The sequence below is a fragment of the Chanos chanos genome, chromosome 3 (assembly GCF_902362185.1).
Source record: "Chanos chanos chromosome 3, fChaCha1.1, whole genome shotgun sequence".
NCBI lineage: Eukaryota > Metazoa > Chordata > Actinopteri > Gonorynchiformes > Chanidae > Chanos > Chanos chanos.
In genome coordinates, this window is record NC_044497.1 from 9,992,501 (window position 1) to 10,125,883 (window position 133,383).

The window sequence follows — 133,383 nt, forward strand, 5'->3', positions numbered from 1 at the left end:
GCTCTTTCATTCTCTCAGTGCAGCCATGTTGCTCTGTGCCTTCACCACAACTCACTCGCTCACTCAGGACAGTTGGTAACATGAAGGCACAATCAGAGGGCAGCAGATGTCAGTGCAACTACCTTTGTCTTTAGAGCAGCCCATTCTCTCCTCACTGGACCACCTCATTGCAGTAGTCCATTGTCATTAATTTGCTGTTGGGGGTTGTTCATTTAACCCCCCCCCCCCCCAAACCTCTGTTAACCAACACACTGCACAGACACTTACAAACTCTTTCTTTCCTGAATGTAGCTTCTCCCTTTCTCTGTCTCTCGCTCTCTCTCTGTCACACACCCATAGTACCACAACACAAAAGGCAAGAGGCATTTACATTCCTCCTTTTCTATTATCAGAATGGTCTGTGAAGTAACACAAGACACACACACGTATTTAAACACACTTACACATTTCACGTTGCTGTAACAGTGTTGTTCCACATAACAGTAGTTTGTCTGTGTATATTTTTTTCCGTTCATCATACAGTTACACATTCTATATATTGCTTGCACACGCAAACAGGCATCATGGAAAGACTCAAAGGAAACTTCCAGAAATGTAAACTGCAAGCTCTCGCTCGACAGCTTTTTAACAGGAGTCACTTTCAGTCCCCTGCTCTCTTGGTTGAATTTCATTAGCCGAGTGAACAGCGCAAGTGTAGAGTTGGGAGACCAGGGAGAGACTGACTGAGATAACAGCTATCATCCTATGGTTTGAGGTGTCTCTGTGGCAGTGGCCATGATGTAATGGATACTGTGAAATTTAAAGGGCAAAAAAGGGATTTTGTTACTTAAGATCTCGTACAATTTACTTGCTACATTAAGCAAATTGTGTTAATTTTTGGTTTGCTTCCTAATGTATGATATTTGTTTTTTAGTGATGCTGCAAAAACCACAATAATTCCTCATACTGTGATCCGGCCATTTTAAAATAACGAATGCAAAAAAAGAAATCAGAATAGAAATATTCTTGTCCACCACTTAGAGGCTAGTAATGGATCTGCACTGGAGTTTATGCACAATATACTCAAAGATAATACAGTGCCTGTCCATGTGATTATCCCCAAAAGAAAGATGTGAAAATACGTCTCAAACACAGAATTTGTAACATTTTTGAAGAGTAATGAAATGTGTCTCCTAAAAAAATGAATGAATGAATATTTTATTTATTATAAGTAAATTTCATGTAAAATAAATTAGGGGATTTATGAAGATAGTGATACTATCACTAACTATTAAGAGAACGACTACCAACACAACGTCGTCATCATCATCATCATCATAATCATCATCATCATCATAATACAATCGGCATTACATAAATAAATAAATACGTTCAATCCGAAAATTTTTATTCCTCTTATTTATTCAGTTCACGGACGCCAAAGGGCACAATTGCCTCAATAATATTCAGTGACAACTGCCTTAGCGAAGTACACAACACAGAAACAGAAAGATTAGAAACAAGTTCGATAATTAGACTAGGGCGGAAACAAGAGGTAGTAACTGCATAGCGTTAGGAACCCAAAATGACAAGCACAGGGCCACCGATGGAGCACGTTAATAATAATAATAATAATAATAATAATAATAATAATGAAATATACACCACTGTAGTTTTTTGTCTTAAAAGAAGTAATTGTGCTAATTCTTTATGAGGTACTTTAGCATTTAAAGTTCAGAAGAACCTTAGTCAAAAGCAATATTTGTAACACGTAAGACGTAACGACTTGCAGCTTAGCTACTTTAAACATGTTAAAATTTGTACGTACAAAAACCACACCTCAACATCACGTCAAAAACTATAATTTCATAAATAAATTAACTTAAAATTGGAACCATTATAATTTCTGGATCGAGACTTTAAAGATATTAAACACATTTTTACACAGTTATTACATGAGAACATAGGTTGCAGCTAGTTCTTTCTGGTAACACATATAGGCTAAAAAGCAAACAAACAAGATTGTCCATAGTTAGTTCCAAGGTCTGTATTCAGAGCTGAGTCTGGTGAGTCCAGTAACGGCAAAATTATCTCCCATTTGCCGCTGTCCTCGAGCACACTCTTTACTCAAGGGGAAAACGACGTTTTCTTCCGGACACTGATTTCCAGTCAAAGTTGCAGGAACTGCGGTTTCCAAAAGCGGTCTTTCTATTAAAACAGAGGCCATTTTACGCAAGAGTTAAAATGCTGTGCACGAGTTTAGAATGAATAAATATTTTGACATTTTGATTATTTGTTCTCTGTTCTTCTGACCGCTCATAGCTGTTATTTTATCGTGACATAAAAACCTAAAAAAGTTGCTTCAACTAAAACCCTTCGCATCAGAATATCCAATACCTGTATATTAATGTATGCAAAACACAATTAGTCTAGCTAATCAATTATATAACCAATAAGCAGGACAATCTCGGTGATGGAAATAACTTCTATCCCTGTCAGATGCTTCATTCAAATCCGCGAGAACAAACCTCTCTATAGTAAAGTGAGACTTTAAGCAATATTTATATCGGTGAACTTCTTACTTTTATGGTTCTTCATATGCAACTTGAGTTCCTGAATTTCTTGGAACGTGCTCCCGCAGACATCACAGGAGAACGGTTTATCTTTCGCGTGAGTCCGCCTGACGTGGCTGTCGTGGGCAGCATGAGAAGCGAATGCCTTTCCACAGTGCTTGCATTTGAAAGGCCGTTCACCTGAATGTTGCCTGATGTGCGTACGAAGAATGCTTGAAGCTGTGAAAGCCTGCAAATATTTATAAGCACATTCAGACTTTTAGTAATGCACTTTCTTGTCTATATTTAAAAAGATCAGGTGAGACTAAACAAATATGTGTGTTGAAAACTATTTACTGCATTTGTTAGAATGGCAAAAAAAAAAATGATTTACTCCGCAAACCTCAAAAACTCCTTATTCCTTTTTTGAGTCATAAATTAAAAGCACAGCCCCGATGAACAAAAGAGTGAACGTGCATCTGGCATTAATTAGCATGTAAGTGTCTTTTAAAGCGTGCTCCTCATCGAGAGGCACAATGAGTCCTCTGGCTAAATGCACCATGAAATTGGTTAAAATCCTAAACGGATCCCATCACAAAGCCTGTCATTATGTCAAAGCGAGGGCAACTCTCACCTTGTTGCAGTAAACACATTTGTATGGTCGCTCTCCAGAATGCACACGCATATGTTTGTTCAGACTGGAAGACTGTGAGAAACTTTTTCCGCAAACAGAACACTGAAAAACGAAGAGAGAGCGTAAGACAAAGAACGAGAGAGAGAGAGAGAGAGAGAGAGAGAGAGAGAGAGAGAGAGAGAGAGAGAGAGAGAGAGAGAGAGAGTAGGAATCAGTATTTGCATTGAGCCATTTGGTTGGGTTTCAGGTTGTGTGATTATGAGCTTCTTTTAGTCCTGTGCTCAGTAGCCTGCAACCTAAGCCAAAGTTAACTTGGCTGTTCTGAAATGAAGCCTAATTAGCTTTATATGTCTCTCATCTATACTTGTTTAAACGGACGTAAAAAAATGAATTAACGAACTTTAAACTTTAAAATCAGCTTGTTATAAAAGTTCCACATAAACTGAGTATTTACCTTGTGCGGCCTATGTTTCTCATGCACATGGAGAATGTGTATTCTGAGACGATCTCTCTTTTCAAAAGACCTGTTGCAAAGATGACACGGGAATTTCCTGTCCCCTTGATCCACACATCTCGTGTATTTTAAATGTTTGTCTCTGTAGTATTTGTATGCGAAGACCTTTCCACATCGATCACATTTGAAACCCTCTCCAGAGTCTAAAAAAGGGACAAACGGGGAACAAGAAAATTATTTTTTTCTGGATAACCACTTCAGGAAAACAATCTGAGTAAATTTAATACACTCAAAGTTACAGAGAACAGCCTCTAATATCTTAAGCCATTTTTTCAAGTTCACCACACATAATTTCCGTACCTTCTGTGGGAACAGGGACATTAGAGTCATCAATGAACTCCTTGAGAGTGAGAGGGATGCCCAGAAACTGCACATAACAGTCTCCATACCAGACCAGCAACTCTTGTTGGGGTCGGATTTCTTTACATGCCTCATAGTAGATCTGGCCCTGTGTCTGCGTGGCGATTAGATTTTGTTCCTCGGGAAACCGGGCACACTTCACCAAAGACATCCAGTTACCCGACGAGCCTCTTCCGTCCACGAAGTGACTCAAGCGTCCATTCTCAAAGATCTGGTTGACAAGAAATATGCCATTAAATGAGGCAATACAGTGACCGCTCAATGAAATAATTTTAAGCGAAATTTTATGCGTCCATAAATTCATGAATGTGAACTGCGCGTGTTTTTCTATTACGCGATTAGTTCTTAAACTGGCAAAAGGACTCTACGATTAAATAAGAACGGTTACCTCCCACATCAGTGTATTATCGTCGTAGGTTTTGATTTCGCTGGTGTTCACCAGTTTTCCTTGGAATGGCCCAAATCTAGTTCCCTTTGGAATGATGCTTTTATCGGCAAATACCCCATAATGGGAAACACCACTGCAAGTAGTTTTGAGAACCGATAACCCTAAAAAATTGAAGACAAACATTGTGTTTTTGTTCTGTCCAAGTGTGAGAAATTACAAAACAACTGAGAAAAACAGAAACATACCTTCGGGGAGTTCTACAGAGTCAGTATCGACAGAGTGGACTTGCAGATCGGGAACTTGAATGAAATATATGAAAAAAAACATATAAGTAAACCTAAAATTGCGATCCACAAGGTTCGTTGTAACGCACTGTTAAATACTGCACATTCGTACATCAATCGGTATTGCAAAAGCTGACGAATAGTAAGACAACGTGTCTTTGCCCCGATGAATTTATCTTTTAAAATAGCTAATTTCTAAATATATATGTTAGCAAACATCCAGATCTTACTTGAATTGTCAGAGAACGCTAATCCGGACATAGCATGCCCCACACTTTGCTCCTTGCTTTTGGAGTAGCCATAGAGGACGGAGAAAAGGTCTTCTTCTGTAAAACTGTAAGTGCGCGTTTGCTCCGACAATGATTCGGTGCTATGCAGGAAGTTGAGACTATCCTTGGAGGGCGAGGACGATGTCACAGAGGACCGTTCGCTGCATGGACTACTGAATTCCGAGAGAGGTCCTGTAGCGTGTTCCGTGACCTCTTGGGTCAGGTCCTCATGTCTGGAGAAGAGTGTGTGTGTAGGCGGAATTCTATTAAAATATGGAATGCTGGATACACTAAAAACTTGTTCGTGTACGAGCGCCGTTTGGTGACTATTCTGACCGAAAAAGGATGGAGAACTGTTGAAGGTGAACGGCATGACTGCTTGTGCGTCCGAGACCAGTCGTCCCAGTGACTTCAGCGGATTGAAGATGCTGTGTGCGCTCTTGAGAACGTCCATGTGCTGCGCGCCGGCGAGAACAGGGAAGTAACTGGACACCTTGGCAGGACTACCTTTCAGTGGGTCGAATTGGTAACTCCTGTCTTTCACCACAGGGTTGCTTGACAGAGAGACTGACATCGCAGGTGGCGATAGGATAGATCTCATGAGAATAGCAATGTTTTGAGGATGGGTTTTCAATCTGCCAGCACACAAACAAAGAAGAAGAAGAAAAAAAGTTTAGTTCAGTTATGCTGTTCTGGATGTTCTCACCGCACTGGTATCTTATCAGTTCTTCCAACAAGAAAGAGCTATTACAAAGAGAAAAGGGTATTTTACAGCTCAGTTAACAGTTTGCACACCACACGGAGCATTGCCGCAATGTTTAAAAAAACGGTGGAAAACCTTTCAGTATTAATGGAACAATACCATTATTTTGTGCGTGGAAAGTATTTTTCGTCAGCGGTGCTGTGTTCATGTTAGTATAAAAAAAGTGCCAATGAACCATATTTTAGAATAGAGATCAGGCCACTTTTCAAGGTTTAGAATTAGAAATTAAGATCGAAAGAAACCGTTGTAAACGGATTTTGACATATGAAGCTTGTGCTTTTTCCAAGCAAATTTTCACACAAAACAGACTGTCATTTTCTTGAATTCGCAGTGATTTCTTGATGGTTCTAGGTGGTAGCTAGTAACTGAGACAAATTAGGGTCATGACATTCGAATTAAAGAACATCGGGTCAATGAGAAAGGTCAACTTTAATGAAGCTATCACAACTCTTTCAAAATGCATTAGCGGGCGGTGTGCGGGCGTGTCAGGCTCAATACATTCTTGACCCCGTCTAATTATTGCCATGACTTCTTTTAGAAATCACCTGACATAGCGGAAAAAGTCAGAAAAATTTGAAATAATCTGTTTATGAAATCGGTTAATAAAATCAATTTTTAAAATCACATGGCGCACAAAAAGGTACTCACCAAAAAGAAACGTCTTTAACATTTGTAAGATTCAACTGATCCCCGCCGCATTTGAAAGCCGACAGAAATGCGTAAACTCCGGAGACTCAGGAGCACTTAAGAGGCCGACTGTTAGCTGCTTCATTCAGGACTGAACAGATACAGCTGAAGGTAAAAGGAAAGGAGAGGAATAATGCCTTTCCCCTGTCTCCACAGCCATTGGCTGGTTATTGGCTCATCCCGTGAACATCTCATGCTCCCCCCAGGGATTAGACTTTAACACGTTCTTATTACGCACCGGCCCTTCAGTCTTTCACATGCACACCGCTGTCTTAACTTCTGGAAGTCAACTACCAAGCCAAACCCCGCTTCTAGCGATTTATCCCATAACCTCTTCGTTACTCCTCTTAAAAAAAAGTGTCCAAAAACCAATCTCTCTGATCTACAGCATTAATAAATGGCAGGAATGAAAAAGTGAGTTCGTTGAGAAACGGATGTAATAATGAAAATGAAAAACGTTGTTCTATTTTATATATATATTATTATATGTTTTTAATTTAATCTAATTTTGTGTTTTTGAGCTCTGTGGGGCGACTTCGACAAGGTTGTATTTGGGAACTCTTGATTTTTCAATACCATTTCCACTGAGTGAATAATACGAATTTACAGTTTGTGAAAATATGGGAATTCGACATCCTCGAAGGCGGCGCAAAATTATTTGAATTATCACAGAATTCGTTCAAAAAGAACCAAAGTTCTGGTCATTATCGCGAATTTCTTTAATGCTACGTAGCCAAAATGTCAGATATTTACCGTAACACTTTTGGAATATTTTTTTCTCCTGAAACAACAATGAGGTTCTCACATTCCACAGTGCATTCACTGTATCTAAGCTATTATAGCGTTCAACTGTACACAAAGTCACTTCAAAAGCTGAAACTGGCCTCTGGGTGACATTTAGTTTATTTGCCTTAGGTTATTTACCTGCTTCTTCGGCGATATTGGGGTAAATTGCATATGGTCTAGTGACACTCCAATTTAAAAACTGGCAACCCCCCCCCAAAAAACAAAAAACATCGTGCAAATATTTGTAATAGCCTACCTGTAGCGAAAGAGCAAACTTCGCATCGTAGACAAAAAAGTACTCATTTATAATTATAAATAATCATATACCTACAGGAAAAAATATATAGTGGCTCTATATTCACGAAATTTATACTGAATGATTTTCACATCTTGTAATTCGTCGAAGGAAACGCACTATGTCTTGTAATAATGTCAATTACCTTTGCAAGTATTCATGACGTAAAAGTTGAAACTTTCGTACCTAGTCAACGCATTATCACACTCACCACAATGCCGATCACATATCAACGAACGATGCACTCTAACCGGCTAAGTCGAGGAGATAAAAAGGAGGCAGCCATGAAAAAGTAAATTGCTGTTGTATGTTTGCTCAAATGAAGGTAACTGTTCCGTAACGTCCACTGCGGCACTTATCAAAGCTTCCTTCTGAATAGCTGTGCTTCAAGAAACCCCTAATGCCTTAACACATAATATATATATATATATATTATATTCATTTAGGTATTAATCAAAACATAATAATTATGTTGCAATAACAGAATTCTTTATTTACAATGGTATTATTCAACATCAAATAGCATGAGCAAAGCCATATTAGTTGACAACTTGCATAACTGTGTTTAAATTTCTTTCAGTATATCTATCTTTGCATAAGATGCTCACACTAAGTTTACAAACATGGATGCGGGTGAACAGTGTGATGTTTAATGTGAACAACACAATTGGAAAAATACATCTTGGAGCGCGTAACACTGTAAGCTTTCTCCAGAAAGTCCAAATAAATTACATATTGCTTCGATTTCCCATTGCATCATAATTTTCATACATAACTGAAACTGTAAAGTCAGAATTGTACAAATAACCCACAACTGATCACAAGCAAAACATGGAAAATGAGCGATATTGCGATATTGACATCCCGAGAAGGAGGGAGGGAGGGGGGGGGGGGGTGAGAAGAGAAGAGAAAGAGAGAGGGAGAGAGAGAGAGAGAGAGAGGAAGAGAGAAAGAGATCTGTCTGTCAGTATCCAGCAACAAAGACAAAGCTGAGCAATGAAGCACTCAGTATTGAACATGATTCACTATACAGATATAATACAGACAACTTTTAATATACAAGACAGTAAAACAGATCTAAGGCAATATGCTAGGTTTTAGCATTTCAAGGTTCTTGCATTTAGCTCTAAGAAATTGGCAGACTATACAAAACAGACATTTTAATTCTCCAAAATTCAAAATAAGAGAGACACCGTTTTAGGAAATTCAATCAAAGCCGTTACGACAATTTCATTCCTGTTTGTAGGGAAAATGGTTTGCTTGCACCTAGTCCTGATAAAAAATACTAAATTAAAAAAAAAAAAAAATAATAATAATAACCACACCACCTTCACTTCATGGCTTATAATTATTTCAAAATCTTGACAATCTTTGGATTTTGCAGAGAGTAGCGGTGCACCTGTGTCTTTAAAACTGGCTTTTTTTTTATTTTTAAATGGGTGTTCTTCCTCAAATGTTACAAGCTGGTCCAAGGCATCCAACACTTATCAAAAATGTGATCAAAACATTGTAAGACAAAACGCTGTCAATAAAATGACTTGCCAAGATGTCACCCTAGCAGCTGATTGAAAAAAAAAAAAAAAAAAAATCAGCATGCTAGCTAAGAGTGTGGTCATTCATTTGAGGAAAATTGAAAATAAATGAGCGTTTTAATTTAAATGAGAACCCAAAACGGTGCCCGCGGAGAGAGCACCCTGGTTACTGAACGGCTATGGTCCGAGAACTCCTGTGAAAAGTGCAGCTCACAAGAGCTGCATGGCAAACCTGTATGTACAGCTGTCAGAGGGAGAGGTTTCAACGATAACCAAAAAAAAAAAAAAAAAAAAAGAAAAATGCAGGTAATAATTTCAGCACAATCACAGCATCTTCAGCAAACAGTGATGAAAGAAGAATCAGTTCATTGCAATTATTAGTTACTGGTGACACGACTTTTACTGTACAAAAAAAAAAAAAAAAAACCCAAAACAAACAAAAAAAAAAACCACATCAACACTGCACTGGGCACTCCTGTGTTTTACAGAAATGACTGACTGACACTGCACTGGCCACTCCTGCGTTTACAATGATGACTAAGCGTGACTCTTGGCGAAAAGCTATAGGCACCTAACCACCTAACCCAGAGGACGATAAAAAAGAAACAGCTTAATTAGACCTTGCATCCTGGTTTCTGCCCCACGGAGAGAGAGAGGGGGAACTGAAATTCATCCTCCATAATGTTTGTATTAGTCAACTGAAAGGCAAGAAAATTTGGCTTTTTCCATCAAAAATAGAACAACTCTGTGCTGGGAAGGACATCGTAAGCTAATGTCTTACTGGAAAGTATCAGCATAGTGAAGGGAATTCAGACCATTGTAGTCATGGGTGGGGTGGGGTAAATGTCTGCTATTCAACATGTACAGTACAGTACAGTACGTCTTTGGCTGGGTGTACTGAGGATGGGGCCTTTGACTCAGGTCTTTGACTCCACGTTTAGTCCTGTATACCCGAGGGACCATGGAATTTGACGGTGTTTAAGTGTGACTATGCGAGTGGGATAGGGTGGAATACAAAAGACCAGTACTATCTACTGTTGGCCACATACTAACAGCGCCATTACCACAGAGAACTACCCATCATGGAGGGAAAAAAAAAAAAAGCTAAATTTGGACATCTTTTTTAATACAAACTGCAATAAAAAAGTGTCTGTGTTTTTTGTTTTTTGTTTTTTTGTTTGTTTGTTTTTGTTTTGTTTTGTTTTTTAATACTGAGTTGAACCGGGGACCAAAATGTGCCTCCAGGAGAACCTATACAAAATTACAAAAGAAAAAAAAAAAAAAAATTTCTCAAGTCATAGTTATTGCTTGTTTTACACACACACTGGAACCGTTTGTACCTAGCAGCTCGCATGAAGCACGCCACTCCACACAACAAAGAAAGCACACTTCAGTATTGAGTTATGGCTGTGTCACGTCCCCCCCCCCCCCCCCCTTTTTGCCAGGGGACTCTAGGCTAAAGGCTGAGAAGCAAGCGCATATCTGTACACTGTATACACGGCACGCCTCCTCCCTACCACTGAAATAAAGTCTAACACCACCTCTCCACCCCTTTTAGTACCATAGGGAAACAAAATTACACACCTCTGCTTCTTACCCTCCCCCCCTCCAAAAAAAAGACACGCACACACGCACACGCACACACAAAACACGAACACGCAGAACACGCATACACACAAAAACACTGTTCTCACTCAAAAGAGCAGTTAAGACCAGACTGGGAAAAGAAAGAGAGAGAAAAAAAAAAACCCAAACAAATCAAAATAAATATTATACGAAACAGAATTTTGTTACTGGTATTTACAATCTATCAGTATTTCATTTTTTTTCCCTAACTACAAGAAAACAGGTCGCAATCACTTTGCTGAAACTACTGGACCAAAGAAAAAAAAAAATCAATTTTTCAGTAATTATAGAGAAGTATTTCAGATAGAGAAGCAGTTCCAGGTTGAAATTGCCAAGAGTTGCTTTATACTCTCATCACTTCAGAATGATTTTCTTTTCTCATCGCTAGTTTAATAAAGAAATCTACACGGCTTAAAAAACTATACATAAGAATAAAACTTCATGTAATACACCATAAACCTTTTTTGACTAAATTAAGTCTAATTACAAACCACTACATTGTCCTCACACCATTCATCTGTATTTTCAGGATCAATTTAGAAGCCATTTCAAATTCCATTCCGTTGTTTTCGCTAAAAAGAAAGAAAAAAAAAAAGAAAAGAAAAGAGAAAAAGGCAAAAATGGCTAAAATCTTGAGTGCTGCGCAGGTTTTGCACGCAGTCTTCTTGCCCGTATTGGAACGTCAGAGAGGGAGGAAAGCAGAGAGAAAGGAGGATGGGATTCCAGAAAGCAAAGTGTCTTTTCAAAATTGAAGAGAGAGAAAGAGAGAGAGAGAGAGAGAGAGACAGAGGGAGAAAACAAGAGAGAAAGAGAGCGGGAAAGAAAGAGAGAGAGAGAGAGAGAGAAAGAGAGACAGAGAGGAATACATTCATAGGACAAGGATCCCGATGTGACTGTCGTCGAGTCTTTTAGGGGAGACCTAAGTCACACTACGGTGAATGCGATTTGACAGAGCGACGTCAAGGGTCTGCAGTGTATCAGAGTGAGAGGGCCCGCATCCGGGGGGAGCTGTAGGTCCAAAAGGGTCAAAAGTGTTTGCGTGTGTGTGTTTGTATAGGTGTAGTCCTCCCCCCCCCCTGGGCTTGTCCAGAGTGAAGGCTCCAGCATAGGGGCATGAGGCAGGGCAGGTGGGCCTCAGGTGGGCCAGCGCTCAGGGCTACCCACTGGGCCCAGGGCCCCATGGGTAGGTAGAGTTGCTGGAAATGATTGACGTCTTCATCAGACACTCCTGTGCTGCTCTGAACTTACGCTAGCCCTCAGGTCAACAGTATTTCTGCACACACAAAAAAAAAGAGAAAAAATGGGTTTATAGCAAGGACATGACTCGTATTATTATAGCACTTTGGGTTTAGTTTTAGCAACTGCAGTTAAGTGCATGACACAATGCCAAACGTAAGCTAAATAAAATGAGATAATTACACCTGAAAAACAAAAAGAGAGCAGTAAGTAATAAACATCACTAATGGCAAAATGCTAAATTATTGAGTGCCACAAGTTACTATAACACAACTTGGTAATAAATCAAGTCGATGAAATTCCAAGGCCTGCGTGCATATACCAACGTGAAGTGCACGCTATCAAATCACTGCACCATGGTTAAATATTCATACTACTTTATGACGCCTAAAAGCCCCAGGACAAACTGAGTTGCATTACCTATTTTTACTATACCAATGGGGAGAGAGAAAGTAGAACAACGCATGTTTACATTGAATGAAAGTTATTAATAAAAATACATATCTATAATAACACTGACTTTACTTGGTTTCAGAAAGGGGTGTGTGTGTGTGTGTGTATGTGTTTAGCATGACAGATAATGTGTGATGACAGACTGAGCGTCTGCGATATTAACGTGATGGTCCTGACATCTAAGAGCTCTTGTTTTTTAAAATACTACATCAACATGTGCAAATCAGACTGGCACTAAGTGCATGCGACTAATTACATCACTGGCTTTTGGACCCAGCTTACGCTATACGAGCCTCTTCAACACAATTGCGTAAGCTAATTACAGTAAATTATTCATGACCTACTCGCAGAGAAAACTGCTCAATTAAGTGGATCCAAACACTTACAGTCTTACTATAAGCCATTCTACTTGTAATGGGTTAAGTAAGGAAAATGTATTCAATAAATCTGAGACATATCCCTTTTACCAAACTCCTCTGTGTAACATTTAGAAGTCTCAAAGTGCTTTGTTTGCAGTGAAAAGTTTAATGTGTCTACCGCTTACAGCCTGGGGTCCGGCATTAAAGTTATAGGAGTGATTAGTCAGCTCCGTAGGTAAGAGTGAAAAGTGGAAAGGAGATATTTGAGTGAATGTGGGATTCAGAGTGTACTGAAAGCAGTTGTTTATATACAGTTGTGGTTCTTTAGTTAACGCGTTAATACTCAGTATCCTCTTATGCATTCCTCTTAGCCAGTGGCGACTCCTAGCGGAAGCCGTGGCGAAACCAGGCTTCCTCGGGATTGTAATGATGTGAAGACCTCTATAACAATGACAACACGTGAAATAAATCTGAATGAAACTTTTCACGCGATTGTATTCCAATTTGGATTAAATAGTCTACTTTCTATTTTAACAGTGACTATGGTAACAGGAAAGCTTTTTAATGTCATATCGTTGTATGTTTCTGGCTTTACAGTAGGTTTGCATGTACATTTCATGCCACCGAGGAGAAGCCACACTAAGTTCACGTCCACTTGGCCTGTTCTCACATTTTTTATTTTTTGAGAAAAATTAGCCAATCACCATTGAGTGTTGTACTGCTCAGAGTGGACTGTGAAAGAGAAAAAAATGCCCAGTGGTTGTGTAGAAGAAGCTCGCGAATGTTTGGCTTCCATGAAAACAAACAATAAATTGTCAGTGGGCGGGTGAGGGAATCCAACCTGCCGCTGTCATTCACACTGATCAGATCAAAAATGCAAATCATGACCATCTGACACGAGCAGCTAATAAACTGAATTTCAACCACTGAGGGAGTAGTTGGTCAGAGATCATTGTAGTAGAAAGACATGGATGTTGACTTGGAATTTTTGTTGCAAAACGATTTTGTTAAGTTGCCATTTCAGCAGCAACTTCATACTAAAGAGAAAGGGAAGTCGAAGCCAAATACTGCCATAGTGCAAGAAACCAGCAATAAAGTAAGAACTTTTTCTACCATAACACTACGCTAAGACTGCGTGGCTAACTGCTAGCACAAGATTCACCGTGAAACGGATCATCGTGGCCTAATAGTTACACCTACTGATCGTTGTATGTCACTACCATGGCAAGTATTGTTGGGCTTCCTCTATCAAAACCCCCACGTGCCGCTACTGGTGAAGCTCGTGTTGATAAATTTGGGACAGGTCTACTTTCTCATTCTTTTGGCTAGCAGGGCTAGAGGGAGTGACTTTTCCAGAGCATTGAATGGCAGGAGCTTCAGTGACAAAGACTTGCTAAACAGCGGATCGGAGTGCAGTTTTCTTAGAGTCTCATGACTCATATGAAAGGAAAGTAAGACTGATGTGGGACTTAAAGGAGATGAAGTCTTTGTCAAATGCATTCTTTGGTATTTTAGAAAAACCTCCAGGCAAACCCCTCGCCTCGCTCAGGTTCACAGTCAGAGGGGAGTAAGGGACTGGGGAAGAGTCTGACCTGTTCAGGGCCCATGTTGGCCAGGCCTGCTGTAGGCCCAGACGCCATGGAGGTGACGCTCATCTGGCCGGCCATCTGACCCATGTTGCTCATGCTGCTGGAGTTGGTTGCCATGGACACATTGAGGTTCATGTTGTTCCCATTGTACATGTTGCCGTTGGACTGTGGTGGAAACTGAGGGGGTGACTGCTGGGTGAACATACTGTGAGGGAGAAAAACGGATTGGGATTGTGTTCAGTTGCAGCAGACGTGACGGTTCAATTGCTTCTCAACAGTGTAATAATGTCTGATGCACATTTCAGTGTTTGCATTTTAAACTGCACTAAAGAACATTTCCAGAGTTTTCCTCCCACCTTGACAAGTGTAGAACAATTTAGATAGGTTAAAAAACTAACAATCCCAAGAAATGGATCAAAAGTTAGGTTTTCAAGAAAAAATAAGAAAAATACAGTAAAATAAGAGACAATACTGTTACTTTCTGTAGATACTAGTACTTTCCCATTTCTAAGATGTCGTGTTTACGATCACATTGTCTGTATTACAGTTCTTTTCCGTCTGAAACATCCCAGACTGACATAGAGTCGTGTAGGTGTTCCAATCAATAAATGAGGTGTTAAAACATTTTCTCACCTGTTGCCGGTCATGTTGCCTTGTGGCCAGCCGTTGATATCAGGCGAAGACTGGAAGGTGGCATTGCCCTGTGGCTGCTGCATCATGGGGCTCTGGGCGTGGCCCATCCGAGGGGACATGAGAGGGCTCTGAGGGGTGGCAGCTCCTCCAAACCCCCCGTCAGGCTGCTGATTCATTCCTGACAAGACACACACACACACACACACACACACACACTGTGAGGTGACTAGGTCCAGGTTATTGAGCCTGAAGTTCAGTGTGGACTAAAATACTGACAGCACACTCATTCACACAAATAACACTCAAAATTTCGAGAAGACAAATGTCAAATAGTTCACTCTCTCTCTCTTTCTCTCTCACACACACACACACACACATCCCCCCAAATATAAGCCATATTCTTATCGCCACAAATCCACAGAAACAACACATTCTTATCACCACAAAGTCACAATTAAGCACTCTGACATTCACATTCAAAACTTAATGATTTACATCCATTTTGATCAAGACAATAACAGGATCATGGCAAACGATGAAAAGCACTGTATTTCTAAACTAATCAGCTGATAAATCATTGGATAGGATATGTACATCTGAGGTCATGATCAAGGGGCCATTTCAGTGGATTCCAATATTTAGAGGTTGCCAGACAGGGCAGAAGAGGTCTAAGGACAGACAGGTTAGAGAAGAGTTACTAAGGTTGTTAGAGAGAGAGAAAGAGCAAAGCCTCTTGTGAAGGTTAGTGAGGGGAGCTAGCTAAAGAAGCCAGAGGGGTGGGCGGGGCTTAGGGAGGGCAGATTCACTTTGTGATTGGTTCACAAATCAAGAAGCTCTGAATGCACTGATCAGCATCAGCCAATTAGTCTAGGGTAGGGCACAAACACAGTACACAGATAATACAGCACAGCAATGGACACAGGCTTACCAGACTCCCCAGGCTCAGGGAATTACATACTCAACTGATAACACGTGCATTTTGCTTTAATTCAATGCCAAACATACTCTAAGGCTCTCTGAAGGTTCAGTTATCAACAGAGTGGTTCTCTAATTAAAACTCTGATAGGATTTTGATTACTGGTGTAGACGAGCTCCCGCTGAATGAATTACATGATTAGTTTCCCACAGCTTTTCTGCCCTCTGCTGGCCAACAGCTTGAGGTGCCTGAACAAACCAACAACAGCCTTTTTTTTGTTTTATTTTGTTTTTTTAAACCATTACCGGACTATTGGGAATCTGCCTAGGTTAAAAAATAACTAACGGCATTTCACGGTTTTAACATCAGAGTCACACATTCACTGTTGCATTACTCTAAAATCCTGTTTATACAGAATCAACAGTCGGGAATGCATTCCTTCTTTAGAGATAGGGAACGCAATCGAACTTTGACCCTGTTTTCACGCTACGAATGCAACCGTAAGATCCGTCGTTTTAGACACCGCGCTAACTTCAGCCGATCCACGCTAGCCCGGTCGGCGGTATCAAAACTGTGGGAAATGCGGTGGCGGTAACAAATCGACTGAGTTAATCGGCATGGCAACAAAAAAAAAAAAAAAAGATGGATGTGGGAGGATGATGCTTCATTGTGCGATTAGGAGGATCACACTGTTAAGCCTGGAGCTCTGCGACATGTTGTGACTGGGATTGGGGGAAGGTAAAGCGTGAACACAGAGGCGCACAGACACAGAGGGGCAGGCAGTACCTGAGCTGGGAAACTGAAAGGCACTGTGCTGCATTTGAGGGCTCATTACAGGCCCAAACTGTCCGCCCATGTTGCCCATCATCCCCTGGTTAGCCAGACTCATCTGGGAGCCATGCAAGGAGCTGTGGGATAAGAGCTGTGGGGCGGGCAGGTTGGGGGAGATGGGGGAGAAAGGGCTGGTGGAGGGGGGTGGAGAGGCCAGTCCTGTACCGTAGTTGGGCGGGTAGGGGAATTGCTGGGGGTTTGCCTGGGGGATCCGCGGGTTGCTCATGGCTCCGGGCATGGCGGTTATGTTGGGTGGGAGGTTGAGACCCTGGGCGCGCATGACCATGCTGCGCTGTTGCTGTTGCTGCTGCTGCTGCTGCTGCTGTTGCTGCTGTCTCTGCTGGTCCAGCTGCCTCTGGCGGAGGTGATTGCTCAGCATCTCTCTCTGTCGCTGAGCCACCATCTGAGCGTTGATGGTCCCCTGAGATGACGTAACACACAGCAACATCACTTATTCGCAAAACACAGATAAATCTACAAACGCCATGCACTCACATACATTATAGTCACGAATTAGTATGCTCACTGCTCTAAAGCAGATAAAAAACAAAACAAACAAAAAAACCATTGTATTACACAACCGCCCACCCCCATCCTCCTCATAAGTATACACACATACACACACACACACACACACACACACACACACACAGAGAAAAAAAGGTGTTACTGACCTGATTCGGTACGTTGGGTCTTAGAGGTAGGTTCATATTGGACACTCCACTCATCTGATTCATTACAGGCTGGCGATTCTGTGGAGACAGTTCACAAGATTAAGGTAAGACATTTATTGTGACAAGGAAAACAAGACAAGGAAAAACTGGATTAAATGGATGAATTAACTGAAAACTGAGTATAAGGATTAATTTTATAGCAAACCTTATGTGCAATCTAAGATTGACCAAAGTTAAAATAGGCATGGAACAGTTCTTCAACTATCCAGCAGGTGGCAGAGTGGACTTCAAATGCTACAAACAACTTGGTAAAAATTTTAAGGGCAGGATAATAGGGCAAATTATGGACACCTTAATCCATAAAACACCAGATTAAACAGTTAGAATCGGTGTAGTGCTTTTACAGCGGTTATAAAAAAGTTAAAATCTTACCAAAACCAAACAGTTACACCTAAACAAATATATCCTTACATCTACCAATAATCTACATTGAAGTCAGTCTTGTTACTCAACAGCTGAATTTGAGTCCTTGCTTGACTTTTATCTCTGCATTTCTGCCAAAGTGGCAAAAATATGCACTGAGTTCGATGTGCCCAGTCCTACAGAACACAGGTGTTAATAAAGAGCCGGCGTTACGCCCCCCGACGTTAGCCGCATGGCGAGTGCTGGTACCTGCTGAGCTTGTAGGCGGTGCTGGAGCTGCAGTCTGAGTGTGTTGGGCTGGTTGGGCACCACGCCCGTGGGTCGGAGGTTCGGGCGAGGCTGCATACGGAGCATAGGGTAGCCGGGCCGTTGGCCCATCTGACTGGCCATGCCGTGGAAATTGGGGTCCTGCATGGGTGGGTAGTTCCCTGACGGCATATGAGAGGGAGGTGCGTACTGCTGCCCGTACATGGGCGGCTTCTGATCCAGCAGCATGCTGGGATCCTGACTGGGGAACTGCTCCTGCTCCACAGGTGGGCCCTGGAAGGGGACAGACAGGCAGATGGGAGCACACAGTGAGAGAGAAGCTCCCATTCGAAAAGGCCGCACATTCACACGGCACCTAAAAACATCATCTGGGATGAATTCGATCTCTGGGTTTCAAACCCACGCGTCGCCGTTTCAAACGCAGTCGTCGCGAAACCGATGACGTCTACGAAACCTGGGAGCATCATTAACGCACCTGGCTGATTCTCACAAACGGTGCTAAGAGTGAGAGTGAGCGGTTAACATGGGAGAGAAGTCAAAGGAGAGCAGTGACAGTCTACCTGGCCCACTAACGCAGGAATGCCCAGGGCCCTGTCGATCTCCTCCAGGCCGTCAAAGTCCTTGAGCACGGTGTAGAGCTGGCTGAGCAGGGTTCCCTCGTCGGCTTGGCCGTCGGCCGGCGTGGGGGGGCACAGCACCTCCTCCTGAGGGTTACTGTATACCGTCCTAAGGGAAGAGAAGGAGAACGATGCCGCTCAGGAAGGCCGCATGTCTTTTTTTTTTTTAAGCTGCTACAAGTAAGCAAATCTGTCTGAGGGGGGCTGGGATGTGATGTCACTACGCCCAGTGAAACTAGCTTACGCCCATTTTCCAACACACCTGCCAGACAGGTATTTCTCTGTCTTCACACGGTTAAGCCTGTTTTAAAAGAGCACCTTAATCAGTGTGTAAATAATAACACAGGTCTAAAGGCTAACACGGTTTCGGCATATTAGAACTATAACTCATGGTATGAGACTGATGGTTAGCTGGGTGCTGGGTAATTGATCTGCTTAGACTTCAGATACCTACAACAACAAGACATGTTCTTGCAAAGCCCTATGTAAGTAATCTGGTGTGTAAAAAAAAAAAAGATGAGAAAAAAATCAGAATATATCAAAACAACTAAAGTGACATTAAATGAATGATTGAATATCAGTATTATTCAGTATATGACAAACAGTTGCTTGTTACGGTGTCTGTGTACAGGGTCAGTGTCCCGATGCTAAATGCAGTGCTACTTTAAAAGAAAGAGCGTCTGCACAGCACAGTTAAATCCAACTGAAAGCAGACGGTACGACACCATCACAAATACTAAACTCCAGTCCAACAAGTATATTTATGACTTAGTTCCTTCAACCATTATGAAAGGTCCAAGAGAGAAAGAGTAAGAAACCTCTCCGTCATCCATCGATCAGACTTGGTAAGAGTGGTGGGGTATTGGACTTGTAGTAGGCAGATGTGCTCTTGACATTTATGAATGCTCTTTACCTGTTCTGGTTCCCAAAGGGCTCAATGGGCATCATGCTGTCAGGCCACGGAGCTGTCTGATTGGGTGGCGCCTGTTGCTGGGGGAACTGGTGTGTGCCCATGCCCATATCCATGTTAGCTTGGGCTGAGGTGAACAGAAATGAGATATGGTGCGAGTTTGGCTATGTGCTACACAGCACGATGGTATGTTCTGTGCGAAATGCGGTTCTAAATGTGGAGCACAGCTAACAAAAAAATGACCCGAAAAGCAGCTTGTTTCCAAATACCAAACAATGAACATGTAGATTAAAAAACACAGGATCTGGTCGATCAAAAAAAACCAAACAAAAAAACGTCTTATCACTGTATTTGTTGTACGTGTCATGTGTGAGAGGGACTCACCGTTGGGCATTATCTGAGACTGAAGTATCTGTCTGGGCCCTTGCTGGCCGCTGGGTCTCATGGGCATGGGTCCCATGCGGTTATGCATCGCCCCCTGCTGGAGGGACTGCTGCGTGGAGGGCACCGGGGCTGAGGCTGAGCTACTGACCGCTGGGCCTTGGGGTCCCCAGGCCTCCTGCTGCATGCCTGGACGAGGAACATTTGGACCAAGCACTCCTGCATGAGAGAGAGGGAAGAGAGAGAGAGAGAGAGAGAGAGAGAGATAGAGAGACTGTCAGCCTTTTTTACAGGGAAGAAGGAGAGAGCTTTAAGAGGCCACACTGTTGTTCTCATTATCCGTTTATTGCCTGTCATTTGGTTACTGTACTTTGCACTGGAGTGAGCTGGGGGTTCTTACTCTCTCTAGTGTGCATGTAAACACACACAGACAAGAGGCAGCCAGTCAGAGTGACCCAGCACTTCCTTCCTGAGGAAATGACTCATTTCTGCTGTGTCACATTCAAAGCTCCACCAAGTCACACATGCACTCTCCCACACAGCTGACATACTGACCAGCAGAACACGCACACCCACAAACAAACAAACAAACAAACAAACAAACAACCAACCAGCCAAACAACCAACAAACAAACACACTCACACACACACACACACACACACACACAAACACACAAACACAAATGCACATAAAACACACACAAAAACTCTACCTGTGCTAATTACACATTTTTTTCTTTTCTAATCTTTCTTGACATTAGGCCAGTGTTGTTGTTTTTTTTTTAACAGAGGGACCCTGTGATGTGATCTGGAGGGGAAACCCATTTGTTTTCCACCGGGGGCTGACAGTTTAACACTGCATTACATGAGCACTCCTCTCTCTCCTACATCTCTCTCCTCCTCTACAAGTTAAAAGGCATTCAATTATACTTTTAGTACTCAGTTAAGCTTCAAAAAAAGGACCTAAGGAAACCAGTGTTTTTTTTCTCTTTAAATACAGGACTTATATTTTACTGAAAACACTACTGAAAAAAAACTACTGCTGAAAAAAAATCACTGCATTACAGAGTTCAAACTGCTTTTTCTGAGCAAAACTCACCTGTGTTGACCATGTTGGACTGGTTGGCCATGACATTGTGGTTTCCCATCATGCCTTGCTGCTGCATGATGGAGTAGGGACTGTTGTTTCTCATGAGAGGATACTGGCCTGGAGAGACCTTAGCAGACATGTTCATGTCTAAAGAAACATTCCTCACTGAAGGCCCTCTGTTGGGTTGACCTGGTCTGGGGCCAGTGAAATCTGCACAGACACACACACGCACGCACACACGCGCACACACACACACACACACACACACACACACACACAGAGCTATGCTTACAATTCTGAGAAATTCCAACGGAATGTGACAGTGCCTTGACTGTACAAAGCAAATGCCTTATGAAGCTTTTGAACAAACAGTATTATCTTTGCTCAGCGCACACCCTGAAATTTGCAGTCACGTGATCTTTAATCATCACTTAATCCACCAACACAACTTCACATGTTAAAGTGGGCAGTCATGCATTCCCACTGCCAGTTGACAAACAACTCCGCGAGGTGCACATGAGATTAAGCTGTCAGTTCTGTTTAAAGTCGACGTAAAGCTGCTCTATTATGAGTGTGTTACATAAGAGAGACGGGTCACGTACGGCGCTGGGGCTTACGCGGAACATGTCTCTGTCATGTAATCTAGCGCTTACATATGTGACACAGCACAGAGGGCTAAAGGGAATGGGACACATGTACGTGACGTTTGTAGCAGTGTAGTGAGTGTACGACAGCATGAGAAACCTGATATCACACCTTTACCGGTCTGAATCATTAGTGATGTACATACTCGTCGGGTTATTAATGATAGGTACTCTCCGGCTTGCTTTGGCGATGAGTCAGTTAGGCGTTCATGCTTGTGTTTGTGTGCTGCTGCACATTCTTTCAGCACCAATGACTCTGGCATGTGCACAAGTTCTGATGACTTTAAACCGTTCAACCATAAAAAGGGGTATTACATACTGGTTTCAATTAGTTTTGACTATGAGTGTGTTCAGAATTAAATGTTACACAGAGAGAGAGAGAGATGGACAGAGGTAAGGGAATATCAGAGACGGAGACAGAGTTGGACAGACTGAAGGAGATTGGGGGTGGAGGGGTGACACTCACTGGCCTGGCCCATGCCCTGTAGGTTTCTCTGCTGCTGCTGCTGCTGCTGTGCGGTGCCCATGGCGGCGGGTCCTCCCTCCCCCGTCATCTGCAGGATGTCGTTGATGATGGACTGCTTGTCCACGGCGGCCGGCAGAGACACGGGCCGGCTCTCTGAGAAGAGCTGGGGTTGGCTATTCTGCAGGTCATCGAGAATGTCATCCAGTTCACTTGACTACACACACACATACACAACACACGCACACGCACCACACAAAGACAGAAAATCAATGTCAAAGCCATTACACAGAGTCAGAAAATTAAGAAACACCACTGAGAAAGAGGCACAGTGCACATACTATGCAGAAAACCGTACTCAGGACCGAATAAGCAAATATATCCGGACATTTGATGAACAGTGCCGGTGGACAAATCAAACAGGACCACGCAGTTTTAACAATACTTAAAGAATCTCATCACACAATCAAAACCATTTAGATACACACACAAAAAAAATGCATTTAGACACGAAGACCTAAGCATCCCACTGGTGGGAGAACAAGACGCCTTTCCGATTCAATGGAGCCAAGCGAGGAATCTTGCTACATAGTTAATTTCTTCTCTAACTCAAGGCTGAAACACAGCACTTGAACGCAGAGAGAGGCCTGGAATCTAGGCCACACTTCACACTGAGTTAGTGGGGTTATCTGAACACTTCTGCATTTGTGGCAGATCACTTACCATTTTAAGGTACAACACACAAAATTGCCTCTCTCTCTCTCTCTCTTTTTGCCCGACCCCCGGCTTCTTTCTTTCGTCTGTTTGTTTATTTATTTTATGCTGCGCTCTCTGATTTGAAAAGCACACGGTAAAGGGTCAGAACACAGCTTGACATGCCCACAGCATGGATTTAACATGCAGGATGTTCATGCTGTTTACACAGACCAGCATACCACTAATATTAACGTGACTACAGAGTGCCGCGGCACTGACTGGTATCTGTGTCACATTCGTCCTTCTCTCACAGCCTACATAATGAATTTGTCTGAATGGGGAAGAGCTGGACTTTAGGTTTTGAGTAATAGCTAGAATAGCCTTGTAGTAAATAGGCCTGCCAGATGCTTTCCAGAGCAGATAAAGACCACGGGTCCAAAGATACATGTTTAATCCTCAGACAATCTCAAAATGTTTATCTTGAGAGAATGTGGAATCTCTCAGCATGACTAGAGATTGAATATGATCCAAATTGGCCATCAGGCAACACTAAAACAAAAGTAAATCAAGAGACTTCACAATAAGACGCAGGGTTACGGTGGCAAACACAAACATTTATATAAGATAATGTTCAGATCTGTGTAGAGGAAGTCTGAGGAACGCTTTTCTCAGAGTGGCCACAAGGTGGCAGCGTCCTAGACGTCTTCATCTCAATGGCAGAACAGCAATTACTGCACTTTATCAACTGAGCTAATAAATTCACTACAGATGAGAGAATAGTAATGAGGCTCTTTTCAACAGTGAAAAATGGATCCTCATCTTGTTCAAAGCATCACTGGGAATAACAGACAGGTACCGTATTCACAATAATTGAGGTATTGATATGTAAATGTATGGTCATTTCAGACACATCCATTTGATTTCGCCCGTGTTTTCAAAAGCTTTCTTCTGCGCCCGGGGTCTGATTGGCCGGGACACAGGATAAAGGTATTTCCCTCGGTAAGGATGAGCCCTGGCGTGGAGCAGTGTCCATGTGCATGTCCATTGGAGCTTTCCTGCGTGCGCTCCGATTGGCCTTGTTTGTGGCGCTGAGGGAAAGGCTGTTAAAAGACAGGATGTGAGGAGAGGAGAGGAGAGGAGAGGAGGAGGTGGGGGGGGGGGGGGGGGGTTGCTTAATGAGGTCACTCTTGGTGTAGAGCTTTGGAGCGCTCCACTCCACCGGCTGGCTCTGCCTGCCCTCTGCCAGAAAGACCTGCTGCTGATTATTTACTACCCAGACCTCTACAGCTCTCTCTCTCTCTCTGTATCTCTCTTTCTGTATCTCTCTCTCTCTCTCTGTGTTTTTTGACACTGCTGAAGAGAGAAAAAGAACAATGTGTACTGCAGTAATGAAATCAGATCCTGTACGGTTTACTCAGCCTAGAGTCTTAATGACTCTGCTGTTTGCTAGACAACATTCGTGTGGTATCAGACACGCCGTCCCCACAGCTGTGGGAAGGTGTTTTGGTCAGTGACTGCTGCTTCTTAATCTCAGATTTGATTTGGCATTTAAAAACAAACAAACCGACAAACCAAACAAACAAAAAAACTACTACTACAAAAAAAAAAAACGGAGGAGAGGAGCTCCTCCTGGCGGAGCGGAGGTGCTGAGGAGCTGAGGAGCTAACGGGGAGAGAGCTGAGGAGGCAGTGCCGTCAGCAAGCAGAGCTTAATTCCAGGAAGACAGAGAGGCTGCTGATTAGAGCTTCCTCTGGCTGAAGGCAGGACACACGTCTCCTGGACTTCAATACTACTCTGGGGCTGAAGCCACAGACAGCGCTTGATATACGCCCCGTACTGCTGTGCACTGACTAAGCCACAAACGCTGGTCGACCAGAGACTAACAACAGATGTGCTGGACCCCCTGTATTTGTCACTGTACACAAACACACAATAATTGTCTGCACATTTTGATACCCAGACCCTGTCCCGAGCTGATTTTTCATTCAGCTCTGAAAAAAAATCATCAATAATTCAGAGATAGAGAGAGGGAGAGAGAGAGAGGGAGGGAGAGAGGGAGAGAGAGAGAGGGGGGGGGGGGGCAAGCATGGACAGCTTTCACACATGGCCAGACAGACATGTCACCACTGTCAGGGGGGAGGGAGGAGGAAGGGGGGTGCAATCGCACTACTGGAAAAGCTCTAATGAAGTCATGGCTTTACTTAATGTGGCACAGGCCTCTCTCTTCCGAGCACAGAGAGTAATGTTCGCGTGGGTCATTCACGCAGCTTTGGCCTACCATTAAAATTACGTTAATGAAAGCCATATTGTTTTAACTCATTTAAATGCTTTAATCATCATGCAACTGTAAAGCCCAGAAACAACCCTGTTTAGTTTTATGGTGAGAAGCAAAGCAAGGCCTGTGCAGTTATCCGTGCGCATGGAACGGTTGCTGAGTGACAGTGCATCAGTGCGAGCCTGTTCCTCCTCTCTGCAAACCAAACAAGGCCAAAATCCAGTCATCTCTCTCTCTCTCTCTCTCTTTCTCTCGACCTTTATCACAAGTGTTCTCCTCATTTCCACCCTTATCCTACAAGCCTGTCTTTCATCAGCACACATGCCAGTCTGAGACAGTGTCTTACTGACTGACCTTCCCTTTCTGCTTCTCTCTCTTTCTGTTTCTCTGTTTCTCCCCTGTCTCTCTTTCTCTCTCTCGCTCTCGCTTTGCTCCTCCAGACTGTCAGAGAACAGCCCCGTGCCGAGGGTGCTTGCGTGGATGCGCTGTAGCATACAGCTTCCGTTTTTCTTTGCAAAAAGCCTCTAATCGCCGCCCTCGCTCCTCTCCGTCTGAGAGCGCGCGAGAGGCCCTATCCTTCAGGCCCCTTCTCTCAGTCCTGCATCTGTCTGTCGGCCCCTGCGGGCTCCTCGGAAGAAAGCCGGGCATTTTCCCGGTAACGTACGGAGAGGACGTTGAGCTAACAGGCTAACGGCGCCCACGGTGCAGGCCAGCGCTGTTGCCGAGGGAAGCATAGCCTGCTGTTCTGACAGCTATGACTCAATCAGCGGCCAAAGGCTTCAAAGGGGCCTGCCGCCCAGCGTGAACACGCACACGGCAACAGCCTCTCTCTCTCTCTCTCTTTCTCTCTCTCTGCTCCTTCTCGTTTACCTGGCCCCGGCTCTGGTTTCACAGCGTATTCTCTCTGCCGCTCGGAGGCCTGATTTTCAGAGCGGTGCCAAAAGCCGGATGGCCAGCCAAAACCCTGGCCAGATGAAACGCTCTGAGCAACACTGGCCTCTCTCTTTCTCTCTCTCTCTCTCTCTCTCTCTCTTTCTTTTTTTTTTTTTTAAATGTCACTGTGGTTCTGAAAAAGGCTGCCAGTTTCCCAGCGCCTTAGTTTCCTGCGTTGACGAGCTGAGCTGAGAGAGTTTGGCAAGTTGTGTGGGGGTTGTCTCTGTTCTGGCAGGCTGAGTCATTTATAACCCTGCTGTTTCCATACTGACTCTATCTGGGTCTTCATTGGCCAGATAATAAATCTCCTGTCTGCTCCACATTAGCACCCAGGCTGAGCGCTAGAAACACACTCTCAGACTTAGGAGGTATTCACCCTGCAACGGGAGCAGGGGTGTGGATGAGACCGTATTTCTGGGGCTACACGTGAAAGATCCAGGGGTAAGACTGCTGACCTGGGATCGCATCCCATTGGTTCACATAACTCTATTTATCACGGTTACAAAAGATTGATCCGTATAATCTTAGAGACTCTTCCTTTCAGCAGATCTTTTGTGTACCGAACAATATTCCCTCACATCCTTAGTTGAAACTCCCTAAAAACTGGGACATTCATCTTTGGACGCAGGTGTTTTGAGCGTCATAAATTTGCCAAAGCGCACATGAAAGTCAAAGACAAATGACACAACGAATCTATAACACCACATAATCCTATATGTTTATAAAGAACCAAATTATACGGCTCGGCTAAAACATAACTTTTAACAGCTGGCATAGTACTATATATTCTCCATTCCCAAACAGAGGAACCAGGCCCCCCCCCCCCCGTGACTCTCGGTAGTGTTAGTGCGGCACGTAATTCAGCTCACCTGCTCCGCTCGATCGTAGCCCCCGTCCGCCTTCTCCGTCTTAATGCTGGTCATCTTGCCGCCTTCCACTTTAATCTCTCCGGGCTCCACCTTGATGCCCTTGTCTTTGAGTACGTTGTCGTCCTTGTCCAGCAGGTAGCGCAGCAGTGCGTTGTCTTTCTTCTTGGGGCTGATGGGCTCCTGTTTGGCGGCCAGATCCGCCACGCTGGCGCCGCCGCCCACCGCGTCCTGGCACAACTCCTTCCCCGTGGCCTCGGCCGTCAGCTTGGCCAGGTCCACCGGGGAGGTGCTGTTTTGCAAGAGTCTGTGGAGGATCTTATGCTTCTCCTTCAGGGAGGTGGCGTGGGTCCCCGGGGTCGACCCGCCCTGACCGCCCATGCCTCCCGTCCCCTGTGCTCCTGACTGATCCTTACAGACGGACTCTCCTCCGGGTGCAGAGGGAGGCGAAGGAGGGTCTATCGGCTCAGTTTTAGTGGTGAGCAGCTGGAGGAGCTTGGTCTGGGCCTTGCTGTCGTGCAGCCGGTTCTGTGGGTCGCTGGTGTCCGCGCTGGCAAACGCTCCCAGGCTCTCTTTCTCCTCTTTCTGCTCGGAACCCTCCTCTTGCTGGCCCTGCTCCGACTGTGACTGCTCCCCAAACGAGTCTCCTCCGCCCATCTTGCTCAGCAGGTGAGGGCTGACGCCCACGCCAGCTGGAGAGCCCAGTTTTCTGTCTGGCGAGCTGAGACTGACTCCGTGGCATTCGCTGAGGGCCTGCAGAGCGTTGAGGGAGTTGCTGGTGTAGCCGTGACCAGAGCCCGCGCCGCCGCCGCCACCTCCCCCTCCGCTACTGCTGCTGCACAAGCCTGCCGGCGAGTGGAGGCTACCCGCAGGAGAGAACTGTGGCGGGGCCAGGCGGGGGGAACTGGCCACCCCAGGGCTGGCGCGGTGGCGCGGGGACAACATGCCCGGGCTGCCTTGAGAAGGACTGTTCATTTTCAGTGCATAGCTGCCGCCCTGAGGAGTGGCTGCCTGCATGGCAGCGGTGTGGCTCAGCGCCCCTGGGCATCCGAAGCGGTAGCCCTGCACCGGACCCACTGCCCCAGGCTCTTTGGGGCCTCCTGGGGAGGAGAAGGTGGAGGTGTTGCTACTGACAGTGGTGTCCTGGCCCTGGGGCCCGCTTGCACCGGCAGGGTTGGGAGAGGTCATGGAGGAGACTGGGTTCATGGGTTTAGCCATGGTTTGCCCTGAGCCCATGTCCTGATTCACACCACATACTGTTTGCTCTCTAGACACAAATGAAAAAAATCAGTCAATGCCTTTTCTAGAATAACATGTCTTTTTCTTTTCTCTTCATTTTCTACGTGATACAAACAGAAAAGAAAATGAACCCTCCAGGAGAGGGCTCCCCAAATCCAGTCCTGCCGGTTTTCATATCAACCAAAGCAGGTTAAAACAAAATCAGCCTCTAATTGTGAGTTGATGGTAAAAGCAGTTGGACTTTGAGCCCTCAAGACTGGATGTGAAGAACCCTGACTTAATGTAAAATAAACAAAACAAAACAAAAGAAAACATGTTTTCCCCCGTAGTAATATTATTACTGCTAACAAAAGTATCGCAATTTAGATTCAAGTCAGCAAAGTTGATTTCCAGGCAAACAAGAGTAAATTCAATTGAAACCATTTTATTACTTTAATCCAGCCACCAGCCATTTGTTATGCTAATCTCATATCCCAGAACACTTTCCTCAGAGTGTGTGTGCAACACCTACACACAGCCACACACACACACAGTCAAAGGAATCTCAAGAATGGATTAATTAACCAAAGCATGTTTCAGCAAAGAAGCTGAGTGAGTGAGTGAGTGAGAGAGAGAGAGAGAGAGAGAGAGAGAGAGAGAAAACTGTGCGTTAATTGTTATCAGATCGTAACAACACTGCCCCTAGCTTCCTCAGACACTTGGTGAAAACTTTCTAAAGGGACAGTGCAAACCTCTCACAGTATCTCAAAGTTGCAGACTGACTCAGAGAGGCCCCGAGGGTCTACTCCACATAACAGTGTGTTCAAAAAAAAAATCCCAGTGAAGAGGGCATCGGAGAAAATGACTAAACAAAGACATCTTTGTTCTGTACGTACTATTCTGAAACCACAGCAGAAATATCATTATTGTAGTAGAGGTAACGAGCTTTAAAATTATAACCCTGCAGTGGACTGACTCACACCTAAATGTTTATCTTTTCTCTACACTTCATTTCTAAGAACCTACGTCGGGCAGGAGTTTCATGCCCTTTTAAGATCTGAAACCTTTGAAATGCGTGCATTCAAAGACAGAGGGAAGTCTAGAAGTACATTCGCCGGCCCGCGGCGTGCACTGACAAAAGCTGAGGGGTTTAGACGGGACGCTAACAGTAACCGGCCGGCGAACACGAGCGGGAGTTGGAGAATTAATGAGTGTGTCTTTGATAAAACAGAGCCCTTTGAGGAGCGGAGTGTGTCGTACCTCTGGAGGACGTGCAGAGACATGTAGAGCTGCGGCTCATTGGTGGCTGGTGAACGCACCAGTTTGCTCTTGGTGTGTGCAGAGACGATGGTGCCGTCAGACAGAGAGAAGCGGTAGACGGGACTGAACGCCTGTCCGTGTCGCAGCACTGAACAGCACGAACACACACACACGCACGCACACACACACACACACACACACACACACACAGAGAGAGAGAAGGATTTAACACCTCACATTTGCTGACTAACCAACAAAACAGTGGTCGTACGTTAAGATTTCCAAAAATGTGATGCAAAACACATATGTGGTATTCACAGATTTTTTTTCAACGTTACATAGTTGTGTTTCGTCTTCTGTAAGCATTGCCTGTGTTCTGAGAGTGTGGAGGAGAATGTGCGGGTGGCAGTTGGTTTTGCAGGGGCTGTGGTTGGTGTCGGACTCATTTCTAACCTTCTTGCTGATGGCGTTTGGCAAAGGAGATGTCTCCTTCATTCTGGAGGTGAAAGCGCTGAATGCATCTTCTCACCAGATCCTCCCAACCTGGCTTCATTGATGCACGCAGCAGACTAGTGTCCAGTGAGGTGATTTTGCCTACAGAGACAGAGAGAGAGAGAGAGGGGGGGGAGAGAGAGAGAGAGAGAGAGGAGGAGAGGGGGAGAGAGAGATAGAGGGTGAGAGGGAGAGAGAGAAGGCAGTCACAAATGAACAACTATGGCTAAGTTCACACTACCCGATTTTAGCCCTGATTTTCTGCTTGCCGACAGTTTTTGGAGATCGCCAACGAAAGCCCCAGATCAGAGGCAAATCGGCATTCGCTCGGGGCTCGCAAGTCAGCTGTCAATCGTTATGTTTGAACTGTTCAAAGATGCCGTCCGAGAGACTCGCAGGTGCCCGAAAGGTATCTAGCAGGGTAAATATCTGGACCTGTCGGGGAGTCCAAATCCTGTAGTGTGAACAGTGTTACGACTGGTAATGAGTGCGGCGACGAGCTACAGCCAATGAGAGCGCAAGACACAGGCTGAGAGAAAACCTGGGGGAGGAGTTGTACAACATCAACACATATTCTTTTTCCTCCTGTTTTTTTTGTGCTGCAAATCAGCGCACAAACAACTTGGATCGCTGACTTCTTGCTGACATCCATTTTTGGAGGAAAAAAATCCCTGTCTCGCGCTTAGTATCTACATTTCCTAACATTTGTCTGCTAAATTTCCTTCGAGATTAATTAAGTATGTATCTATCTATCTATCTGTCTATCAGTATCTATCTCTCTCTTTATCTAGCTCCCTCTCTATCCATCAGGTCTCGCATCATCCCCCGTGTCACTTCGCGTGTGTTTTCGTGACAAACCATAGTTTGGAGATTAGACAGACTTGTCGGAGATTCCTCCTGGTGAAAGATCTTGTAATGTGTGACCCTCTGTTGCTGATCAGTCATGTAGTGTGCAAACCACAGTGACTTCAAGATTCTCGATTACAAGAAAACAAGTTGTGTAGAGTAAACAGTACGGCTAACTGACGACTTGTTATGTAGTGTGTCCGCGGCTTAACAGAGAACATTCTCTGAGACATTAGCTCAGTCAGTGAAACAGAGTCCAATAAACACACACACACACAGATCAAATACACTGGACAAGATGACTGAATTTCATTTTTGAAGCAAGGACATCTTACTTGTCAATCAATTTCAATCAGGTTCAAGCACACAAGTTAGCGGATTGACCTGAGCACTGATGGTGGACATCAGCACAGTAACGGATGTTTTCTACCACTGTTATCTCCACATAGATGAGAGGGGTCTTGAAAACACAAACAAACAAACAAACAAACAAACAAACAAACAAGCAGCCATGGACAAGCAACAGGCATTTAGCACTGCCCCACGGACAAAAAGGGAAGTTCACTAAGCTGAGTGGGAGTCAGGCCCTGTATGGAGTCGAGAGTTTATCCCACCTCAGTCTTAGCACATGCTGAATACTGATCAGGGCAGCCAACTTTCAGACAGGCAGCTGTCTCTTCCAGGAGAAAAGGGAGAACAGACCTGGTGCGTGTGTCCTGACATGTCGGATTTTACCTCCGTGACTGTACAAAGGGCTGAAAAACCGAAGGGGCTTTTGCTGGCGCGTACCGTAATTTAGGTGCCAAGCCCGTTTCTGTTTTTATAAGGTGAGTAAGTCATTCACATTTTACGGGTTTCCTCGTCGTAAATGAACTGACTGGTTGTGTAGCAGAGGCTTTGAAGGTGCTGCGTGCGTGTGTGGGTGTGCGCGTGCACGCGTGCGTGCGTGCGCGAGGCGAGACGGCGCTGTCATGGTTACCTTGGAGATCCTGCCTGGTAGTGAAGCTCTCGTGTGTTGGCAGCATGGGACGCTCTTTCATGGGGACTCGGCGTGCCACGCAGATCAGACAGGACTGAAAATCTGTAGGCACAGACACACACACACACACACACACACACACACACACACATTCATCCCCACATGAGTCATCAGAGAGTTCATCTGGATAGTAATAGAGTAATTAATGATGGGTAGGCTGTGTGATCTCTCCTTTTGTGTGGCAGAGGTGGGAAAGTGGTGGGGAGGTGAGTGGGTGACATGACAGAGTGTGACCTTTCAAATGCATGTCAGTGTGGGGCTGCTTCCCTGCTGGGTGACTCTCATGGCCCTGCACTGAGAGAAATCATTCCTCATACATGACAGAGAGATCATGTAAAACCGAGCTGGCTCCCAGGACCCGCTTGCCCAGAGAGTGAGCCCAGTGGCCGGTCTCCACTGCCTTATACAGGCGCATGTACAAAACACGCTATGGGAAATAAACACGCCAAGTGTAGGCAAGTGTTCTCCGGTTTTGATGTCAATAATTACATGCTCTTACACACATACACACACACACACACACACACACACACACACACACACTCGCACACACACTCGCACACACATATACACACACGCACAAACATATACACATACACACGCACACACATGCACACACATGCACACACACACACACAATAAATTTCAGGAAATTCCAGGCCTGCACCTGTGGAGTGTTCCTGGTTCTCTCTCACTTTCAAACACACTCACTTACTGGATATGTTTCCCTGCCACACACACATTCCTTCAGCCTGTCTGTTTGGTATGGCTCCTAAGAGACTTAAAAGCCAGGGCAGACGTGGCTTTGGGAGAGAGACCAGCATGCCAGAGAGAGAGAGAGAGAGAGAGAGAGTTGTCTTCCTAGGAAGAGCCTCATTTGTATGTACAAACAAAAATTAAATACTTTGACGAGCTCAGGGACTTAAGCGGAGCATGGACCCGGCGTGTTTGTGTACGCATACGTGTCTAGGAGTGAGTAAGTGAGTGAGTGAGTGAGTGTGTGTGTGTGTGAGACAGAAAGTGAGAGAGAGAGAGAGAGAGAGAGAGAGAGAGAGAGAGAGACAGACCAGTGTGAGAAACGTACATATGGGCAGTGAGGCCTCTGGATGCCAGAGCAAAGCAAAGGCACTAAACAAAGCCAACTTGATCCACTTGAAAAAGTGGGGCTCAAATAAGCACGCTGAACTCTCTGTGACTTTGCTTGGACGAGGAGGGGAGGAAAAAAAAGAAGAAAAAAAAAAAAAAAACAGAAAAACCGGGGGCGGGGGGGGGGGGGGGGGGGAAATATCACAGATTGAAACATTTCTGAAGAAAGGCAACAGATGTTAGCACGATGAGTGCTCCAACTCCCTCTTTCCTCCTCGCTCAAAAGACCGCAGCACTCCCCTGCTCACTCAACACATGTCCAGCCAACGTCAGAATTGATCGCCTTCGCATGGTGCAAAATCAACATCGATTCAACTCCATCCTATATAACCACGCGGAGCGGAAAAGCGCACCAAGACGGTAACGTACGCTAGCAGAGGAGTTGGTCGAGAGTGTTGGGGGCCTACCCAGGTGTTTGGTGCGGGGGGGAGCTGTGTATGCTAGGGGGCCTTACCCTCGCCCTCCTCTTTAATGGACTTTGGCTCGGAGACGGCGAAACACTGCATGGTCTCGTACTTCTGCTGGGTCTCGTGATCTTGCGTCTCCTCTTCGGCCTCGTTGTGCGGGTTGACCAGCATGCGGCAGTTGAAGGTGTGGCTGTTCCGTCTCGGGTTCTCGCTGGACCAGGGCACGCCGTTCACTGCGCACAGACATGGACATCAACAAAAAAAACCCCCCTAAGTCACATTACGGCCTTACCGGCCCACCACCTGTTTTCCCCGTAATTTCCATAATACACTCATATTGACCAACCATACACAATCTGCACTGCGTGGAGAGTTGGGGGGGGGGCGCTAATCACAAAAATAATCTATATTCAATCGCATGCATCAGCACAGCAGTTGCTGACAGAGATTCCTTTGAACGCCCCCCCCCCCCCCCCCCCCCCCCCCTTTGCCCATAATGCCTCTCCCTATAGCCCTCCACGTTGCATCTGCTTCTCCTATTTCAGCTCTCATTGATGAGCCTGGAATCTAGGACACTGCGCCTCTCCTCGTCATTACCAGAGAGAGCCATCCAGATGGCTACACAGTGAGACTCAGTCCCTACAGTATGCTTCCACAGAAAAAAGCTCAAGCACATGCAATGCTGCAAGATCACATTGTGACCAAAAAAAAAAAATAACAAGTGTGTTGTCAGTGAAGGAGAGGAGAGAAAAAAAAAAAAGAAGAAATAGTTAAAGCGATGTCTCTCTGTCTTTTTTTTTTTTGGATGGTATCAGAGGGAGAGAGAGAGAGAGAGAGAGAGAGGAGGACGGAGAAACAGAGACAGAAAGAGACAAATAGAGAGGGAGAGAGAGAGAGAGAGAGAGAGAGAGAGAGAGAGAGAGAGAGAGTGTTATTCAGAGTGTACCCTCACCCAGGGATTTGGGCAGCAGGTTCTTGATGAACTCTGCATGGTCACCCACGTGCAGAATGCTGTACACACTGGTGTTCATAAGCTCTTCCTGGTTATAGCGAAGGTATTGTGTCACGTTCTCTGACACAAACACGATGTTCCCCTCCATGTTCACCACAAAGAAGAACCCGTCCAAGGCCTAGGAGGAAGGCAAAAAACAAACAAACAAAAACAACAAAAAAAAAACAAAACAAATTGAGGTTGAAAGAATCACAGCAAATCTGAGCACTTCAGGAGACCTCTACTAATTAATGCCGGTATTATTATCCGGTATTCATAGATAATTGCCTATCCTTTTAATTAAATGGAAAAGAAAAGCTGCTCATTTTAAGAGAGAGCACACAGAACAAAGTCATGATACTGTATTACACAACACACACACACACACACATGCACACGCACAAAAGCCTAAAGCTCCCGGTTTGACGGCATGTTCTGATACCTTTATGAGTATCAGAATTCAAAGCCTTAAAACTAATTGAGTAGTCATGAAACAATGGCTCAAAAGTAATGATCCAACAGCAAATTTCCTTTTCAATTCAGCTCATCCACAATGAACTAATTAGCTGCTGAGAAAAGCCAGTCCCATCACAGGCAGATAGAAGTCTATTTAAAAAGGCGTCTTTGCTGTTGAAGCGCCACTGTTTGTGTGACAGCCAGCCAATCTGGAACAGCTGCTGGCTCTCATTCCCCATGCAGATTACAGCCTAGAAAATCTCCGGCGGTGAACAAACGAACAGTGCAACTTCACGACTCCCGTCTTCTCGGGGCCCAGCAGACCATGGCCACAAAACATGCTGCTTGATTGAGTGTGACAAAGACGATATCGGAAAGCGTTAATTGAAAGAAAACAGCCCCAAGTCAAGAATTACCTAGCAGGATGGTGTCAATTAGACCACTGAACGGTGATATCCCCTAAAGGGGGACTGCCAACATTATGAAAGCTGATGTTTGTTTTAGGATGTAGCGCTGGCACTGACATCGCATCTCCTGATCTGTGTACAGGAAAACGAGTTCCAAATTGGCTGCTAGCTGTGCTAACAATTTAGCTGCGAAGGCAAACAGAGCTTCTCCATAAGACGCCCTCCCAGAACAGAGCCCTGATACAACAGACTGAATTACTTCGCAAACTGTTCCCACTGCCGGCGACTTAAGCAGGGAAAACGTAAGGAACAAAAGCACATTCCGCGGTGCGGAAGATCACAGATCCCGTTTACACAGCGCTCTAGATGCGGCCATCTGGTGGGCACATTAAGTAAACATTTAAGAGTAAACAGTCAGGAATGCCAAGTCTACACGTATTCAGCCAAACTTATGCAACTTGCTCCAAAATGTGCTGAGGGGTATGTACTGCAACATGAATCAGGCTTGACAGACAGAGAGGGTGTCTAACTCAGCTCTCTGCCCTCTCCCAATGGGCCTCAACTTGCATAATTTCTTATAGCGATTTGAGACTCTTGGGATTGTGCACAGGCCGAGTTAGATGCACCGGGGGTGGTGGTGGGGGGGCGGGGGTTCAGAGAAACCAGTACAGTGTCCAAGGAAGAAACAAAGCTCCTTGAAAAAATCTTAAATGTGTGCGTTTCACTTCAGTGTGGAATCACACAATAGTCTTTTTCAGCGATGGAATCGGGCAGCGTCGAGCTGCACAAACGTTTAGACAAGGGGTGTCTGTGTGCACGGTGCCGGTAGCCGGAGCAGGGGAGGGGGGCTTTATGGCCACGGGGGTGGAAAGGGCATATGGGAGTGTTTCCGCTCTCTGGCCTTTGTCACAAGTGCTTTTTAATCAGCTCCGGCGAAGGATGGTTCGGTGCGGGTGTGAATTATTCCTCCGTTTCACAGTTTCAAACAGATGGGAAAGCATGCAGCACTGGGCTATATTTAGCATCGGCTGCATGTCGATTCAGTGACGCTGGACCTTGGAAGCTATAAATATTCTCTGACAAGACAGATTATACAGTGAACAGAGGGAAAAAGCCAAGCACGAGCTGAATGGCTTGATTCATTTTCGGGAGGCCCGCCTGCTTGCTTTCCCATTTGATGACGGCAACTCATTTGCCCTTGCGCGTGAAGCCGAGCCGTGGTGGGATGCAGTGATTTACTACCCTTACCTGGCAAAACCAACAAAGCTCAATGACTTATTCGGAGATGTTGCTTTTCTTAGCCCTGTTTCAGCCGTGTTATAAAACATGGATGCATCCAGAACACACATTCACAGCATTTGTTGCTCTCAGGGGCTATGCAAACAACTGCTATTGTAGCTTGTCTCAGAAAAAGATACAACATGTTTCTTTTTCAAGAGAATGTACACTGCCTGGCCAAGAAAAAAGTCGCAATCTCTAAGATTTCATTGGACTGCATTTAGCTTTGATTACGGCGTGCATTCGCCGTGGCATTGTTTCAATCTTATACGACATCACAACATTTATTTCCGTCCGGAGTTGCATTCGTTTTTGGCCGAGATCTTGTTGACGACGGGAGAGTCGAACCACTCTGTAAAGTCTTCTCCGGCACGTCCCAAAGACTCTCAATGGGGTTAAGGTCAGGACTCTGCGGTGGCCAGTTTATGTGTGAAAATGATTCATTATGCTCCCTGAACCACTCTTTCACAACTTGAATCTTGGTATTGTCATCCTGGAATATGCCTGTGCCGTCAGGGAAGAATAAAAATCCATCAGTGGGATAACCTGGTCATTCAGTACATTCAGGTACTCAGCTGACTTCATTTTATTGCCACACAATGTTGCTGAGCCTAGACCTGACCGATCGGAGCAACCCCGGATCATAACACGACCTCCAGGGGCTCCAAATCCAAACGGCGACTTTTTTTTTGGCCATGCAGTGTATGTTTGCTATGGTTCGCATCTCAGGGTAAGGCAGCAAGCGTCGGTGACCTCCCAAACCCAGCTCTCACACTGCCCATACGCGGCGTGACCTGTGTGCCAAGACAAAGAGAGCCGTGTGGAGGTAGAGTTATCTCCTGAACACACGGCCCCACACACCAACCTCAAGCATCATTGGTCCGAGGGCATCTTTGTCAATCACGCTCTGGCCTGTCGAGGAGACGTCCGCCTTCTGCACCTCCTCCTCATTGGCCGTGGCCGCTTTTTCTGTGGACAGAGAATGAAAAGAGATAGAGATGGTGTCTATTAGACAGCTTCAACACTATTACCATAGTGAAAAATCTACATATTATAAAAAAATATTAAATCAAAGGGGCTGCTAAAAGGAAAACCAAACCAAACCAAACCAAACCAAACGCTGAATAAGACCTTTCTATTGGCCCATTCAGGTCATTCAATCTCTCTGGAAACTGACCTAATCACAGTTAATAACATCCACAGATCCATGTGCCTCAAAGGACTTAAAAGCCCTCATTAGATCATGTCGGGTTTCAATTCAAATTAAATTAAAACAACTGCACCACAGGGCCACAGCAAGATGTCTGCATTATTATTTCTTAAGCACTTGAGGGCAAACCGTTCCACCATCCCACCCCACCCCCTCCCAGTTTGTGTCTCTTTTCAGACTCGCTAAAACACTTTATTGAGCACAGTAAACACAATCCATTTCACAAGTCGCTATCCACGCTCTCTCTCAGAGCCTTCATGCGTTTCGGCATTGTTAAGACACGTTGCTATGGCACGCACCCAAGAACTTAGCAACACGCGGTGTGAAAGGTCAGGGTAGGCTAAATGAGCACATGCGAAGCCGCACACAGCTGCCATGCCGCCAGCAGCGACGAGATGGATGGCATTGTCACAACACACACACACAAAACAAGAGGCCATTATGGAAAGATGGAGAACATCATCCTTCTCAGCAGAGTTAGCACTGTGTAAACAACTTTTCTTTCATTCTTTCTTTCTTTTTTTTTTTTTTGTTTTGTTAAGTACTCTGACATCAGATTACAAAATCAAACAACGCTAAGGATACCCTGATGAGGAAAAGAAAAAAAAAAAAAAGAAAGAAACAATAACTAACAAACTGAAACAAAACAAACCAAATTGAACATAAACAACAGAAAACAGAAAGACCACCACCAGAAAGCGAGCGGTTAAGGGAAAACAAAACAAAACAAAAAAAAAAAAAAAAAAAAAAAAGAGAGTGCAAAAAGAGAGAAGGGGAGAGAAAAAAAAGTCTTCCGCCTGCTATGTGTATACAAGCAAGCAAACCACCATAGTCACACAATGTAACAACCTATTCATGCTCATTCATCAATGTCAGAGATCCGCTGGACCACCCACACAAATTTCAAACCTCAAAGTTGTGCGCTAGAAAAACTCTTTGTCAAAACTGCACGTGAAACGTCGATTCCAAGGTCAGTTTAATACTAATCTTTCCAAGTAGGTCACGTAAATTTAAAATGGTAATAATAAAAAAAAAAAAAAATACAATAAAATAAACACACAAACCAAACGCAGAAAGCGCAAACACTTAACGCAAATCATTTTTCTTTCTTTCCGCAGGCATGTGGTCAGGTTCATTACCATGCAAAGGAACCTTATGTTAAGAGCACAGTGTGTCCTAGTTCCTGAGCGGAACAGAGTGCTGAGGGGGGAGGTGGGGGGACACATTAGAGAGATGCACCGCGTCGGCATGATTCACAGGGCTGGCCATATGGCATTTGCGGGTGGGGGGGTGGGGGCAGGGGCAGGCGCAGGCGCGGCTCAAGCCCATCCATCAGCCTCCCCCCGGTGCCGCTCCGGGCTCCTCCGTGCCTTCGTCTTCCTCGGAGCGTCGACGCGGAGCGACGGCGGGGCTCGGCGGGAGCACCCCCCCCTACGGCGGCACAGCTGCGGCAGAACCGACGCCGGTCGCTCGCCCCCTGCTCTGGCTCCGTCTCCGCCTCGCTCTCCGTCCCCCGGGTCGGCCCCTCACGTCCGTCCGTCCGTCCGAACCTCGCTCGGGTTTCCCCTGCGCGGACACTTCTGTGATCGCTCAACGCTCTGGTCTGCTGAGCGTCTGCTGAGCTGAGGTTCGGCTCGGAGCGTATCTGGGAATTTTGTTTTTTGTTTTTTTGCCGTAGCGAGGTCACGCAAGTGACGTTAGGTTGACTGCTGATTCATAAAACAGCTGGCTGTAATGCAGCAGGAAAACTAGAGCGAGTCTCACATTTTGCAGAATAACATAGCGTATTATGTTGCAGGCATTAGTCTTCACTCCATGTTTAAGGCCAGGTTCTTGGAAACACTCTCTAGATATTGAATTATGTAATATTATCTTGGTGTTAGATTTCAGGAGTACAAACCCTTCCCAGGTAATGACTGGGTCACAGTGATTCAGATCAGATATCACTTTACATTTAAAAGCACAAACGTCTACCCAATCAATATATCCAATTAGGTAAACATGGCCTAGATTTCAAGTTCCATAAAGTGTGGAAATAGTTAACGTATATAATTTTTAATAGAGGAGTTATTTCCTGTTGTGTTTACTTGCGTTAGGTCAAACAGAAACATGAGTACTGAACGCCACCACCAAATGCGAGATGCAGTTGTGGAGATTCTAAACAGAAAAAAAATTATTCAACTTATGTTTTAGTGCTTTCCCTCTCAAATGAATAAAGTACACAGAACAGAGAAAGATGTAAGATTAAATCTGATAGACAGACAAGGCCCTAAAGTTGAGGATGTACTGTCGTCTTCACTGCAAATCCACTGTCTTAGCTTTATTCTGCAGTCCCAGAGTGCAAAGCAAAAACAAGGCTATTTACCCTTTTTTTTTTTTTTTTTTAAACAGAGGATCAATGTCCAAATACAATTAGAAGAGTCTGTGAAAAAGCACTGGGGTTTGTTTTTCCCAGTCAAGCGTGAAGCTGAGGGTAGCTTGGGGGGGTGGGGGGGGGGGGTGTAATTCTAGTGCTGGGCGGTAACAGACGGAGTCCGTTGCGGTGTGTGCCTTGCATCACATTGCCTACCGTTACGTAACCCGCGTCCACTGAATCACAAACAGCCTACATCATCAGCCCTGACTCACTGGCCTCCGTCTGTCCTCCCCATCAATGCCTCATCTCAGACAGCCTTTCAAACCCCACAACCAACAGTCAAACAACAGCACCGCGGCACAGCCAGCAAACCTGACTCACAACTACCGCAAGCATCTGCCATCTTATTACTATGTTATAGTGCCGGTACACTACGCTGCAAATCTCAGTAACCTACATTCACGCTCAACCCACACCTCACTTACAAGCATAGACAAAGTTCCCTCTTGTTAATCTCAAAGGTCTTGCCTTGAGTTGAAACATCACTTAGACTATTTGCTTAAGAGGATAAAGAAATGGTGACTAAATATCTGTTAAAATGTCTACATTTGGCTGACAAGACCCATTTTGCCTGAAAGAGGGGATTAGCAGCAGTGGAGGAGAGAGAGAGAGTCTGTGATATACGTGGTACAGTTGAAGCTTTCAGGCTTTGGCAAGCGTGATGGAGAGGATTATTTTGACTGGTTTTTATTATGTTGACTTAGGCCTAGTTACCGCGATGTACATTTCTACTTCAGCAAATACCATCAATCATGACCGTTTAAGTGCCTCTCTTACCTTTATACATCACTGAGAAAATGCCTCCTGTCAAATCACGGCTCCGCTACAGCAAAAACAGTTTATTTCAACACAATATACATCTCTATGGAACGCAGAGGCCTATATCACATGGCCAGAAACCTTGTTGCATCAGCTCTGTGCCAGCTCGAACGCTGGCTCCCATAAGGCCGGAAAAGTTACACTTTTATCTAAACCGGTTTTTGGAGACAGAGGGGTATTGCTTGAGATGTTATGTTTTAAACTTTTTTTTTTTTTTTTTGTCCTCGTAAAAGCGTCATCCATGTTATTTGACAGTTATGGTCCAGTAGGGCTCAAGGCTGCTAATGATATATGCTGCCTGTCTGCTCGTCTTACTTCAGTAGTCAGTGAACGGCAATGTGAATGTGATGGCTGATGTGACAGAGCATGTTCTCTAAGAGCCCCTGGCCACCCCCTGCTCACAGCTGAGATGCCAGAAGATATCCGGAGAGTCTCACACCTCCGCAACACACAAGTCCAAAGTACCACAGGGCAATGTAGCCATCCAACACTGTCACGTCTGTGTTAGTAAGGCTCTGTTAGGTAGACATACCAGCACCTGTCAAGATACGAGATCTAATAGTTTGTCCACAAACGACCAGAGAAAAAAAAGCTGTACAAAAGGGGAATTTTCAGACAAAAAAAAAAAAGAAAAATCGGCATGAGAAATTGCGATCAGAACAAATCGTTCACATCCAGTGTCATAAAATCTGTAGCCTTACCTTGCTCTTTTATTTGACGAATCTGTTTCACAGTTTCTTTTAAGATTGCACATTTGTCAGGCTTAACATTGAAATTGTCAATGTCATTGAAGTTTGCAAAGATCAGCTCGGCGAGTTCTTCAATGTACTTATTCTCATGCTCCCGGTTTCGCTTCTCAGTGCTTCGTTTGGGGCTGACAAAAGAAAACAGAGAGAAAATCATTACTCGCTAGAAACTTAAACAGGAGACGGTGTAAACTGTGCTTCCCACGTTCTTATTGCTTTGCATTGAAAACCCTTTAATTACACTAAAACCCACCTGGCTCCACAAACTGAAGGCACAATAAAAATATGATTTATGTTTTGACACTTGAATTCAGATTCACTGCTGCTATGAGGACATGCAAAAGTGTTAGCGCAGGAAAAACTAATACCAGCTTTAACTGGCGCATGGCAAATACATTGGCCAGTCGTTAAACCTGTTAGTGTTTTTGCACGAGCTATAAACTGAACAGTACAAAGGCTTTAGAAAAAAGATGGTTTTCTAATGCTCGCATACAATAGAGTGCCAAAATTACCGTAATGCATTTTGCAGTTTATAACATGCCACATAAAATAATACAGCCAAATAATAATACACTGTTTAAAAAAAAAAAAAACTAATACGTTTTACAGAAAAAGAGCAAAAGTAAAAAAAAAAAAAAAAGTTTTCGTCCACCACTGGATGGAGACATTAAAGTAGGTCAGGTGAAGTAGCACAGGGAGAGCGTGATGCAACAGAGAGAGAGTACAGCTTAGTGATCTGGGGGCTGCTGCTACAGTTTTCTCTCATTCTTAGCTATCGTTAGATCTGAGCTATTTGACGGCGCGGTTAGCGCCTGGTTCTCTGAGAGAGTCTGTAACCTTGAAGTGAGGGTCATCTAAGGACCCACACTGTAAATGACCTCCAAAAATGTGTCACTCACAGCCTGCCCTTTTTCTCTTTGCCTCTCAGCATCTTCAGCATTTTATTCTGACGCACAGACGGCAGAGCTCATCAATAAAGAGGCCGCACGTGACCGTTTTTTTTTTTTTTTTTCATACGCCTGTGAATGAATAATGCAAATCCAAGGGTGATTCCTGACGCCATGGAAGAGTGGTTCATTAAGAGTGGTTCATGCTTTATATAGAAACACCTGTGTTACCTGTTCTCCAATCTATAAATGGGATGTCTACTTTGCCTTAATGTAGATCGATAGTTCATGGGTCAAGTGCAAAGACAAACACTGAATACATTACTCTTGTCTTTTCAAAGGGTGATGGTGTACTGTCCTAGTGCTATGCATTAGGAGTGCTTTATCGCATGACCTTCCGGTCTGCAAGCAGCTGTATATCGCACAGGGCGGACACAGGAGTTTTATGGCATGAACTGTGTAGTGTGTGTGTGTGTGTGTGTGTGTGTGTGTGTATTTTGATCGATATCTAAATGCCTTACCTGGGGCCCAGGAGATCAGAGGAACATTCTTTGCGTTTCTGAGACTCTGCCCTAGCAGGGTCTGAGGAATTTTCACCTACACCGCTCATCTTCAATGCATATCAGCAACTGTAGACAGAATATGCCAAAAAAAAAAACAAAAAAAAAAACACAGTTATTAATATCGTACGCCGTAAACAGGCCGACCGTAGGTCAGCACGCGACACGACACACAACAAACGGCGTCTGAAAGTGGGTTAATTCATTAATAAGTAAATAACAGCTCTTGAAATCTGACATGTTGGCCAACATTAGTGATATTTTGACGTTTTAATCACTTTAAAAAGGTGTATGAAGGGCTCGTGACGAGGTCATGTATTGAGGATGTGGGCTGAGGCTGGGGGGCACGAACAGAACCGCTGAATAAAACACGAGTGAAAATAGAGCGAAGAAAGCCATTCAATTAGTTCTTGTGATACTGAGGCTCCCTCGAGAATAAAAAAGGAGAACAGAAAGAGAAAGAGAGAGAGTGAGTAAGTGAGAGAAAGAGAGAGAGAGAGAGAGGCTCCCGCCCATAATAAGTACAGCACACTGTGGAACACACACAACAGAGAGAGAGAGAGAGAGAGAGAGAGAGAGAGAGAGAGAGAAAGGCAGGCTCGCAGGGCAAAAACAGCATTGCTTGTACAAACAGACTGTTGAGTGTGCAAGTTTTTTTATTTAACATAGCTCTTCAAATATGGACGCAACAAGCACCGCTCTCGAGGGCACGATACACTAGACAATTTCAACAAGCTCTGCAGTCCCATCACTGGCAGTTTCATATTCTATGAAGTTCCTATTAGTATCATGTGCTCTTAGTGAGGGAAGCAGATTTGATACAAGGGACTGAGAAATCCCTGAAGTGACACCGAGCTGCTACATCTGTATGAGGCTCTTTTTAAAAGAAAAAAACTAGGCCCCTACACGTGAGCAACCGCCCCCCCCCCCCCCCCCCCCCCCCCCCCCCCCCCCAGTAGAAAGCCAACCATTATCAATTATTGAGAGAGAAATGCCTTTTTAATAATTGCCAGCGCAGTTTAAGTAGCCCACGTGACGGTAATGGACTGGGAACAGAATTACTGAATGTTGTTGCATGCAGGGACATGCCCACGCGTATGAGAATTTTTGCCTAATGCATCCTTCACTTTTTTCACGGTGGAAGGCAGAGTGCCTCTCTCTCTCTGACGGCAAATTGGAAATACTATTTGGACAGTTTAAGGCTGATAAAGGAAGAAATTGGATGTGAACAGGTAAAAAAAAAAAAAAAAAAAGAAAGAAGAGATTAACATTTTTTTTCCCCTTCAATTCTTCATTTAGCCATTGAACTCTTTAAAGCATTACCTTAAAAGCAAAGTACGGCATAAACGTGCACTGGCGCTCTATAATTGCCGAAGTCGTGCTACAATACGCCGTATGCCCAAACAACACTCTCTCTCTTTTCTCTTTTTTTTTTCTTCTTTTTAAAATTCAACCACTTTTCCAATAGCACAAGATTTTCCATCCTAAAGCTACAGCCTAGTTTGTAAGTTTGTATTATTTTACCAAAGTTACAAGCAGACTTTCTTAGAAATGCGTGAAAAGCAGCTTAAAAAAAAGAAAAAAAAAAAAAGAAAAAAAAAAGGGCTGGTCATTGTATCTAGACTGCATATGGGTTTTTTTTTTTTCGCCATGCCTCTGACACCAGCGCGCTTATCTGCGGTTTGTGTGATAAGTAGGTGGAGAGACATATAGCCGGGTTCGAGCCAAACGCACGAGCACACGGAGCGCGCCGTGGAGCCCCGGGGCCTGAGGCGCTGGGAGGAGAGAGGGCCAGAACGCACAGGCATTACGTAAGGGCAGTGCAAGCCTCTCCGCGGGCCGGCTGGGGCAGCGCAGCCCGCCTGATCTGAATGAAGCGTTAGCACCACAGGATCCCTGCTGGATGGCGCTGGCCTACTTAAGCCAAAATGACACGTAGCCAAATCAAAGCGCGCTGCGACCGGAGAGGGGACAAAATGCTCATTTTACCCATCGATATGACACTGGTTACCAGCTAGGAGCGTCGATACTACACTGGGCCGGGCACGACTCGGATTCTAAGAGAGACGGTCGGTTTTAATCCACTGATCTGGGAAAACAGGGAGTATGTGATGGAAATCGGAATCTTAACGATACACGGGTGTCATTATGAAATAATGTTAACACACGCGGTGGTTCACGGAGCCCTTTGGCTTTAAAGGGGACATGACAAGAGAGGTTATATTTTTATTGAAACAGCCATCACCGCACTGGGCTTGTTATGAAATCAAAGCGATTCGCTTTGGCCGCTGCGTCGCTGTTAATCCATAGGTCGCGGCCTGCTGTGGCGTATCATTGTAGGCTAACGGTACCACTGTCAAAAAACGCTGGCGTTTGGCCTGGGTCTGGCTGCACGGGCACTGTCGCCGCTCCGACACTGAACATGTCTCACAGCTAATACACGGGACTGGAGGTCAGTTCCTGGGACTCGTTCAACAGACACAGCAGAGCAACTTAAGCCCCGACATCTCCCGGCATAGAGTATTTATAACCGGCCTTCTCTCTCGTATGACACATAATTCAATCAATTATCGATACAGCTGCTCCCCCTGGTTAGAAGATTTAACACAGGAAGGTCTAGGACTCCTTTTAGATGCCTTCATTTGCGATAGGCTAGGCTGTTCTGATAATGAAAAGGCCAGTATGACAAGAGGCAAGACACAATATCTGCTGATTACAAAGGCAGAGCAAGAGGCAGCTACAGAGCAGTATCAGCTTTCCCTGCTGACTACTGCAATCCGATTGTCCACAGAGGCTTTGCTCTGGATGGAAGGGCCAAAGTACAAAAGATTAAGAATGGCAAATATTGTAGACAAGGGAGGACCATCGGAACTCCTGACCTGTGAATGGTAAATAGTTCAAAATGAAATGAACTCGTTTCCTAAATAAAGCAAAAACCTTATAGGGTGAGACAAGCAGAATAGGTCAGTGTTGCTGACAAGAGTCAGTGCCCTTAAGGCACTGGCAACAGAGGAAAAAAAAAAGAAAAGAAAAACACTTCACATCATGACTTTGTGCCATAACACAAATGCAAAACACTAGTGCAGTATTTCTGAGGTAAACTCAAAATATAATAACTATGGCTGCTGGCTGTAATGAGAACAATATAAACTGCTTATGTCACATCAATATTATTTAATGTGAGGATTTACTGAAAAAGAAAACACAACTACAAGCCTAACAAATTACCTTGCTCTGCCCTAAAAAGAATGCAAATGGAAGCAATTACATATTCATGTTTTTTTGATACATTAAATAAATTGTGTAAGGATTTGTCCTGCCAATAATAATAATAATAATAATAATAATAATAATAATAATAATAATACACAGAACCACAAGCAGTCAAGCTGTCTGAAAGCTCAAACATGGCAGTTCAGCTTTCAGACAGCAGTTCAGAGAGGTCCCAATGGCTGTGTTTTATACATTTCAACACAGATTAATCACTAACTCACTAATTCACTCACTCTCTCTCTCTCTCTCTGCTCTGAAGGCTGGATCAGAGGAACATCTGCCCTCACACGGAGAGTCCCCCAACAAACAGTCATTTCTGAGCTGTGTGGAGGTGTAAAAGTGATAGTTGAGCTGGCCTAATCAGTGCTTTATCAAACACACGGGTGATATGGAGCGGCCTTCTCCAGTTGCTTTCAAACAAGATGAGCAGGAAAAGCTGCTGACTAGTGCACCCCGAGCAGAAATTTACGATTCCTCCTCAGCACGGGCCCCTCCCTCTCCTCACGTGATCCGCGGAGCCTGGGCTAAAAATTTCCCGAGCGGCATGCGCCTGTGTTGATCTCCACCGGTTTAACGACACGCTTCGCTTTGACACGGAGACGCCCCCTACTTCTCCGCCGAGGCCAGAAACGCTCTTGAACTACCGCCGTCGCGGCTACAGGAGTGAAACGGGCCGCGTGCTCCTGTTTGGAGAGGTCACACTCTCAGGCTGTAATGGTGATTCTGGTAACAGCTGGAGCTGGGAATTTGAGTAAAGAACTTGCGGCTTTAGAGAGATTTCTGCAGATGAGTGCAGAGCTGAATCGGGACTGCTGGTCAAATAGCCCCTTGCGGTTCTCTTAATAAAGCAAACCTCCAGACAATCTAGAAGTTTCCTTTAAGACAAACGCAAAAAGTCTGGTAACCTTCGTGCCACATGGCTCAAGGTCACACAAATGTTGGTGACTGGTGCGCTACAGAAAACCGCGAGCCCATGTCCGGTGACGCACGCACGGGACATGTGAATTCTGGTTAATCTGGCAAAACATGCAAAGAAGGATCGTGTATAATTGATGGCTCATAAGAAACAGCTGCAAAAAAACTACTTTAACCTAGTTGAGTCTGGCCAATTAATTCTACATGCTGGCAAACTGCAGCATGACTCCATAGGAGATGCAGAGCACCAGGCTTTTAACAGTCCAAGTCTATGTGCAGTTGGTGCAGTGAGCTGGGCAAAGCCCATGACAGGCCTGTGGATGCACTGATATGGAGCATTAATTATTTAGACTGTGAGGGAGGGAGCAGTCCAGTCAGGCACACTCTGAACAGACTGCTTCCTCCATGTTCAATGCAGCCAAAGGTACTGCTGAGGGAACACAAAGCCACCGAGCAACAGAATTCACTTTCGCTTTCTTCCTCTCTCTCTCTCTCTCTCTCTCTCTCTCTACTCTTTCTCTCTGGCTATCTCTCTCTCCCTCTTTCTATTTCACTCTCTCTCTCCCTCCCTCTCTCTCTCTCTCTCGGTCTCCCCCTCTTTCACCCTCTCTCTCTCTCACGCTCACTGCCTTAGAGAATTGTCAGGCTTAGAGATCTCTCTGTCTTATGCTCAAAGACATTCACTTAGAAAAAAATAAAAATGGACTGTAAGAAAGTCAGAGATGCCCCCGCCTGCTGCATACAGTCGTCTTTTCAATGAAAGACATAAAGCATAAAGATGGATGCTTCGAGTCCTCAGAAGAAAGGCATTACCGTTTACCATACAAGACGTTTACCACAGAGATCTCTTGACTGCCTGAAAACACATCTGCCTGTTGCCTTTTAAGGCTATTGAATTTAGAATCCTCAGAGGTGATCGGCATCCCGAACAGCACGGTTAACAATACGAAAAAAAAAGTGATTCACAAATTGTTTATAGCGCTTTTAGATTTTTGGTCACCTATATGATTTTCTGTGTGCACTTTTCTATAGGAGGAAAATGCATTATGGGTAGACTAACACCACTAAAACCTTTTAAAGAGTCTAACATAAGGCTGTGTTTCTTAGTGGTCAGATGCAAATGGAATTACACCTGCCAAGTGTGGATCTCTTTCAAATAATCCTAAAAGGAAAAGTAGCACTCTGGTCATAGGTCAATTCAGCCTAGACAGCTGACTAATTGGCACAATTTAACAGACAAAAATTCCCTTTGAACCTTAAGAATTAACACTGATATCTTTATCTGTACAGACATTATATGTCATTTAAAGTTTTACCTGTGTAACTGGAACAGAAGCATTTCTGTTTTGAAGTTCCAAATAAGGCTGGTCTGAAGTCTACACAGAGTTAATCACAAGCACAAGACTAAGAAAACTGCGACTGAAACCCTAGGCCAATACAAACCGGTTCTATGGAATGTTTTCCTGTCCTAAAAATGATCAGAAATCTGTAGCACATTGGACTCCTCAGCAGTGCCTCACGCTATAGAACGTTTATTTTTAGGCTGAAAAGTGCAGGCCTGTGGTCTTTGTTCATGGGTGTTAGGGTTACATCATGAAAAGCCTTAGGACAGTGGTGTCTGCTTTCACACTGAATGGACAACCTCTCCAGCGTCCCCATTCTAACATCCCCAGCACAGGCAAAATGCCCACAGAGCATATACAGAACGGGAAGGGAGGTGGTTCGCCGCTGGATTCGATATTCTGAGTGAGCTCTTGGGTAACACGGGTCTATATGAAACACCAGAAAGTGGAAAGTGTGAGACCAAATATTTTCACCTTGCATGTATTTCTAAAGATGAAAAATCTGATAACTGCAGGACTCAAGACAAGAGCGACAGAACTGGCAGGTCGGGGTGAAAAAGCAGATGCCCGAGCTGTAAACGACCAGTTTGTTCAGTTAAGAACAGTTCTCTGCTCCCTGCTCCATCAGTGGCCGGTCCAGATGCCAGATAGTACAAAGCAGGGCTCTTTGGTCAGAGAGCTAGCCTTGGGTTCAGCCGCAGGTCACTCGTACGACACAAAAGTAGCTTTTAACTGGGTTGATTGCCATGGCAACTTACGCTTGACGCCACAAGTGGTCCAGAATAGGTACGTTCAACCTAGGTTTCCCAAGCACACGTAGACTTAACTCTGCTGCCTGACCAATCAGAGGTCAGGGAACCTGTTTTGTTGATAACTATCTTAACTATGAGAGGATCTTTGCAAGAGGTGAGAAGTTTGAAGGATACACATAATACGTCATCTTTGTGTGATTCCTGTTGAACATATTGGTGCAAGGCTTCTGTTAAGAGTCCAGGGTCAGAAGAAGTGACCCATGTGATGTCCTCCTTTATGGGCTGAACTGTTGCTAAGGGGCCAACTCTTCACAGGGTCGGAATCAGGGATGAACAGTGCTTTCTCTTTCAGCTCTCTTTTTCTCTTCTTTACCATTCCTTACAGCTCTGTGTCTTACATATCTATAGAGAATGCATTTTCGTTACTTACTCCCTGGTAAAACATCTTTGGTCTGTTGCCAGGAGCATTTAACATTACTCTGATTGCAATACACTAAAGCAATTTGTCCTGCAACTGTTAAGCAGGAAGCCTTCCACGCTACTTCATAATATACCAAAAGTCATTTTACATAAGTAAAAAATTAAAATAATAATTTATTAAGCATTTGATAATGTTTTTGTTTGGGCTTTATTCATTTATATGGACATTTCCACACACCTTTGTAGGCCTGAGCTGTGCTAATTGTAGTACTTTTAGTATTTAGGCCATCAGAGTTTTCTCTTCCTCAAAACCCTGTATAATGATTTACAGGTTGTTTTAGTGTAGTAGATTTCCATAACTTTCTCCATTTTATAAGCTATAAAACCCACCCATTTTTATACGAATGCCAATCTGAACTAAGCTGAATTGATGAGACTTGTTAACAGTCATTGTGACATGGATTAAAACCCAAATGGGAATATGCAGATCAGTGGAGCCAGCTTACTCCAGGAAACTCTGAATATAGTGAGCTTGTTTTGTGACACACACCCCCCAGGTCACTAGTCCCTCCCCCATCCCTTGTTTACACAAGTTTTCTGAGACCTCACCCTGACAAGTCACACTTTAAGCTAGCGGTGTTGACAGTGGAGTCCCACCAGTGTGAACGAATCACTTAACAGTTTATCATAACCTTTCAACTCTTCAGACTGGCTGACTCATAGTACCAAATAAAGGTCTTTCATTACCTGATGAGTACAACACAACTGATTTCAGGACTTCTGGGGGATTGGACGAAGGTAATTTCCTTAACTTTTTTTTTTCCCTCACTTTCGGTCTCCCTCTCTCCCCTCATTTTTTTTTTATTTTACGGAACACATGCGTACAGACACACACACACACACAGAGAGAGACAAGGTTTTACTAATCTTTTGACTCTACTAATGAGGTAAACTTGACTGCTAAGTCACCCCAGTGTGGTTGGGTGTGTTGCTACTTGCTACAGAGTGTCTAGGTGTCAGAGTCACAGTTCACGCCTATGCCGGCAGGGGGGAGACTGACCGTCTCAGCTGGACTCCCTCTGACTGCACACCGTGGGTTTCAGAACCCAGAGGAGGAGCATCTAAATCGAGGGGGGGGGGGGGGGGGGGGGGCAACGTGGCAGGTGACAGCTAAGTTCGACCAGTCCCTATAACCATGCCGCCATTGAGCAGATGCTTCTGAGGAGGGGGTTGGGGGGGGAGGTGGACTGCAATCAGTCATTCCTCTAGTATAGACAAAGAGGCAGCCTGCAATATTACTGCTTGTGTCATGCCTGTAATCTTGTGGGCTTTCAGGGATTATGCACAGAGACACACACCCAGTGCTTATGGGGCACCAGTACATGATTTAGGCATGACCACTGCATTTTGCTGCAGGTCTCTTCAGAGACAAGGGGTCTTTGAAGCAATTCCATAATGAGTAGCCTTTGGAGTACACTCTTTTGTGGGGTCTTGGTGGCAGCGAACAATATCCTGGTGTGACCCCTGAGAGCTCTCCCTGTATGGGAGGGTGTGGGATCGGGGCCAACACGTATTGCATCACTGACGTTTGCTTCTTTGACATTGCAAATTGTGTCGTGCGTGTGGGGGCACTTAGCCTGGATCCTACCGCTCGCTAAAGCTAAGTGTATTACATTTCCACATATGGGTGGGATGTGTCGCAGTCGATGCCAAAACATACAAGCGCATGTCGGGGTATTGGAAGCTCTTGAGAACAAACCAGAGCTATTACCTCATATAACTAATTTGAACAATGAATTCAGATTCCTTGTGCTGACAAAGGACTTTGTGATGGATGCCAGATGTGTTTTTATTGGTAGTAAAGATTTGGGGGGGGGGGGGGGGGGGGATAAAGACAATTTAACTGGAGAATGAGTGTTTAACAGCAAAACAAGCTTTAACAAACTGATGACAATGACCCTACAGAGGTCTGATTGAGATGCGAGGCACCAATGAGAGACAGCGCAGACCAATCAGGGATTAGACGTAGGAGAAAAGTGGGGATGGGGAGAGGGAGAGGAAAAGAGAGAGAGAACGAAACAGTTGCAATGAGCATAATGAGAAGGGAGAGATGGGGAGGGGGATATTGAGAAAACAAGAGAAGACCGGGGAGGGAGGGAGTGGAGAGAAAGAGGACATGAGAGAGAGAGAGAGAGAGAGAGAGAGAGAGAGAGAGAGAGAGAGAGAGAGAGATGGTGGGAGGGAAAGAAGGCGGGTAGAGGAGGAGGAGTGGAGAGTGATTCTCTCCTCCCCAGCCGCAGGCCTGGTCTCCAGCCACTGTCCCAGATGGCGTGCCCTCTCTGCAGCGAGAGAGAGAGAGAGAGAGAGAGAGAGAGAGAGAGAGAGGGAGAGAGAGAGAGAGAGAGGGAGAGAGAGAATCTCCCACTCCTAAGCTTGCTCTACAATTACTGAGCCATAATAGCCTTAAAGTGCCAGCAGCAGACAAAAAAGCCAACTTCCATTTACCGAAAGCTGATCACATTCATGAATCTTTTAAACTGACAGCCACTTCAACGTGCCATTGGGAAAGCACTGTATAATAAACACATTAAGCTGCAAATGTGGACAAGGCAACAAGGCAGCATTGCCCAGAAAGAGAAAACAAACAAACAAACAAGACAAAGAATTTTCCTTGCGCATTCCACTGAGCGACCACATCAGTAAGGCACTAGATAATATATATGCCGCTAAATTTCCCGCGTTGGAAAATGTGATATGGGGAGGTTTAGGCTAAATATCCCATGTTTATCAATATGTGTTGGGTTACATCAGGCACAGATGCACTGGAAAAATCAATGCTTCACTGCAGGTTTGAGATTCACACCCAGCAGAATCTAGGCAGCAAGAATAAGGTTGGGCAACATTGTACTGGCCTTCCTGAAAGACTTGTATTAACATCCATTCAAACTGCTCACCTTTAGCATAAATGCCTCAAAACGTGTGGGAGACGCTGGCAGAACCTGCAGCCAGTTATTGTTAGTCATGTGTTTATGGTAGGTTCTCAATTGTAGCTTTAATGTCGGTTTTGTAGCACAATGTGTTCTGTATTTCTAACTGAGATTGTAGTTTGTCCTAAAGGTGGATTTCAGGGCAGAGGGTAAGAGGAGCTGTTGCAAAGCAGTGCAGGAGGTTCCTTTAAGAGTTTCTGGAGCGGACTCTTTTACAGAACAGGTGGAGAAGTACACGAGCCCTCTTTCAGACGCCTGAACGCGGCGCAAAAGCAAAGCACGTGTCCAACGAGCCTTCGCTCAACGCGAGCTACGCCGTATTCAGCGCACTGTGTATATTACAAACAGTGAGAACAGAAACGGAGCGTTAAAACAAAAAAAAAACAAAAAAAAGGAAACAGGGACCGCACTGGTCACCTCTGACTGTAAAAAAGGACAAGTGCTCATTGGCTTAAAAAAAAAACCAAAAACAGAAAAAAAACGCTCTGGGTATTTTCCCTCCGCGAAAAACTGACTGAGAGTAAAAACACGTCAAGTCGCTGACGTTCTGAGCTCCACTGTGAGCACGTGTGTGTTGTCATGTCAACTGACCAAAGCAGAGGCCCTTTCTTGGCTTGGCAGTGAAAAGAAAAGCTTAGGCTGGCACGGTGAGGTCCCCCAGAGATGGATCCAGGTTGCGCGTTGTGTGCAACGCCGGTTAACCGTGGCCCATGTCGGGAGAAGGCCGTGCGCAAACAGGGGCTTATCCTCTCTGTCATCTGCTCCTAATGACAGGTGACAAACTACCAATGCAAATCCTGTCCGAGCCGCTGATGAGATATAGCTGCTCCCCCTGCCCCGCCCCCCCAGCCCTGCCATTGGCCCCCCCCCCCCACCCAAAGCCTAGGGAAATCCAGTGCTAGCACACTCTGCGCTGGCTGCACTCGAAAATTCCTCCAGCTTCTGACACTGCTCAGAGCTAGAGAGAGAGAGAAAGAGAGAGTATGTGTGTGTGCGCTTTCCTTTTGACTAAGATAATGGCTTGCTCTTCAGTCACATGACACAGAGTAACAATGGGAGAGCTGAGAGCTACAGAGCAGGTGCTGAATGACACACACACAAAAAGTCACTCATGGGTTTTGTTTTCACAGCCATCTCTCTTGTATGTTTTTGTGAAAAAAAAAAGAAAAAGAAAATCAAGCATGTCTCTCTCTCCTTTTTTTTGGTTAATGTCAAAATAGCACTTTTCGGTATACGCTGACACATAAATCCAATTAACTCCCAACATCTGTAATAGTAAGAGATCTTAGAAATGTCAGAAAAAAGTTCCTCTTTCACTGCTCTAACAATGGCAAGCAGGAAATGATGTAAGAACTCCCACTTGAAACCACATCAACTAACACTTTCATTACTTTCACAGTCTATCATGACTGTTTACTCCCATTTCCCTTCTTATCTTAAAAAACATCTTATTTTTACTATAATGCCGGCAAACAGAGTCAATTTGAATTTGTAATGCAATCAACTGAAGGCAGCAAGAGAAATGTAATAATAATAATTATAACTTATGTGCTTATTTACCAAATGAAACTATTTCTTCTACATTAGAAACATCAATCAGCTGTCTAGCCAGCCCTTCTGCTAGCCCTGGAGTGGCTATAAACGCATCATGATTCAGCCATAGAGTGGTGCCCAATTTAAACCTGTCAGCTCACCTTGGCTTCAATCCAAATACAGTCTCAGGGCATTTCTGCAGGGGGCCAATGACTGGGAACCATTAGGCATCATCCACTTCTCTCTGGGGGAGAAAAGCAAAAGATATAAACAGTCAGGATTCGTGTAGAGCTACCTTATGGAATTTACACGTGGTACAAATAATGTTTAACTTAATGACTGACAGACTTTCTGAACAAAGTGTGAAGAAAGGTAGAGTTTTTAAGGTTTCATTTTAAAAACCCATACCTTTGTACAGCTTTCATTACTTTCGCCAAACACTCCTGTTAAAGGAGAACCAAAAGAGATTCCCATTCTGACAAGCACAGAGTCAACACCTGAACCATGGCTCATTAGATAATTGTGTTTTAAGGGCTCTTTTATAACTAAGATTATAGTTTCCTGAACACATGTAAAGCTAGTTAATTCATGCTGCTACAGACATTTCACAAATGTGCTTTGCCCGAATAGTCAAGCGTTTAACAGGAAAAGTAGCCTTAAAACCACACGAGCACTGTTTGGAGAGAGATTATAAAGAGGATTAACCCTGTCAAATCGTCACCTTCACTTTAGGACACCCACAATGCATAATTATTTTGCTCCTTTCTCATGTTCAGATTAGAGTTTGGAAACCCACGGAGAGCACATGTGATGATGACGGCTTTCCTAGCAACGCAGGACGTGGTCGCCGCTATACTGGACAAATCACTCATAAACATCTTCGTAGACTTGTCTTTTAGGTCAATTAATTTTGAGAGCAAATTAAAGTCTATTGAAGAATGACTGCCCATTTTGAAAACTCAAACGTGACACAAGGACATGGGGGGGGAAATTCCCAGTCCTTTAAAAGGTTTATGATCTCGTGAGATGCCAGCCCAGCCGGGGAGAAGATGAAGAAACAGCAGAACGTTACCACGGAGGACAGAAATCTCATCTCCGCTTTGATCACATCCATTTTTTCTCTTCAGCTTTATTCACACCTTATCATATGTTTGTTTCTGTCTGGAAACTGTCCCCACGTGGTGGGGGGGGGGGGGGGGGGGTGACCCAAACAGGCCTAACATGACTGGTGAAATAAAGAGATTTTTTTTTCCAAGTTCAAGTCCACTAAACATCTGTCTAGGGAGTGGGCCCAGAGAGCAGCTGACTCTTATCTTTAAACACAAGACTTGCACACTCACAGTGAGAAAGGAGCAGTGTAACAGTTGCAAAATGAGGTCCGCTAAAGTCAAGCTAAAAAATTCCTGACAGGAAACATGAATTCATATGTGCACTTAGAGAAGAAAATTTCCTCATACTACTCTGAGGCAGAGGAACATAAAAAGCTGATGAAAAGCTGATGAAAAAGACAACATAGCGGGGAGAGAAGAAAAAGAAAGAAAAAAAAACCCCACCATTATCGGTGGTTGGTTAAGAAATTTAATAGTGTGCTACACGTCTGCAGGGCCTGTTCTACCACCAGGGATCTATTTGAAGCTTATTAGATGGTAACACGAGGTACGCCTTTTTAATTATGTTCAGCAAGTAATTAGAGAAAAAGGGTTAAATCATCTCTCTGATCCCAGAATTAGTTTCTGAGAGGAAAAAAAAAAAAAAAAAAGCTCTGTCGTGCTATAATTTAACAAAGTTAAAGGTACCTCTTCAAGAAATAGCTCACAGAAGTCTACATGAAGGAGCTCAGAGACTTTGAAGCTTTGTTAGTTTAGGTAAAAACACTCTTGGGAAATTTCTGACAAATACCTGAGGGGAACTGAGTGAGGAATCCTGTCACATGATGTCATACACCGATGCGACATTTCAGCAATCTGTTACAAAGTTGGATAGCAACACACCACCAAACCAGCCATTATAACCATGGAGTAGAACAATGGCCAAACCTGATTACGGCGAAGAAGCTGTATGTTTGTAATGGTCTTAATTAAACTCGCTCCATCAAGAGGCTCAATCGCCTCTAAGTACAATACATGCCGTAATTCAAAGGATCAGACGGCATTCTCAGAAAGTCTAAGGGTCAAATCAACAGTAAACGTGTAGTTATAAACCTACTATATATAAACCTACTACGTCAAGAAATGCTCAGTTCAAAACTATATGCAATGAGGTGTCCAAGTTTTACTATCAATCACGTGATTTGCTATAAAATATGAGGGGACGCCCCAAATAACATACGCATACACATACAAATACAATCCCTTTACTTATTCCTTTAACTATATATTCATTTTTAATTATTGTTAAGGCAATACCCATGCCTGGTCACTTGCGTTCTGAGAAGACAGATTATCTGCTAATTATGGCTATATTGCAGCAATGCACGTACAAAGTGTCTTTCCTTCCTCCTCCCCGCACAAAAGGAATTTCCTTTCGATTTCTACACTGTCACATGTTTAGTTTCGCCCACGCTGATCCTGACGTGATTGGTCACTCTGGGGATGTGGTCTCTCAGCCATGAAAATCAGCTTGCCAGTTGATCTGTTTGATAGACTCAGTAACTCGCTTCATTCAGAGAGTAAAAAGAAGCTCTTCTGTGCTTGACAGTCTAACCCAAGATGTCACAAGATCTTGTGACATCTTGGGATAGATTCTTAATACTCAAGACTCCAAAACCCTGATCAAGCCAAACCTCAATCAAGACAAAAGTAAAGAAAAAAAAAAGAAAGAAAGAAAGAAAAAAAAGTAATAACTCTTTTTGTGAGTGTGAATTAGCTTTTGTCTCTTCTCTTTCAAATATTAAAAAAAAACAACAACAACAACAGCAGCAAAACACAAATATAATACCCCAAACTTTTACATTCCTTCACTTCAAATGCTGATATGGGCCACCAAGAGATGTGGGGAGTGGCGGGACCTTTCACTATATGTTTCTGGTGGGGACATTTCAAAACAAAGGTATCAAGTGGTATTCCTTCTCATAAGACAAGGTCTGTGCGCTATGACCTGACGGTAAGGTTGACCGAGAATCAAAAATATCTCCGGAGCCTCTGTGCACCTGCACGCTGAGCCTAACGACTTGTGCTTTTTCTTTTTTTTTTTAAAAAAAAAAAGGGGGGGGGGGGCAAAGTTTGAGGATATGAAACCTTAAACACTGCGAAACTTCTGTCCGCCGCTGGCGGGAAAGGCCGGTGTTGTGGGAGAGAGGATACAGCTGTAATACAAACCAGCTCCTTGTGGGAATGCGGAGCGCCCGGGCGTTGACAGTGGGATGACATTTTAAAAACTGAGCGAGCCTCGTGCTTCTGACAGCTTTCATGTATTCGGTCAAATTCACTTAGCTGGCCTGCGATTGGATGTGAGCGGCATTGTCTAAAGCCAGCGCTGAGAGTCTGACTAATCCTGTGCTTTCGGTATTTGTGTCTCCTAGAGCGCGAGAGCAGGTGCTGTTCCTCTCAATGGGATTGTCACTAAGGGCTAATGTCAGGGGAAACCAGGCAGCTAATGACACCACTCAAGGGCTACAGATTAGATTGGACACAGACTTTTTTTACTCTGCCAAAATTGACCATAATAGGTCGGTCACGGAGGCTAACTACCAATAGAACGTCTGATGGCGACATTTCTAGCGGTAATCTATTGGCCTCTATATTGAATTACAGGCTGGACCCCCAATATCCAAATCCATGATGCGACTAAACTACACTCTTAGAACTACTGTATCCAATGCAAAAGTACTTACGCCAGTATTAGCCGTGCAGTTCTAATTAATACTAACTAATACTTTCAACCAAGACATTTTGCTTGGAGGAGGCGGTAAAGGAAATTCTTCACAAAGTTATGCATTATGTACACGTCTGCATGAAACAAATACTGAGCCGACACTAATGAATAATATAAGTGGTGAATTTAATGTAACAACTCCTGAGACTTCCACATTTCTGTTAGCTACTAGCTACAGCGTTTCTGTTTTTTTTTGTAAATCTTCAGGCACTACAGTGCATTAGCTCTTCTACTACACAAACCAGACAATTTTCTTTGCGTGGTATAGAACGAAGCAAATACAAGAGGATAATATTATAATTATAATCAAACGATATGTGGCAGGAATTATTCCAGGGGGCACCGGGAACGCTAACAATAAACTGCAAGTCCTGATGACTTCCATGAAAACGTGTCTGTCAGACATGGCTGAAACTCAGTTACAACTTCATGAAGCAGACTTGATGATAGCTGGCTACTGTGATCTCTCTCTTGAGTTTGTATATCCCTCTTTGCATGTTGCATAATAGGTCTTGTGACTCTACTTCAACTTGTGGGACACTTAATGTGTGTTTGACCTCTAGTCACAGGGGTTTTGAGAGAAAAGAAAACAATGAAAAGAAAGAAAGAAAAGAAAAGGGCATCGTTGAAGTGCTAAAATAAATGAGTGCATTAGACTGATGACAGCTACTCACTTCATTCTAAGAATGTGAGTCTTGACAAATGCCATTTCAGTCGAAATAGAAGCCGTGCAGGAGTTTTAACACTGCATCACAGAAAGCTACCGTCAGGTAGCAACAGAAACCTTGGGAGAGAGTGCTGCGTTTTGCAAGTTGGAACTTCTGAATGTAGTGTATCAAACTGATCTCCATGGCCCTCAAAGGAATACTCCTCTGCTCTCTCTCTCTCTCTCTCTCTCTCCCTGCTCTCTTATTACTGTGAGCACCCACGTCTCAGTCCTGACAGGCCAGCCAGTGGGAGGCTGTGCAACTTTCTACATATCCTCTGCATCCTCTGCTCTCCATGTTGTTCTTGGGTCATTGGCCAGACCACTACAGAGTGAGGCCGGCCATAGCGAGACCCCCTGCTGAGCTTCTAGCAGCAGGCTGGGCACGGGTCTTCCACAGCTTTGGAAAAAAAAAAAAAAAACACACACACGAATCAGGCTCTGGTTCCTTTTCAGTTCTGAAGTGTGGTTTGGGACATTTCCACATGCCGTGCTTTCCTCATCCTGCATGAGGAAACTCAAGACTAACATTCTGGTTCAGAACGGTCCCTTATAACAAACAGGAAAAGAGGGCTTTGGTGCTTCTCTAAAAACGTTCAGCCGTGAACGTTTTTCACGCATTTATGTTACAGATATGTCTCCATAAATAGCTGAAACATGAGGAAAGCATCCTGTCGCTAATGGCGCGGTGGTGTCTTTAAGAGCTGACGGGGGGAAAAGGGAAGGTTTTTTTCCGCTCCATTTCAAAGCTCCGCTCAGCAGTTGGTTGCGCAGCACGTCGGGAGGCTGACGGCAAATCCTGCATTACCTGATTAGGAGCGCTGCTGCTTCTCTAGGAGGACACGTAATTGGACAAGACAGAGAGAAGTAAGTATTCCAAGGGAAAGCTGTCTCTCTCTCTCTCTCTGCACAGCGCACTACAGTAGTAGGAGTCTGTCATCAGGCTGCCAGCTGACATCATGTCCGTGAAATTGCATTACAGCTTCCATTTGTTAAACGCCATGATTATCCTAAATTAGCACTTTGGTCATTTAAGCTTTAGGTTTTCAAAATAAACCATAATGTCATGTCAGACCAACTTAAAACCATTTACTGTAAAATGACTTCAGAAACAAAAATACACAGCACAAACACTGGGCTGCAAAGACTGAGTCGACATTGCTGGCATTCAAGCTCAGCAATAAAATGGGTTTTCTGTTTGAAAGTGCGCCGAGAGAAAACAAATCTGTATTTTAGCCAACCTCATCCTATTATAACTCAGTGTCCCAAATATACGCAGTGCTCGGAGACTGTGAGACGTTCCGTTTATTGAACGTGGACCAAAAATCAACTTCACCGAGAGATGACATAATTTATTTGCATTCAAATAATCATTCAAAATATCTAATGATGGATACTGAACAGTTACTCGTGCTTTTGTTTCTGTGTCTTTTCATGTCAACAAATCATAAAAAAAGTTAAAACAGCTGTACCCACCAGAAATGGAGGATATTATGAGCCTTGGGAGTTAAAAAAAAAAAAGAAGAAGAAAAAAAGCATGGGGTACATGATCTCACTCATGTCGTGCACCCTTGTTTGTCATTCGAATGGGAGACAAATGAATCAGTCTGACCGACCCATGATTCCTGGAGACCAAAACCACAGCTCTTTGGAGCCTGGAGACGCAGATCAGAGAGGCAGCGACGGCTGGAGAAAGTACAGGCGTTGTCTTGGACTGAAAGTCTTGATTCACCTGTGAGGAACTGCAGGCTATTAACGCTCATCGCAAGACTAATGTACCCGTTTCATTTTATGACAGAGGTCAGCTTACTCAAACAGTGACAAGGTTTAACCCACGCGAGGAAGCTCCCTTGCCATCCAAAGGAAGGGCTCAAGGAGCATGGCCCTGAATACAGCCCCCTATTCATGTACATGTCTGGAAATGGCACACAAGAGAGTGTGTGTTTTATAAGAACCAAATGACAGCCAATTCAATGCATTCTGAAAACAGACGAGCTAGCTAATTAGCGAATCAGGCTGCTTAGCAACCCCAGATTATATCAGCCGCCAAGTCTACCAGCATGCTTCCGAGTAGCCTTGCAGGAAGAGAGAATCATTGGTCGGTTTATAGGTTGCGATACCCTGATTTGAGAATGTGACTGATTAAATTGTTGAGGTTTACTAACAAGGGCACAGGGTATTGGACTACACATAAAACCAATTTATTACTCGATCAGGGCAATAAATTAAAGAGGAAATAAAAACAACATGTACAGTAGATTGAAAGAGGGGGAAAAAAAAAAACCCAGCAGGGCACATGTGTGCAGAGGCAGATCAAAGCCACCATGCACTTTGAGAGTATCTCGTTTGCAATGCCTGCCTCTTTGGCACCGTACTCGTTTTGCATGAAGCAGCCCGGTTGTCACAGAGGTCCACTTTCTTCCAAGTCTGCACTGCATGAAAGAGCAATTAGAGTGGTGGCCCAGTTTACAGTGTTGCCCAATAGATAATAGACCAGTCAATCTGCAGCAGGAAGGATGCTGCTGGAAAGCAAGGGCCCGTGCCATCTGGAGAGAGTCTGCTACGTCGTCTCAGCTCGAGCATGAAACAGACAGGAGCAAACCCAAGCTGAGGGGCTCTGATTCATTAGTTATGATACCGCTTTCACGACTGAGGTTTCACCACTGGTAATCCAGACACCGAAGCAATCACCGCATTTCATCCACACCTCACACACAGTTACAGACGCTTCGCCGGCCATGTTTTAACAGTCAGGCATGTTCAAAGCCAAACCTGACTATGCATTTAAGAGAATACCGCTGAGATGTTTATGCATGCAAAACAAAATGTAATGGAGATGTAGAAAACGATCTTAGTCATATAAAGGCTTTCAACTGTTTTAAATGCACAGACATTCAAAGATTAATACTAAAGAGGATTTGCAGCAAAGGTAAAGGGAACCTTTGCCAATGAAGACATTTAAAGTCAGAAGGAAAAATAGGCATTTATTCCACAGTGCAAGGTAAAGAATTGGTACTGACAGGCAAAGCTAGGGATTTAAAAGATGAAGGGATAAGAAAACGTGACTTTTTGTGGGTTTCTGATGTCTCCAGGTACACAAGTGCAAAATGATCAACTGCCCACAATTTGACCCCATCTGGCTAGGTCGGGAAGGAAGCCCTGCAACAGAATCCATACATTCCAGTTTGTTTATGACGTGAGAGTAAAGAAAGAGTCTTTCCTTTGGCAGTTCAACCTCTGGCTCAACTCAGAACTACCTCAACATAACCTGCTCCACCTTCTTGGTTTCTTTTGCAAAGACTTGGCATTTCCTTACAGGGGAAGTTCATTCTCGTTAACATGTGGGCCCATTTGAACAATATAAGTTATTTCAGTAGACCAATATTTACCAATTTTTTTTTTTTGCTGTTTACATATTGGAAACCAGTAAGTATTTATAGTACTTCCTGTGAGAACACACAAGAACAGCATTGGAGAGACAACATGACAAGACCTTGTGTGGTTAGTAATACAGTTTAAGCAATACTTCTTGTTTAACTCCATTGAGACATAATGTAAGTGCATTTTAGGTCATTTGAGAAAATGAGTATTTTAATGAAATATGGGGGGGGGGGTGTATAAAAGGGAAAAAAAAAGGTGATGGAAAAAATGTCTTCTGTACTGACACGTTCTCAGATGATTACGATGAGCTCCTACATCACAAAGGGTGAGCTTGTCCTTTAAGTGCCCACTCCAAGCTCACCATCCTGATCAAGACACCTCCTGAACTAGTGCCAGGCAGCACTCTTTGCCAAGGATTACACACTCGGCTGCTTGCCAGGCACATGCTAGGTCTCCAGCCGCTGGTCCAACAGACACAAGTGTTAAAAGAGCATATTCCTTTCTTAATGCTGCAGTCACACAGCCCAACATGCTCCAAACCCACAGTCTGGGCACAGGCCGCACTCTGAGAGACTGTATCTCTCACTTCAGGCTTGAGTGAATCTGTGCAACTGGCACAGTTGTGTCATAGGAGGCAGTAAGGGCAGAGAGATGAGTTTAACAACGCCTAGCATGGCGTGCTACCTGAACGCTGGCGCTCATTCAGACCAAGACGAACGTCAAAGCTGAGACAAAATGAAAGTTAAAGTGTGCAAAGCATTTCAAACTCTGAGACAAACTCTGATCGCATCCGAATACTTCAGTACACCATTCAAACTCCACGGCAAATATCTGAAGTAGACTGACTTATCAATTACATGCCGTTCTGTTGTTACTGCCACCACCTGGCATAACTTGGTCTAGTTTTATACCTATAAATAAAGATTATATGAAGGAACTAAATTTGCATGAACAATACTCTGTAACTCATTTTCATGAAGGGTTACAGAACATTGCTCCTCTCAATACACATAACCTCCAACATCTTAGTCCTGAAAGTCAACCAATGTAAGGGCACCTTCTCAGCAAATATCTATGGCACCAACACTGTATCATCAGCCATGGACAAATCAATATGCACTTAAATCCAAACTGAGAAGCAGTGGTTCACTTCTAACTCCTGAATATCACTGGAAGGAGAGAACTGTTAGCGTGCTGTCTACTTTCCACATGATGTTGGGGATGAGAAAATCTTTGGGAAAAATGGTATTGATGATACTAATCCAAAGAATTCCTGGCTTATCATCAGCATCATCATCACCATTCCGTCTTGTTTCATCAGTATAGACCTAACTGAACAGTACAACGGTGCAGCAAATCAGCCACAATGTTTGATAAAATTCTCTCCTGGGAAACACTCTTATGCAATGTCTTTGTAGGACACACAGAGTCCAGGAAAAACTATGAGATTTAGATGAGCCATGCATTTTGGTGTGGGTCCCTAACAAACTAACACACACAGATCCAGTACGCAGAGTCAGGCGGTAGAGGCCCTCCTCCAGCACTGACAGATGGGAGTTCTGATCTCGGGTCAGTTCTTGTGCAAGGACAGCGTGTTTGAGTGGAAACGGTACAACGAACCTGGCCATTACATTTTGGCTCATCAGTCACCGCTGCCCTAGGCCTGTCAGACCGCCGTTGCCATAGCAACTCACTCCCAAACTTGAATGTGTTCATTTAGGTATTTTGAAGCTATTAAAAAGCAGCGGGGATAAAAGGACAAAATGCTACGCCGCAAATCACTTGCGCTTTAATTTTGCTCCAAGTTTTTTTTTTTTTTTTACCCAACTTTAAAAACTACATGGAGTGAGGGACTCAGAGCCTGCTTTCTACATCCCAGAGACAGAAATAGGCTTTACAGAATGCTTCTCCAAAGTTACCCAACTATCCACAGTTACTTCATATTAATGCTACCTTAACAGTTCTGGCAGGCCTCGACGACTGCTCCAAAAGTGTTGGACTTTGGTAAGTATGTAAGAGCTGTATTTGAGAGAGAATGCCATAGGCTGGCCTGTGTTTCCCTCTGCCCTTTGCCCCCAGTGTAATCTGAAACATTTGCGAAAAAGCCCAGTCACACAAGGCTGACAGTGACTGGGCAGGTTCACATCAGAGCTTATAATTGAAGAGGTGGTCATCATTCCCCAGCTTTCTTTCTAACTAAGCAAAGTCAACTTAACTTGGAAATACTAAACCAGAATGCTATAGAGGACTACTACATAAAGTGGCAGGACACCACTGTGGTATAATAAAGATCTTGTTTTGTGTAGAAGAGTAGCAATATTCCACTGAAATGGTCTTCCCATGCTCTAAAATGGCTAGGATGCTTTACTAGTAAACATTTTATATACTGTATTGTTTAAAAGGAACAACAAGTTGAACAAATCTTTATCTTGCCAGAGTGTAACATTTACCATTTACTGTGAGCGTTTAACTGACAATTTACTAATCTGATAGATTGAATGGTAAAAGTGATCTTCTTTTTGAATGATAAACCAAACCGAATCAAGCCACAAAAAAAAATCTTCACTTTATTCTACAGTGAATACATGCAGTGGCCTCTCAAAAGCAGCTTTACATGTGATAGAAGCAGTTTTACAGATTGAATGGGAGGAGAGCAAAGTTTAAATGATTAAAATGTCATCTGCTGTGACGAAACACTTCAATCAATGGGAAGGCAAAGGTCAGCAGCTCATGGATGAAGTCATGGTTCCATAGTGCTCAGCGCACGAGAACTCCCTCTCGCCTGTGGCAACCAACCCAGTCATGTGACTAGGGAAACCACTGGAGGATTTGCCACATTTAGACTGCCATGCGTGAACATCACTAAGTCACAGTCCTGCCGCTGGACACAATCACCAGCCCCTGTGTGTCGCAACACACACACACACACACACACACACAAACAAGCTAGAGCAACTAACGGCAGACCACATTATAGTAAACCACATTATAGCACTCAAAACATGTGGCTACTGCTGAGGTTGAATGACACAATACCTTAAAATAGTTGCTTGACCACTTCATACATAAAGCAATGAAAACTGAGAAACAGAAGAAGTACTTACACATAGTCATAACTCTAGATATCAGCTGTCTAATCAGCAAACCTCTCAGTTGAGTCACAAAACGCTCGAACTGCCATATTTAAAAATATAAACCACCTAATTTAAATCAAACACTGAAGCCGGCACATGGCACCAATCTATTTATATTTTAGCATGGCAGAGAGACTTTTTTTTTACGAACACTGTAAGATTCCATCCAGTCCAGTCGTCTATGGTCTGGCACACACTCAGGCCAAATCCACTGAGAATGCAGGGTCAGGGCCTGGTCTGTGTTACACCAAGCGTCCAGAAGCATCTGGGGTAATGTGCATTAATTCAGCTTCCCTCAAAGCACAACGGATAGACATATACAACCTTGAGGCTGTGTGACATAAGCATGACAAATAATGTGACACCACTTACAACACAACTCCTAAAGGAGACGTTCAACACAATGACTGGCAGGACCATTAGCATTAAGTATGACTCATTTTCTGAAGCTATGTGTGTGCGTGTTTGTGATGACAAACACAACTTCAATAATTGCTCCTTGGGACTCAAGGAAACAAAAAGCAGTAGAGAGACAGAGAGGGCACAGGTCTACATTAGCCCTGATATTAGACATTTAACGATAATGTACAATACCAGTGATTATTTTTCAAAGAGGCAATCTTTCCAAAAATGCCTCAAAAGCTGAAAAAATGAACTATAGTAACTCTACAAATAGATTAGGTCCTGTGGAATTCAAGTGATATCCTATGTGAAGTGTGTTATGTGAAAAGTGTTGATCATCCAAGCAGACAAATTGTTAGAAAGAACAGCTGAGTGGCAGCATTTCACTGGAGGTTACAACATACAGAATATCTTAAAACAAAACAAAACAAAAACAGATCTAATAAGTGAATAAATAACATAAAGCAGACTCTCAAAAAAGAGGAGTTATCTGTTGCTCAATATTTCGTACATGCAAACGAGAAAATAAACATCTACAAATGAAAACAACAGTTATGCACATCCCACTGGTGTGACAGCGTTACTAGGTCACATGATTAAACAGTTCTTTCTTGACACTATACATCCAGACCCAACAGACTTCTGTCTATTCACTAGTTAAGTTTTGCACACAGAGCTATAGCTCATTACCACACCAGATAAAAAAAGATATATGTATGTATCAGGATCACTGAAACAATGTCACTTCATATTCTCCATAATATGAATATTTAAATAGACCCAAAAGGCAATTACGAGTTGTGGTAAATATTCCATATAGGCTACAGGCCTAAGTGCAAAAAAGAGGAAAATATAATTTCCAATTATAGGTTAACATTTGGTAGAAAACATTTTTCATACAATTTACTAGTGCATCAAAAGGGTAACTATCCTTATTTTTAATAAAGCCAAATCACGGACTCTGTTATAGGACTTCTTGTATCAACCTTTCCGGTTGTACCCACACTATCCTTCACAGACTTAAACATCAACTGACATCACCAAAACGTACCAAGTTACCCCACTGGAGCCTAAAGGCTCGACTTGAAGACGTAATTGATCCTAGTTAAGATTCGAGGAACACGTTAACTGCAACACAAGGTATCAAAATCCAAGACGTCATACAGATGTCCCTATTCACACTGGCCGGTAATTCCGTCGATCAAATCGAAACCTCTTCCTGTCAAACTGTCTTCAATTAACAACAGCCTCATGACAGCTTGAAGGGTTAGGAGCAACTTGGGGGTTGAAGTGATCACGAGGTTCATGTCAATTAGTGGCATTTCCTGCAACTTGTAACTTTAATTCACGGAGAGATGGACGAAAGCGCTCTGCTACATGCGGTAGCCTAGTTCTGCTGACGATACACAAGAGAAATTTGTGAAGAGCCGAGGCACTAATTGAGCAGATAAAAAGTGCAAAATACTGTGACTATCATAGAGAAGTTATTCTGAGAGGCGGACAGCAGAACGCGAGTTCCTGTGGCTGTTTAACTTTACGGCAGTTTCCGAAATGTAACAACTCGCTCAATGTAACAGTTACACCCTCTAAAGTTAAACACCGCCTAACTACCAATCGTCTTCTCGGGTTAGAATGCTTCCATCACGCATAGTCAATGGTTGCTCACAAGCTAAGCTAACTAAGCAAATAAGAGCGCTAGCTAAACTTCAGGGATACATGCAAGCCACACGCAACAACCGAGTAAAGCATCAAAATGAATGAAAATATTTAGAAAACATTGTTGCAGTTCATAACATTCACCCGCTGCAGTAACCAGAAACTATTAAAACTGACTACAACAAGCAAGCAAACATAACTCACCAACTCACTAAAGTGGCAGGGGTAAAACAGCAAGCAAAGCTGGTTTAGCAAGCTAATGCAGGATACTGCCGCCACAGAACCGAGATTGGGTCCCTCGCATTATGTTGAACAATTGCATAACACAGAAGTCAAAAACCGTTGTGTAAAGGCTAAGGTATAATATTACTTACAATAACAGACTTACATTAAATTCCTCCTTAAATCCTGTATGTTATGTCCGGCTCTGACCTTCGGGTTGGTGAAACAGCATTAAAGCTAACTGCCGCCGCCATGTTCCTACTGCCTTATGCCTAGCGATGGCTGGCTGCTTGTTTATCTCGCCAGCAATCCACCCCCACTCAGTACGGGCACCAGTATATCTACTCATTTACCTCCGTCCACATAGCAACCTTGCACTGGGTAACCTGGAAAAATGGTGATACAGCACCGGGACATTCCGTGCATTCGTTGATTAGTGGTTTGAAAACATATCAGCAATCGCGGATATTTATATTTTGTGAACTATAAACTCTGTGATATAACAATGAATAATTAAGAACTCAGTGCAAAGTTGAAGTGATTTTTCTTAGGTTTGTACAAAAGATGTGGCGTGCGTTTCTCTATGGATGTACACTAACTGATTCAAATTATTTCAGTAGCCTGCGTGTTTATTTAAACCGAGTAGTCAACCATTTCCTTCAACCATACGAGTCAAGGCAGCGACAAATTAAATCAGTGTCACCACTGAATGAACTCATGCCTTCTTTGGAGATGAGTGCAAGCACACTGTTCTTACTAACACCTGGACAAATTCTGTTTAGACAATCTTGCCTTTACATCGTTCCTGTTAGGCAAAAGACTTATGTTCTTTTTTTTAACCATCTAACTTACCAGTTGGCGTCTTTAAAGTGTTGTAATAAAATTAAACATGTCATGAGTAGCGTTGAGTGAATGTCGTATCACTGACATAAACAGAAGTGTATCGGATAAAACCTTGAGTTAAAGACAAAACAACAAATTCAATCTGTAAGCCTTGATAAGGCTCCAAAAAACTAGCACATGCTGGCCCCATTCACAATAATGACAAACTCTGAAAAGAAGCAGCATAAGAAGTGGAGAGATAATTAGAGTTCACTTAAGGGACGTTACATTTTGACCAGTTAACCTTTTTAGTGTTGATGTCAGGAAAGCCAGAAAAAGCTGAGATTGGGTTCCACTGACACCCCGGTGTACACACATACACACACGAGATTCCTGACTTGTATAGCCATTGATCAGGAATTATGTTAGGCAGGAAATAGGAATTACGAGTTCTGTATCTATCAGTTAGTTATTGCTAGCCTATTTAAAGTAGGCTACTCAGAAGTGGTTGGCGTTCTTAAGCGGACTTTGGGCCATTACTAATAGGCTAATGTGTAGGCTAAATTAGCCTACATGACATGTGTCATGTAATATTCACCACATTTAACTATTTCCAGAGTATACATGTTCACCGTATTATACAGCTAGATGTGAAATGACCCACCAATAATACACTACGCACGAATCACAAGTGCTCCTCTCCTTAAATAGGTCACTACGCGTTCGGTAGAGTTATGTGCTTGATAAACAGTATCTCATTTTTCACAAGAAGACAGTTCTGGTTAGGCTCAGATTAGCACAGGGGCAAATTTCCCAAGATTTTGCTTAACAATCCCTACGGATAAACGTAAATAAAATTTACTGGATAAATGTACAGACAAAGCACACCGCCTTATTGGAATGTTGTACATCAAGTAGGCAAAGCTTTGACAGCCGCCTGTAGTCAGTCCAAAAACTGTTTCATAGATGTACCTCAGGTTCTCGCCCCTATGTTAATTAACAGGTTGTGGAGGTTTCACATATTTGCCCGTCACTGCATACTACAAGGAGCCTTCAGAATTTACTTCAATTGTATATTTGCAAACCAACGAAGTACTCACAAATTAGACGGTCACAAACGAAACATGGGCTTACCGTCGACGTATTCAGATGTAGCCTGGGCACTGACCAGTTGAGCAAACGATCAATATTACACTAGTGATAGGATAATTCCATGTTCATTCCCTTGGAATAGAATCTGCAAGTCGATCACGAATCACAGTGGGAATCTGTGCCGCTGATCAAAGGTCTACACTGACTGCGTGAAACTTCCTCGAAATAGAATTTTTAACTATTCCTTTAATTCTTTGAAGGAGCGCATATTCGCAGAAGGAAAAGCGTAAGGAATCACAAGGTTCGCAACCTTCGCCATCCTTAACAAGTGCACGCGACAGCCGCTGGAACAAATTGCCTCTTGTTGCTTTATTTGTTTAGAAGAGAGGAAAATATAGTGGTATTTGTCGGGCAAAACAACACGTACACACGTAAACTCTCCTAAACACACTAGCGTTCTGTATTGACGTGGTCCATAGCGCCATCATCTGACTAGCGAAATTACAAAAGGGAAATCCATCTTGACATTTGGACCGTAATTCCCACAACGAACTCATTCAATGCTGCTCTTGGACTTCTCGCGAACATGTGGCAGTCATACAATAACCAGTAAAATTGAAGTTAAGAAAGTAAACATTTTCATTTAATTCCCAAAATGTCCTGTATTGAATCTATTTCATCACCACATCTTTCTCTTATTCTAGAATGTAGAAGAAATAATTCAGCAGAAGCCCTTTAACAGGAAAATAAGCAATTGTGAGCAAGTGAATCTAACAAATTCTGAGAAAATCTGACAAATGTCAAGCTCCAAATTCAGAGAAGCTGTCAGGTAAATAATACAATGTACATTCTATCTCTATACACACCTTACAATGTTTTTACAACAAAATATATTATTTTGGACATCACAAGGAAAATTTTAACTTGTCCAAGTTTTCTAAAAATGGCTCCAGTTCAAAATTGTGTGCCTTAAAAATGACATTTGGTTTTTCATTGAAGAAAAATCTGCCTTTTTTGGTGAATGAATCAAATGACCAGCCAAGTAAAAATGACTCTTGATAATACTTGGCTTGAACACAAACACTAATAATACTTGGCTTGAACACAAACACTAAACAAAGTGCAAATCATTCTTAGAAACAATATTTTGAGACGTAAAGACATCTTCCATAGTAGACTACACGTACTGTAATACCTTACTTCATGAACACTGCAAAGAACAAGATGTGGCTCAAAAATACTATGGATTTAATTTCAAAATAATCTTATGAGAGAATACACACCGATTACCACTGGTTACTAAATTTACAAACAGCTTGGTACCCTTTTGTGTTCCAAAGACTTAAATGTATACCTGTACAGATTTGGCATTGTTAGGCACTTTTAAATATGTTCTCCTTGTTCTTTTCTATAAACTTTATTTTCAGTAATTGGCACAGCTGGGACACGATTTTGATGTTGGGGGATTGAAGATTGGCTGCAAGCAGACAAGGTAGATTGTTCTTGGACCCTCATAATTTGGTGAGACAAAGTACATAGACAAGAGCAGATGAGGCTGTGAAATGTGTTGACATGACAATAGCCCAGCACAGTGGCAAAGTGTCTATGAGGACTTTTCTTTTCTGGCTCTGGGAGAGTCTGCTCCATTGGCGCTCACAGATCCGTTCACTCCATTAGCTGCAAACAGTGTAAGAGAAAAACAGTTAGAAAAAACCAGAATTACAACCATTAGAGCTCCACCAAGATTATGTGTAACCAGATCAAAATGAAGAGAAATTCAGATGTTACCACTTCCTGGTATGACAAAAACTCACAGATCTAACCGTGCAGCTGATCACCTCCTAGAGTGAGCGGCTTATTTAAAAAGTAAAAAAGTCACCTTTCTTTGATTTGCTCTTGGTGGAAACTGATTTCTTCTTTAAGGCCTGAGTTTGTGCATGCTCTCGCCACCGCCGCAGCTGGAAGTTGATGAACTTCCACATCATGAAAGCCTGAGTAGTGCAGATTGCAGCCAGTACGGTGATTCTGTGTAAACCAAAAAAAAAAAAAAAAAACATCTGAAATTCGAAAAGCTGGTTTCAAAATGAACCAAAACGCATTGCGCAAAAGCCTTTTGCCCTACTTACCGAACAAAAAGGATATTGAAGTTTCCCTCGGCCAAATTCAGGCCTTGCCGCTCAGATCCTGCAAGGCCGAAACCAACAGTGAGGACAGAAAGGGACAGGGTCAGCAAACGGCCAAGGACGAAGAGAAAGGCCCACACGGTGAATCTGCAAGAGATTGAAACACACACACAGGTTTCAGCCTTCAGTTATGGTACATGCTTGAAGTCCATTTTAAGGACGCTGATAATGTGGAAACTTACTGCCTGTATATTAACCTGAAAAAGCATCCAATTCGGTCAAGAAAAGAAAGCACTCACCCAGTTTGTCTGGTCTCATTGCTGAAGTAGATCAGACGTGACACATGGAACAGAAGCTCGACAAAATAATGCAGCACCAGGAGGACCAGGCCCAGGCGGTTAAGACTGCAACACACAAAACAAATCAATTCCTCAGCGAGATGTTAGAAACTAAAAGTACTTATTTGAAAACAGGTCATGCTGAGGATGGACAGTGTTGATAAATTACTTCAAGATATAGGCTCCAGCAATGTGGACCAGGTACAAGCTAATGTAAACCAGCTGACGTGGGATATCCTCCTGAAAAACAAACAAAAGAACAAATAATACTGTTTACTGTTCTAACACTGAATGAAGTATCGACCTAGTTAGAATCAACAGTTAGTATAACAGTTACCTGCTTTCCTAATGCCCCAAAAATTGAAATGTTTAATGTTAGCAATATATGTCACATCCTTAAAGTAAGGAGAGAAAATGGTGCCTTGGAAGAGGAACACATGTTCAGTAACAATTACAGGAAGTGGCGGCGTCTTGTTTAATGTGTCTTTATCCATCTCAGAAACGAGTTGTTCCGGGTGTTCACTTAAAATACTCACTTTCTTGGCCTTCTGGAAATAAAGTTCAGGAAGGGCATGAAGCCAATAACCAAGCTGACAGATGTAGTAGAACTTCATCTGGAATCTGAAAAGACAAATCATATTTCACAACGGCTGCAGTATGTTCAAACAAACATCAATGTTAACTCTATTTGGCTACAGCATGTTTCATACACTAGATCAGAGGGCATTATGAGAGAGTCTGTCGACGACTAATGCTCGATAATTTGATCAAGAGGACTGCAGCAGCTTTTTAACAATCCTCTCACGACTGGCCATCCGGCAGATCGGTTTACAAATGAAAATGTGACTAATGACTCGACGTGTGGTGGATCACCGGAAAAGTCACTAGGGAGAGTTGTTGCAAAGGCAGTGGACACTCCGAAAAGGCTAGTGAAGTGTTTATTTACTTATTCAAAATCGTTTTTTTTATGTACTCTCCTTCTTCTTTCCAGATACACAAACAACAGGTTGTCTCACATCGTTTAATACCAATACAGCTGATAAATTGTAAGCTTCCTTTTTCAATCTCAGTACAAGATAGAGGACAAAGGTACTTACGGCATTAAGACATGGGGGTAGTCTTCCCACAGACTGACAGGTCTGGACAGAATGTTCTCCTTGAGGTGGAAAAAGAGTACAGGATCCATTTAATAAATATAGATGGATCATATACCACGACACACTGATTCTATGTTTCAGACCCGCACAAAACATGCAGCTATTCTTTGGACAAAAGTGTACTTACAGAGAACAGAATGCTTGCTCCCCACAGACAGGAGCAGAGGTAGAAGGCACTCAGCTGACCAGATTCATTAAACTTGCTGTGCTTGGTTTTGGAGAAGTGCATTTTTCTGTTGATTTTCTGTAGAAAGAGACATAGGTGCATGGGGAAAAAATAAATAAATAAAAGAAAGAAAGAAAGAAACAGAATCATTTTCCAGCAGCCTCAAAGCTCTCTTAAATATAACTTACTAAATGAGCCAGGTAACACAGGAGTGTAAGACTCTGGTTGTCGGAAGACACTTACATCAAGCACATACTCCTGGATAATGGCATGCATGATGATGGCTACCAGCATGTAGAAGAAGACGGTGGCCAGGTCCTTTAATCCGTTATGAAAGTAATTCACAGTTGTTTCCTCAGCGCCCTCTGACAATGAGTAACAAACAAAAACATGCCTGTGATTCACAGCTTCATTAGATGTTTAATTATCTGAGCTTATTTTGATGATGGAGCCCAAAACAATTAGCTTCAACTGATTATACAAATGGACAAGTTAAAGGGGAGAAATTCAAAACTCGTGATGTAAAAGGCTAGTCGTTCTTTTGAATTCACTGTACAGGTTATATGATTCAACAGATGAAAAACATTCCTTTTTTTTCAGTCACTATGAGCAGTGGTACTGAGAGAGGAACTATGTAGCGTGCAGAAAATAAGCATGAGCTAAAAACAGGAAGTAACCAAAAGTGAAACAGTCTTCTGAACCGCTACATCTACTGTCTAAGTTGAACACAGTCTCAAAAAACTCACTACTGTACCATAGAAGAGTCTCGGTTTGCACTGTGAGGATATGACACTATTCTTCTACAAGATATTCCATACTTTTTTTTTTTTTTTTTTGGCTGATACTCTAGAAAACAGTGTCACAGTCACCGGTCCAAAATATCAGTTTGGTTGAAGTCTGATAACTCAGATGACCAAAATGTCTGGTTAACATCACTTTCATACTCATTAAAGTATTCAGCACACAGATGTACACTGTGAGTATGGTCAGATTTCAAAAAGACCATTCCAAACAAGATAGAAATTCCTCATCATAGGAAGAGAGTCAATGAGAGTGGCTTTGTACTTCTTTTTTTTTTTTTTTTTTTTACCTGCATTTGCCTTGGCCTCTATAAGGCTGAGTGGACTTAAACCATGCCAGATAAAGTGACCACACATCAGGAAAGAGTTATCAAAACCTTGTACCGTGGGAAACAAGCACTCTGGCTCGTAGGTTTCCTTTGGCATGTGCCCACATGCAGTCATCTGCTTACTGAGAACAGGGTGACAGATGACTCATCTGACCATGTGCCTTCTCTCTCTACTATTCAGCAGACCTCCTCCTGCGATCTTTCACAAATTAGAGGTTTGTGCACTGCAAGTATGTCTCTCTGTGAGGTTCTGAAAGACAGTGTCCTTGATGAAAGTGCCCGGCCACGCTTTACACTAACATCTGCAGTAAACTGATTCAGGGTTTCTCATCTGTTTCGCTTTGTATCTCACGCCAATGTCCACACATCACACTGAAGAGGCATGTACTTTCGACCGCAGCTGATCCTAGTCGATGACGCTTTTCCTTACACGACTTACATGCTTAGCCACTACTTCTGTTGACGCATCAGCAAATTGAGAAGGCCATGCTCCACAGTAGCTGCTCAGTTCTCTTCCTCTAGCTTTGGTGCATATCTCAATAATATATACCTCATAATATATTCAATGTTATGCAGGTACTGTATATAACTAAACATGTAAGCATTCAGGAAACTGCGTAGCTCCATTTAACATGGTGCTGTTAGCTTAATCAACAATCTTATCTTGTGAAAATGCTTCCAGAAGGAAACCGTGTGGAGTCAGCATTGGTACAGTAGGTTTGGGTAACCCTCACCTTCAGGCACCCATGAGAACATTGCTATGCACACATGTATTCCTAGTATTAAATGTGCTGGCATTGTAGAAGTTATTACAGCAACAAAGACAAAGATAAAACAAAGATTAAAAAAAGACTAAAATGCAAATAAACAGGAAAATAAACAAATACATTACATACATGAAAACAAATACAAAATCAAATTCACTCAAATAATATTATTATTATCTTAACATTGATTTGTAATTATATATGTCTGACACCTAAGTAAGTTGTGACGCTATTGGACTGATGAAAATACAGAAGATCTATTCCGTGTCTTTACACTTACCATTTTCAGAGATGGTAACATTATATTGTACGGTTATGAACAAAACCGCCACCTTTGAGGTAATCTGCATCAAAAAGAAAACATCAATGCTCGTTACAGTATTAATGGAATCAACGTTGTCATCAAAGTAGTTAGGCTTACAAATGGCCTAAAAACTACATTGCTAATATAAATGAACATTCTCTTTATTTTTATAATGTGAGGAGAAATGTTGTAAAATATACGCTCAAAAACGCTTCTGGCGTCTGTGAAACTGTAGCGTGGGTCAATATTGAATATAGTGACGCCTTCCAAGAACAAAGCACAAAAACTTCAGCTCCCATGATGCACTCGAACAGGTTGCTGCTTGCGCTTTTTTTCCTTATTAAAGTGGGGATACCGTTATAAACATAAAAGTGATGTTTTGAAAGATAAGAACAATTTCAAAATGAAACAATACGAAACTGATGAAACAAATTCGTAATGCAGAGAAGGCTCTAAGAGACAAAATTTTGATATTCAAATACACGGGAATCCTCGGCGGTGACAGCGCTCTCAATCGCTCAGTGATTGCCACGTAACACTTGATATGCACGTAAAAAGTAACCATGCAACAGCGTGTTGCACAATAATGTATCAATTGATTTCGTTCACAGACATTGCATCCTGAGACATTCCAAATACAGTTTTACAACAGTCCGTTCAAATTAATATGAAGTTAAGATTTCGCCTTTGCTATAGTCTGGCAGTCATAACACGATTTATTCCAATTATTGTCAGCAACCGAGTAATGTTTCGCAGACGGAAAGTGAGGGAGGAAACTAAATCATACACTATATAAGATTTTCAAAACCGCTTCAGACTATGCGATACACCAAAACATTTAATGTAATGCTAAAAAGCATCATTTTTAATTTCACTTCCGAACTCTACATCTGTGAAAGGAAGCGGACGTGCGAGAACCCTTTTTACGATGACAGAGCCAGATGAGTGCAAATTATCCATCTACAAAGGAACTTAACAAAATGAGCAAGAGAACATGCCCTTGTAATGTGTGCTGTGCAAACAGTCATTCAAATATTCCCAAGATTTAGTCACCCTGAACGATTAAATTTATGAGGTAGGTACCTTACCTCAAACATAAGTCCAAGTAGGAACACCATAGCAATACATGAAACAATATCTGCATGATTCTGGATGACAAACTCATGGCTGAGCACCGGTGGATTTTTGTTGTTCTTCTTTCGGATTCCCATTTTAAACGCTATCCGGAGAACTTTTGAGCCTGAAACTCCGTTGTCTCAATGACGACCACGTCCTCAGTATTGTTATCTCAGGAGCACGTCAGTACGACAAACCACTTCTCCTCGCTTCTCTTCTTCGTTGAATCCCTCTGGTTTGGCGGCCGAATCACCATTTGAAGACACATCAGTATCACCTACTGGATAGGAGTGTACATAACAGATGCACACGCTGAGATATTGCGCTCTAAATCAGCAAATTCAAGACTGATAATTCTTCTGTCGAGCACCGACAGTTTAACATCTGTATTGAACTCGCAACTGCACAAATGTTTATTTCTGTCATCTAAGATTAGTACGCGCTTGTGGTTTACCCCCTCCGACTACTCTGCTTTCATCGTTTCCTCTGCTTCGTATGCACCGAGCAAATTGTTACGACCTGTTTCAGAGTATTCATTTATTTCCGTGGCCATCCAGTTTGATGTTGATGAACATCGCTCGTCAGGGAAGTGAGACGAGAAAAATAATAATCACTTGTTAAATTAATGGTAGAGTTCCCAGTTAATGTAGACGCAGTCAAAGTGAATAGTTTTATTTTTCCCTGAGTATGCATTCCCATGAGCATTACTGTATGTACCACGTATACACTACGATACTAAAATACTAAAATAACAGAAAGTCCACCAGATGGCAGCAGATAAGGACATTTTGAATGTCACTGAACCTACTGTCATTTAGCTTCCAGTTTTTCTGTATTGCTAAAACACTAAAAAAAAAAAAACATTCTCTGAACCAAATGCTGCGTGGCTTTAACTCATTTATTGAATCAGTCACTCTACTGGCAAAACCATAAACAATTTTCACCTAGTTAGATACAATGTGCAAATCTCATTTACTCTTTTTGCAAAACTCTAAACACATTCTCACTCACTAAAACACATTTTGCACTGTGACGCACTTGTGATGCGTAATGGTAACCACAGGTGGCAGAAGCTGAACACAATTACAGCACAGATGTCATAGCTTAAACACAATGACTCAAAAATTGTTCACACTTTTTGCTAATAATGTAATAAAAACCAATTAAAGCCAGTTCGACATGGTTCTCTAAAACCATTAGACTATGTGAAACACAGCACTGAGTTGTTGAAGATAATGCAAATTTTGATGGAATTAACAGTGTCAGCCTTTCCACCACTGGCTGCGTCCTCCAACACAAGTGCGCAGAGTACCCTTTACAGTTTTTCTCAATTGCTTAAACACAAAAACTGGTTCCATTAGCACAAAAACCCTTATCTCGTTCCCAAAAACATGTTCCCGATTCCCCATAACCGTAAACACTATTCACCTGTTTCAACATGTTTCAATATTCAAAACTCTTTCTGCAAAACCTGACATGAGAGTGGCCAAATAAATCATTCATTGGACTATATGCTTTTTCAGCAAACACATGTTCTCAATATAATTAACTCAAGTCATCACAACCTAGACTCAAAGAGCACACCTTTCTCCAGGTGCAAACACTAACCCTCAAAATTGTTAACACACCAATCAGAATTGCAGGGTCAATAAACAGTTTATGACTTCTGTAGAAAATCTTTGAGCTGGATGCCTGGGCTGACCCACATGAGTGCGTCTTCACTGACGAGGCAGGGTTCAACCTAACAAAAAGGCGCAAAGGGGGGGGGGCGGGGGGGGGGGGGGGTGCACCATCATTGGTCACTATGCCATCATACAAGTTTCTTGCCAGATGGGGGGCAACTTCACCGTATGTGCAGCCATCAGCAATTGTGGCGTCCTCCACCGCCATGTCAAAGTGGGTCCGTACAACATGGCACAACTCCTTAAATTTTTACATCAGCTGCACAACAACACTCTTCAGCAGGACAGGGAACCAGGGCCACCAGAGCAAGCCCAATACGGTGTCATTTAGGATGACGTGAGTTTCCATTGGGCTGCTCTGGTTTGTGCCTGGTTCAATGACCACCCCAGGTTCACCTTTCTTTTTTTGGCAGCATATTCTCCATTTCTGAATCCGATTGGGGAATTTTTCTCAGCGTGATGGTGGAGGGTGTTTGACCGCAACCCCTACGCACAGCAAAACCTCCTGGAGGCAATAGTGGATGCCTGTGGTGATGTGTCTATGGAGTCTATCCAGGGTTTTCTAAGGCACACAAGGGCATTTTTCCCACGCTGCCTGGCAAGAACAACCACAATGTGTGACGTTGATGAGATATTTTGGAATGACCTAGACCTGAGACAAGATGATGAGAACACTGATGCTGATGCTGATACTGATGCTGAGTAACCTGTATGTTTGCTGCATTTGGAAATAAAACTTTAGAAATCGGGTATTTTACTGTGCATGGACTCTTCCTTACATGTTTTGTCAGTGTGACATTTCAAAGGTCAGGATTTTGACCCAAACAGCATATACAGTAGTACTCCCTTATCCACTAATGTAAGGGGTAGTTATTAGGGTACTGTTTTGAACTTCTCTCGCCAGGGTGTTCCTGAAAGGGTTATCTGGATAGTCAGAACTGTGATTTTACAAAGTTCCAAATTATTTCTCTGAAAACCTATTCTAAACATTTTGGGAGCAGTGTTTTGGATTGATCCCTCCAGTGTATAGCAAACAGTTATGTAGTCTGTGTTTTTGACAGTGTTTGTGTGTTGTCTGAGGGCAAAGTTTGAATCGGGGCTGGAAGTTAGATGTTTGTACCGTTGGGTGTGCATTTTTAAAAGTGTGCGTGAAAATTTGAGAAAATGATGAATTGTTCCAGGAACTGTGTTTAAGCAACTGAAAAAAACTAAGTGCAACTCAGAAAGGGTCAAAGATCAATGATTTCATTATGTGCAAGTAAGTGTACACTCAAACAGATACATTCAGTGCTGATTGTTTACAGTCCAATACTATACTACATACCACTGTCAAGCTGCATTACTTTGTAATGTATGTAAATCAGGAGTGCATACACTCAACAGTATAGGTCTGTCTTTCTGTCACACTTACAGAACTATATCTATTTTCACATAGAGAGTGTTTGAATTGGATTCCACGGAAAGACCAAATGAATACATTTTTGTAGATGAAGTTGGGTTCAATCTGACGAAGAGGAGAAGGAGAGGCCAGAACTTAATTGGCCAACAGGCCATTATTGAAGTCCCTGCCCAGTGTGGTGGCAATGCGACAATTTGTGCAGCCATAAGTAGTTGTGGGGTTCTCCACCGTGATGCCACCTTGGGGCCTTATAATACCCAACATCTTCGGGATGTCTTGTTTTGGCGTGAGCAACAAGATCATGAGCAGGCAGAGCATCCTGTCTATGTCTCAGTGGTTCAACATCGACCAGCGATTCACAAATGTTTGCATTCGACCATACTCCCCTGTCCTCAACCCAGCAGAAGAGTTTTCTCTGCCTGGTGGCGGAAGGTATATGAGAAAATTGCATGGGAAATCTCCTACTGGGAGACTCCTACTGAACTTGGCAAGACACCACGTAGGTGTGGCGTCTTGCCAAGGCAGGATCCGGCACACCAGAGGGCTTTTCCCCTGTTGCCTGGCTAAGGAGAACGTTGCCGGTGATGCAGATGAAATCCTCTGGCCTGACCCAGCACAAAGACGTGATGCTGAGGCCGCGTGAATCACCCGTTGATTTGGATTTTGCAAATACATTTACAGTGCACTGTAATGTGCTTTTCATTTACATTTTGTCTCTGTCCTTTGGCCTTTTGCAGTACTGTATTTTTGCTGTATGCAAGTGCTGAATCTACAGACACTCAGTACTGTATTGCTTGCAGTACTTACAGTATGCAATATCTAAACTGTGTTAATGAGCTGTGAATATTTTTTTTGAAAAACATAAAATGCATTTACTGTGTTATAAACAATAAACATTTTTTTTTTCTGGCGCTACATGCCCTGAACACTGTGTTTTTCATTTTCTGATGTAGTGCGTAATGAATGCTTAGTAGTGTTTTTATTTTGAATGGCTTTGTGTATGATCTGGAAACACTGTTTGATTTTGAGCACGGATAAAATTGTTTTGAGGCGATTGTTTTGATTTTGCAAGAAAAGTCAGAGGTTTTGTGAATGTAGTGTGAAAACTGGGTTTTGTGTTTATGGTTTTTGAGATAAGGGTGGACAATTTCAAGAAATGTGTCTTAGCAATTGTGAAAATGTAATTCAAGAAGAGTGCCTACCTGCCATATGGTGATATGTTCCATGAAACCAAGAGGCATGAAACTGTGGTTTGATGGTTCTACAGAGCCGTGGAATGTAAACTGAATATAACAATGATGGCAGGCATACTTTCGGCAGAACAAGCTAAACAGCATGCCAAACAAAGTGCTATCCCATGGCTGACGTAGTCTGGCCAAACCCATACAAAAACACAGGATGTACCTACATGTGCTGGGAATCTAAACAATGTACTGAATGCATAAAACATTTTGCAGAACTTGCCAAAAGACTGACAGTAGTCTATAATAGCTTAATAGATTAGATTCAGCTTTATTGTCATTGTGCAGAGTACAGGTACAAAGCCAGTGAAATGCAGTTAGCATCTAACCAGAAGTGCAAAAGATGCCTGTGCATGAATGAGCAGTGGAAATATAAAAGTACAAAGACAATGCAGTAATGAGTGCATTGAAGCTTAGCGCTGTGGTATGGAGTTCAGCACGGTCACAGCCAAAGGGAAGTAACTCTTCCTGAGCATGTCGGCGTGGGAGCGGAGACCTCTTGTGACGCCTGCCAGATGGGAGGAGGGTAAAAGTCCATGATTAGGGTGTGATACATCCTTGATAATGCTTTTCGACCTACCCAGGCAGCGTAAATATTAAATGCAGCCTTTATGATACATGCAGCATTTATGGTCTCACAAAGTTCACAGCAGTTCTCATGAGCAGTTCTCATGATTAACCAACACCAAACATCCTGATAATGTGTCTGGCTGTGTTCTGTCACGGCGTGGTCAGTCTTAATAGGAGAGGTGTGGCTTTGTCAGCTGATTTCAGAGAAAAGATTTGCGCAGCTGAGGTAAGGATCTGAATGAGTGTGTCAAAAAGTGTCAGAGAAGTTAAAGCCTCAGGTAAGAACAGCTCTGCTCGAATTAGGGACAGTCTCTCACTTTGCCTTTGTGTTTATTGTCCGTTTTGATCAATTGAATGTGAACATAGAAACACAGACTAAGCACTAGTTGTTGATTAATTTAATTTTTTTTTTTGTGGTTTAAGCACAATGAATATGTTTACTGTTTGGATGACTTATAAAATGCTGACCTAACTTGTATGGTTCATGTGATTCCTCAGTCGTACAGTATGCCATGACACATGTGTTTGAATAGAGAAACAGTTTGACATACTTAATATAACACCTCCATCAGTGGAGTTGAGCTGTTTTATCTGTAGATGTGAGCTGAGGAGTAGCATGTCTGCATTCATCAGACTGAAATGTGGAGACAAAACAAACACATTTAGTTAAAGAAATGATATTTGTTCAGATAGAAAGTGTTTTTAAAATAGAGTCTTTGGTAACACAACGTAATACTTTTAATTCAGCAATTTTTCAAGTCTTCAGTTATGTAATTTGCCACAGTGTTGTTATGCGGTTGCGTATTCACAAAGGAAATGACCATTGAACCATGACACAGTAGCCTAACAAACTTGAGGCACATTGAAAAGTATAGTCAGCAAAAATCTAGAAAACGTTAGAGAAAATCTAGTTAGAGAGAAATGTATGCACGTTTCTATACTGATATGCAATACTAAACAAATAAATAAAGAGCTAAAAATGTACCTTTAGCATTTATTCAGAATTTGTAATCATGACTGCTGAATCTATCTTTATTCCTTTTCATTCCCCGGTGATATGCAGGTCTTGGTCTCCACATTTGGTATTTGTGACCTGGCAGAGAAGCACTGAAATGGATTATGAAGATGGAACACAATATTATAACACAATACAGTGTATAATCCACAGAAATATATATTACTGCTAATCTCTTACACCTGCAATAACTACAAAAAAAAAAAAAAAATACCAGAATGCCAGCAGATTCTGCCTGTCGATTCACAAAGTTCCGCTGGGTCTGCACTTTAATTGGCATTGGCTTTTACATATTTGACATTGGGACAGATCTTTTCCTGTTCGTAACGTATCTAACCGATGGACATTTCTTGTGGAGTGGACTCACAGTGTTATTTGTAGTTGTTGGATCTTTGTGCTGCCAGATATTCAGCTATGCTTGGTTTAAGGACGATGAGGACATGGACACTTCTAGGACAGAGCATAACAAACTGAGCAAGATCCACCTGGTTGGACTCCATCTGATTCAGATGGGTGTCTTTACAAGGTAATCTTCTTCTTCACACTCCCTTAAATTAGGGGGAAGCTTGTATTGGAAAAGTACTTCAAGAGATTTAACCTAAAAATGTCGTTAAACGCTTTGCATTACAAATGATCCTCATTTGGAAACAAACAAACAAACAAACAAACAAAACACTCAAATTGAAAAGGTACTCATTCACATAGGAACAAGACTCTTACAGTACTGGAACGTGTTTATTCACTGAGTGGGTTACACATGGTGTTTTACCTGAGAGAGAATGCTGCTGTGAAAAAAACAATGGCACGTGAAGAATTTTTAAAGTGTAAAATGTCACACCTGATACGAGGAAATCATAAATGAAGGAAATATACACACAAATTACCCATGTCCACATTTGAAAGACAAGCCTGTTTTGCAGCATTAAAATGTTTTTGTTTTTTTTGTTTTTTTTAACAAGAACACTGTACTTCATACAGATAACAGACTGTTATCTATGGGGCACTCACGGCGCAGCATGTACTAGTGATAATCTGTGTCCTCTGTCTGACCGATAGGTATTACCAGCTGTTGGTGAGAAGTGCTAAATCGATTCGGTCAAAGTTTCCAGAACGAATCAGTGAGAACCAAGAGCATTATGTCCTGTTTGCTATGGCTGCTGATCTGAGCATGCTCCGTCTGTTTGAGACCTTCCTGGAGAGCGTTCCACAGCTGATCTTACAGCTTTACATCATCTTGGGCCGTGGTCACGGCTCCTTTATACAGTGTAAGTTTGAAATGCAATGTTGAATTAGACTTCATTAGACCACTGCACAACTTTATAGTGCAGCATAGTATAACAGAACTTGCAACTGTAGAAAAACAAAGTATTGCTCAAATATGAAAGACTGGATGTTTATGAGTAATGACGCCACAACATAAAAACATAACTTCATTATGTATTCTTACATATTATTTTTACTATGAACATTACAGTAACCAAATTCACATATACTTTTTTAAAGTATGTATGGAGTTCTGTTAATGTTGTGGAACCATTTCAGTTTTGAAGATTAGCATATGGTTAATAGAAAACAAAATGGTACAAAATACCATTTTGTACCTACTTTCGGCAGCACTGTTGTGCCATCCCAGGACCTTTCTGTGTGAAGTTTGCATGTTTTCCCTGTGTTTGCGTGGGTTTCCTCCGGGTGCGCCGGTTTCCTCCCACCATCAAAGACATCTATGTTAGGGTTAATACTCCTGCCAGTGCCCTTGACCAAGGCACTGGCAAAAGAACTGGAGTTGGTCCCCGGGCGCAGCGTGCGGCTGCCCACTTGCTCCTAGTGTGCATACAGGATAGGTTAAATGCAGAGGACAAATTTCCCCACTGGGATCAAAAAAGTACCTGTTCTTCTTCTTCTTATAAATACTACTGATAGATATCGAGTACTATGTGATTTATTCATTTCTGTGTATATTTCAGATATCAGCATGGCACTGTCCTTCCTCAACATAGCCTGGTCTACAGTAGACTATCGTCGCTGTTTTCGGAGAACTCTGCCGCATCTTAAGGAGATGCCCTCGGGTTTTCCAACAGTTGTATACCTGCTCTACAAAATCTTCACCATAACCATGCGTATTATCAGTATCACTCTCTTCATTGTGGTAAATTCTCTCAGTCTTTTGGGACTGGCCTTTATTTGGCTGCTGGGAACGATTTGGGCTTGTGTAGTTGACACAAATTTCTGCGAGTCGACGAAGCTCGAAATACTTTATCGTGGAGTCGTCGGGGTCATTCTTACTTTTACGTTTTTCAATGTCAAAGGACAGAATACCAAACTGCCGATGACTGTTTATTACGTTCTTTACATTTTACAAAATGTCTCTGCTCCTGTAGTGCTTTTTGCCTTTAATTCAGAAACTGAATATTTCTCTGCTGTAACTATAACCATAGTATTACTTAATATTCTTGGCCTGGTATTCCTTGGCTTTTATTACAGTCTTTTGCATCCTCGTGACTCGGGACGCATTGCAGATGAATTAGATGCTTTAGACAAATCAGAGACAAAGATCGAAACACGATATTACCGCTTTCTACAAATGTAGATTTTGTTGTCAAAACATTAACATTAGCCTAACTAATTTATTTATTGTGTATTTATTAATTATGAGCAATGTAATTTATGCTTAAAAACCTATAGGAAGTAGTGTTACTAAATTATTTCCTTGTAACTAACTACCACTTTTGACTTTTGTCTTATAACGCCATATTTGCTCGAGACCTGCCAGCATTACCTCACAACCTGTTAGTGTGGTTTGATGTGGTTGTTCTTACACATGCTGTTTGATAGTCAGAAGGTGCAGGATCTGACCACACGGTGGCAGTGTTGCCAAGGTATTTGTGTGCCCCTTTTGCCCATTTCAAGTTAATGAGACCCTTCATCTCTGTGAGCACACAGTGACTTTAAAGCACTTTCATACTTGTCTAGCGGTTCCTTGAGCTTAGTTGTAAAACAAATTTGACCAATTGTACATATTTTTGTATTTCATGTATTGTAAGTATTGAATTTATTGTGAGTATTAAAAGTTTTGATCTCTGGTCTTATGAGTATGTGGCTTCATTTGTTTTATTTTTTCTATGATCTTACTTTCCCGGTGTTCACCTGCCATGAATAAACAGGATTAATACTTACAGCAAGAATGGATTCTCATGGCTAACGCACGTTGAGATATGCACATGACTGATGTTGAAAAAGATGGTATTGACTAATTTAAAAGGACGACACTAACAACATAGCATGGCATGACATTATATTTCATCCACAGCAGATGTATACTGATGGTTCATAGTAACAGTACTCCGTCGACTATCAGCGATCTATGTGCATTGCACAAAATTAGAGGGACCTTTTGACCCTGTGGATCTGGGAGAATATGTCTAACTTACAAAAAAAAAAAAAAAAAGAGGACATCTGACCTTTGATCCTTACAATCTCTTGTTCAGGGAGAGCACTTTTTGAGCAGGCCGAGAAAACATGAAACACAGAAGGTCGTTTCGAGAGTTAATTTAAACATAACAAACCAATCTAATTTTGTTTTGACTACCATCAAAATATTGTGCGAGCCAGCTGAGAGAGCTCAAAACAACGTTTCCTCTGGGCTCTGACCTACCAGGAGAACATCTGCACCGATGGCTGAGCTCACCTGCAAGGCATGCCGACAGACCGCAGATTCCTCAAACAGTAGTTGCCTTTCAAATAAACACCAGCATTTTTCATCAGGCTATCGGGGCCTTCTCCTTCATTGCTTATGGAAAAGAGCAGTTAAATGTTCATCTAACGGTTGTCTCCACTCACGGTCACTCAATAAAACAACAAGCCCTAATGAAGACGTGGTAAACCAACAGGACAAAAAAAAAACAAAACAAAACAAAACAAAACTGTTGCATCAGGGGGATTGCGGTTTCTGCTCGAACTGCAGTAGAATTAGGTTTCTGCGGTCATCATATCTGTGCGTATTTTTAACGTGACAATCTCATCTCCTGTTTATCGACAGTTCCTCGCTCAGGCTCGGAGACAGTTTTTCTGTATTTTCTGCAATTAAGGGATCGGCAGCACTTGCCTCTCTGCAGTGAGGTCAGTTTCGTTGTGTTTGGCTCCGAGACTCATGGCATCTCTCAGAAAGGAAGGCCAGCGCCCGTTTCGAGCCAAAGCGGCGTGGTCTCGGAGCCTCAAACACCAACGTGGGAGGATGCGTGCTGTAGATCTTCATTAGTTAGCCAAAGTAAAAGATTTCATTTTCCAGATGATGGATGCTCCAGCTCCCACATCTATTTCCATGATTTCAGTCGGCTAATGCAGTACAAAAAGCCAGGATCACGTTTTATAGGCGAGGGGGGAAGATATGCGGTACGAGCGTCAGGGCCTCTCTCTGCTCTTTCTCATGGACGTCTTTCTGATATGCCCCACATGGCTTTGGTCAAACTCATGGAGGTATCTGGGCCAGCTTTGAGTCACTTCACATATCCTTGGAGCTACTTCGCGTAAAGCACAGCCGATGGTCTTACCTTGACGGGGAAAGAAGCAAGGCACAGACTTTTTTTTTTGTCCTGTTTCTTTTCTTTTTCTTTCTTTCTTTTCTTTCCTTTTTTCTTTTTTTACAATAGCGGCTCTATTTTCTACATGAGACGTTGAACTTTTAAATCTGTTAATGTGGTCTTGTGCAATTATACACTTCTAAAAACCTTTAAGTCATTCGTGTTGTGGTATGAGCTTGATTTTGCTGATAAAAGAAAGACTTAATGCCCTGTGATCCTGACCGCGTACATGTTTATAAAAGCAGAACATTAAAATTTATTAAGAACTGAACGACAGTTTGTGTTGGTTTCCGAAGTTGTTTTAAAATGGTTTCAAAACAGTGCGTCCATTAACACACCATTTGATAAGCTCAGTTTTTTTTTTTTTCCTGATGGAGAGATGAAACAGGAATGAATCAAAGTGATGAAACGGGAATCCTCTGCCAGTTTGACCATTACAGTCTTATCGTTTCGCTTTTCATTTCTATTTCCTGTAAAAAAAGTTGGTCAGATATGGGGCATAACAGCCTGAGCTTACCGCAATTTGTACAGACACAATAAACCGGAGAGCCAGCCGTTTGTGTGGCTGTTTTTCATTACCGCTTCAAAGTCCATATAAACCATGATTAATGAAGGCTAGAGATTCAGCATGTCTTTAATTATTATGACTTGACTGCGGCGGTGCGAGCACAGATACGTTAGCGGCACTAGCAATCTGTAAATGTCTACTGGGGCAAGCTTTGACACAGGCCTTTGCCTCATAGCCAGAGAATTTGCCGGATTGGAAGGGGTTCGAGCATTTGGTGTGGTACTCAGGAGCACCGAAGGTTCTTTAATCACAGAACTTAAGGCTGACAAATTAGCTAAGGCAATGATAGATTAGAGAATGAGGAAAGTTTAATTAAATCCAATCCGTTTGTTTCTGATCATAGAGTGGCACTATGTTTCCTGGAGGGTTCTCTAAACAAAGTCCACATGCAATAACTGGAAGTATAATTGCACATTGTTTTTTTTTTAAATACACATTTTTACTCAGCGCTCCACCATGGTCTACCAACAGTGGCAGCTGTGATTCTTTATTCAAGTTATTATAAAATACTGCTGCAGCTGGCATGCTTACAGTGAAGCCAATCGAGGCGAAAGGCAATCTGTTCTGTTACAGAAATACAGTGAGGTCACCCATCACAAGAGACCTGACACTGCCTATTTATACCCGACAACGAGGTGCAGAGGTAGATTCGGTTCTCAGAGAGAGGGCCCATCATCGGAGCACTGAGGACTGTGGTGGGCAGCATCCAAAAATTCCACCGTAGAACCACCTGGTTCTCATTGAACAAGGTTTACGCGCACACACACACACAGATACATACAGACACATACGCACACATGCGCGCACAGACACACACACACACACACACACACACACGCACACACACACGCACACACACACACATACTCATGTGCACGTATGCACATACACCAAACACTTATTCCGTACAGGTATACCTTAGTATGTGGTTTTTTTTTTTGTAATACTTTGATGTATTTCCTTTTCTTGTTGCGTTGCATGTTTGCAGCTATAAATCTGTGCAATGCCGTATGTTGGACATGCTGATAATGGCAGAATTTTTTCTTCAGAAGAAATGAAAACAAATATATGCCCCTGGCTCTATACAAATAAAAGGTCTGTGTTTTAGGATGTTTATTTTTCCTTGTTAATTGACAGTGTTTCATTTCCATAACGATAAAACCAAAAGTCACACATTCATTAATGGTATCGTGACTTCAGCTTTGGTCCAATGGCCAACCCAAACCTTGAACGTGTTATTTCAGGTTAATTCTGTTTGTAGATCATTGCTCTTTGAGAATCAGATGAAACTTATACATCATACCTAACTTTTTGTCTTATTATTATTATTCATCATATGCTTAAAAAAGAAAATGACGGGGGGGGGGGGGGGGGGAGGAGGAAAAAAATAGCATGAACAAAGAGAAAGAGAGAAAAAAAAAGAGGAAATATTATTATGGCGAGATGTGAGCCCTGTTTTGTTATGTATCATCATATTTCCATCCAGGAGAGGTGCAAAAGTGCAGCAGTATTATAAAGTAACAAATGTGTGTAGGGTTAGGAGATGGCATGATGCATGCCAAAAAAACGCATGTGGAGAGGAAAAACAGTTTAAAGTAACTGCTTGAAGTGCACACATCATGAATATTCTTCAAAATCCATCTCTCATCGTGGCCCGTGTTGCTAAATTAAAACTTATTACGTCTTTCTCAGAACCGTGAACATGAGTGTTGTCTTTAAATATCTTAAAAAGTTCCTGTTGATCCTGATTCGGTTGCAAATGGGCATCCATATATATTATCACAGTACCAGTTCACTCAGTTACAAGGATACTCGGCCCTTTAAATTTGATGTTAAGCAACATAAAGTTTTACTATATTTTTAAAGTTCTCTGAAGCCTTGTAGTTCTCACAGGGAACATTATAGTGCAAAATGTACTGTGGATGAAGACAGAGCCAAAAAGAAAGATCTTTTGCAACATCAGATTTTTCTAACACTAATTTATCTTTTTTTTTTTTTTTTTTTTTTTGCTGTCTGTTTCTACAGAATATAGCACAACCTCAAAATCTGCATGAATGATGTAAGAAAATGACGAAAGAGGAAAAAGCTGTTCGAGGAAAGCCAATTTGTATAAGCCCGAATGAGGATGGTGGTTTAGTGTTTCGGAGCCATTGACAATGCAGGTATGCCAGCCTGGGCGGTACATGAAGTCGTCTTGCGTCTCCTGGCAATCCCCCAGTCCACTTTTACAGATAGGAAACAGAAGCCATGTTTTACTTGGGCATGCTCCTACAGCGCCGAGAATGATGGATGATGGGACACACTTGTTTATTTATGCAGCTTCTGAGTCGCAGGAATATGGCTGAATTTTTTATGCATGCAGCTCCTGCCATGAATGTCCACGCAATCAGCAACAAAACAGGATTACGAATTATGAATGAGGAATGGATTTTAGAAGGAACGAGATGGAGAGAGAGAGAGAGAGAGAGGGAGAACACAAGAATCCTGCAGTCCATAACCCCCCCCCCCACCCCCCACACTACAAGAAAGCTAGTCTTGATTAACCTGGCTATAAAGTCCTACATGTTTGTACTCTTACATCATAGCTCTGTTTCCCAAGTGCTCCAGCCACGGAAGCCATCAATCGTTGCTTTTTGTTTTGAATTTACACTGTAGCACAGAGATTAATCTCAGGAGTACAGAAGTGATGAATGCTAACTATCATAGTCTGGCCATTTACATTGTACAATGATGTTGAACCTAAAAGGCTGAGTAAACACATTTCTCTTTATGCAAAGACAGTCCAAAACATCTCATGGCTGATGGATGATATGTGACTCAGGGTAGTAACAGTCCATTTTCTCCAAAAAAAAATAAAAAATAGGGCGCAAACTCAGATCCAGGTTTTTCCAATGCACTATTTGGTGTTTAAAAGAGATACTATTAGATGGGATGGTCACCAGAAACCATGTTTTAAAACTTTGTGAAGTATTTGGACGGTAAGTCTGACGGTCAGCCGATGGGAATGGAAACATCTGAAATGAGGAGTTAATTGAACAGTCTGCGTAGTTATCGGACTACACATCTGTAAGCTCTTTCTTGAAACATTCTGCTGTTGGGGTGGTCTCCATTAAAATGAAAGCAATGGGGATTTGATAAAACAAACCATTAATGAAATGTTCCCACAGAACATGGAGAATATTAGGCAAGCATCTATCTTTCATCATTTATTCAGATATTTGTGGAGATTTGTACAGATGAGCTGAAATGTTCATGACCCTAAAGAGAGAACTGAGAGGAAATGGCTTTGAGATAAACGATGACGTTTGACAAACCACAACAGTAATGCTTGACAACATTTGGGAAATGAGACAGAGCACATGCACATACAAACCGGTTTCAAATGTTATGTTTTACCTCCCATTTTCCTCAAGTGCAGCTTGTAGGCTGGCCTTTCACAACGCTGTCATAATACCTTCTCCCTCTTCAGTGGGTCCATCAGTAAAAAATTCTGAATTATCAGAAAGTTGCTGTGCAAAGTTACAATGTAAGACTGACGTTTGATGTTGGTCTAGTGAAATTTGTTATACATTAAGCCAGTGCTAATCTGATTATGGGCTGTGATCCATTAAATCTACTGTAAAAATGTACCATGCACTAGTTTTGAACTTGATACTAGAGCGAAATATGAGATGTACTGTGAAAGATTAAAGGCTCTTTGATGTAATATTTAACCCATCTGCACTGAAGGGTAGAGGTGCATAAAATGCAGTTTCAGCTGAGGAGTAGGGTCAGTGTAAGAAATGGTGTGTGCGATTTTCTCCCCTCTCGTGCCGCTCAGAGCACGAAACGGACAAACGTCTGCGAGTATTACGTCGCTGTGCTTCTTTTATCGGACCAATAAAAACAAAGCCTCCGTGTCACTCCAGGGAGCCCTTATCCCTTGACAAAGCTTCATTTCTCACAGGACCATGAAGAAGTAACTGTCAGTTCCTTCTTCCCTGCGTCAGGTAACAGGCGCATGCCAATTTTAGCTTTCATTCATTTTTAATTTTTTTTCGTCGTTATGGAGACAGGAATCGTGAGCTTAATTTCGACCTTCTACCATGACCGACAACAAAACTCGTTAGCCCGTTGGAGAATAGCTCCACTCACGAGCCGAAACTATTAAACAAACCAAAACAATTGTTTTCATGGCTGCTTTGACAGACTTTATGTTTAATTGCAGTTTGTAATTTGAGGCTTTTGACGGTTTGCCTTAATAACAGTGAATGCTTTAGTACAAAAGTTTGTAGATGTGGGACTTATCAGCCTGTCAAAAACTAGACTTTCTGCCATTGTTGAGTTTCCATTGCAGGTTTACATTCTTGCTTAGGGTTGACGCTGTCAGTGCAGAGTCTCACTGGGATTTCTGCAAGGCATTGCCACTCAGGAATGTAATGCAACAAAGATGCTGTTCCCCAGTAATCCCTCCCCCAAAAGGCTGCTACAATAACACAGGGGTTCAGAATTAGGATTGACTTAAAACCATTACCAGAGTTGAGGGGAAGAGTGGTGGCATTGATCCATGGTGAGATAAAACAAAAGACTGACATCACAAAACCTGAAAAAAAAAAAAAAAAAACCCAAACTAGTCTGGGCAATTGTAATAATAATGTGCTTTCTTTCTGCACCAGACAGTCAGATTTTGACCGCTAAACATCTGCTGCCAAGGAAAATAGCAGTCAGGAGAATGTCAGTCGGAGGACCACAATTAAATGGGTTTGTTCATGTGTTGCACTCGCCAAAACGATCCAGGCTGTAATTTCAGCGAAAAAGACATGTTTCATTTGCAGCATTGAACAGAGTCACACAAACACGGAGAAACTTTACAGACAATTTGTGGAACCCTGGAACGGGCGTCCGTCCCAAATCCGAGATGGTGCTCTGTTCTTTACGTATGAACCTCAGTGGAGGGACCACTCTGACGAATTCTGACTGAAGACGAGGGAGAGAGATGGGAGGAGGGCGTTTGTGTTTTTTTTTTGTGTGTAAGTTGAAGTTGATGATGTGGGAGTCGGCAATAGACAGCAGATGGTGAAGCTGTCCTGACACATCAACACTCGTTGCAAGCCAAGCGATTCCAGAGGTCCATCAGTGTGTGTTCTCCAAAAGCTGTTCTTTTGAAAGGCAGATGCAGCCTCACCACTCACAGCACCTATATTCACTAACATACCCCCCCCCCCAACCCACACACACACACGCACGCGCACGCACATGCACACGCACACACTGTACACACACATGTGCACACACACGCGCACACACACGCGCACACACACACACACACTTCACACGCATGCACGCACATACACCTTCTTGGATGATGGAGTGAGAGCCAAACCCCCCCATCGGACCAATATGACACACACCTCTCAACCTTTTCACTGACTCTTGACAGTAGACGTTGGAGATATCCTACAGAAGAGGGAAAGCCTGTTATTCAAAACACTCTTGGGACTCTGACAGCTTTCTTGAAGGCCCCTATATGAACAAATTAGCCCACGATATGGCATTCACACTGAAGCTCGCCCATGACTTATGGTGATTATTTATCATTTATGGACCCTCTACAGCCATGCATCATTAATCCCACCCCTGGGTCTATTCTTGGCCTGATTGAGGCCATGCTCCTCGATATTAGAGACATGGACTCCAGGGCTCAGATAGTAACTGGACCCTTTTCAGCCAGAGGGGTCATTACTGAAGCTCCCATAGCACCTGTATAGTGCCCAGCACCCCTCTGGGTCCTTTAGTTATTTATGTGGTCGTGAGGAACATTACTTCAGCTCAGTGAGTGAGATGGGGGTTTGCATTGACACACTTTTGAGTAAGGGACAGTTCCCAGGCATACACTGTTCAATAGGTCTTAATGAGTGACGCTAGGTTTATTTGACCTTTAAAAAAAACTTAAGCAAAATAAAGTCTGAGTTTGTGTATGCTACTATCATGTCCACATTTTAAAAAAAAAGAAAAGAAAAAAAAAGAAAACCTGAGTAAATGAGGTAAAGTGGAATGAAGAGAACAGGTTTTTTAAGAACTATAATCCTGTTTAATCACAAAAGTGTTTGAGTAAGTGCCATAAGTGTGCTTCTTTCTGAATTCACACTGAAACATCGGCCATTTTGTATAAATCATTCCCTCAAACACATTCTAAAACAACTGGTTTGGATCCGCTGTGTTCCCTTTTCCACCAGCAGATGGCAGTGCATCTGCATGAAAATGAACTTAAGTCTGAAAGTTCGTGGACCAACACTTAGCCCTTAGTAAATTATTTCTGTTTTGAACTAGGCAACGCAATATGATATAACATCTTTACCGCAGTAAACGCTTTTTGCTTATTACAAACTGAGTAACATGCGATAAGTTCTTTTGAAGTTGCACACACGAGTACACAAATGCAATTTTAAATTAAATTTCGAATGCTGTTATGCGTTCCTGCTGAAAATAGTAGTGTTTGTTTTTCTTTTTCATTATAACCCAAGTGTTTAATTTCGCTTAGGTGAATGAAGGTTTCTTTTTAAAATATATGTCAAATAAAATAGAAATGCACTGTTGGAAAAAAAACTCTTCTTCTTCTTCTTCTTCTTCTTCTTCTTCTTCTTCTCATTATTATTACTATTATTATTACCATACAAATCAAAGTCCTTAACCCCCCTAAGAATTAGATTCTTGGTGAAATAAGCTCCCGAAAACCAGTGTTATATTTAAAAGATACAGTAATCCCTTTTTTATTACAAAATTATTGAAAAAGAAAAATGGACACATCTTCCAAATGTATAATGTACCGTTATTTTCAGACATTCCAAATGAATTTTATTGCTATATATTCTTTAGAGATATTCTTAGTTTTTAAAAGGTCTGGAGATGCAAACAATATACAAATGCATTTGCAGCTGTATCCTGGTAACAACCGCAAAGATCCAGATGGTAAATTTAAAGGTCAGTGGAGTTTTATTTGATACCTTTTATTTTTTTTTCTTTTGGCGCATTAATAATATCATTACAAGAATTAAGGATCAAATTACATACGTGAATGCAAAATACATAAATAGTAAATCATTAAATTACATTAATTCTTCATTTCTCAATAAAAGCAGTGTTGACTGTAACACGATTTAATTCTGATTATTTCCCAAATGAATACAAAATGAGTGTATTTTATTATTACTTTTGCTGATGCTGTTGCAATATTAAATTTAGGTTTATTATTTCCGGTGGAGATGTTGTACGCCGCGGAGCGGTCATTTAGTTTTGTGTATAATAATTTGTGTTCATTACTCATTTGCATGCTGACTATGTGTGATTAACCTAAACTTCACACTAGTATGAAATTAATCTCGACCGCATTGATTGCCATCACTTTGTACGTTCTTCATTTCAGATGTTTTGAAAGATTTCCTCAGTAATTAAGATAACGTAAAGAAAAAAAAGTGTTTATTTTTTTCCTTTTACGTTTGTCGGTGTTCTCAAAATATGATATATTACCACAGATCACTCGAGTAAAACCATGGATGCGCTGTCTTTGGCGTTCGTTTGCCGCAACAAAAACGTTGGAGTTTTGTGACATGGAAGTTGCGCGTTGTGGTTTAGATATATCGGCTGACACGGCTCGCCATGTCACTGCCACACACTGCACGCGTATGCTGTGATCAATAATCACGGTGGCTTTGAGCGAGCCTGGCAAAAATCGTGATAGCAAATTCCATAAGGGAAGCAGCGACGGCAAAAGTCCGTCTGTGTGGAATATTGGATTTCAGCTTGTATGCATGACAATGATTCCACTTTCCATTTTTTTTTGCAGCAATATATAGCCTAGTAGCTCAAGGTAAGCCTATTTAAGCACAAATGATCAACCAATTTTCACTAAGAATAGAACACACATATGTTAATTTGAATAAATCAGTATTTTAATCAGAAAAAAAACCGAACTCTCTGTGGATCGGTCATACAAAGTCCAACAAAGTTCTCAGTTGTATCTCTAAGAAATTTATGGTAATTCCATATGAAAAGACCAAAGGACCGTGACTGCAAGATAATATTCTGGTTATATAAGCCACATAAATATGTCAGTAATTTGAATAAGCTCTTATTTTTATTTATTTAGTTTGATATATATACATATATTTTTGAGTTTTTAATTACATATATAATATATGATTTTAAAAAAATACATGGTTTGTGAGGGGAGATAAAAAACCATATTTTGTATTTTATACTGAAGAATATTTTAAATGCATGTCTTATTGTTTCAGTATGGCACAAGGAATGCTCCTTCCTGTTAAGCTTCAAAAAAAAAAAAAAAAAAAAAAAAAGAAGAGGAGGAAGACTTCACCTGCCACTCAACCAGGAAGTGATGGCCCAATGTTCGCATTTAATGATTTTCACAGGAGAGTTGGAACATGACAGCCACAGGAGAATCTGCCCCCATCCCATCCTCTCAGATCCACCGCTAACCAAATCTATCAAAAGGATATTAAAGACAGAGCGTCCTGGTCCCCGTGTTTGTATAAGCTTGATTTTCACAACTGGAAAATGATAGCCATCTGCTCGCACAGGCTGGAGTGCTATCGGATGTGAGCAGGTAACTGACAGCTATTAAATCCCCAGTCTGTCTCATGGCTTCATAAGCCACGCTCAGAGTGATTAAAGGAGGGGGGGAAAAAATTCCATGAAATATTTTGTCCTAACTGTCCTGTACGAAGCAAACCCTTGATTTAAAAAAAAACAGTTTGTAAAGAGGAGGCAGGTGCCTGTCTTAGTTCACAAAGAAGTCAAAAACGTATTTGACTGTGGGTACGGGTCTCAGGTACCTCTCCCATGCCATAGGTGGAGCTGCCTATAGAGGCCCTCATTCAAAGGCCAAGGACGACCCCTCGATGACATGTGACCCCATCAATGGCTTTGCTAAGCCACATCTGTCATTTTCACAATGCGTCCCATTTTCATCATGTGTAAGCTTGAAATGACAGGAAAGGACGGAAACCGCCCCAGTCTAGCCAAAGTTCAATTATAGAAACTCTGGATTTTTCCTGATGTGCACTGAGTGTTGAGATAAAAACCACAGAGAAGATTCTAGTAACCCATTGTACATACTCTTTTTTTTATCTTTGATCAGACTTAGCTCTGCAAATACATCACTTACAGGATACAGTTGTATCCTGAATATATCGAAAAAACACGGTAAAATGAAAGTCAATAATCATAAGTAATTATACAAACATTGTGAAAACTTTTATATACATTTGAAACGTGTGTTACCCTGAGACAGCTGCATACTTGGTACCTATGTTATGTTTGTACAACTTCGATAGGAATGTGAATCAGTTCATTCAATTCACACCATTATTACCCTCCCTTACACTCCTTCCCTGGAGTCACCATAAACATTCCCATAATACTGACCAAACATTGATTAAAGTGTAACGTTACTTTCAACTCTCTCTCTCTCTCTCTCTCTGCCGTCACTGAAACAAAAATTACAAAACAGACTCTTGAATTTGCAAAGTGAAGCAAAGTCAAAACTACTGTGGCGAAATGACACCTATGCCTGTTTCAAAGTAAATGGAAGCAAAATATACAGACATGATAGGAAAACACGTACTACAAAAATAAAACAGAAAAAAAAAAATCACACACTTACAGACGAGCCTACTTTACCCAAACCGTTGGTAATAGTATAATTACCACAAAAAAAAAAAAAAAAAAAGAAAAACTGAAAAAAAAAAACCTCTCCATTGATGGCTGTATAATGAGGCCCCAGTAGACGGCAAGGTTGACATAAGGGTTGCCTTGATTTAGCCCTCCAGCTTTACAGGCCTAGGGCAGGACTAGCACTTCTCCATCTGCACAGAACCAAATGATCCCAGACGGAAGCCACTGAGGTGGAAAATACAGGAGAGGGCCTGACAAGATAAAGATATCAGGAGCAGACAAGGGCAAAGTAACATATTGATGGAGTGGGCCTCAGTAGACTGACATCAGATACCTGCTATTTAAAAACAGTGGTTTCGCTTGCTCATGGATTTGCCGTTCTATGCAACCACAGGGGACTACAGCCTACTGCCATATTGGAACAGGTTTGGAACACCATTTCGTTCACCGTGTAAAACTGCAACCCCATTTTACACTATGTCAAACACAAAAAAAATTGGTCACCCCCTATAACCGTTCCGCATTGCCTTTGTAAGATTCTCTCCACATCCTCGTGAAATAGCAGCAGTGGTTAATCCATGCCCGGGTCGCTATAGAGCAGTACAATAGTATATTTGTATGTTCGGTTCAAGCAGCAGAAATCTCTGGGCCATGGAGGTTACAGCACCCCAGATAACTCCTTTGGATATGAGCCATATTTCCTTTGTGGCAATCGCTAAAGGGCATTCAGCCATTGGTCTGTCTGTACGCAGTTCTGAGTGACATTGAGGCCTACGCAACAGCTGAGGAGCACATCCATGGAGGGAAGTTAACCCATAACATTAATACCATTCAACTGTCAACCACTCGGCGCAGCTAACCCGGGACACCGTGCCTTATTGACTGCATGTTTGTGAAGCAACAATGAGGAGCATGATTATTGGCACGTACTCCTCCAAGCAGGCACGGAGTCCCCCTTCATCTGTCACTCAGCTCTTTGGTCCCGCCTCTGGCTGTCTCTGAGTGGCTGTCTTGTCATGGTGGCTGAGCTCTGATGGATGGCCGGGGTCAGCGGTTCAGCTGTGGGGTGCAGGGCCTGCGGGGCCTGCTGCCTCTCCCTCTCCTGCTTCGGATCAAAACAAGAGGCAGAAACCCAAGCACGGCACTCAGCTGAGAAAACTCATAACTCTCCCTCGCATTCACCTCTCCAACACCCAGCGTTAACACTTTCATTCCTCACCCGGCCCTCAAATAGCCCCAGCTTAGAAGGCGCATAAATCAGATAAAGGTTACAGAGGAGCACAGGGCCAACACCTTGCTCCATATAGAAATGCGTGTTATGAAGGCCTTCTCTGTCTCTCCCACAGTAAATAAGGTCTTTGTGATGATGCCTGTTGGCTGTTTGTTCTGGCTAAGTGTCCTTCCAACACTGGCAACGTAATCACCAAATGCCTATGCCTTAAATGCTCTTGGCCGTGCACCGCGTCTGGAGTATCTCAGCCGGCGCACATAAACCCAGATTGATGTGTGCTCTGCTCTTATGCTAATGAGATCGCTCAGGAACGCAGAGAGACAGTTTTCAGTAGTTTCCAAATGTAGCAATTACCAGCGTTAGTCTGCTCTCTGACTAGCAGGAGAGAGCAGGCAGAAATGGCAGCAATCAGGCCCGATTTGACTCAAAAGTGGTGGTCTGGACTTGGATGCCCAGTCTCTGAATGGTCTTAACCAGAGAGAGCAAAAATCACCCAGACCTCCTCAACAGATGGATGCAGGGCAGTACGGGCTGACAGCAATGTTGCCAAAATTGTACTCGGATGGACTAACAATTAAGATATCAAAAGAGATCACTGCAGCTTACTGACAGCTGCTTCAATTGTTTGCACCTGCTTTTCTAGTGTTACACATATGTCTGGAATGGATTACATTGACTTGTGCTGGCCACATTTCACCTTTCCACAAGTGATTTACTCCAGAATCATCTCTGTGCCTCCCGCCCAGCGAGCAGTGTCCTACAGGAGAATGTGTGACAGCTAATTGCGTCATTAGGCTATTCTCTTCCCTACAGTGAGCGTTTCACCAGGCCATGGGAATGTTTACATTGACTGTCTACCTTTAAATAGACCCTATATCCAACAGGGAGGCCACAGCCCTCTGACTGCAACTGAAACACAATTCAGGAGTTCCTCTGGCTCTGGTATTGGTCAGAATACCAAAAACTCACTCATTAGGACCCTCCCAATCTTTCACGTATTTCAGTTACCACAGTGATAATGGGCTAAATAACCAGTTCACACTCTCTGTAACATCCCTTTTTCCTCTTGGCCTGGAAATGGCATAAAATTCCAACGAATACAACAAAAGCGCATGTCCCTTAATGGAGAGAGTCCGATATATAAAGGGAAAAAAGGGGGGGAAGGTTTTTTGAATCCCAGGGGTCTTTTTTTACATTTGTGATTGACTTTTCAGCACACTTGCAGAGGATCTTGATAAGCCTGTGAAAGCTGAACTCTCAGACAAGCCTGGCAGATAAAGAGGCCCTTTGTCCACTCAGCTGCCGGTACCCAATCCCGCTGGAAGCAGTCTGGTTCCTGGATGGATGAAGAAGAAACAAAGTAGACCTAATAGACCAATCCAAGCCCAGCACAACAAACCTGTTATTCTTTCCCCTTTTCCGACAGAGCACACAGTGCAAAGAGATCAAGCCAGTTCAGGTTTGCTGGTTAGGGAGTTATTCAACAGAAAAAAAAAAATAAAAAAAAAAAAATTATGTGGTCATCCACTTTCATTAACCGTGGAGAACGACAGTGTAAACTTATAATTCATTTATGCTCATTTGCTTTGAGACTTTGCCTCCAGAGCAGAAACCATATGGGGAATTCCAATTGAATAACTGTTTCGACTTAGGTTTCCTTAAAGTGTGTCAAGAGTGTGTGCTAATGAAACAAAAAGGAGCTCTTTGCTGCTGTGTGTATGCTGCCTGGAGACAGGTGGTGAGCATCCCAGGCTTTTGTCCGGAGGCATCTGTCCATGGGGGATTGTTCCAGCTGGCCAGAGGGCTGGAGCACCTGGGTGTGGGACACTGACTACCAACACCACGGCCTCATACACTCATCCCCAGCAGCTGCAAGACCTGATAACTGTCTGCTACAGCATCTGGCCTCCTCCTGTGTTTTTGTGAATGAGTGTGTGTGTGTGTGTGTGTGTTTTGGAGAAATGGAGAGAGAGAGGGAGAGAGAGAGAGAGCGAGAGAGAGAGAGAGAGAGAGAGAGAGAGAAAGAGAAGGAGAGAAGACAAGACCAAAAGAGAAAAAGTGAATATGTTAAGAGAGCAGATATAGGAAAAGCCAGAATGAGTGATCAGAGAAGGTGTAAAAGGACGTATTGGTTTTATGCCTCCCTCTCTGCTTTTCACACAAATTTAATCAAATTAAACTGTTTTTATGTTTGTATATCAATGCAGCAGCGAGAGACTCTCCTTGTTACTGCAATACACAGCTGCAATAATGTGTAAGTTACTTCTGTTCTGTGTTACTGCAACAAGCATGGAGGAGCATCCTGAGAGACAGAGCACTTCCTGTGACCACAACAGAATCAACAAAAGCATGGCCAAAAGAAAGGAGGAGAAGAGAAGAGAAGAGAAGAGAAGAGAAGAGAAGAGAAGAGAGCCAACAGTGCCAGTGTCCGGACTGGCAGAGAGCAGGGCATTCGTTTCCAGTGCCAGTCACAGTGGAGCTTGCCCAGACTCTTGCTAAACCCTGTGGATCAGATTTTATTTTGCCCATTGTCACTGATCTCAATGTGTAACCCTATCTATGACTTTAACACTGTACAGGTATTTCCCCTGTGGCCCAGATTAAGGATGTCCTGTGTAAACACAGATGCTAATCTGGGGAAGTATTTTGTTTGCATTTTTCTGAAGTTGGTTGCACAGAAAAAAATTGTTATTTCATTGTACGCTTAATCAAAGCGAGACAACCAAGAAGGTCCAAAAACGATAGAAAGATGCAGTGGCTTTTTTTCCCCTGATGTATCACTATTCTTCATTTAATGCACTAGACATCTGCTATTTAATGCTGAAAATGATTCATTTAGAATTTGTGGTTAATGTATTCAGCAATGCACTTTTATATTATAGTTTCTAAATGAAAACGGCAATGGGGAAAGTACAGACAAAATTTCATAGATTTTTGGAAGAAATGAAGTCTAGTGTAACAACTTTACATAAGAGGCCTTCTCGTGAAAAGTCGCACAGTTCCATTTGCCAGAGTTTCCAGTCACCCCCCCCCCCCTCCCCCCCAATATGTCTCTCCAGTCTTTTGTTTGCCAGTCTCCCCATTACAAGAGAACATCAAGCAGTATAACAGCCCCTAGCATGCTCTTAGCATGGTGACTGGGCAATTTTAAGAACTTTTTCCATTGTGCTATATGTCATGTCAGGATAGAGACTGTTTACATATTAATGGTATTAATGGCAAGGTGGCCTCCGCAGAAGGCTCCTACTGGATAATTGATCATGTAATGACACATGAAGTGGTTCAAGTTTAAGGTAAGATGGCTCAGCTAAGACCTGCCAGGTAAATGGGGATCTTTCAAGGACCAGTCCGACCTGCCCTTCGAATACTCAAGTAATTGAGTTGACAGTGTGTCTTGCGTCACGAATAATGAAGAGTTGTGGAATATGTGCTTGATGATGAACGCTCTGGAGACTTGGATACAATTTTAAGCAAACCCCCATCCCCACCACACCCACCCACTCCCCCCCAAAAATCTTTCTTTCCGCATTTGTATTTGAGAAAATTGAGGCACATGGAAAATTCGCCAAGACAAAGGAAAGACGTGAAACATTTGGGGTACAATTCTGGAAGTGCAGAACAAACAAGTTTTGAGGCATGGGCTGTTCCCATGGCAAATGTGTTCTACAGTAACCAATCTACTAAATGAGAAAAGTAATGAGCATTCTTTTCTGGCACAGATGTGTTTATATGAAAGGAGCTCTAGCATGTAAAGAGAGTGGAATGGAAATACTTTTTTTTTTTTTGCTGGTATAAAGTAATTAAGGAGCTTTTCCTCCCGCAAACTCGAACTTTCCACATCTCGGCCGATCATCGCAGCAACTTGACATCTTGACCTAACATTTAATTTATTGATCTTCATTTTATTTGAATGTAAAGAGCCTTTTGCTCCTTTAAATTAATCCAGGTTAATTTGGGCAGGCCTCCATCCCACCCAGTATGAATGGGTCCTCTGTTGACACGGTCTGAAGCTGGCCACCCAGTTTTATGAGAATCTGCAGTGAATTAGAAAATCTGTCAGTGCAGGAGGAGCCGCTCGGTGTGGATATGCCATGTCATTCCACCTGTAAAAGAAATGCTCTTTGTCTATTATCTCCAAGGCTTACCTGACATGAGTTAACCTTGAGGTCAATAACATCTCTGAAGCGTTTCAGGAATCGTTGAGCTGGAGCTGGAGTCTGGTCTGAGGAAGCTTTGTTAGAAAACGACATGCATGGATTCCAATCCACTCAATGAAACTCTGCTAGATTTAAAAAAAAAAGCAAAAAAAAAAAAGCTTTTGAATAGGAGATTTAAAATTGAGGACTGATTTTTTTTTTTTCTGAAAGCATGTCAGATTGAGACATACAAAATTGAAGTTAAAATCATGTCTTGCCTTGATTTTCAGTCAATTACATGATCCTATAAGCAGGGTTAACTGAAGTGTTCCTTCTCATCAGTAGGTGAATGGAAGACCAGTCTGTCCGCTTCATTTGAAAGGCCTTTGGAGCGTTGGCCGGGCGTGTGTGTGGGTTCTGGCCTGTTCCAGCTGTCCGGCTTTGGTCGGATGGCTGTGGGACTGCGGTGATTATGAGCTGGTAATTAAACGACTGGCATAGCACTTTTCTCGCTCTCTCTCTCTCTCTCTCTGCTTCCTCAGCAGTTGTTACACTTTAAGACCGATTCTAGCGCAAAAGTTATTCTCACTGAAAGCCAAGTGTCTCTCATTACCTTAGCAATCAGTTGGCTCTTTCAGCAAATAGTTCAAATAAGCATAAAATGTACAGGATAGTGTTTAAAGTTTGAATCTCTTGCTGAATGGTAAAAAGAATACAGTTCAAGAGGTAACCATCTATGACTCATTTACATCTAAGAGACAAATAAAAGGGAAGTTTTTTTATGGCAAAAATACTTGGGTAGTCATGATAAACTCTTTGACAATTTTTTTTTAGAGCAAAACAAAAAAAGAAGTGGAAGACAAAATCACCTGCCACATCATCTTCCTCCCATTTTTGCTTCATGAAAGATATATCCAAATTTATGGAGCCAAGAACGAATATGGAGCAGGGTTTTGAGGCTTAATTTGTTTTTAAAAGCTCTTGTATTTAGTCAGATGGTTTTGAATAGTAATGAACTGACATGCAAATGCTGTCTTATGTGAAAACACAACACAAAGGGACTAGCCAGACAGGTGCACTGTTTATACATTGAAGCTGCATATGAAAATACAGGTGTGTGCGTGTGCGTGTGCATGCGTGTGTGTGTGTGTGTGTATGTGTGTGTGTTTGTGTGTGTCTAGGTGGGTGGGTAATTTGTGTGACTGTGCCTGGGCACATGTGCAGAGGGAAAAAAAAAACAAAAACAAAACATGATTTTTTTTTCTTTTTAATAATAATAATATTGCAATCACTAAAATCTAACCACAGGTTTCTTCTCCCTCAGCTTTGACCCTTTCTTTCCCTCATTGTTCCGCGCTCAGCTTCAGTCACACTGAGGAATGAAAAGGAGAGGTAGAAGGATTTGCCTAATTTGACTGGATATTTTTGAGTCATCCATGCGTTTTTCAACAATGCCAACCATGCGAAACTGACAGCTATGCATGCATTCGGCTACGTGCCATGTGCCCGTAAAATTAAACAACTTCTCTCTAATTACTCCGCTGTCTAATGCCCCGTCCAAATCTGATGACTCAGAGCTACAAACAAAGCAAAGACAAATGTCTGGTATCGGAGTGGTGGAGCAAAAACATGTCATTTTTGTTTAAGCCAGATGAGCGCCACAAACACAATGCTAATCATGCAGTGATCTGCTTGGGCCACAGCCCTCGCCCCTTTTCCAGGAAAACTATGTTGTCACCGCATTCATTAACTGCCTCTGGAGGGGAGGGAAGTGAGAGAGCATGCTTGCCAAGCAGATCACCTGTTCTCCAACCAAAATAGGACACAACTTGAGATTCAATTTTAGCAGCCGGGGTGGAACCAGTGACATACAGTAACAACTCGCATTGATTGACAGTCACAAGCTTCCCCTTTTTTTTTTTTTTTTTTTTTATGCCCGTGTTCCATCTGGCCCCGTTTTCACTGTACCTGCACTGGGACACTGCGCCTAATTATAGTTTAACATCCGAATTTCCGCTAGTTTTATATTCAGCCTATTTACCTGATTATAGGTCAGCTCGGGTGTCGCGCGTAGCATAGCGGCCTGCTGGGGAATTTCTCTTGTGAAAAATACCCGTGGAAGAGTACCAGAAGACTTCGCCATAGATCACCAGTCAAATAAACAACCGACTGTGTTCAAGTGAGAGTGTTCAACACATCATGTTAAACATTGCGCCTCAGCACTTGAACATTAGGATAATTATCTGAAAAGGCATTTAAGCGTTTCGTGTAATTCTGGAGATATATGAACAGTGCAATGGAGCGGTAGCAGTGGTTTAAGTCTAACTGATCAGCGAAGCCAAAACGTCTGCCAAAATCAAGGCAAATCATCCAGCTAAAGATAAAAAAAACCCCCAAAAAACCCATAAGAATACTGCCACTTTACTTGTTCTAATGTCTGGCCCAGTTTTATTTCTCTGATTGTGGCATTTGGCTTTTTATGGATATTATATCAGAATACAATGACCTAAAACAAATATTTGTTTTTCTTTTCCCTCCAAAACCGCCGAGTTTCCGAACGTATATGGCTGAGGTTTGCCTTTCACTTTGGGACTGTGAAATGTGACATGGCACTTTGCAAATCATGGCAGATGGTTGATTTCTTCACCATATGGAAAATACATCCCTCTCTTTCTTCTTGAGTTTTGGAGTTAATGAGTTTTGAAGTCTTGGAGCTATGTGGTTCTTAATTAGGCAGTCTCTCATTAAGGAATATTACCCTTTTATGAATTACATGAATCAGTTTTCCATGCTGTTGCTGCGGCGTCTCATCCATCTTGTAGAGGCAGAGGATGAGTAATAGAGGGATGGTTTGTAACTATAGTCTGCAGGAAGATTCCGGAGATGAGAGAGAATAGAGAATAAACACGGAAACACAACTTTACTGAGGGAAAATGAGAACCGAAACAAATAGTCTTCCATACAAAAAACACATTATCGGGGCATTAGTGCATGCGTGTGTGTGTGTGTGTGTGAGTGTGTGTGTGTGGTGGGGTGAGGGTGTCGGCCTCCTTCTTGTTTCCCTCTTTTGAGTCAGCCTTCGGACAGTGCATGCTTTTTTTCACGACAGTCTAGATTACATTTACATTTAAAACAACACCGCGAATTCCACCGATACATAGGCGCGATACAAGGGCACTTTCTTTTCCAAACAATGAGCCAAATACCAGGCCACACGCGCAAACCCAAACGCCGGCTCTAAAGTCCTGACGGGCTCTCTTATATAAGACCATATTGTTATGAAAGGTCACAGCCTCCATCTTTAACACGCTGTCCCGGGTTTGGATCTCGGGCTGAACTGACGTCGGCCCGCCGCCTACGGCTCTTCTGTCACCGATAGCGCTCTGGTGTTCCTCAGGTGGCTGACACTGACACTAAAATGTCACCTTTACTTTTTGTTCCCCGACATATCTCCACCTTTCACCCGGGGGCTCTTTCCCAGCCACGGCTCTTTCACGCCCCCCATTCAACCCCTCACGGAGGCACAATGCGCCCCCCCCACTGCCCTCCGGGTATCTTTACACCTCACTGCTTTGTGTCCTTTCTTTCAGCTCGCTCACGGAGATGACAAGCTGATCGATGGCAAATATTTATGAAACTTGCGATTATGTCTGAATGAACGTAGCCTGAAGGATGACCGTGCAATAAAAGAACCAGAGTGACTGTATTGTATAGCATTCCAATGGTTAGTCTGTTGCGTGACAATGCATGAGGGAAACAGTACATTCTGATTACGTTTTCAAGGACTTATTACGGGATAATTATGACCAGATCATCCATACTGATTACGTTAGAAAAAAACACCGAAGTTTCCATTAAAAATTCATGTGAGGAGCAAAAGAAATGATGGGAAAATGTCATCACTCGTGGTCTTGTTATTATTTGACGATTGTCTGAGCATGATGGAAAAAAACAACAACACCAACAACAACAAAAAAAACTTTTTCGTATGTTTATTTGTCATATTTTGTCTTTCTGATCAGCATTAAAAAATAAACTTTGTTGAATTGTTGTTTTGTTTGATGTTATTGCTTTTGAAGGGAGGGGGTCAATTCAGTTGTTTATTGAAGGCAATGCTCTGTGCAGTTTAGCATTGCATCGATGCGTTTATGCGAATCTAACTCCCTCTCGTAATAAGGCAACCAATCCCTTTGGAGGCCTTTGATGGCCAGGGATGACATGACTTGCTAAATTCGCATCACTTAAATTCCTGTAAACTCAGTATGTTTCCATGTGAACAAAAATCTGCACCATGGCGAGCACCCTCTGCTTTTTCACCGTCACTGCTGAACAACTGCTTCTTATTGCCCTGATGTCTTCAATGAATATTATGGTCCCTGTTTGGAGATGCAGATTCAATAGTATATCCGTATAATATTTTTTATTATACTCTAAGCATGATCAGCAAACATACATAGTACCCATAGTTATCTACATTGTATTCTCATCCATAATCAGGATTTGGACTTGCTATCCTTCTACTACTATGCTACTTCCCTTACCACTAAGCCACTGTTTCTCCACTAAGGGTTAACAAAGGCCGTGAGATAGTATGCTTGAACAGCACGCACATTTCAAAGTAAACAATTTTACTTTGAACAATGTTTTCTCAAAGCATGTAAATTAAGAATTCAATAAAAGAGCCAGTAAAAAAAATGTTGAATGTGCCTTGGCTTTACTGAAGCTTCTCAAGTTGAAAATCATCTGTAGTTTTGTGCATGAATATCAACGTAATGGGCACCCAGGTGTGACCCAGCAGTTGGCAACTTTGTGGTTTGATTCCCCAAATCACAAAATGGCAGCACTCTAAACATAGCCCCCCCTCCCCAACTTTTTTTTTATACAGTGCTGAGTTTAAACGATGCTCTGAATTAAAAGAATTGGGACCATCTGTCCTTATTTCTTCTTGGCATTTACAGTCTTTGCCATGAGAAAGTACAATGGCATGATGTGTGCTCTGCAGAACTATCCCTCACGAAAGTTGTAAATGACTTTCAGAGACTGGACCTTCCAATGCTGGTATCTTTTTTTTTTTAGTAATGTACGTATGCTAGTGTATAGCCAGCTGAAATGTTTCGCTCTGTGAGTCCTCCTCATGTAACGCCCGCTGCCCCCCCCCCTAATCTTTAAATGGGACACTTCATAGTTATTTTAATGGGATCACGCATCCCTCTGCTCAAACCGAGAAGATATTTGATGGTGAAGGTTATCAGTATGAGCTGAAATTTGCATGAGGGGTGCAGTTCCAAACGTGAACTAAGAGCAATGCAAACACTGCCACAGCAGAATCTCTCACTGTAAATGCTCATGAAAAACTTCAGCTTAAAATGTGCTTGTTCCATATATACTGACCAATGATGGTGACCACTGAGTGTTAAGGTGGATATCCATGTCAGTTCGTAATCAGGGAAGTATTTTTTTTTTATTTCACATTGCGCCAGGCTGCAGAGAAAAGATGGTTCTTTCGTGGAGACACTCTAATCTCAATTATATTTATTGTTAGTGTGGAAGTCCAAGATTACAACTGATTTTTAAATGAGTGTGTTTTACTATATGCAATATGCAAAATTATAAAAATATATTTTTAGAACTTTTAGAATGCTCTGCTTTTACATTGGAAGAGAGGCTTACCTTACAAACAATAACGTGATATGAGGAACTAGAGTGGGGAAAATAAAGTCTAGTTTGATACACACAAAAGAACACTTATGATTCATTGTTCATGATTTGAACTCTGGTTGTCCCTGATAGCAGATGGAAAGTTGGGTATTGAGCAAGACGAGGATGTACTGTCGTTCAAATAGTGAGAGAGTTCTGTGAATCCAGGGTTAAAATAGAACACAAGAGGAATGGTTACCTAATGGCATTCGCAGATAGTTAGTTCACAGAAATTCATACTGGAAAAGAACGTGTATCTGAATCAAGAAACGAGAATCTGATTTGTGTTTTTGTAAATCAGTCACATCCATAAAACAGAGCTCGGGCAAGGGCATGAACATGGAAATTGGCTATGTAAACAGAAGAGAAATGTTGTTCTAAGCCATTTAAATGCTATGCGGGCTTGTCGTTTGCTTAGTAACGAGCTGAGCGTGTAGTATGCTGGCTGGACTCTTGAGTCTCTGGAGATGTGTGCTTCACTCACTCTGTTCATCTGTAACCTCACCCACCCCTCTGACAGTTACTCTCATCTGTCACCCAACAATACAGGGAGGGTCACCAAATCAGGAGCGGGGCTTGCTCTAGGGCAGGGTGTGTGTGCCTGTGTGTGTGTGTGTGTATGTGTGTGCGTGCGTGCGCGCGTGTTTGTGTGTGTGCGTGCGCATGTGTGTATGCTTGTGTGTGTGTGCGCACGTGTGTTTGTGTGTGTGTGTGTGTGTGTGAGGGAGAGAGAGAGAAGAGAGAGAGAGAGAGAGAGAGAGAGAGAGAGAGCTCTTTTTATCTTTTTATTTGACACACAAGTTTTGAAAAGTCATTCTTTTTACCTGTTTATTGATGCAATGTTGAGACACTTGGACAGTCAATATGCTATCATAAGATATAAACCACTGTGACAGAAACAGAATCTACTGGCCACGTATCTGAAATCTTCAACTGTCATAATCTTTCCCTAACATATGTCAGGTATGCTGGAACAGACAGGGACTGTCAGTGGCTGATGGGTAAAATTTGTGCGCAAAGATCGCACAGTTATTAATCAGTGGTGACGCCGAAATACATCACCACATGGAAATAGTTAGAACGTTCCTGACCTCCTGGCTACATGATCAGTCTCACGTGTGAAAGATGGAGTCTGTCTTTTATCAGTCTCCATTAGAGGGGACAGCAGTTCTGCCTCCGATGGCTCATTTGTGTTGCCACATTAATCTCCATGAATAAGCAGCAGCAGCAGGTGTGAATTCCTGCCTCTGCTAATCACATGGCAACAGAGCCTCAGCACCTGGACACAGGCATGACACCTGGAGCTTCTCTCTCTCTCTTTCTCTCTCTCTCTCGCTGTCTCTCTCTTTCTTTCTCTCTCCCTCTCTCTCTCTCTCACCCTCTCTCACCCTCTCTCTCTCTCCATGTCCAGCATCATCAATGACGTATGATCACACGTGGTCATTGTGGCTAATTATGAGCCTTGGACACAGTTCAAACTATGTATACAATTTTCCCTCTCTCTCTCTCTCTCTCTCTCTCTCTCTCTTTGCGTGCGTATGCCTGTGTGTGTGTGTGTGTATGTGTGTGTGTGTGTGTGTGTGTGTATGTGTGTGTATGTGTGTGTGCGTGTGTGTGTCTGTGTGCACGTGTGCCCGTGTGTGTGTGTATGTCTGTCTGTGTCTGTGTCTGTGTGTGTGAGTGTGAGTGTGTGTGCGTCTTTCTCAGAGAATACGTGCAGATGTTGAAGCTGAGTGATTGGGAGAATTGCAGTGACCCACTGAGTTATTCAACTTTATGTGAGTCAGAGCCTGGGATATCAGACAGCAGTCTGAAACAGTACGCCTATTTAACCAAAGACCATTTATTTCACAAACAGTAAAAATATAGAGAGGACATTATTGTCTTGAAGGGCATCAACAATTCATCTCTGAGGGAGCCTTTAAAGGCAGACAAGCTGAGTCTATCCACAGGGATCAAATTCAAGATGTAAAGTCTGTGCTCCATGGTAATCATTCTTCCTGAGGTCAAGTACTGATGGTTTTTCAGAGAGTACCCTTAATACACTCTAAAGTCCTGTGGATCTCTGACTGCGTCTGTCTGGCAGATATCGGGTCTGATTTTGGGTAGGAGGTAGCAGGATGATGATTTTGGGCCTGGGTGAGTCGGTACGGGCCCAGCAGGACCGAGACGTAATGTTACGCCACACGCCGCGATAGCTAAGGGTCATTGCCCTCAAGTCCTGATCATTGGGCTAATTATTTGGTAGGTTCAGATGTCAAGTCAGGCTGCACCCCCCCCCCCCCCCCCCACACACACACACACACCCACCACCACCACCACCTCTTCTGCCCTGGCTGGGGCAGACAGGAGTGGTGGGGTGGCAGTGTTTACTTTTGGGTGGAGCTGACGCAGGCCTAAAACACTGCTACCTAATGGCTGGTGGCAGTTCTCTGAGCTGCTCTCCCAAGGGCTCCTCGCTGGCCGAATAGCTGTCATCTCTGTAATGATTTCTTTATTTTTCAGGAAAAGCTTCTCGCCAGGGGAAACGGACCACTTCCGGCACAGGGAAACCCAAGCTGGCTCAGCCGAGTCGGCCACGTCTCAGGGCTCCTTCTTCAGGGACCGTGGCTGGGCTTTCATCCTGCTAGTGCTGTTGGCCCTTTTTTTTTTTTTTTTCTCTCCCCGCACCTCCATTAATATCAACATGATCTTTCAGAGCACAGAGGAGTGGAGACGTCCCCGTAGGAATACACTTAACTTTGGACAAATATGTTGCTTTTTCCCACTAAATGAGAAAGGGTTTGTTTGTTTGGGTTTGTTTTTTTTGTTTTTTTTGTTTTTTTTGGGGTTCACATAAACACAAAAGGGTCTACTATGCTGCCTGATGGGTTAGATAAATACGTATTAAAATGATTTATTTAACTACCAAGTACCACTTGAGAATTGCACAAGACACCTCATCATATCTGGGACCAATTTGAGAGCCAGGTTTCTTTCTTTCTCCTTCTTTCTTTTTTTCTTTCTTTTTTTTCTCTGAAATTTTTCATTACGCAGACTGCATGCTAAAATTGTAGCTAGACATGGACACCAGCGTTTGCAACTGACACCAATCAATAACAGAAATTTTAAATAGTAAATCTATAATCCATAGGTCATTCATTCACAGGACATGCACATAAAGCCATATAACATTATACATGATCTATCTCTCTTGTGAGGGAGGTGAGAGCATTAATACATCAATGTGTCCAACAAAGCTGATTATTAGGTTTCACTGGATCTTTCTAGGGGTTGGACTCTGGTCAGGGAGATAGGGCCGCCCTATTATCTTGATGCTGAGTGATTGACAGTGAAAACAGCCCACTCACAGCGCATTACAGGGTACTTTAAAGGCTAACATAGAACCACTGGGTCCCACAGAACAGCAACAAGGCCTTGAAGAAAAAGAAAACCTTTTTTTTTTCCATTTTCTTTTTCTTTTTTTTTTTTTTTTTGCTCCAGAGCTGTGGGTAATCAGGACCAGCTTCCAATCATGAAACCCAAGTTAAGTGAGACTTACAGACTTACAGCGATTCCCTTTGTTTTGTTCAAGGCACTACTGATTGTTCCAGAAACAACAGATGGAAATTATGAGCATAAACATGTAAATACTGCAGGAGTCATCACTGCACATCAACAAAGAGACCCATGTTCCCATGTTTCAGAGGTCATTTAACCATCACAGAGGAACCATTACACGTGAAACAGAGCAATAGCATGAAAAGGACCTTTTTGAAACGAGAGATTTTGGAACATATATGAACACTCTTACTCACTACAAGCACACACACACACACACACACACACACACACACTATACAATATACTGAGTAAAAACTGAGGACGAAAATGAAGAATTCTCTAAATCCTTTGGGAGGAAGAAGGAGAGAAGACAATAAAAAGGGAAGGAAATGAGTCAGAATTTTATTAACGTGCTTAGCCTTTTATATTAAATGCCTGTTAATATAATATGTCAAATTTATATGTTTTAAATTGATCTAAATCACAAAAAAACTCTCTGACAAGTTGTATCCCAATGACCTGAATTAGACCAAGCAGACCCCCCCCAACCCCCCCCACCCCACCTTTTTTTTTTGTTGTTGTTAAAACTGAATACAAGACTTCTACATGAAACAGATCTGTATCTAAACAATGAGACCTTGCTTGTCAACCTCCTAGTGAAGGTGATTGGCTTAGGAGCGGTGGCTTTGATTATACATATTTAGCAGACAGGTCTGGGCATGGCTCAGGGTGAGCTCTGGCTAAAATCAATGTATTTTCACTGCGCAGTCCTGACTGCGCGTGCTGGTCCAATCCAAGTTCTCTGCCTTTTCATTACTACAATATGGCACAAACCATCATTATAATCACTGAGAGTAAATCTGAACAAACTTCGTTTGAGACCTCCAGAGTTCAGACTGAGGACCTGAAAATTTTCCTGATATAATTGTAGCTCAGAACTGCGCTCCAGGGTCTAACAAAACTATGTTCTCTAGTTATCGTAATGACTAACACAGTAACCAGTCTGTAAAATCAATGTATTTGTTGTTGTTGTTGTTGTTGTTTTTTTACCTGTTACTGCAGCTAACTTGTCGTTGTATCAGTACTTGCAAAATCAATCCCAATTTGGAAAGAATTTCAGACCCTCAGCAACTATGCGATAATCCCAGTTGTACATAATCTGATCTAACTGTTGCAAAATATGTTTTGTGAATGCCCAATGTAAACGATAAAAAGAAAAATCATTCTTGAAGGCTGTTTTTCCCTAAACAAGTATACATGTTTTAAACGTTTACAAGCAAGGAAACCGTGGAAATGTTTTACAAGCAAAGGGAACCGTGGAAATGTTTTCAGAAAAAAAAAGAAGTATCTAACATGCGAGAATAACTTTTTAAACAATCGCCATGCTGGGGGGGAGGGGGGGAGCAGGGAGCAAGGGTGCCACTGACAGCAGTTGTGTAATTTTGTATTGGCAGGTGTGTGATGGCTTTGATTTAATCTGGGCTTTAGCCCCGTCATCCGCATTATTGTTGCGGGATTCCCCGGGTCCCTCGTCTAGGTATCCTCTGTCACATTCTGTAATGCCAGCCCTTCACACTGCCAGCTGGACGCTGGGGCACCAGAAAGTGCAGATTAAACTGTAGAGACATCCCCTTATCCTCCAGCTCCCCTGTCATGCATACATTCTCTGCACATTTATTTTGGTGTACCATAATTTTCTTCAACATATCTGTTCACCATTCCTTGTAAAGCCTGATATAGACGCCCCCCCCCCCCCCCCCCCCCCCACATGAGGTCAGGTGAGGTTTATGTTCTAATATGCATTAGGGGGGCTTACGCTGGTGTCAGCGATTACCGGTAAATGTTTGAGACGTGTGCTCTTGGGTCCAGACAGGTCCTGAAAGGGACAGTCAGGAAAGGTCAGGTATGCCTAAGAACACATTTCCTGCACATTTCCACAGGAATATTTACTTAGGAACACACCTGCTCAAGCCGTTCAAAAGTGCTGTTTTCATTAAGCCAATGCAACGCCAGGCAAAAACTCCCATCCCAAAAACATTTTACTGAGAGATCTTCTGTTTTGAGTCATGTCACAAGTCAGTTTGCAAATTTAGAATCACTTAGTTAATTTTTCGAATGAAAAAGAGGTGAAAAATGGCCGTCCGGGTGGTGGCGGGGGGGTGCGGGGGGGGGGGGGGGGGGTGCGGGGGGGGGGGGCGGGCTTCTTTATGCGGCGTAAAACAAAAGCCAGTTTTAACCGCTTATAATTTTTCTCTGGCAGGAATGAAACGTGTATGTGCTTGCTCTACAGCGGTTGTTGTTTTGAGAGCTCTCTCTCATCAAATTATAGTTATGCATGGCAAAGCCATAGCATATGTTAAACATTTATCATCATCACAGTGACCACTTGTATAATCAGCAACATGCTGCGTTACAGGTCAATATTGTGAAGCATGCTGGTACTACTGTTATTTGATAACTTGGTTTGGTCCAGACATGCTATCCAGCTGTGACACACTTGACACAATGGTATAGGCCTTTTGTTTCTTTGGTCTATTTCCAGCTACTGCTTTATCCCTATAGATGGTGGATGGTGGTAATGTAATAATTCAGACACTGAAAATGCAACAGTCACAATGAACTTGGAGGAGGACTTCGGAAAACGGAAAAAAAAAAAAAACATTTTTGGAAGTTTATTTTTTCCGTCAAAACTACTCTGGTCAAGCCTGAAACACAGGCTCTAGCGCGCACTCACACATACGCACGCATGCATATACACAACAGTCATTCACAGCTGAACAGACGCAAATATTCACAGATGCGAGTCTTTTAGTTAACCTAAAATCCAGAGCGTGTACTTGAGACCTTGAGAAAGATAAAAGAAACCAAAATGAACTACTGTCTGCAACAAATAGGAGCTAGCTAAAACAGTAATTGTTATTTGTTGGATCATGTTAAGATCCAGAGATGGAGAACATGTAGAGTGGCTTTTATCCGTGGTTTGTGAGTTGATTTGGACTGCTTCGGCTTTGATCTGCAGCCAGGCTGTTTGGAAGGAGGGAAAATGGTGATGAATGTGTCCCAGGATTCCACAGTCTCGCAGGCCTGCTTCTCTCCTGCTGAACCACATCATTTCTCGTGGCCTTGTTACTGAAACCATGGTGTGAAGGTTCTGCCACAGGGCCCGGGAGAGAGAGAAAGAGAGAGGGGGAGAGAGAGAGAGAGGGAGAGAGAGAGAGAGAGAGAGAGAGAGAGAGAGAGAGAGAGAGAGAGAGAGAGAGAGAGAGGGAGGGAAAGAGAGAGAGAGAGTAGTTTCCATGCCATTTTCCAGTCCTTTGGTTTTGTGCGTGGGGAATGTCGGGTTTCAGACATCCTCCAAAGACTGTGTGCTGCAACAATGCTTATGAGAGACTATGCATGCCAAAGAACACACACACGAGGGCCAGAGCGTGCAGCGTGGGGGCTTGACTACTTTCAGCAAAGCTGCCATTCTACACGGATAGCACAAAATCCATGAGAAAAATCTTCATCTTATTTCTGTTGTTTTTTTTTTTTTTTCCATATGCTGCGTCATGCTATTTGTGTTGTTTTTATATGTAGTTTTCTGTCATGTCAAAAATTCATATCCCTGTTACCATGGCTATGAACTTTCCTCCTTATGGCTTTAGGCTCGTGACTATACTGATTTATTCTACTGAAGATTTTCTCTGTGTGTGACTAAATTGTATGGGGTTGATTAGGACCCGAATGTATTATTAAAAAAAGTTGGAGGTTTTCCAGTTCTAAGCATTATTATGGACTGTAATGATATGATTTACTGAGCACAAAACAAAGAAAATAATTCTCAGCTGCTTAATACTAAAAGTGTTGCAATATGTATTGGGAAAGCATATTTGGAATACTCTGATAAATTAGAAAACATTAAAGCAAAATATGAATTGGTCCATTTTAGTTTGCCAGCTAAAAGACCAGATCATGTAAAAAAAAAAAAAAAATCACAGTAATGTCATACTAATCATTCATAATAATGATTAGATTGCTTTTTTTTTTAAACAATGGGAATTAACTAGGAATGACGCCATTAACTGTAACAGAAGATGTAACATTTGACTGAGAATGTTGGAGAGTAGTTTCACAACGTAAAGTTCATTTGGGGGTTTTGCTATAAAGCGCAGTAGTTTGGTGGCAGTATAATTATTCTCCTCAACTAATTTTTTTTTTTCTACGCTAAAACCTACTTTTCCCCCTAGTTTTGCTATGTAATGTTGTAGCTAACTGCTACACTTACTTACTCAATTATTTGTCAAAAATGATTTGTTTTAAGTTATCTGTTCATGCATTATTTCTCTGCCATAACCATCATAGCTACAGTAAGACCCATTTCATCATGTTGTATTCATTGATTTTATGCAACAAGACACCATAAGAGCCCACCCCAGGTCCCAAGGTAATTTTGATATAGTAAACTACTTTTTCAAAGAAACTTTAGTTAAACAAACTATATTTCTCTCGACAAGCACCTTTATTGTGGCATGACTTCATTCAGCGTGAAATAATTGGTAGCTCGGTAAACTATCATTTCAGCTACCAAAACAATTCTTATAAAACACTACCCTGATCCAGTTTGGACAATAATCAAATACCTGATTTATGACACTCCACTGAAAATGGATTATTTGATTTATGTTCAAATGTGGCTCGAACCGATCTCTCTAGAATGGGATTTCAAAGTTCCATCAATTTAAGCACATTAAAACTTACCTCTGTTATTCCTCCTTTTGCGCTGCTAGACTCATCAGTTATCCTCCCTAGTCTCCAAAACGTCTGTTCTACCTTTCTTCATTGTTTGTTTAAAGCAAAATCCCACTCCAGGGTACAAATTCAGAATAGGTGCAACTGACAGAAAAGCAAAAAATACGCTTTTCATGTCCAAATAAATCTGACAAAAAATGCTATATGAACTGCCACCTTCTGTCTCTCCAAAAAGCCATTCAGGGCAAAATGGCAATAACATTTAATCCAATTGGCTTTCTCTTGGCGAAACCTTCTTAGCAGATGTACGATGTAATCTGAAAGTTATTCACCCACTCACTATGGCTAAGTCTATTATATCAGCATGTCCTGTTATTCTTTATGGCTTCCACAGGTATTAAAGAGGAGAGAAGCTATTTTCTTTTCATTACTTCTTTCTCTTGGGGAGTCTGGTGACTCTGTCCAACTACTCCATCCAGGCCAAAATTCTTTTCAATTAAGGCTCTATCCCAACAGATGGTATTGGCATTACAGCAATGAATGAAGAATGGACATACCCACAGTGGACAGCCATTTCATTCATCAGACAATAAATTATTGTGTATCTGATGTTCTAGTACCTTCTGGCTGGGACATACCATGGAAATGTCCCAGCTTTGTAACATTTAGGGACAGAAGTATTGCTCATGTATGTGTGGTCTATGATGCAGTGTGAGCTGATCAATGAAAGTGACTGTGAGAAGGGAAGGGGGAGGGGGGTGGGAGCTGCCTTTTGTGAAATGGATGTCCTCCAAAAAAACAACAACAACAAAAAAAAAGAAGGGCAGAGAGCATTCTCAAACGTGAATAATTTATCCAGAAACTCTATCACGCTGTTGTATTGGTTTTCATCATAAAACCTGGCCGTAGGGAAGGAGAAAATACATCAGCATCTGGGCTGTGCTCTGAGTTAAGTGGAGAAACCTCTTAGGTACCGGTGGCAGAGTGAATCTTTATAAATTCATTGAGTGTCAGGGCTGACAGAGTGTGAGGAATGCTAGCATATGGCAGGGACCTGTGTGTCACCTCTGACTGGGCTACATAGCAGACAGCACATGTTCCTCCACTGGGACATGTCCCCCGCAGTCTGGGCTCTCTATCCAAAACCCCTTTCCAGCTCCAGAGGAACAGAAACAATTTTGACTGAGTTCAATGGACTTCCTGGCACACACTTTAAGCATGGCATAGCCACGATGAAAATATCCTTTTGGATTTGAGAGTGGGGCTACTATGAAGCAATGTCTGAGACTGTAATGTGTATTACAGACACTGATTGCTTATCAAAGACAAAAGCAGTACATGTAGGATTTTTGACATAAGCTCGGTGCTGCTGGTGTTTTTTTGAAACGTGAGATCTTGCCGAGGGAGGAATGCACTGTCCTAGACACAGAAACCAGGGAATGTACATTTTAACCAATGAACGAGTGTGTGCACGGAGCAACAAAAAAAAATTACAAAAACAAAATGGTGTCTTTTCCAGTCGTTGTCAAACTGTTAACAATGGAAGAATAGAAGACAAAGAATTAGAGGCCCTTCAGCCATGGAATCATTACAAAGACAAAGACAAAGAGAGAGAGAGAGAGAGAGAGAGAGAGAGAGAGAGAGGGCAGAGAAAGAGAGAGAGAGAGAGAGAGGGCAGAGAGAGAGACAGAGAGAGAGAGAGAGAGAGAGAGAGAGGACACTACTCACTGTTTCTCAAAATATACTGTTGCACAAATATAGTGTTGCGTATCCCTGTCCTCCTGGTTTTATGGTAATGCTCTCAATTGCAGGTTGTTGTGTAAACACTGTGTATTTTTAGGTCAGGCATAGATTTGGTATTTGATTGTTTGACTTACTCTACATTGTGTTGAAACATTCTTACTTTTCTATTTAGACTTCAAATTACTTGATTCATCTATAATTTGGACAGAGTGCAAAACACACTGTCACATGTAATGCAAAAGAAAAATGTGAACAATGATATAAAGACAAAACAAACACAAACAGAAAGGAAACTGCATGTCAGACCGCGTTGCAGTCAGGCCGTATTGTAAAGAATACACAGAAAAGCTTTTTTTCTTCCATTTACACGGTGTTATGATTGTCCCTCAGTGGCTGAACACACATTTCATATACTTTTCAGCATGATCAGACAGCCAGGAATTTTGACTGAGGATCTGGATGACAGTAAATGCAGCACTTTCGCATGCCAGCATTGGCCTTTTCGGCCCAGACCTCTCCTGTGGGACTGAGAAAGGGTGGGAGAGGTACCTAACATGAAGGTTTCCATCTGTTGGGGGCTAATTGAGTCTGAGTTGAGTCTCAGGCAGTAATCACTGCACCATCATTTCCATCTGCTGAGGGAGCTACTGCACGCTCCTTTTTCAACTGCCTGCCAAAGGCCTGCCCATACTCCCAGCGGAAGGTACGATTTTCTGAGGAGTGAATGTCTCGCTTCAGTCAAAATTAAAAATACCAGCTTGTTATACTCTGCTGTGGTTTAATGTCCTGTAGAAACGTAGGGATGGTAGAGGAAAATCTAACAGGGTGTAATTTTGACTGCGTCCAAAGCAATTCACACAGTCAAAGGTTAGAAACCTCCCATGTGTTCATAACAGCTCCTGTATATATCCACTTTTTTTTCCCTAGGCAATACAGTTAGTCAAGTATTTTTGACTATACTCTGTATTTATGAAAACACAGAATAAATACAAGTTAATATATTGTACATACGCTGATTAAACACATCTGCCGCTGGTACAAACTGCTGTAACAACACTACATATATTCAGCATTAATTTTGCCCTGATTTCATGAGCTTATGAATCTGGTACTGTAGAATGAAAAATTATGTGTCCGCTCAACACTTGACATATTTTCAGATTAATGAATAGCTGTAAGCTATGGCATGATAAGCCTATGCGAAATGCTTCAGCTGACAAAGAGAAATTCCAACCTGCAGCCTAACAGTATGGACTTTGTAAGAGAAAATCTCTGTTCTGTTCCCCCTAACCGAGGTGCATGTACAGAGTGTCCTTTTACTTAGCATCCATAAATAGAGAACCTTAACACTTCCTGTGTGGAGGTGCATGCAGATCAGATTTGCCTCTTTCGAGTAGGTGATAATCTGCTATTGGCAAACTCTTCTCCAAACAAAAACTTGTTAAAGAAGGGGGGAAAAAACCCCATAAGAATTAGATGACGATTGTGCGAAAGCATAGCAATTAAAGTTTTGCTCTATTTGATGTAATGTTATCCAGAGTGGGCCCCTGGAGAAATGTGCCTGAGCAGTGAGGCTTACTGCAACGAACTAATGGCTGACTTTGATATGTATTCTTGCTCTGTTTATGAAATTTACGTTTACAGCACTGACATTAAAATATTCGGCATTTTTCTATGAAGTCAAAATAAAAACCGCTAATCCCTAAAGACTAAAGTGAATGAAATCTTCCTTCACTAACTTACAAAATGAAGAGAAAACATTGTAACACTCTTTCCGTACATTCTTAGACAGCTCCATTCTGGCTTATCAGCGAAGCTCAAGTCATGAAACACCGCGGACCACCATTAAAGATATGACACAAATCTGCCCCCCAACATCACCTGCTTTAAGAGAGCAAAACCTGTAGAAGCCAAAAAATATCCTGAGGCACTGAACACGCTGCCTGAGAAACCGCTAACAAGTCGGCTTCCTTCCGAAACACCCACCTCCACCCAGTAAAAGTCTGAAACCAGTGCCAATAACATAAAGAAAAGGTGATAACTAATATAGTCTTGGCTACCTTTGCATACCCTGAAGTCACAAGCCCATTGTTCCTGTGCTCTTTTGAAGCCTGGGAAAAATATCAAAGTGTTACAGTCTGACAGAGCTTTGAACACTTAGGTATTGGCTCAGTGACAAAAAAACCTTAGACAAAAGTAGGGAGAGAGGGAGCGAGCGAGCAAGAGAGAGAGAGAGAGAGAGTGAGAGAGAGAGAGAGAGAGAGAGAAAGATCCCCCCCCTCCGTTTCTCTCCCCACGTCACGTTGGCCCTCAGCATTGCTCTAGTTTCAAGCCCTAACTTGATTGTCTGAGGGTTATGTGAACGGCCTGCTCTTGGAGCAAAGACGCGGGCTCACAAGCCCCAGGTAACGCTGTCCTGCAACATGACAGCTTGACAAGTGAGCTTCCATTTAGCCCAGCTCAGGAAGTAAAGTGCCAGAGCAGCTCCCAAGTTCTGCCACATGAGTACAGCACTGTGAAGACTGCTCTCTCTCTCTCTCTCTCTCTCTCTCTTTCTCTGTCTAGCCCCTCTTTCCCCCTCTCTCAAACACACACACACACACACACACACACACACACACACACACACACGTACACAGAGGAATTTCTGTCAGGCTGAAAATGATTGTGAAGAAGGGCCGTGGTGGCTTTTTCTCTTTGAAGCACAAAAGAACAAGATGGATGCCAAATATCTCCAAATATTTCTAATCATCCTCATTTCCACATGGAATGAGCTTGTCAAACTGGTATCCTCCATCTGACAAGCCCAGAAAGAAGAAGCCATGTCTGGCCTCTGCTTGCTGTCTGAACGGCTCCTTTTCTCCCCCTCAGCCAGCGCAGGAAATGAAGAAATAGGATCACATCAAAACATGCGAAGCATATCTGTCCAAGACACCTCTAGAAAGCGCGCTCCAGCTAACACGGAATTCAGAGAATCATTGTATTTCAGATTAATCGCTTTCTAAAAGTATGTTTTCTAAAAATAACCCGCAATAATTACCAGATGAGAGAAAGTCCAGTGTATAAAATAAGCCAGTTCAAAGAGCTCCAAATTGTTCAACTTCTTGTATTTCTTTTTCAGGTCCGTTTTGGGCTCCACATAGCAAATTGATTTAATACATTTTGTACACTAATGATATCAAAATATCCATACAAAACCATACAGGTTTGGAATTCTGGATGCTGGCAAAGAGCAGGTTTAAATGTTCAAATTTGCTAAATGGAAATACAAAATATGGAAATAATTACCAATAGGACAAAGTGAATTAATCACGCGGTAAAAATGACGTGGGTGCGAACGCACGCGCGTGTGTGGGATACTTATAAAAGTTACAAAGAAATGAATCTTTTGGGACAAGTTTGCCAACAACCTGGATTTCTGATATATGGAAACTGATGTACATTTGGCAAATCTCTAGACCCCCCCCCCCACCCCTCTTTTTTTCCAGCTTGCAAAATATTATCAGCAGTATAAATTCTTTTTTATTTGAAATTTTCAATAACACATTTTCTTGACAGTTACGCGTGTTTCTTGTATATTTCCCCGAATTGCCAGTTTGAATCATGTCCTCATAAATCTAAATCTGGTTTACAATCGCAGCATGCATTGGGAAGCAGAAAAATATAAACCAAGGGATAAATGTAGAGTGTGTGGAGTATGGTGTTCTGTACGAGAGACAGGCTAATTATAGCATGGACCTTAGCACCCCACTGTTTTAAAGTCCACTAACCAACGCTGTGTTTTACACACTGGCCACCAATCAGACATGTGGATTAAAAACACTCACCAAAAAAAAAAAAAAAAAACCCGTCTGTATAACAATAATTATATCAAAATGTGTGACTCCTGTTCAACCTGGAAATGTTACATTTTTCACCTCGTAATCGAGGTTATTGCTGAGAAAGAACAATGGAAGGTCATTCACTTTCACAGTTTGAGAGCAGTCAGGGGGTTTTTTGTTGGGGTTTTTTTTTTTTTCTTTCACTCTGTCTTTCCAAAGATGTGAAAATCTCATAAAAGCAGCTCTGAGTGCATAAGGTGATGTAATTTGCTCTTAGCATCAGTGAAGGGCAGAGTCTGGTGATTTACTGAACAGAATGGGAAGACATGACATAGACTAATTGCTATCATTAATCACATTTGCGAGCACATTCAGAGGTAAACTAATTGAAATCCTCTTACCTGTCAGCGAGCCAGCGATTGTGCATGTGTAGGAGTGGTGAGGGGGGGGGGGGGGTTGGTAGGTAGGTTGGGGGAGGGGGGGGGTGGTGAGCTGGGGGGCAGCCAGAGAAGGGCCAGGCAGGAAATGAAGCTTTAAGTACAAATAAACCATGTCTTTGTCTAGACAAATCTCTTTGCGAATGGTAATGCTCTCTGAAATGTGTTAATGTCATGTAAAGTCTCTCAGTGCTGCAAAACGTAGGAGAAGCCAAGCGAAAATATGGCTCATGAAGAAAGGCTCTTTTCCGGCACAAAAAAAAAAAAAACCCCACACCAAATCAAATTATTTCTCCCTGCAACAGCTGCCACTACATTCAGAGAGAGCAGAACTTTAGCTTAATATTCCTTTGTGACAGGAACCATTAAAAATCCCTTTCCTCGCAGAACAGAGACATCAACGTGCCCACAGAAAATGTTCTGATATGGTCAAATAACTCCCCTCCCATATAAACCACAGTATGAACAAAGGGCCATATAACTTTTTTTTAACAGGGTCTATCATACCACAGGAATACAGACGGCAAAGGCAAAATGTCTTCCAGTTGTAGTTGTCCACTAAATTATTTTAATGTTTCACTCCCAAAAGATATAAGAACAAAGGGAGGAGCTAAGAGCGAAGGTTAAGAACAGGTAGGGTTTTTTTTTCTTTTCTTTTCTTTTCTTTTTTTTTTCCTGTGAAAAGGAGTATAAAGAATGTGAGGTACTGAGGAAAAACTTCAAATTTAATCCCATTCCACTTTCTTTGCCATCCATCAGAATGCTTTTGTTTTCACGCCAACATTGTAATTACGTGAAATGGGTAGGTGTACACTGGAATGAAAAGACAGGGAGGATCAAGATATATATATATAAAAAAAGAGAAAGACAATGTACCCGGGGTTGTCACGAGTACCAAAACCTTCCCCTCCCCCCCACCCAAAAAAATTCTGAACACAAATGAACTGGGGGCTGAGGCCAAATTAAAAGGATAGGTCATTTGTTTTCCCAGTCTCTCTATACAACACCCCTGGCCTAGCTAGCCATTCAAAAGATGCAGGGGACAAATTCAAAAGTGATTGCCGAGTGAAAAGAAATCCTCCTACCTTCAGAGTGCTTCTCAAGTTACGGGGTCAGAGACAATCAGAGAAAGAGGATGGGACCTAGCTATGGTTGTCATGGCGCTTGAGCCAGTACAGCTCTTAGCGCTCACACAGACTGGAAGCTAAATCGCACACCTGCTAACAACAGTTAGCGTCTCTTCTCTCTCACCTTTCTCAGAAAGTTCAACAGGCCCTAGGCTACGAGACCAGACATTTTTTGGAAGGTGAAAATGTAATTCAAGGTGCAGGAATGAATTTATACCCCCCCCATACAAATATTATCTGTTGATCTGGCATGAGTTAGCTGCTTCCTGGACATGAACTGTCATTTCTGTTTTGTGCTATGCAGTGAGGGCCTGTGGGGACACTGACTGAATTAAGATGTTATCGCAGGTTTAATCCTATTGGGTTACACCGAATTTTTAATTTAGCATACTGGGAGACGAGACTGTATTCACAATGAGCCTTTTATTACCTTCTCCCCCACCTCTCCACAGTGTCAACACTATGCCCAACACTGCAATGCTCAATTTAATTAACAAAGCCAAGTGTACTGGCCTGTGGTCAATGGTGTGTACTCTTTGTGAAAACTGGGGACACTTGATGCACGCGAGTTTACCACACATATGTATAAAGGCCTTTTAGGATGGATGACATTCAAAAGGATATGAGGGGTTTTAAGCTTAGCTTATTATGATTTGCTATAGTCGAGAGCCAAACACATTTCGTGATTACCTCATCCTGGATTAGTCCAGCATACACACCGTCAGTCATAGAAGATTCATTGCCTGTGTTTGGGGATGTGTTTGAACGTCATGGTGATGGTGGGTGGAGTGTGTGTGTGTGTGTGTGTGTGTGTGTGTGTGTGTGTACGTGTGTGCGCATGTTTGCGTGTGTGTACGTGTGTGTACGTGTGTTTTAGGAAGGCACTAATGGTAACTATGTTATCAACCATAGAGTCTCCATGGAAGGCGTTGATTGGCAAGAATGTTAATTAAAGTGCTTACATCATGTAATCCAGTAAAATCAATATAATGAACACTCATTTTCTCATCTGATTGTTCCAAAATTTCTCCCCTCACCCAATTTGTTAGAGTCGTAATAGGGGATAGTTCTACTATTGAGACAATGAGGGAATGCGTTTCGCTGTGTGTTTACCACGGTGTTTGAATGCCAGGTGAGAGTTCAGAGGGATACAGTAGATTCTTGTGAGGTCTTCTTACTCAGAATCAACAGAATAAAGGTGTTACAGTCACACGTGTCTCTTGAGGGTGTTGTTATGTATGCATGTGTCGTCTCTCTCTCCTCTTTCCTCTCTCTCTCACTCTCTCTCTCTCTCTCACACACACACTCTCGCATACTGGCTATAGAGAGCCAGCTTGTTAGATGCACATTAGCTGGACTGGTGGCAAAAAAACTGTTTGTAGTTATTAACATTACACTTGTATTACGTAAAGTATTTCTATATTTACCGGGTTTAAACCACACTCTTACGGTGTTGCCGTGAGTTATAACCTCGGCACGAGTGATATGTCTATCGGTTCATTTGTATATAAACAATACAAACAGGTCGAGTTAGTTTAACCATGAGGAGTGTTGTAGGGGTTTAGTCAAAATCTGAGGGTTTTCTCCATTGATCACATAAAAAAATAAAGAAATAAGTGAATACTTCCTACTAGGTAAGCTTTATTGTGTTTAGTTATGAATCCGCTTTTTCAAACAAGAGCAGCTACAAATACACACTTTTTTAAAAAACAAAACAAAACAAAACTTTTTCAGCTACGTACTCTGTGTAGTTACTGAACATGATCATGCATAATGTAAGGTTATAGGAAGTAACATTGCCTGCCCAAAGGAAGGTTCTTTGACATATTGGTCTACACTAGGCTGATTCAATTCCTCTGAGAAAGGCCAGTCTACTCTGTGTTTACAAACATTTCAGTGGCTTACCTGCCCCATTATGTCAGGAACACTTCAGTGTGGTTCTCATCAAAACTCTGGGTTTTTACTCAGTGGGAATCCTCCCTGGTCCTTTTTTCCTCTGTTGGTCTCTCTGATTTAACATGTGTTTGATGATGAAAAAAAAAACAAAACAACACCAACAACTGGGGATCAATAATTTGATTATTCATCTGTTTTATTTGTGAGTTAAATTAACCCTGCAATGAAATCTTTCAAAAATATTTGACAGTGATTTCCAGGGCTATATTTCACATCTGTAAAATAAAACTCAGGTTACTGAGCAATTTCAAATGAAGAAGTTGTTTAAAATGCACATAAGTTGACAGCAGCTGAGCTCATAAACAGCTTGTGAGGTTCAGTTAAACAGTGAGCTGCGCTAATACCTCAAGGTGACAGCACGGTCAATGAACGGAAAGCTGCCATGAATTATTGATCAAGGTCTTCCTGTTCACCTCATAGTGTTATAATGTTCATCCTAAACTCATTAGCAAATAACTTAAGGACATATAATCTTTGTCCCTGGATAATGATGACAGGTAAAAAAAACCAAAACAAAACAAAACAAACAATGACAATTAAAAAAAAAACCAAAACTTTTCAGTGCTGTTTTGCTGGCACTTAGTGAAGAGAATACATAAAACAATAAACAAATAAAGAAAAAAAAAAAACCCACAAGCATGACTTGTTTGGTTGTGTATGTACTGTGTGAATGATAGACACCTGAGATTAACAGAACAATAGCTGGACTGAAGGCATAAGTTAAAGCATTGCCTTTAATCAGAGTGATGAATTATGAAATAACACAGCACACTCAGCGCACACTCTGACCCCGTGCTCTGATGAATTATGCACGACTGCATGGCCGTGTCCCCTCGTCCCCTTTGCCCTCTGACCCGGTAGTGACTCTCCTGCCTTCCTGTGTGTTTGTGTGCCGCCTAAGAAGCTGGCAGCGGGACGCCAGAGCAGAATGTCGTACTGTATATGCTCTCTGTTGCAGGGCCTTAGGGATGGAGGGAGAAGAGAGGGAGAGTGGGGGAGAGGAGGAGGTGGAGAGGAGAGGAGAGGAGAGGAGAGAGGGGGGGAAGGCCCTGGTTTCCTGTTCCCCAAATTCCCAGCTCCTGTCTGCGCGCAGGTACACAAAGCCTCCCTTCAAGGGGCCGGAGGAGTGCGGCCAGATGAAACGGACCCGCTGATGGCTAACAGATCTGTCCCCCAAGACCCCCCCCCCCCCCCTTCCTCCTCCTCCTCCTCCTCCTCCTCCTCCCCACAACACCGCGTTTGTTTACACTCTCCCAAGCCTTTTTAGCATTTTCAGGGGCTGGCTGAGGACTTGGCCGCTCTCCATGCTGCTGATTGCCATATTCCCAGACCAGAAATGTCACTTACCACTTTGCTTTCCTTCATCCGCCAGTTAAACCCTTTGTAATCCCCCCGAAGAGCGGAGTCACCTAGGATAAAGAATATTTTTGCATGTCCAAATGGCTCCCTTTTTCTGTACCGGGGCGAGGGTGAAGAAATCATTTCCACCCGACTGGAACAGGACATTAACATTCCAGCCGGCACTGTGTGAGAACGTGAAAGAGCAAAAGAGATAATGCTTAAAAAAATAAATAGGGGGGTCCACAGTCTCCGACAGCGTGGCTGACTCTGGGCTAATGACAGTAAGATGTGCTGTGAAGATGACAGGTGTGCTGTAGCTGGGTACTGTGTGAAAGCATGGGAAACATATCATCAGTTTCTCGGAGTGTACACTACTTCAGACGTATTTGAAGTAAGTGAAGGAGGTCTTTCATCTGGTTGTCTTTGGAAACACTCCAAGTTCACCAGTACAAGTTTGGTCTGCTCACCCACATCAGTCAATATGGCTAGCTGGAATGTTAAAAAAAAAAAAAAAAAGGAAAAAAAAAAATCAACCTATACCGCTTGGACGTCATATCGGAATGACGAGGAATTTTCACAGAGCTATAGTTGATTTAATACTTCACTAGGGGAGTTGAAAAGAAAGAACGGTTGGAATATTACCGCGATGGAGTTTTAGAAATCACACTGGTGGAAACACCGTGCACTTTGACCACTGAGGCACCGTTCCGATACCGTCCGCAGAGAGAGAGAGAGAGAGAGAGAGAGAGGGGGAAAAAAAAAATCCCATGACTTATCGAGAGAAAACAAGCCAAGGCGGGACACGATGATGTTTTATTAACCGGACGACGTAAAGTTTATTAAACTCGCGGAGCGGCTCATGGCTCTAGCCAGCGGAGAGGGCGCTTGGACGGGGTCCGAGCCATAACGGGAGAAAGTCCGACCAATTAACACCAGACAGGGAGGTCTGTGTGAGCCGGAGCGGGCCAAATTAAGTCCCGCGGGGCGCAGAAGCTCACATCTCAAAGCAGGGGAAGCTGGAGTCATAGGCCTCGTAGCTGCCAAACGAGTCCTCCGCCACTCGTATAACTCTCTGCCACTCACTGCTTGGTGGGCCCACTAAATATCACTGAGTGTGCAGTTTGACCGTGAGTGCAGGTGGAGGTTGTGGGATGGTGGGAAGGCAACGCCGCTGTTGCCGCCGCCTTGTAGTTGTTTGAGCAACAACTCATAGCGTAATGACAGGCCTCACTTTACTCAGGCCTATGCTGTTCTCGCAGTGGGAAAAAAAAAAAAGGCAAAACCCCAAAACAAAACGAGCGAACGGTATGATAAAGTCATATGTTTACATTACAAAGAGTTTCAAAGCGATAGAAGAAAAAGAAGGAGCAACGCCTGTCTGGCTGGAACCGTTTAAAAGTTTAAATTTAGAGATAATACTCAAGTCGATGGATCATTACCGTGTCTCTAAATGGCTGAGATGATTTAAGAAGGGCCTCTCACAATAGGGAGGCAGAAGGATTTCACACAGATGTAATAAACTGCCTGTATCCTCTACATCCACATGACATAATATGATAGATTAATGGACATGAGTCAAGGACCTCATTGCTTGTAAATAGTGGAGTACAACTAAAGGCATTTGTTTCCCCGTAGACACTCTCAGTGTTGGTGTAAAACCTTTCTGACCTCTGCATGACAGTGTCCTCCCTACAGCTCCATTAACACAAACCTGGGGCCCCCCCACCTAACACACACACACACACACACACACACACACACAAATACACACATTTGGGCTCAAACACGTTGCCATGCGTAGAACCTAGCGTCGGTGTCAGGGATCATGCTGATGTGAGCGTCTACCACGAATGGCCCCGGGTCTCTTGGTCTCACCTCTCCGTCTGGGGCCCCTGCAAGCCAGCTGCACTGGTTACTACCTGGAATCCTGGATAAACAAAGAGTAAACAAACAATAAACTAAATGCCCAGATTAGTAACACGGCCTGTCACCGGTAATGCCAGCATGAGAACGCATTGCCTCACATCAACCGTGGAAAGAAATGCTCTCCGAGAGCAGTAAATTGTCTTGTCCAAAACCCTCCTCGAGAAGAGGTAACAATAACTTCATACGTATTTTTCTTCCCCAAAGTCAAACAACATTATTAAAGGCAATGGCAGTAAAATGACAGGCACCATTGACTTATGTAGTTTCATTATGTTTCTGTTGGAGCTGAGGAAGGAGCACGTACAGTCCAGAACATGGCATGGGTCCATTTTTACAGTCTCTCACACCCAACTGGGGCTGGCTGAAGAAATGAGCTCCCTCAGCTTGAAACACATTAGCTACTGCATCTGGGGAACATAGAACTATTAATAGCCCCTCTGGCTGTGAAGTAACTCAACCTAACTGAAGCGGATCAGAGTTTTTTTTTTTGGTTTTTTTTTTAATGTTTGATATGTATGTAAGACTATATTAGTTCAATTGTGATGCACAGTCTGTGGCCCTCCATGTAAATCGGCATGAAATCGCTGTCTGGGCTGAAGTTGTAAATCACCATGGTGCTGTTTGTTGTTGCATTACTCTTTTATGGGTGCTGGGTGCTTTGCCGGGACGTCCCAGAAAAGTCAGCCCACGACAGGAGGGGAGGGTAATGGTCCTTTATTTTTTAAGGGGTTGCGGTCAGTAGAGGAGAGAGTAGACAGATGGAAAATCTCATTGTCATCATAAATCCCTGATTGAGCTAAAGCAACAAGAAACCTCTACTACGTAAACCCCGCACGTGACCGTCTTTCGGTATTACCTTCATAAACGTGATGGACTGTATCAGTGTCCCAAAGTAATGCAGAGACAGCTCTTACAATGCCTTCTCTTTTTACTGAATTTCAAAAAAAAAAAAAAAAACAACAACAAAAAAAAAACAACTCAAAACCCCAACCGACCAACCAACCAACCAGAAGAAGAAGAAAAAAAAAAATGGCATCAGATAGTTTGCATGGTGTGTAGACGGGAAGTATATCAAAGAGAACAAAACCCATTCTGTGAACGAGCCGTCTTTCCCCCTGGGGTCAGGGCCTCAGACACTACTTTGTCTTTCAGCTGTTCGGAAGTGGGAGAAGCATATTATAAGGTCATTGTTTTTGTTACATTCCAGGGATAACAGGCCAATCCGCTGTTTCCCGGCAGACGCACAGCTCTTAGGGCAATCATTCAGCCGCTGTCTGAAAACATAATTGATTTGATATTAAAGAGCAAGACTCTAAATAAAATTCCATGCATGCTTAATTTTCCTATGTGGTCGTACACAAAGCCTCCCTTCCTTATCCAGTCTAGTATTACATGCACGACTGACTTTGCTTCCTTGGACCACCTCATAAAATAAGGTTCATACATATTTTTCATTTGTTATTTAAACTAACTGTTCTCCCTGTGGCAAGTCAAGCGGGTTGGGCATTTGAGAAAGAAGCAGAGAAGCTTAGCGAAACATTTGCTGAGAAAAGAGTGTTATGGGAAAAGTTCGACAAGGCCAGAAAGAGAACTGAACAATTAACGGGGCGTTTCACCCCCCCCCCCCCCCCCCCCCCCCCAAAAGAATAATAAGATCTGTTTAACTGATTATGAAATATCATCACTATGATTATTCAAGAAAAGGTATCTTTAAGACTGTCCCTCTGTGTTAAGATTTGAGATGACTGACTCAATCAAAATGTTTTAAAGCTCTTTAAACTTTTTTTTCATCAAGCGCGAATTACTTTTATATGTTCAAAAACAGCGACAGATGACTTATCCACGGTTAAAATATCAACAACGAACTCTATCAATCTATCCATTGTTATTTTAATAATAAATCAATCATAAAAAATATTAACACACATGGTCATAATATTAACACACATGTTTATACTGTAACAGAAAAGGCATTTTTTTTTTTCGATTGCTCCATGTGTTTGGCAGTATGCTTTAATCTGAACGTCCGGCATATCTCATTTCTCCAGTATGTGTCTCCTGAGTTAGATTAGTGGTTGAGTCTGGTAACACCACTGTGGCTTTCTGACAGCAGGACTTTGCTACTAGAGTAATGCTTATGCTGCATAATAAAAAAAAATAAAAAAAAAGTGAGAAAGAAAAGCTTAGGATTTCCTTTGCTCTGCTGAGCCTGGCCTGTGATGGCAGTCCCTACACTCTGAACATTCACGTTACATTCACACTCTCTCACACACACACACACACACACACACACACACAAAAACCCATCACGCCGATTATTCTGATGGAGGTGAGAGAAAAAGAGGACCATCTTTAAACGTTTTAAAACAGAGAAGCTCAGAAAGAGGGAGAAAAAAAAAGAGAAATGTATTTAAACCATCAACTTAAAAACAAAAAGTGCTACATATGTATAGACAATGATATTGTGAGAAGAATTACAGGGAGGAGAAAACAAAAATGAATATTAAAAAAAGAAAAAAGAAAAAAAAATCTAAACTGCAATAACTTAATAAACAACAACAAAAATGAACACCGCGTGTAGTTATTCTGTGAATAAATTACCGTCCCGACATATGCCAGTTTTTGCAAACGGCTGTCTTCTAAAAAGTTATCCCTCTTTCTAAACCACATACGAGTAAATGTTTTTTTTTCCGTTTGCCTCTGGTGACTGGGTCAGGACATACAACACCCAATCAGTCTTTGCTGCATCAAGGAAGACCGTCAAAGCACCATTTCAGTCACTTGAAACGGAAAAAAAAAAAAAAATGTAACAGTTCACAAATCAATTTTATTAATTTAAACACAATCAAATAATGATGTCAAAAACATCTGTACACATCTTTTGCAGACACAACAAACTTTTTGTGTTTTCACAATGAGGCCCACGTATTGTAAATTATTTCCAGTTTGCATTTTGTTTGCAACATTTAAAAAAAAAGAAAAAAGCTTGCTGTGTAAATCTACAAAACATTTTACATGTCTACTGTTACCATGATCTAGCAGCAATATGTTGTCCCTCCAGAACAGAGGAGAGGAGTTGCTTTCAGAGGAGTGAAATTGTGAATGTGGTGAGTGAAGTCTGTCTGGAGAAGAAGACCTCACCTGCAAGACTAATGCAACAGTAACTATGTGCAGGGAGGAAGAATTAAAAACAGATCGAATAAGTTCCTGTTAAAGAAATTCACAGTTGATAGCACATGTATGTTCTCAACCCTTTTTTTTTTTTTTTTCTCCTTTATGTGTGTAGTGGCTCTCTCCAAGTCCAAAAGGTTGTCAAAGGGTTTCCCTGTCCACAGTTAATGTACAGTACGCACTATCAATATGCATAATGAATTTCCAACTACAGCGATTTTCAAAGTGGACACAGAGCACATTTCAAAATCAAAGTAAAAAGACTACTTCATACAAAATTACACTTGCTGTACAAGAGTTTCTGTCTTAGCGCCAGTATAAAAGATAATAAAATCTATATTAAGTATGTTTTACTGTTTCTTGTGGTGATTTGTGGTGTTTGTAAGAGGGTAAACAGTTAAGATCCAGAGAAAGACAGTAGTGGACGGCTGTGAGGAACATTTACAAAGAGTTTTGATGCCTGACAATCATAAGATCAATTTTGAACTCAACTTTTTTTCTTTTTTTTTCTTTTTTTTTTGTCATGCTAACTATGCGTTGTCATAGCTTCAGGTAAATGGGGATATGAGCTACCGATGAGACTCAATACTTTCCCCAGGGTTATGAACTCTAAAGCTATTCCATATGAAATCTTGACTAAGAAGGTCATGTTTCATTTGAGGAAAAACCTACATTCTGTTTGCGATCACAGACAAAAAGGCTTTTGCTGATACTTTTTAAGGAGCAAGAGTCTATAAGAGAAAAAACATCACAGAACAAAAAAAAAAAAAAAATGAAATCATTGACACTTGACATCCATGCTTTTGGTCTTGACAAAAACAAAGTTTCACAAAAAATCTACATTTATTTGTTGGAAAAAAAAAAACTTTAAACACATCCACACTTTTAGGCCTTGCACAAGTTGTGCAAGTGTGCCTTTAAGCACTTCCAGGAGAAGGCATAGCCAGCTTTCAACAGCATGTACCTAAATGAATACAGGAAGGAATAGTCCAGTGATTACAAATTTACACACACCAAAAAAATGAAGTCTTCTGTACATGATTGTCTTAGCTATGTAAATAAAGTTTCTTATTTTTCTTAAATTA

At 42.5% G+C, this 133,383-nt stretch overlaps 4 protein-coding genes across 6 annotated transcripts; 1 reads left to right on the forward strand and 3 right to left on the reverse strand.

The window, feature by feature from the left end:
- Nucleotides 1–2,011: 2,011 nt before the first annotated feature.
- On the reverse strand, nt 2,012–5,554 carry prdm14 (PR domain containing 14). Its single transcript, XM_030770144.1, has 8 exons — nt 4,942–5,554; nt 4,673–4,726; nt 4,428–4,588; nt 3,980–4,250; nt 3,620–3,822; nt 3,166–3,267; nt 2,562–2,781; nt 2,012–2,187 (listed from the first exon to the last, which is right to left on the reverse strand). The coding sequence occupies exons 1-8, from the start codon at nt 5,552–5,554 to the stop codon at nt 2,012–2,014; spliced, it is 1,800 nt and encodes a 599-aa protein (XP_030626004.1).
- A 4,905-nt stretch (nt 5,555–10,459) lies between these two features.
- Nucleotides 10,460–69,744, reverse strand: ncoa2 (nuclear receptor coactivator 2). 3 transcript variants are annotated; one of them, XM_030767414.1, is made up of 22 exons: nt 69,657–69,744; nt 54,488–54,570; nt 43,065–43,172; nt 41,612–41,784; nt 37,331–37,434; nt 34,286–34,463; nt 33,381–33,566; nt 31,721–31,822; nt 29,857–29,997; nt 29,404–29,551; nt 26,929–28,192; nt 22,159–22,372; nt 21,058–21,258; nt 19,962–20,177; nt 19,581–19,704; nt 18,611–18,776; nt 18,033–18,323; nt 17,361–17,438; nt 16,642–17,107; nt 14,940–15,117; nt 14,310–14,511; nt 10,460–11,942 (listed from the first exon to the last, which is right to left on the reverse strand). In XM_030767414.1, exons 3-22 carry the CDS (start codon nt 43,151–43,153, stop codon nt 11,931–11,933), a joined length of 4,533 nt encoding a protein of 1,510 aa, XP_030623274.1. In that variant the 5' UTR covers nt 43,154–43,172; nt 54,488–54,570; nt 69,657–69,744; the 3' UTR covers nt 10,460–11,930. The 3 variants fall into 3 exon arrangements, with proteins under 3 accessions (XP_030623274.1, XP_030623275.1, XP_030623273.1); XM_030767415.1 differs by lacking the exon at nt 69,657–69,744 and adding an exon at nt 67,867–67,952 and having other exon boundaries at nt 16,852–17,107; XM_030767413.1 differs by lacking the exon at nt 69,657–69,744 and adding an exon at nt 67,867–67,952.
- Nucleotides 69,745–69,959: 215 nt separating this feature from the next.
- tram1 (translocation associated membrane protein 1) lies at nt 69,960–76,912 on the reverse strand. The gene is made up of 11 exons (XM_030768619.1): nt 76,687–76,912; nt 75,575–75,638; nt 73,642–73,763; nt 73,360–73,476; nt 73,173–73,231; nt 72,612–72,696; nt 72,245–72,315; nt 72,037–72,141; nt 71,741–71,884; nt 71,494–71,639; nt 69,960–71,291 (listed from the first exon to the last, which is right to left on the reverse strand). The coding sequence occupies exons 1-11, from the start codon at nt 76,807–76,809 to the stop codon at nt 71,218–71,220; spliced, it is 1,110 nt and encodes a 369-aa protein (XP_030624479.1). The 5' UTR covers nt 76,810–76,912; the 3' UTR covers nt 69,960–71,217.
- A 5,927-nt stretch (nt 76,913–82,839) lies between these two features.
- xkr9 (XK, Kell blood group complex subunit-related family, member 9) lies at nt 82,840–85,208 on the forward strand. Its single transcript, XM_030767549.1, has 3 exons — nt 82,840–83,147; nt 83,678–83,886; nt 84,586–85,208. Exons 1-3 carry the CDS (start codon nt 82,840–82,842, stop codon nt 85,206–85,208), a joined length of 1,140 nt encoding a protein of 379 aa, XP_030623409.1.
- The last annotated feature ends 48,175 nt before the right edge of the window (nt 85,209–133,383 follow it).

What these genes read in the sequence shown, in the direction of transcription:
- xkr9 (XM_030767549.1), top strand. Translation starts at nt 82,840, where the DNA reads ATGCCAGCAGATTCTGCCTGTCGATTCACAAAGTTCCGCTGGGTCTGC. An exon ending in CAGATGGGTGTCTTTACAAG is followed by an intron (nt 83,148 to 83,677) that starts GTAATCTTCTTC and finishes TCTGACCGATAG; the next exon opens with GTATTACCAGCTGTTGGTGA. An exon ending in TCACGGCTCCTTTATACAGT is followed by an intron (nt 83,887 to 84,585) that starts GTAAGTTTGAAA and finishes TGTATATTTCAG; the next exon opens with ATATCAGCATGGCACTGTCC.
- prdm14 (XM_030770144.1), bottom strand. Translation starts at nt 5,554, where the DNA reads ATGTCAGTCTCTCTGTCAAGCAACCCTGTGGTGAAAGACAGGAGTTAC. An exon ending in AGAAACATAGGCCGCACAAG is followed by an intron (nt 3,268 to 3,619) that starts GTAAATACTCAG and finishes TTCGTTTTTCAG; the next exon opens with TGTTCTGTTTGCGGAAAAAG. An exon ending in AATGTGTTTACTGCAACAAG is followed by an intron (nt 2,782 to 3,165) that starts GTGAGAGTTGCC and finishes AAATATTTGCAG; the next exon opens with GCTTTCACAGCTTCAAGCAT.
- ncoa2 (XM_030767414.1), bottom strand. Translation starts at nt 43,153, where the DNA reads ATGAGCGGTGTAGGTGAAAATTCCTCAGACCCTGCTAGGGCAGAGTCT. An exon ending in TCGTCAAATAAAAGAGCAAG is followed by an intron (nt 37,435 to 41,611) that starts GTAAGGCTACAG and finishes CTCTGTCCACAG; the next exon opens with AAAAAGCGGCCACGGCCAAT. An exon ending in CATTAAAGAGGAGGGCGAGG is followed by an intron (nt 31,823 to 33,380) that starts GTAAGGCCCCCT and finishes CTGTGCCTACAG; the next exon opens with ATTTTCAGTCCTGTCTGATC.
- tram1 (XM_030768619.1), bottom strand. Translation starts at nt 76,809, where the DNA reads ATGGGAATCCGAAAGAAGAACAACAAAAATCCACCGGTGCTCAGCCAT. An exon ending in TCCAGGAGTATGTGCTTGAT is followed by an intron (nt 73,477 to 73,641) that starts GTAAGTGTCTTC and finishes CTCTTTCTACAG; the next exon opens with AAAATCAACAGAAAAATGCA. An exon ending in TTCAATATCCTTTTTGTTCG is followed by an intron (nt 71,640 to 71,740) that starts GTAAGTAGGGCA and finishes TGGTTTACACAG; the next exon opens with AATCACCGTACTGGCTGCAA.